General features: G+C 35.2%; 2 protein-coding genes across 9 annotated transcripts; one reads left to right on the plus strand and one right to left on the minus strand.

Annotated features, from left to right (window-relative positions):
• Window positions 1-5,022: 5,022 nt before the first annotated feature.
• Window positions 5,023-6,511, minus strand: LOC134807584 (uncharacterized). Of its 2 annotated transcripts, none has more exons than XM_063786926.1 (2): window positions 6,052-6,511; window positions 5,023-5,614 (listed from the first exon to the last, which is right to left on the minus strand). In XM_063786926.1, exons 1-2 carry the CDS (start codon window positions 6,509-6,511, stop codon window positions 5,544-5,546), a joined length of 531 nt encoding a protein of 176 aa, XP_063642996.1. In that variant the 3' UTR covers window positions 5,023-5,543. The 2 variants fall into 2 exon arrangements, with proteins under 2 accessions (XP_063642996.1, XP_063642995.1); XM_063786925.1 differs by having other exon boundaries at window positions 6,018-6,511.
• CNOT2 (CCR4-NOT transcription complex subunit 2) lies at window positions 6,047-117,697 on the plus strand. Of its 7 annotated transcripts, none has more exons than XM_063784777.1 (17): window positions 6,047-6,186; window positions 40,795-40,937; window positions 56,745-56,968; window positions 73,590-73,712; window positions 81,972-82,038; window positions 92,114-92,261; window positions 92,978-93,160; window positions 95,458-95,537; window positions 98,132-98,257; window positions 100,085-100,209; window positions 101,138-101,258; window positions 101,361-101,517; window positions 104,790-104,851; window positions 104,941-104,990; window positions 106,805-106,905; window positions 108,862-109,006; window positions 116,541-117,697. In XM_063784777.1, exons 3-17 carry the CDS (start codon window positions 56,948-56,950, stop codon window positions 116,625-116,627), a joined length of 1,596 nt encoding a protein of 531 aa, XP_063640847.1. In that variant the 5' UTR covers window positions 6,047-6,186; window positions 40,795-40,937; window positions 56,745-56,947; the 3' UTR covers window positions 116,628-117,697. The 7 variants fall into 7 exon arrangements, with proteins under 7 accessions (XP_063640847.1, XP_016778076.1, XP_063640849.1 ...); XM_063784778.1 differs by lacking the exon at window positions 56,745-56,968 and adding an exon at window positions 64,388-64,548 and having other exon boundaries at window positions 6,139-6,186; NM_001280492.1 differs by having other exon boundaries at window positions 6,154-6,186; window positions 56,911-56,968; window positions 116,541-116,643.
• The last annotated feature ends 10,805 nt before the right edge of the window (window positions 117,698-128,502 follow it).

Here is a 128,502-nt window from a genome sequence, read left to right on the forward strand (position 1 = left end):
GGTTCAGAGAGCTTCCTGATAGCTGAACACTAGGAGGTTCCTGGAAGCTGGCCTGCCTGGAGAAGGCATGGAATTGCCACACCTCTTCTCCCTACCTATACATAGGGCAAGGTATGGGAGAAAAGGTGTGCAGATTCCTCTTCCATTCAGCTGTTCACCTGTATGCTTTGTAATATCCTTTATAATAAATGGGTAAATGCTAGTAAAGTGTTTCTCCGACTTCTGTGAGCCACTCTAGTGAACTAATTGAACCTGAGGAAGGGATCATGGGAATCCTGATTTATAGCTTGGTCAGGAGTATTGGTGACAACCTACTACTTGTGGCTGGTACTGGAAGTGGTGGGGGCAGTCTTGCAGAACCGAGCCCTCAATCTGTTCGATCTGATGCCGCCTCCAGGTAGATAGTGTCAGAACTGAATAGAATTGAGACACCCAGCTGATGTCTGCTAGAAAATTGATGGTTTGATGTGGGCGGGGGTGAGGGGGGACTGCTATCCCACCCCATCTTGTTGCAGAAGTATTGTATTGAGTAGTATTTGAGAACAGGGAAAAAGTTTGGTTTTTCCTCTCTCAGAGACAAAACATAGTGCCTGGAACATGACTGAGATTTCAGCTACATTTGAAAAATGAATGGCAAATGAATACTGAGTCAGAACAGAACATCTTATTAAGGTGAGAAGGCATTTATTCTATTATTCTCAAAATTGGTAATATTAAAAACATACTTTATGTTCATATCTGAAACACAAACAAATAACTCTAAGGAACTATCCAAATTTCTTTCATTTTCATTGTCACTTTGGTATTTTAAGCATCAAATATTGCTTGAAATATTTGAGCATAAACATATTCTGGTTATGTGTTTTATATAGTGTCACTATAGCCATCATAACAAGATTTCACAGAAGGCTGAAGAAGTTTTAATAAAGATCCTCAGTCAATATAAAATGCTCCAATAACAGTAACTGATATAAAAATAATGAAAAAATAGTTACGTTTGCAAGGCTGACTTAACACCTCGTGTATATTTCGTTAGATGATCTTTGTGAGACTTACAAATTAAACATTTGTATTTTAAAACTTTTTCTTTGCTCTTAACAATGTATCATGTCAATAAAATTTCCTCCACATCATTTCAAATGGCTGAATACTGTTCACTGTATGGATGTTGCTTAACCAATCTCCTAATAAATGATGCAGTAAAGAATACTCTTGCAATTAACTTGTTAAACACACCCTTATTTGCTTATAATACATTTCTTTTTTTTTTTTTTTTTTTGAGACGGAGTCTCGCTCTGTCACCTAGGCTGGAATGCAGTGGCACAATCTCGGCTCACTACAACCTCTGCCTCCTGGGCTCAAGTGATTCTCCCATCTCAGCCTTCCCAATAGCTGAAACTACAGGCACCCGCCAGCATGCCCAGCTAATTTTTGTATTTTTAGTAGAGATGGGGTCTCACCATGTTGGCCAGGCTGGTCTTGAACTTGTGCCCTCAGGTGATCCAACCCCACCTCAGACTCCCAAAGTGCTGGCATTACAGGTGGCTCTCTGAGCCACCGTGCCTGGCCTTTTCTTTTGGACAGAGTCTTGCTCTGTCACCCAAGCTGGAGTGCAGTGGCATGATCTCAGCTCACCGCAACCTCCGCCTTCCGGGTTCAAGCGATTCTCCTGCCTCAGCCTCCAAGTAGCTGGGACTACAGGCGTGCACCACCACACCTAGCTAATTTGTTTGTATTTAGTAGAGACGGGGTTTCACCATGTTGGCCAGGCTGGTCTCAAACTCCTGGCCTCAGGTGATCCACCCGCCTTGGCCTCCCAAAGTGCTGGGATTACAGGCATGAGCCACTGCACCCAGCCTGCTTATGACACATTTCTAAAAGAATCGCTGGGTCAAATGCACATGGCTCAAGGCTTTTGATACATATTGCCAAACTGCACTCTAGAAAAGTGCTGCCAACATACACTCTCAGCAATATAAGCAGCCCTGTTTCTCTGAATCCTTGCCAGTATTATCAAGAAATAACCACTTGTTAAAATAGTGCCTGAAGACTAAATTAATGTTTAACATGTTTTGTCACTCATAAGTTGGGCTTACTATTAAACTTTTAACTGTTATAGTATTACCATTCAAAGCTTACACATATTTAAGATGAAGAAACTGAGGTCTAGTAAATTATAATTCAGACCCCTTTTAGTGTGAATTTTAGCCCTGGATATACTGCAGTGCAGTCTTTTTTTTTTTCCTTGTACTAGCCTTACAGATTTCCCAGAAAAAGGTAGACATCTTCTTTATTAAGTTGGAGGTCAGGAATATCGTATTAGTTTAGTACTGTTTTTCCTGTTTCCTAGATTGGATTTTACAAATTTTGTGTTAAGGATATCTGTTGACATTTACTCATTTATTATTTAAAAAGTCTAGCTAATCTTGGATAAGAATTTTGTTGATTCATTCACTCACTAATTTAACAGCATTTATCTAATGCCTACCATGTGTGAAGGATAAAGTAGTGGAAAAAAACAGGTGTAGTTTATATTTTTGTAGGGTGAAGGGAGGTAGAAAATAAACAGTGAATAAAGAAGATAATGATAAATTATAAATGCTATTAAGAAAATAGAGGGGCACATGATTGACAGAGAATAAATGGGAACGTGAGCTATTTTAGATACGGTGGCCAGGGAAGGCCTGTCAGAGATATTTGGGTTAACCTGAAGGAAGAGAATGAGTCAGCCATATCCAAGACAGAAAACCACATCCCAGGCAGAAAATAAATAAATAAATAAAAAATAAAAAGCAAGTGCAAAGGCCCTGAGACAGAGTATCAGGTAAGATTAAATTCAATTGAGAACAAGAGACTCCAAAATAGTGGCTTTAATAATATAGACATTTACGACTGCAGGGCTAGCATGGTGCTCTGATCCATAAAGTTCTCACAGACCCTGGTTTCCACCAGTTTAGTTTTGCCATCCCTAGAATGAGAGAACTTGCATGAGGCACAAATTGGCAGCTACAGTTCCAAGCCATCACATCTATATTCCACGGTACAGGATAAAGGAAAAGCCGCATTGAAGGTGTGCACCAACTATCTTTTAAGGATGGTTTTACAAGTGTGCCACATGATATACTGCTTATATCCCATCAGCCAGCACTATTACATGGCTACAAGGAAGGCTGCAAAATATAGTCTTTGTTCTGGGTAGCCATGTATCCATGTCTATTACTATGAAAAAAATGGAGGAATTTTTGGGGACAACTAACAGGCTCTGCTACAGACTAGAAAAAGCACAGCCCACGACAGAAAGGAGGCAGTAAGAAGGGTGAGAACAACTTCCTGTGCTGCTTCCTGGGAAGATGGAGAAGTGGGCAGGAGCCAGATTATGCAGTCTTGAAGGCTATGGTAAGGAATTCCGATTTCATTCTGTGTGCATAAGGAAGCTATTGGAGGGTTTTAAACAAGGGAGTGACATAACCTAGTAACATTTTTTAAATGATTGCTTTGGTTGGTATATAGAGAATGGTTTAAATGGGAAAATATTCATGAGGGTACAGATAGAAAGTGAAAGCAACTAGTGTGGTTATTGCTGTGGTCCAGCAACAGATGATGGTGGCTCCCAAGGGTTGTGCCAGTGGAAGTGATAAGTAGCTAAATTCAGAATGTATTTGTCAGGAAGAATTGATGGTACTGTCTGATGAGTTGTATGAGTGTGAAGAATCAGAAAATTCCAAGTTTTATGCCTGAGCAAATAAGTGAATGGTGGTACTATTTATGAAAATCAGGAATTCTAAAGGAGCAGCAGATTTACGGAATGAACAAAGGGGATTCAAATGTTGTTTCAGACACATTAGAGAAGCCTGTCCTTTTAATCCCTTGCCATGGCAAAATTTTCAATACCATCCATATTTTTCTAAAAATGGGTGGCCTCCTTCCTCTACAAGTTATACACAAACTCATTCTTCCCTTAATAGGGTATTTTTTTTCCTCAACGTCTGTAATTTTTAAATAAAGTGTACAGAGAATTTAACAGAATACATATTTTGGAAATATACAAAACATGTGCCTATTAGTATGGACTACTTTTCAGGTAAAAGTAAGAAAATCTAGTAAGATAGTTAAAAGAAACCAAACTACCAAATGGGCAAACTTAATCAACATTACCAATAAAGATGAACTTTTTGATGCAACAGGACAATTTAAAAAATATACCATCTATTGGTAAGAACTCTTACTATAAGAATTCTTACTATACAAGCCTTTAACAAATGCTAGCTCATTAAATACCTAGAGTACCCTCTAAGGTAGATATTAAAAAATTTTTAACAAATTTATAATAGATTTGGCACAAATAATAGGACAATTAAAGGCTCGTTCTTCAACCCGGTTTAAAGTGAATTCATCCTAAACAAATAGGTGTTCAGTGAGAGTCAAAGTAAGTAGTATCAAATATTGAAAGTAATAGTATCAATGTATTTTCTCCTAACACTCCTAACCCACACATTTATTATGAAAATGTTTGTTGTTCTATCTCTTCCAGTAAAATACTCAAGGTAATAAAACTCTCATATCAGACTTACACCCTCTGGAAGTCATTCCATAGAGGTATATTCAATCTTTTAACACACCATCTTATGGTTGAAGATGTTAACATGAGAAGGAGGAGAAAGCAGGAAGAGGAAGGGACTATTTGCAGAGGACGGGGAGAAAGAAAGACACTAGTATGTGTTGTTCCTCCTCGAATTTTCCTGAAGTGAAAAAAAAACAGTGAAGTAGAGTGTTTGATGAAATCAATAACCAAGCAAAACATTTTCTACCTACACCAGTACCACTAGGAGTTGAAATAAATTCACACAATGTCTGCTGATATGTCAAAACACCTTACCTTCAAAAACATGACAGTTACCTTTTATTTTATAGTATGCTTGTGTTTCTTCCTATTTCTTGCTTTTGACTTTCAATGATAAATGTAAACTGGATTACAGTGATTCTTTTGTAAGTAAAAGGTGACTTTTTAAAAGAAACAACCAATGGAAATAGAAATTTTATTTACTTCAAATTAACTGTACTTCAATTACTCAAATAGAAAAGAATAATTTTCACATTATGAAGCTACACAATTCCAAAATACACATGCTGAGGCTCTTTTTAAGTCCGAATTGTCTAGTAATTACAAAAAAGTGAAGAGTTTACAGATATACAAGGAAATAAAGGCGAATTATTGCAAAGAAAACAAGTTTAATTTCACTTTGAACGACAACGATTTTTCTGGAAAGCAGATACTTCACTCCTTTAAGTTTCCACCCAAGCCACAATAATTTCAAACGGTCTTGCGGATGACCCAGCTGGTCACTCTTGTTTATGTGGGGACTGGAGGTAATGAGAGCCAAAAAAAGTGCTATAAACCTAATTTGGCTAGAGCAAGTTCACACGACACGACCGTGCTTTAAAAACTTGCTCTCCATTATGTACTTCCTTCCATCAGGTTGGGGGGAAAAAAATGGTGGGGATGGTGAGTAAATACACCAGTGGTTTCATCAGAGGGGAACTCACTACTCAGGAGGTGACGGTGACGTGGTGCCGGTCCCTGAAGTACGCGCACAAGCTCCGGAGGTTGCGGGAGCTGAGGGAGGAAACAGGGACACGGTCAGATTCGCTCCAGGTGGCGGGAGTGAGGAGGGGAGGAGTGACGAGGCGGACGTGCGGGGGCGGGGGTGTCCAACACAAACACAAACACGAACACGCTCAGCGTCCCCGGGGAGGGCGGACTGAAGCCACCTCACCATTCATCGCCCCTGGACCCCGCAGTCCCCCCTCGGACTCAGGGCCAGAGCCTTCTGCGAAGTAACCTAGCCCCAGGGAAACGGTAGCGGCCGCAGAAGCCCCGCTCTCTGTAACGGCCGCGGAGGAGCAGCAAGCCTCCCTGTGAGTCGGTGGGAGACAAGACGGAGCGGCGGTAAGGGCGGTAGGGAAGTGAAGCGCCTCTCTCCACCTTGTTACAAGCGCGCTGAAAGCGGCCTACCCACCCCATCGCTGCCGTTTTGCAGTCGTCGCTCCCACCTTCCGCTGCCGCCTGGAGGGAAGCCGGAGCGACGGGGGTCACGGCGGCGGTCAGAGGGTAAAGGTCTTGCTCCCAGCAGCCTCCGCGGTGGATACGTCGCCATCTTGGATCCGCGGGACAAGAAAATTCATGCGGTGAGTTTTTGGTAAATTTTCGGAAGTCTGGCAGCGGGGCGCGCGGCGGGGGCGGCAGATTCGGGGCCCCCGCAAGGCGGGGGAATGCCCCGGGGCCGGTCCGGTCGCGCCCAGGGTCCGCCGGTAGCGTCCCGGCCCACCGCTCCCCGTTGCTTTTGTCTCGGCTCCAATCGAGAGAGGGAGAGCGGAGCGGGCGGGGAGGGGGGTGGCGGCGGTGGAGGGAGGGAGGGGGTGTGTATGGGGGTGGTGGTGGACCGGACGTAAAGCGTCGCTGTACTCGGGCCGCTGCAGCAGCAGCAGCTCCAGATCCTAGGCCCGGTCCCATCCGCGAGTGGTGGGGCTTCCCCAGACTCCACTCCCCTAGGCTCCCGCCAGCGCGGAGGAGCCGCTGCCGCCGCGCTGCTTCCTGGGGGAGAAGAGAAGACGGCAGCGGCCGTGGCCGACGAGCTCGAGCCCGCTTTAGACGGCTCTGCCGCCTTCCTGGCAGCTGTTGCTGTCTGTGGCTTCTTACCTTCTCTCAATACACGTATATCATCTGCCAGTTATGTGTATTTCTGTTAGTGTGTTTGCAAGTGTCAGATGGGAGACACTGGACTGGCTAACGGGTGTCAGGAGCCTGCAGGCCCTGGGATACCGAAGGCTGTGCATGGTGGAGGGAGAAGGAATGCAACTGCGATGCCGCCTCTGCCACCGCACCAGGAAGGTGAAGCTTCCGTAGTGTCGTAGACTGAGTCCGGATGGTCCTGGGGCGGCGGAGGAACCACAGGCGCTTCTGTCTGTGAAGTTGCAAGCCCTGGGTTTCTACTTCCGCAGGGGCCTCTCCACCTTTTGCTGTCGTAGGTCTCGCTTAAAAGTTTAACAGAAGAAAAGAGTAGGGTTAAAAGAGGCCTTTGTAGTTCTTCATTGAAGCACTGTTGTCTGTCCGGGTGAAAGCCGATAACTCTTGGTAACTGTGGTCCTTAGCAAAAGAGAATTGGAGTTTTCTTTTATACAAAGTATTTCCAAGGTTTTAGACCTTATATTTATTCCAGGCCTGTAGGTACGTTATTACTACCACAAAAGTCTTACATAAGGGTACCACCCTCTCAGAGGGAACCTAAACATCAACTTCCTTCGAATCCTTGGAGACGTCTTCACTTTTCAACATCCGGAAGACTGAGTGCAACATATTTTGTTTCATTTTCATAAAAGTCTTGGTCAGAGAATCCCACTCGTTTTAAAATCGTTTGGGCAATTCCTCATAATTAAGTACACTGCTTTGAACCCTTAGTTCTTGGCGAAATGGTAAAAAGTACTCAGTTAAAGTCAGTTCACGAGGGAGGCCAACTTGAATTTAAGGTTCAAAGTTGGACATATTTAGTGTCATGCTTAATATTAGGAATTTTTAGAGCTCGGAATCATAAGTGTGACTGTTGATTTCCCTTTTGAAGCAATATAAATGGAAAGAATAAAGTATGGGGTGAGGGATGAGATAGAAATTTTAAAGTATCCATTTACATGCAAGGTTGATGTTGAGTTTGGGAATGCTTGGCATAATTGACAACAGTTCTTTCCAAACGTCAATGAATAAATCTCACAATTTTGTAAGGTAACTATTGCAGATTGAAAGGGTTAAGAATCATAGTTGGCTGAAATGGTTAAGTGTCTATATTCAGATCCCAGTTCATTGGAATGTTTTATAATGGACCAAGATAATTAGTAAGCTCTGTATGTTGAATTTGTTTAGTTTGTAGTTCTATTATAATGTTAAATCTAAAGAAAAAGAAATACAAAATACACTTAAAGACAAAACATGTTCCACTCTACTCACTTATTTCTTGACTTTGTAAGATCCTTACTGTAAAAAAGGTACTTTTCTCTCATATTTTCTGAGAGCTTGAATTGTAATAATTTTTGTGAATACTTTGTATTTTAGAGAGGAAGTGAGAAACTGCTGAAGTTTTTTTTGCATCTTGATTAGTGCTTTATCAATACAAATAAGTTAATGTAAACATTTGTTGGCAGGAATCTTTTTCTAAGTATACAATGTAGAGATATCTGTAACCTAATCTGATCTCAGGGAATGAGAATTGCCTGTTTAACCAAGCAACAAATACAGCCTATACAATTTTTCAATTTCTATAATACTTTAATTTACATGGTGGAAAAATGAGGGCAAAATGCTTGTGTATGAGTGATTTATATCCCCAAGTACCTGCTCTTGAAGATAAAACTCAGATTGTGGCTTATCTTCTGATGCTGGGCAAAAAACAAAAACAAAAGAATTCAGAATGATACAACTTCCCATATACCTCCCTACAAGAACTAATTACCTTTGTTTTTGCTTTATAACTTTGGATGTTGCACTTTTTGATTTTTCAGAGATGCTTTACAGTTATTATAACCTGAAAATTATTTGTTCAAAAGTAAATAAAATTTTCAGGTGTACGAATAGATTTTATTAGAACTGATTCTAACCCAGTTCTCATTTGTATTCCTTTAGTAGATACTGGTATTAAAAGTACCTGTATTTTGAAAGACCATTACAGAATTTTTTACAACCTGTATAAGTTATAGTTTTATCTTTTCTAGTGACAGACTTACTTCATAAGATTTTCTGATAATATGAATAAAATGTATGCTTCACATGTATATATGAAATAATGAGTAAGCATTAATAGACCAATGAAAAGAACTTAGCTTACAATTTATTTTCTTGCTCTTTAAAAGCAGTGGTAAATAATAGCTTTTTTTTGTTGTTAAAATTTGTAACTGTAGAAAGTTCATTCTGTTGGGATCACATATTTGAAGGCAAACTAACAATGCCATGTGCTTGCTTGAATAGGCATTTGAGGACAAGTTATTTTCCTGAGATTTCAGGAAAATATACCACCAAACATTTATGATGTTATTTGTTACCTGGATCTGTAGTGGATTTTGTAACACAAAGAGGCAGAATATCCAGGGTACCAGGTAGGGCAGTTTAGGGGCAGAGTTAATATGAGGTTTACTGTAATGTTTGAGTGGAATTACATACAGTGTTAATCAAGAGATCTAGTGCTATGGTAGAACTTATTCTGCTTGATGATACAGGTGACTGTTCCTCCTTACTAAGAGCAGTTTCTACCTGTGATACTTAAAGGGATTGAATTTCACTGTGACTTACATCAGATATTTTGAAAAGAGCTGTGCTAAAGTTGATGTCATTGTAGAAAGTTTGCCTTGAAGTGGAATGAAAGTTAGGTTTTTATTTCTTTGGTTTTTCTGTTTGACATCCTTTGATTTCTATTTTAGAATTCAACTCTTATGACTAATCATGCTGATGTGGTTTGTTCATTTATTTTCTTTGTCTATACTATTAGAAATGTCCTGGAAATAGAATTCGTACTGTGTTTTCTGAGAGCTTGTTCTCTGAAATACAGATGCAAATCTGTTGGTATCTGTTGGTATATCCCTTGGGGTTGTGCTGCATTATAAAGTAATAAAACAGTTTACAATGTTTGCTTTTTGTCAAGAGCTTATGACATATAATATGGAAATACAAAAAAGTGAATTATTTAGAAAAAAATGGGAAATTTTTCCTTTTCTGGGCACTTCAGGGTTTTGTATATGCTTAGACTCAGGATCTAAGTCCACTTAGATATATAGTTAGATATTTTGGACTATTTGCCACTTAACCCTGAACATTTTCTTTTCCTTATTCTTTTTTTTTTTTCTTTGAGACGAAGTTTTGATCGTCGCCGAGGCTGGAGTGCAATGGCATGATCTTGGCTCACTACCACCTCCGCCTCCCGGGTTCAAGCGGTTCTCCTGCCTCAGCCTCCTGAGTAGCTGGGATTACAGGCATGCACCCAGCTAATTTTGTCTTTTTAGTAGAGACAGGGTTTCACCATGTTGGTCAGGCATGTCTCAAACTCCTGACCTCAGACGATCCGCCTGCCTCAGCCTCCCAAAGTGCTGGGATTACAGGCGTGAGCCACCACGCCCGTCCTATTCTTTTTATTCATGTGTATGTTATTGCATGTATGTGTGTGGGGGGCAGGTGGTAGTGCATATTTTATGTATCTTTCACTTCTCTGTTGTTTGATGAACTTCTTCCATACTCCTCTTTGGTATCACTTTCTTCATAAATCTTTCCTGACTCCCCAAATCCTTTGCTGTATTGCTTTTTACTCTTCAAACTTCTATTATAGAATGTCACACTGTATTGTAATTTACTGTCCATCTGGACTGGGAGCACCTGAGAGGTATGGCCTTGACTTGTTTATGTTTATGTTTTGAATGCCTCTATAGTGCATAATACTTAATAGGTTCTCAATACGTATCTATTAAACTGAACTGTTGCTAGATTGTCATTTGACAGTGCTGTTTCACAATCCACAGATCTGAAGCAACAGATTGGAAAAGTGGTGGGGAGAATAGCTTCCTGTATTCCTTCACTTCCTTGAATCCTTTCTTACAGTTTTGCTTCTTAATTACATATGGAAAAATAGATAACTAGCTTCTTAGAGAAGTGTGTGTAAAGTTAGTATGGAATTAGGGAAGGATGTTAGTAATAGAGTGATTAATACCCTGTTTTGCTTCTGGCAGGATGTTTAGATCTGTATTTCTTGCATTTCTCGCTGTATTTTGTATGGTTATGGCTATTATGTGAAGGAGATATTTTGTATTTGTCTTTACAAGGTATCATGTTTACCAGTACTTACCCATGAGCTCATATTAGATTTGGGGCTTCTGAAGATAGATTCTGTTTTTCTCACCTTTTTCCTCCTAATGCCTGGCCCATTGGTTAGTAGAAAGCAGGATTTCTCTAGTTTGAATAAAATTGCCCTTATGGAAATAAGGTGAGATGTGTCTTACTGGAGGTCCAAAATTTAAAAAGCTCTGAAAGTTGATCATTTCTTTTGTTTTGTTTTGAATAAGCAAGGTGAGAAAATATCAACTGGAATTATACCTGTGAATTTGATTATTATTATCTTTCTTAATCTGATTTTCCTACATTTTCATATGGAAATGTTCACGTGTTTGACTGCAGGTGTTGCCATTGGCAGATGTTACATCATATATGATACATACAACATTTTACCTTTCTCAAATCTGAAACTGTGTTTTGAGAAACATCTGGCCTTTATAGGTTTGTTTAAGAGATTGTGAGCCAATTTTCTGCCCAATTTAGAGATGTAGAAATCAAAACAGGATAGATGACTCTCAGAATTGCATTTTAGTAGATATGCTAATATTGATAATGATTTTAGGAATATTATGTCTTAATTGCCTGTATATGTTCCAGAGACCTTTTAGTGACTAAGAGCTGCCAAAGATACAGAGTGTATATTTTTAAAAAGGGAGTATGATCCAGTACTCAGGACACCAGTCCTTTCTCTGCCTTTTCTGAATGGAAATGTCTTTCCTTATATGTGAGTAGATGAAAATGCACATTTAGTAAGTTTTTACTAAAACTTAGTAAAAACTAATGATAAAATGAGTGAGGGAAAATTATGTGTCCTGGCAATTTAGGTAACAGTGAGTAGACTTGCTTGTTTTTCAAACATATTGATATACTATTTTTCCATTTGTGTATTCAGATGTTGAAACAGCTCCAGTTTGTATTAGCATCTGGACAAAATGTAATGACTGATTATGTAATACAATGTGTTTGAGAGAGGAACATTTGGTTTTGTGTCATATCTGGCAAGAATGTGCTTTTGTATTACTTTCTACATTGTAAATTATAATGCCTATCCTGCATACAAATTTTGTATTTAGTTTTCTGCTTGTAAGAATCTTTCATAGGTCAGTAAAATAAAATATTAAGTTTACTATGCCATTCCAAGCACCTGACTACTTTTGGCTTTGCTACTTAATATTTTAAAAATGTTTTACAGCTTGCAGAGAGGACTTTTATATGCATTATCTTAATTTTATATATATTATTTAAAATAAGTTTAAAACTTAGCATTTATGTTTATAAACAAGCTATTTTGGTCAGTAAGAAAATTAGAAGTTGGGAATTATGAAGGCCGTTTTCATCTTCAGACTGGACTCAGAGTCTAATTTCTTTCTCATTTATTTTAGCGCTACTTTATAGAGAAAATCGTGATTTATTAAATCAAATAGATGTTAATGGAAGATTTGTTTTTGTTTGCATCTGATCATCTTGCAGATCCTGGATATTTAATCAAATTGATGCAGAAGTTTGAAAGACAAGCAGCAGTAGGAAATTTTTGTTTCAAGCTTGACTTTTCTGGCAATATCCAACAGCTGCTCATATTTTTAAAAATTAGAAACATTCACTGAGAAACGTTAAAAACTTAAAAGCGAATACTGTGTTATAATGAGAATAGGTAATAACATATCATTGATGCTACACTTTACATATTATTGCACCATTATTCTGAGGTAATCATATGCCGAACAGATTACTGCACAAAGTAATGCTTTAGGGGTGTAGTTTTTATGGGAATGAACATGTCTGGCCTGAAATTAGAAAAAAAATTGGAGCCATAATCTTTCTAATCTATGCTTGCTTATGAGAAATTCTAGGTATATTTATAAGTATGTCAGGCCAAACTATTTGCTACAGCAAACCGGTTAACCTGACATCTGAGATAGTCTTTAAAGTGTTTAAGTTTGGTGTACAATGCACTTGTGTGTGTATATGACTCATCCTAAAATGGATGTATGTGTGTAAAAAAATTGTAATCCAATGCTTAAATGAATTTGTGAAGCACAAATAAGTGAAACACTAAGGTGTTTCAGAGCATAGTTTGAAAATCCCTGTGCTCGATCGCCAAAGTCACTTCCAACAGTAAAATTCTGTGTATTTTAAAAGTTCTTTTTCTATTCCCTGCACATGCAAAATTCATATAATTTAGCTGCTTTTTAGTAGTATTTGGATAGAAATTGTTTATTAAATTAAATTTAAAGTTGAGGCTCTGCTGGTTATATGTTAGCACTCTAGATGTTTTCAAGTAAATCCTTTAGTAATTTGAGTGTTTAGTCTCTGCTTGACATTGTTATTGGATATATGATGGTGATCCAGACAAGTCTCCACCTTCATTAATGTAACATTCTGGAGGAGGAGACAGACAGTAAACAAATAAATAAACATAATTTCAGGTAATGGTAACTTAGGAAAAAATAAAGGGGGATAAAGGTACAGCAATTGATTAGAAATGGAAAAAAGATTAAGTAGGGTGATGAGAGAAGACTTCTGTGGAGGTATCAGTTGAGCAGAAAGGAGTAAGCCATGCAGAAATGTGGTTGAATGGTTTTCCAGGCAGAAGTAATAGAAGGCCCTGAGATAGGGTCAAGTTTTGTATGTTTGAAGATAAGAAATTTCATAAACAATTACTTAGTGCTTTCTGCATAAATGGGGGTAAGCTCTAAAGGGGAGAAGAGGTGATTAAAGCATAATGATCTGTGTCTTTCACTTCAGAAAATATTGTGGTGGACCCAGTAATCTGTAATAGGTTTTACAAAGAGCAATAGGAAGGAGGGATTATTTTCTATTAAGGTGCCTTGAAATTGTTTTCTACATCAGATGAATTGCAGGGGTTGAGGGGTGGTCTGTCTGGAGTACTGGAAAATGACATAGGAAAGCAAACTGAAAACTTTCCTTAATTCATGTGTTTATGTAGAATAATAAAACCTATACTTTTCTTAGAAATTAGTAATAAGTTTCATATTTAATTAGATTTTCTTGTACAGTCCAATAAATGTTACTTTGTGCTGTGCACTATTATAGTTGCACTGCCTAATTCCTCAAGTTAAATTTTTGTCATACTGTAGAAACATCCTAGAGTAGAGTAACTTTGTTTCAGGGAGTTAATGAGTTGGCTTCAAGGAGGTGATAAGTGAGCTCTGGGTTCTGAAGGGTGATTTGTAGTTAACTAGGTGGGGGAGGGTAGGGAATCAGCATTGTAAATGCACAAATCCTAGGAAAATGTTCTAGATTTGGAGAATGGTGAGGTAATCCTCCATAGCCCTTGATGGAATTCTGGGACCTCATAGGAGAAGTTAGTTGAAGGAATGAAGTAGCCACAGTATGAGGTCTTATCTTTTATGTGATGAGGGAACCATTAACCATTAGGAGGGGAAAAAAAAGCCAGTGAGATTGATAAGCAGATTCGTGTTTCAGGGGAAAGTTTAGATTCCACAGTCGATTTACAATTAAAATTATAAGCTTAATGGTGTATGTTTATGACATTTTTGAAAGATTATTTTCTCTCCATTAAACAAATTGAGTACTTTGTATTCATATAAGCAGGATTTTTATTTGTTAAGAACTGTATGACTTTGAAACTCTGTAGTCTCTATCTTTTAGAGAACTTGTTATATATGTAAATGAATGCCAACTGTTCAAGATTTTTCCGTTACTGGGGTGGAATTTTTGTATACGTTTTGGGGCAGGCAAAGTTTGAGTATTATCATCTGATGTAATGTGTTAGGCATGAGATTTAACATTCTTGGATAAATTGGAATAATACCAAGAAAATCTAAATCAGTGATAAAATCCCTACATAGGTGCTGATATTTATGTTATGTTACTAGAAGTGCTTATTTTACAATGCTATGATATGTGTTTGTGTGTTTCTCAAAATATATAACACTTGGATATATTAGGTTGCTAGCATTATTTGTTAATTGACATGCAGAAACAAATCCTAAATTAATGTTTTTAAAGAAAAAGAATTGCTTCTCTGAGAATGTAGTTTCAGCAAGTTATTTTTATTTTTATTTATTTCTTTCTTTTTTTGAGACAGGTCTCGCTTTGTCACCCAGGCTGGAATGCAGTATCATGATCACGGTGCACTGCAGCCTTGACCTCCTGGGCTTAATCAATCCTCTCACCTAAGCCTCCTGAATAGCTGGGACTACAGGCGCATGCCACCATGCCCGGCAAATTTTTGTATCTTTTGTAGAGACAGGGTTCCTCCATGTTGCCCAGGGTGGTCTTGAACTCCTGTGCTCAAGCCATCTGCCTGCCTCATCTTCCCAAAGTGCTGGGATTACTGGCCTAAATTATTGCTTTTATTGTATGCATTATATACTATTTTATCATAACAAAAGTTAATGGTTCAACTATGGCATTTAGAGCTGCCCACGTAGCCTGATTGTCTATTTAGTTCACTTTTGACTGAGTAAAATGGAGCTGATCTATCTGCTATTAAAGAGAGTTATATTCTGAAATTTTACATGATGTTCATAATGCCTGGAACTAACCAGCCTGAAATGGAATCACCGTTGTACTGTTTTCAATTGGCTAGGTGACTTATTCTCCGTATACTTCAGTTTTCTCATTTGAAAAATGTAGATAAAAATAAATAAATAAAAACAAAGAAAAATGTAGATAAATAACAATACTTACCCAGTAGAACTGATGTAAGGATTAAAGGTTTTTGTGGGTTTTTTGTTCGTGTTCGTTTTGGAGTGGGACTTGTTAGGTTAAAGAGGAGCTTCTGGGGTATACAAGAATTAGCCACAATTTATTTCATAGAGTGCACTATACTCTTTTTTGTATCAGATTCGTAAATGTAAACAAGAATGCAGTCTTGCTCTTAGAGTCTAAACATGTTTTTCCTACCAGGAATTTTGTTTAGATGACCTTCTGTGAAGTAAGATGTGTAATATTTTGAGTAACATAAATAAATCGTCACATTGCTCTGTCTGTAGTACTTGGCAAAGCACAGGGCACATAATAGGCATTTAATAATTCCTGTGTTAAGTGGGATAAATCTAATGGGTTAGGATTCAGACAGACTGGTGTCTACCTTTTTCAACCTGAATAGTGCAGAGTTAGTTACCTGCAGTAGTTTTTTCTTCTGTGCCTGTTTTCTTCCTTAAAATTAATAAAATATTTTCTTCCCTTAAGTGTATTTAGTGGGTTTAAATATGACCCTGTAAAACTCCTGACAAGTAGGTATTTACTGTTGTTGGTTCCCATGCCATTTCCTTTATTTAGAGCAAAAATTGCAAAAATCCTGGAAGTTCAGAAGAAACACTTAGCACCTATTATTTATTTTTTTGAAAGTTGAGAAATGTACCATTGAGTACATGCTCATCTTTAATGAAGAGATAATATATTATTTTGGAAAGACTTCACACTTCGATTCAGATGATGGGTTCCAGTGTGGGCTCTATAAACTTACTAGCTGTGTGCCTGGACAAATCAATTAGTATTGAAGAGCCTCAGCTGTTTGATAATTTATACCTCCCAGTGTTGCTGATGGCAACTCAGATAATGAAAGAAAAAGTATTTAACTGTAGAGCATGTCAAAGTATCATGATAATTATTCCTGATTATTAGTTACTGTAGTGAAACTAGTGTAGTAGTTTCCCCTTAATTCAAGGGGAAATATGTTCTGAGACCCCAGTGGATGCCTGAAACTACAGATAGCACTGAACCTTATATGTACTGTTCCCCCCTATACATACATACCTATGATAAAGTTTAACTTGCACATTAGGTACAATAAGAGATGAGCAACAATAGCTAATAATAAAATAGGCCAGGCGCAGTGGCTCACGCCTGTAGTCCCAACACTTTGGGAGACCAAGGCGGGCAGATCACGAGGTCAGGAGATTGAGACCATCCTGGCTAGCACGATGAAACCCCGCCTCTACTAAAAAATACAAAAATTAGCCGGGAGTGGTGGCACGCGCCTGTAGTCCTAGCTACTCAGGAGGCGGAGGCAGGAGAATCGCTTGAACCCGGGAGGTGGAGTTTGCAGTGAGCCGAGATCACGCCACTGCACTCCAGCCTGGGGGACAGAGGGAGACTCTGTCTCAAAAAAAGAAAAAAGAACAATTATATAATATAAAAAAGTTAAATGAATGTGATCTCTCTCTCAAAACACCTCTTGTACTGTACTTATACTTCTTGTGATCTGTCAGTCTGATAATCAAGATAGTTACTAATGTGAATAAGGGGTGGGTAGCATATGTAGCAAGGATATCATGTCCCAGGTGGGATGGAGCGGGATGTCAGAAAATTTCATCACACTCCTCAGAATGGTGCCCAATTTAAAACGTATGAATTATTTATTTCTGGAATTTTCCATGTAATATTTTTGTACTGCGGTTCACCATGAATAACTGAAACTGAAGAAGAAGAAGAAACCGCGGATAAGGGGAGAACTACTGTAGTTTCTTAAGTTGTATGATTGAATGATTCATTCATTTTTACCTTGTGATGCTGCTGCATTTGGGTGCTTTGCCCTTTATGCATTTTTATTTAAATAGATATCTGGTTTATTAGGCCAGGCGCAGTAGCTCATGCCTGTAATCCCAGCACTTTGGGAGGCCGAGGCGGGTGGATTGTAAGTTTTAGGAGTTCAAGATCAGCCTGGCCAACATGGAAAACCCTGTCTCTACTAAAAATACAAAAAATTAGCCAGGCATGGTGGCACATGTCTCTAATCCGAGATGCTTGGGAGGCTGTGGCAGGAGAATCGCTTGAACCTGGGAGGCGGAGGTTGCAGTGAGTTGACATCATGCCAGTGTACACCAGCCTGGGTGACAGAGCAAGACTGCATCTCAAAAAAAAAAAAAAAAGAAGAAGAAGAAGAAAAAAAGTAAACTGGCTTACTGGACTTTGGGAGAGGGGAGTTTGGAGAGATTGTGGGAGTGGTAAAAAAAGATTCTGCTATGTTCATCGGAGCAGGCCAGTTAATTGAGTATTTTTGCATGCTGAGGTCCTGATGCTTTCTCTATGTATCTATAGCAGGAAATTTACTTCATCTTAACTCCTGCTTCATTAGGGTAAAATATCATGATAATCTTTGGGGTATTCCCATTTTTGTAACTGTATTTGTGTCCTTTCTCTTTATCATTGTTAGCCAAGTGTATTTTTTGTGAACATCGTGTCTGTTTTTTTGAAATTCATTTTTAATTTATAGTTAGAGCATTGAGAATGTCAGTGCAGTAGTTTGAAACTCTTGTGTATTCTTGTGCATATGTGTATGAATAACTTACGCTGCTCTTTGTCCCCTAAATCTGTAAGATCTCTTGGGTACTGAGCCTTTTGAAGCATTAAAAGTAAATACCATATAAGGCAAGCAGAATAGTACTAAATAGCTGCAGTAGCAAAGCAAGGAAAGTGAATCACAGAGTAATGAATTTGGAAAATGACTGTCGTGCATTGTAGGAAAAGGCATTGCTTTTACTATCATCCTTGTAAAATCTAGTTGCTGACATTAAGTATTTGTTATATGTGCTGATTATTTAATCGTGTACTGTAATAAAGGCACTTACAAGCAAAATACTTTTTCTTCTAAAAACATATACTGAAACTCTAGAAATTGGAATACAGCTACCCTAAATCCTCAGTTAGTTTGCTCTTCAATTCTTTCATATTAACTAAGGCAAATAATTTAAAATTGAGCAAATAACTCATATCTAAAACTTATTTATAAAACATATTTGTAATATAAAACGTGAACTTCTAGAAGATCTACAGATTCTGGTCAAGATATGCCCCTTTATAATTTCAATAGTTTAAATAATGATTGTCAGGCACAGCAAAATACTCAGGCATCAGATACTCAGTTAACTCTGTTATGTTTGCTATTCTTAGAAGATTATTACCACACTTTAGAAAAGTTTTCAATATCCAAGGCTCTTTGCTTATTTCACTGGAATTAACTAAAAGTAATTAGGGAATTCATTCCTCAGAATAATTTATATCCTAAGCTTTATGATGAAGAAGGCTTTTATTTCTAATTGTATATTCCAGCCTTGGACCAAAAATGTACATGCTAAAATATCAAGACAAGGCAAAGATATATTTTTGCTTTTCTGTCACTTAATACTATTTAAAAATAGTTTCAGATTTATCAATTGGCCCAGAAAAAGAGTATTTAATTCCTTTGATTTTGAACATCTGATTCAAATTAATGATTTGAGAAGTTTTTAATATACTTTGGGAACTTCAACTTGGAATTCTGAGGTAAATTTTTTTAAAGGGAAGATTCTTTTGTAATAGAAAGTTTCTCTATAACTTACCTATTTTGTAATTTTGGATTCTTGTATATTGATATGTATTATTACAGCATACCAAGGAAGTAATACTGTTATTTACTGGTTTTTAAATTTTTATATGGAGTGAATTAAATGTGAGGTTCTGCTGAAGGAGACCTGTGGGTAAAAAAAAAAAAAAAAAAAAAAAGTGGTAATAGCATATACTTATTACAGAAAAAGTAGAAAGATTGGTGAGAGAAGAAAATAAAAATCACTTCCAAGCCTATAACCTAGAGAACCGTTGTTAACTGAGGCAAACATTGCCATTTCCTCTGTATGCATGTGTTTGTAAGCTCTACAGTCTCTCATTTTTCTCTCTGATTATTAAGGTAATATGGGGGATGTGAAAATGCAGGAGAGTTGTAATAAAGAGGGGAGAAAAAGCCACTCAGAGACATCCATGAAAGTTTGCATTTTTGTAATGAAGAAATTGGAGTAGACATGGTAATTTGTAACCTGTATTGAAAAAACAAAACTGACACCATAAGCATTTTCCAGTGTCATATATTTATCCAAAACAGGATTCTTAATGGCCAGAGCATAACTGATTTAATGATTGTGTATGATTGAACATTTTATTTTTTTTTTTACTTTTATAAATAGCACTGTGATGAACATTCTTGTACCTGAATTGTTTGTACATTTATTTCTTTAGAAGAAATTTCTATAAGTACAATCATTTCAAAGTATATGAATTTTGGAGGTAAGCAGGTCCAGTGCTTAGCCAATTGCTGTGTCCTTAGTCAGATTACTTTTCAAGCCTTAGTATTCTCTCTGTAAGAACAGGTATAATATACTTAACTCAGAGGTTAGAAGGAGTAAATGACAACATATGTATAGCATTTAGCACATCCGATAGTATACAGGATACTCTCAGTGAGTCTTTCCCCAACTACCCCCTTTTTTTTTTGAGACGGAGTCTCGCTCTTTCGCCCAGGCTGGAGGGCAGTGGCACGATCTCAGCTCACTGCAAGCTCCGCCTTCCAGGTTCACGCCATTCTCCTGCCTCAGCCTCCCAAGTTGCTGGGACTACAGGCGCCTGCCACTGTGCCCGGCTATTTTTTTGTATTTTTTTTTTTAAGTAGAGACGGGGTTTCACCGTGTTAGCCAGGATGCTCTCGATCTCCTGACCTCGTGAGCCACCTGCCTCGGCCTCCCAAAGTGCTGGGATTACAGGTGTGAGCCACCGCGCCCGGCCCCAACTACCCTTTTCTGAAGTAGACTCTTCTCCCCTACCATCTATTGTAATTAGCTATTACGCTAAAAAAATTTTGTCTTTCATTCCACCACTAGATCATGAGTAGGGACAAGTTCAGTCTAGTTCATTAATGTATATTTGAAAACGCGTACAGGCCTAACAAATGTAAATATGTTGGATGTATGAAAAGTTATCTTCCAAAGCTTTTAATATTCAGTTGCTTTTTTTCTTACAGCAAAGCTGTGCCAGTTTACATTCTCTGCAGCTCTGTGTAAATTGTGTCCTTTTTAATTTACTGTCACTGATACTGAGTATGTTGTGTTAACAAAAAGTTCTAAATTTCAAAGTTATAAACTGATAATTTTAAAAACTTGTATTTTTTGGCTTTTTCTCTGAAGAAGCAATATTTTATATTCACTTCTATTTTCACGTTTTCTGTTTATGTTTTTCATTCTTACTAATAAGAATAAAGACAAAATAAGAGTAATATGTTATAGTCCTGTCCGTGGTCCCCTCCCAAGCATTATTCCATACTTCCTTCGAAGAAAAAGTAAATAGCATCACACAATTATGAGACAGGGTTAATATACAGAAGTACCATATCAAAACTGATCTCCAAGGGGTTTAAACTGGATAAACTTACGGTGAAAAAGTTTAAAAGAATTTTTGCCTAATTTAATTTACTGTATTAACACTGAAAATGTAGGTTAAGATGTTATGTTAAAATCAGATTGTATTTTCAGTATTAAGCTTATGTTTTCTGGAGGGCTTCAAAATCACTTTCATATCTGTGGATGTGTTTGAAAATAGTATTTTGCTTGTGGGAAGTAGGCAAAGACAAGTATTATTTAGGTATTGTATTAGATATTTTATGTTACTCATTTATTCATTAATTTAACAAATATTTATTTAACTCCTACCGTGTGCCCCAAGTGCTATTGCAAAAGAATATAGCAGTGTACAAAATAAAATCTATATAGATACATATAATCTGACAGATGGTGGTAATGATAAGGAGGAAAAGAAACTAAGGGAAAGTATGGAGTGTGTATGAGGTGCAGATTTAAATAGGCTGGTCAGGGAAGTCCTTTCCCACTGATTTCCCCTCAAGGCGTGAGCCTGTGGTGAGGGAGCAATCCTGTGCTTGTTCAGGAGAAAGGGCTTTCAGGAAGGGACAACAACAAAGAACAAAAAACCTGAGAGAGACGGATTCTTGATGTCTTATGATTAAAAAATTGCAAAGCAGTATGTGTGGCTAGAGTGTAGTGGGAAAGGAAGAGAATGGTAGATGGGTACAGAAAAGGGCAAATGAGGAAAGACTTTGCTAGGCTACCATAAAGACATTTTTACTTACAGTAAAATATACCTTGTATATACTCTTCACAGTTGTTACACGAGGTTAGCTGAATTTTTCCCATTTTACAGTTGAGTAAATAAGGTAGGTTCTAGCATATAACTGGTAATTAACTTCTTCAAGGTCACATAAGCTAGCCAGTAAGATCCAGAGTCAGGTCTTTGACTTCAAAACCTCCTGAATTTTTGTTTGTACTGTTCTTGTTCAAGCATACTTATAGAGCCTTTCACTTTTACAGTGAAATTCAGACCGGGCTTAGTTTTTAGTGTTGATCTAGGGTGAGTTTTCATGCAGGGCTTATTTTTTTTTAATATCCATAGGAACTAATACCATTCTTATTTTTAAATCAACTTTGTCAAGGAAGTTTACATATAATACAAGGTACCCGTTTAAGTGTCCTTTTTTAAATGAGTTTTCACAAATTTATACACCCGTTTAACCATCACCATCATTCAGATACAGAATATTCCCATCAACCCTCAAGTTCACTGATTCCATGGAGACCCCAATCATGGCCCTGGCAACCACAGATCTGCTTTCTGTCAGTATATTTGAGATTTTTTTCTAGAGATTCGAACAAACGGGTTTGTAGGTACTGCATTGTTTTGTGCCTTCTTTTGCTCAACATAATTTCATGACTTATTTATGTTGCATGTATCAGTTGTTCACTTCTGTTGGATATTGTTTTGTTGGCTAGTACTCTTCTAACTGGTGCCTGAAACATTTGTTGAATGAATGCATATAATAAATATCCTCTTCCCCCAGTTTTGCTGCTTTCCTTTATCATGAGACTGCTAAAACCTCTTCTAGATTTTGTATGTTGCTAGACTTAAATTTGTGTATAGAGTATTTGAAGAGATAATAGTGAAAAATGTGCATGATTTGGAGCTCAGTATTTGTTAAAAAGACTGTTTTCTCTATTTATTTATCTTAGTACCCTTCTCTAAAATGAGCTGACTGTGTATGTGAAGCTTTATTTCTGGACTCTCAATTCCGTTTCATTGATTGGTATGCCTATCCTTATGCCAGTATCCCTTGATTACGATCTGCAATTTTGAAAACAGGAATTTTTGAGAATCCTCCAACTCTGTTCTTTTTCGAGGTTGTTTTATTAGTATCTGCTCCATGAATTTCCATATGAATTTTAGAACTAGCTTGCTAATTTCTCCAAAGAAACCAGGTGGAATTTTGATAGAATTGTGTTGAAACTGAACATGGGATGTCTATTTATATAGTTATTTAATTTCTTTTTTTAATCAATTGAGTACCAAAATAGACTTTAATTTCTTTTAAGAATGTTTTGTAGTTTTTGTGGTATGTTTTGTATTACTTTTGTTAAACTTACACCTAAGTGTTTTATTCTCTTGGATGCTTCAGAAATGGAGTTATTTTCTTAATTTCATTTTTGGATTGTTCATTGTTATTGTATAGAAATGCAATTAATTTTGGCATATTGATTTTGTACCCTGCAACCTTGTTGCACTTGTTTACTTAATTATTATAAAACATTACTATTAATAAAATCTTAAGTATTAAACTGCTATGTAAACTGTTGTATATTTTCAAGTCTCCTGTTGACTTATCTTGTATCTAGTTGTTGTATTCATTATTGACATGGAGTATTAAAAATCTCCCAACCACCGTTGTTGAATTGGCTATTTTCTCTCTTCAGTTGTCAGTTTTTGCTTCATTCATTTCAGTGCTCTTTTGTTAGGTTTATGTGTTTATAATAATCTTTTTAGTGGCTTCTTTAGGATTTTCTTATCTATGATATCATGTAATCTGCAATTAGAGGTAGTTTCACTTCTTCTTTTCCAATCCAGATGCATTCTATTTTATTTTTTTGCCTAATTGTTCTGGCTAGAATCTTCAGTACAGTATGAAATAGAAATGGCAATTCTGTTTAGTGGACAACCTTGTATTATCTCTGATCTTATAAGGAAAGCATTCAGACTTTCACCTTTGAGTATATACCTGTGTTTTTTTTTTTTTTTCCATGGATACCTTTTATCAGTTTGAGGATGTTCCTTTCTATTTCTAGTATGTTGAGTGCTTTTATTATGAAGGGCTGTTAGATTTTTTCAGATGCTTTTTTTGGTGCATCTTTTGAGATGATCATGTGGTTGTTCTAATATGTTGTATTACATTATTTTGTTTTTATGATGTTGAACAGTTCTTGAATTTTTGGGATAAATCCAACTGGTCATGTTGTATAATCCCTATTTTGCTGTATTTGTTTTCTGGTATTTTGTTGTGGATCTTTGTGCTTATTTTCTTTCTTTCTTTTTTCTTTTTTTTTTTTTGAGACGGAGTCTTGTTCTGTTGCCCAGGCTGGAGTGCAGTGGCATGATCTCGGCTCACTGCAACCTCCACCTCCTAGGTTCACGCCATTCTCCTGCCTCGGCCTCCCGAGTAGCTGGGACTACAGGCGCCTGCCACCATGCCCAGCTAATTTTTTTGTATTTTTTAGTAGAAACGGGGTTTCACCATGTTAGCCAGGATGGTCTCAATCTCCTGACCTCGTTGTCCTCCTGCCTCAGCCTCCCAAAGTGCTGGGATTACAGGCGTGAGCTACCACGCCTGGCCAGTTTTTGTGCCTATTTTCATAAGATATATCAGTCTGTAGTTTTCATTTCTTGAGATTTCTTTGATGTTGTTAACTGGATAATAATGGTCTTGTAAAATGAATTAGGAAATGTTCCAGGTTCCAAAACTCTTCTCTGTTTTAGAAGAGTTTGTGAAGAATTGGTATCAGTTTTTCTTATAATTGGTACAATTCACCAGTGAAGCTGTCTGGGCCTGAGAATTTTTTTTTTTTTTTTTAATGGGAAGTTTTAAAATTACTAATGCAATCTCTTCACTTGTTACAGATTTATTCAGATTGTCTGTTTCATCCTAAGTCAATTTTGATAGTCTGTGACTTTGTAAGAATTTGTCCCTTCCCTTTAGTTATTTAATTTGTTAGTATTCAGTTCACATTATTTCTTTACGATCCTTGTTATGCCTACCCTACAAAGTTGTAGTAATGTACTGTTTCTTTCCTGTTTTTAGTACTTTGAGTTTTCTTTTTTTTTTCTTTTCTTGGTCAGTTTAGCTCAAAGTTTGTCAATCTCTTTATCTTTTTAGATAATAAACTTTAAAAAGTATTTCTCATTTTTTTATTCTCTAGTTCACTTATATCGGCTCTCATCTTTATTATATCCATTGTTTGCTTTTGGTTTAGTTTGCTCATCTTTTTCTAGGTTTTGTTTTGTTTTGTTTTGTTTGAGACGGAGTCTCGCTCTGTCGCCCAGGCTGGAGTGCAATGGCACAATCTCGGCTCACTGCAAGCTCCACCTCCCAGGTTCACGCCATTCTCCTGCTTCAGCCTCCGAAGTAGCTGGGACTACAGGCGCCCGCCACTACACCCGGTCAATTTTTTTGTATTTTTTAGTGGAGACGGGGTTTCACCGTGTTAGCCACGATGGTCTCGATCTCCTGACCTCGTGATCTGCCCGCCTTGGCCTCCCAAAGTGCTGGGATTATAGGCATGAGCCACGGCGCCCGGCCTAATTACATAATTATTTTTATCAGTCTGTCAAGTTTGCTAGCAGTGAATTCTGCCAATCCATCTTAATCTCCAAGTTTATTTTGCCTTATTTTTTTTTTTCCGGTTATTTGTGTTTTTTGAGATGGAGTCTTTCTCTGTTACCCAGGCTGGAGTGCAGTGGTGTGATCTCGGCTCACCGCAACCTCTGCCTCCCGGGTTCAAGCACTTCCCCTGCCTCAGCCTCCAGAGTATCTGGGATTACAGGCGCCTGCCACCACACCTGGCTATTTTTGTATTTTTTGTAGAGATGGGGTTTTGCCATGTTGGCCAGGCTGGTCTTGAATTCCTGACCTCAGGTAATCTGTCTACCTCGGCCTCTCAAAGTACTGAGATAACAGGCATGAGCCACCACACCTGGCCTATTTTGCCTTTTTTGAAGGATGGTTTTGCTGGATATAAAATTCTTTATTGACAGTTTTTTCTTCATCGTTTTGAATATGTCATCCTACATCTTTCTGGCCACCATTATTTCTAATGAAAAGTTAGTTGTGACAAGTCACTTTTCTCTTGCTGCTTTCAAGAGTCTCTTTGTCATTGGCTTCCAACATTTTGTGCTATGATGTTTCTGGGCATGAATCGTTTTGTTTATCCTACTTGGTAACTCTTCTTGGATGTGTAGATTAGTGTTTTTCTTCAATTTCAGAGGTTATCAGCCATTATTTCCTGAAATATTTTTCTGTTCTTTTCTCTCTCCTTTCTTCTTACTCCCATTACACATATGTTGATTCACTTAATAGTGTCCTATGCTTTTTTTTCCTGAGGTTTTGTTCACATTTTTTAATTAATTTTTCTCTGAATTGCACAACCCTATGAATCTGTTGTCAAATTTACATTCTCCTTGTTCTCCTGGTTCAGATATACTTTTGAGCCTCTCTTATTTTTGAGCCTCTGAATTTTTCAGTTCATTTTACTTGTTAACTACATAATATCTCTTTTTTTCTTATCTCTTTCTTAAAGATAAGACATTGTCATCACACCTTCCTTTACGTCTTTGATCATGATTTCCTTAAATTATTGAATATATTTTTAATGACTGCTTTGAAGTCTTTATTAAGTCTGACATCTCGGCTCTTAAACAGGCAGTTTTCGTTGACTGCTTTTTCACCCTGTGTATGAATTACTTCTATTTATTTGCATGTCATAATTTGTGGGCGAGAGGCTGGACATTTTACATGAACTTTGCAGCATCTCTGGATACTGATCTTTCTTCTCCTTTGTGCTTGTTTGCTTGTTTAATGGCTTGGCTGGGCTTTTTCAATGAAGTTTTATATTTCTTGCCGTGTGAAGTGCCTGATGTCACCCATGAGAGGGTACAGCCTTGGACATGGGCAGTTATATTGGGATGACAGTGATTTTAGTAGGACCATTTCCGATTGTCTTTTTCATTTATATATATCTGTTAAAACCTCTGCTTCTGTTGGTGTCACACCCAGATATGATAGCCTTTACTAACTGCTGGTGACTGCTCTTTTGTTATTAACAGTTCTCTGGAGCATAAATTTCTCCACAGTGAGATCAAATTAAATTTTGGCCCCTTTGTAGGGGCATTTTTTTGAGGCTAGTCTTCAGTGTTTGTTATGAACTGCGGAGGTCTGTTCCTAGCTATCTCTCTTCCCAGTTCTCTTTGGTACACTAGCTAGCCCGTGGTTTAACTTGTTCCTGTCTTAGAGCTACCAGCTTCCTTTTAGTTGCTTACTGCCCAAATCTCCATATTTTCGAGGGTACCCTTAGGCTTGAACTTCTCTACACTCTGTTCCAAATAAAGTCTTTTCTTTTTGGGAGGCTTTTAGAGTTCTCTGCTCTTAGGTCTGCTCCTGCTCTGCAGCAGAATCTCTGAGCCACTACCAGTGGGCAGGGTGGTAGCCTCTAGTCTTTTTGGCTTACCTATCCCTGTGTGTAACCACGGTCTTATGAGTGAGATGGGTTGAAGGCAAATGGGGCCCCTGTGTTCTAGGCCTGTCATGTTTACGGTAGAGCCTCTGCCTGTGTTTCGAGGCTGGTGGCAGAAGTGAGGGAGTCGAGTATAAGAAATTCTGTTGGCCTGTCTGTCCTGGAGAGATACTCTAACCCTTGACTGGAAACTAGGCAGGGAGAGAGCCCTGTCTTAACCCCATCTGCCAGGAGTAGAAATTTCATTATGCTGAGCGGGCAGAGGGAAGAAAGGGGCAGTGTGGCTCAGATACTATAGATTCTTGCTATTTCTATTGAGATTTAGTAGATTATTTAAAATAAAATAGTTTTTCGTTTGCTGTATTCCCTTAGAACACTCCCCAGAGCACTGAGTTTTTGTTTTCTTTTCAAGCAGTTTTCTCCAATTATGTTTTTTTTTATTGATTGAATTTTGACAATTAAGTCAGTCTTATTTTCTCTGGATAAACCTTACTTGTTCGTAGATCTTTGGGCATTTTATTGAATTTGATTTGCTAATATTTTGTTGAGAATTTTTGCCTTTATATTTATGAGGAATATTGGTCTTTAATTTTTTTTTTGTTTGTTATTGTTTTCTTGTTTTTAGTTTTGGTATCAGTAATGCCTCAAAAATGACTTAAGTGTTTTGTGTCCCATTTTCTGGAAAACATGTCAAGTTGGTATTACTTCTTCTTTAAGGGTTTTGGTAGAGTTCACTAGTAAAACTACCAAACCTGGAGTTTCGTTTCGTTTCGTTTCGTCTCTTCTCTTCTCTTTCTTTCTTTTTTCTTTCTTTCTCTCTCTCTTTCACTGTGAGTTCATTTGTTTCTGTAGGTATAAGACTCTTCAGGTTTTTTGAGGAATAGGTGCATTGCATCTAAGTTGCTGATTTTATTTTTATAGAGTTGTTCTGGTATTATTATCCTTTTAATGCCTGTGGGTTCTATATTTTCTCTTTTATTCCTGATAGTGGTAGTTTCTGACTTTTTTCTTTGTCAGTCTGCCTTAGAGGTGCATCAGTTTTGGTGATTTTCCTTTTAAAGAATTAGATTTTCTGTTTTGTTTAATTCTTTTTTTCAGTTTCTGTGTTTTTTCCTCTCATCTTTATTTATTATTTTTGTTTACTTTTGGTTTATTTTGTGCCCTTTTTCAAGGTTTTTGAGATGTAAGCTTAGGTGATTGACCTGAGAGCTTTTCAAAGATAAGCACTTGAAATTATAAATTTCCCCTTGAGTACTAATTTGGTTACATCCTACAAATTGTATGTTTTATTTTTGTTTTCAATCAGTTCAAAATATTTCTAAATTTCCCTTTATAATACCTCTATGACCATGGATTACTTAGATATGCACAGTTCAATTTTTATGTATTTGGAGATACTTTCCAGTTTCTCATGTCACTTTTTAGTGTAATTCTCTTATAGTCAGAAAATATCATTTGTATGAATTCAATTCTTTTAACTTTTTTTTTTTTTTTTTAAAGAACTAAGATGCAACTAATTTGATGAATGTTTTATTTTCTCCTTTTAGGAATTTGTAATCTACTGTCGTTGATGTTGTATTATTATTATTATTATTTTTGAGACAGAGTTCTCTCTTGTTGCCCAGGCTGGAGTGCAATGGCGCCATCTTGGCTCACCACAACCTCCACCTCTGGGTGGAGGCTGAGGCAGTAGTTCAAGCGGTTCTCCTGCCTCAGCCTCCCCAGTAGCTAGAATTATAGGCATGTACCACCATGCCCAGCTAATTTTGTATTTTTAGCAGAGATGGGGTTTCTCCATGTTGGTCAGGCTTGCCTCGAACTCCTGACCTCAGGTGATCCGCCCACCTTGGCCTCCCAAAGTGCTGGGATTACAGGCGTGAGCCACAGCACCCGGCCGTTGAAATTATATTCTATAAATGTCAATTAGATCTAGTTGGTTAATGATGGTGTTCTGTTTTTCTGTATCCTTGCTGACTTTTGTTTACTTGCTTTATAATTACTTAGAGGAGTATTGAAATTTCCAAATGTAATGCTGGAATGGTCAGTTTCTCCTTTCAGGCTTATTAGTTTTTGGTATTTTTAACTTGAAGCTCTGTTGTAAGTGCGTACACATTTAAGGGATATTATGTCTTCCTGGTAAGTTGGCCTTTTTATCATTATTTAACATACATTTCTTAGCCCTGGTAATATTTTTTAATTGCTCTGAAGTGTACTTATTCTGATGGTAAGGTAGCCACTCCAGCTTCTCTTTGTTTACTTTTCGCATGGTATATCTTTTTTCACCTGTATGTTTCCTGTAGACAGCATATAGTCTTTTTTTTTGTTTTTTTTTAACCATTTTGACAATCTCATTCTTTTGGACTATCTATATCTAATATAATTATTGTTCTATGTGGATTTAGATAAACCCTTTGCTTTTTTAAATTTTCTGTTTGTTCCATTTGCTTTTTCACTCATGTGATTGACTCTTCTTTCCTGCCATCTTTTGGATTATCTGACTACTTTTAATATTGCATTTTACTTACTGAGTTTTTTAGTATATTCTTTGTGTATTTTTTTTTAGAGATTACTTTTAGGGATTACAATGCACATTCTTAACTTTCCAGAATTTACTTATTATGTCAGTTTCCTGGGGCTCCTATAATAAATTGCCACAAACTGTAGCTTAAAATACCAGAAATTTATTCTTTCATGGTTCTGGAGGTTGGAAGCCCCAAATCTCAAGGTATCATCAGGGCCGTAAATCCTTTGAAGGGTATAGAGAAGAAACCTTCCTTCTAGTTTTGGTGGTTGCCAGCAATCTTTCGTGTTCCTTGGCTTATCCCTGCATCACTCCAGTCTCTGCCTCTGTTTTCACATGGTCTTCTTTCCCTTCCCACTGTGTTTCTGTACTTAATCGCTCCTTTCTTTTGTGAAGATACAAGTCATTGGATTTAGGGCCTTCATAAATCCAGTATGACTTCCTGTTAATTTGGTGAGATTTGCAATGACTCTGTGGCCAAATAAGGTGAAATTCAGAGGTCCTGGGGGTTAAGTCTTGAACACATCTTTTTTGAGCACACAACTCACTGCACTGCACTTATATCACTTCAAGTGGAATGTGGAAACCTCGTCAGCATGTAGTTCCCTTTACTCATCCCCTTTTATGTTGTAATTTCATATGTATTACATTTGTATACTTCAGATACTCATCACACAGTGAGGTCACTTGCTTTCAACTATCATCATGTTTTAAAGGATTTAAGAGGAAAAGAATAGTCTATCACAGGGACTGCAAACTATGGCTGCAGGCCAAGTCTAGCCTGACATCTGCTTTTTGTAAATAAAGTTTTATTGGAATACAGCCACATTTGTTAGTTTATATATTGTCACTGGCTGCTTTTGCACTACAATGCAGAATTGATTAGTTACAATGGAGACTGTTAGGCTTGTGAAACTTGAAATATATTCTATCTGGCCCTTTACAAAGTATTTACTATCTGACCCTTTACGAAAAAGTTTGCCAACTCCTGGTCTGACATGTACACACACATATTTTCCATTTTTTTCCCATTCATTCATAAAAGTTTTCTACCGGTATTATTTTCATTTTGTCCAAAGAATCTTCCTTTCTTTATAGCAGGTCTGCTAGCAATGAATTCTCTTAGTTTCTTTCATCTGAAAGTGTCTTTATTTCACCTTTGTTTTTGAAGGATGCTTTTGATCCATGTAGAATTCTGGGTGGACAGTTCTCTCGGTAGCAATTAGCTAGAGTAGAGTAGCAGCAACTGCCTTCTTTAGGTGGTCTGTGGACCTTCCGGTTTGCCATACTTTTTGATACTTTCTCTTGTCTCTTTGACATTGATACCCACTGCCATTCTTGATATTTACTATTGTGCCTATGTGGTGGTTTTTCTTATCAAAGGATCAGAAGAAAGTAAAATTTATTTGTTATTTTCTGAGACAGGGTCTTGTTCTTTTTCCCAGGCTGGAGTGCAGTGGTGCAGTCAGGGCTCACTTGCAGCCTTGAACTTCTGGGCTCAAGTGATCCTCTCACCTTAGCCTCCCAAGTAGTTGGGACTACAGGGTGCGTGTGCCATCACGCTCAGCTTATTTAAAAAAAAATTTTTTTTTTTTTGGTAGTGATGGGGTCTCACTATGTTGCCTGGTCTGGCCTCGAACTCTGGGCTCAAGTGATTTTTCCTACTTTGGCTTCCCAAAGTGCTGGGATTACAGGTGTGAGCCACCACACCTAGCCAGAAGTAAAATTTTTACTGTACTCCTGTTTCTATGTAGTGGGAAAACAAAATCATAAGTCCGTGTTTCAAGAAATATGGGAGAAACAATAATTTTTAATGGCATTTGGAATGTTTATACATGTCCGGTATGCAAAAAGGATCATACCTGTTTTCAGACTTGTCTTTTTAAACATTTGAGTTGGCATCTTATGCTGCAACATATATTTTCAAAATGCTTTAACATCTCACCCATCATTTTCTTTTTCAAACTAGCACTTTTTCCTGTATAATTTATGTCTTTCCCTAATAACTTTTTGGCATATATTTTCAGTGTCTTTGCCCTGTCTTGCTTTCTTATAGCCAAGTCACATCAAAGTTGATTTAGCCCTGGGTTGTGAATCAGAAATCCTGGATTCTGTTTTCTCTCACTCTGTCACTAATTAGCTGTGTGTATGAGACCTTGAACAAGGTTAGGCCTAGCAGACTACAATGTATCTCTGAAACAAGGTGTTTAAACTCAATTTTGCTCTGAAGCTTTTTTTTTTTTTAAGGTCTTTACTATTCTAAGTTACTCTCTGCCAACAACCTTGTTCATGCTGTGATATTCTCATCCAGAGGTTATTAATATTTTTTGTTCCATGAACCTTTTTGGCTCTCTGGTGAAGAATGTGGACCCCTTCTCAATAATAGTTTACATGTGCAAAATTAAATACATATGCTTATGAGGGCACCAGTTATATTGGAGTACAGTTTTTAAAATATTGACTAAACAAACTCAGTAACATGCATATCAACACGAAGTCTACTGGTATATAGTATTAATAACTTTTAGACTTGTGATGAATATAAATGATAATTTGAGATTTGAAGCAACTAAAGTGATATGAAAATATCTGTGGTTTCTAGTGGTAACAAAAATCATCACAGGTGCCTCTAGCACCACTGTGGCTTGTTACCTACATTTTAAATTAAGGAAATAATAAATTTCAGTTAGAGGTTTGTAAAATTAAAGCTGTAGCTTTTTTACCCCAGCCAAGTTTATGTACCTTCTGCATTCAGTCAAAAGACTGAAGATTTATAGAACCTGGTTAAGAATTCTGTCTTTTCCAGCCCACGAGACATTTGGCTTAGTGCCTAATATATATTAGGTAAACATAAGTTATGTGTAATACATATGAAATACATTCCTCAGTGAAAAAGTATTGCTAATAAAGGTTTTAATATTATTGCCATTTGTGACCTTGTGTTAATTATAATTAGTGCTTTATAAATCCATAGAGAACAATTGGCAAACACAGAGTTTTATTTACTACCTGGCATATAGGAGGGCTCAGTATTTTTGGAAGGAAGTTAGAAGAGTCTCTGATTATTAGTATCAATGATTTTTGACCATTTTATTTTTAAATACTTGTTTCAAAATCTCTGGTAAATTTCTGTGTGAAATAATTTGTTTACTTTAGTATTTCTTGACAGGGAATACTGGTATCCCCTATAAATGGCAAGCTGCTATAGTTATCCTTAGTATAACACATGATAAACTGAAACTTAGTTCTTAGATAAATAAAGCAAACAATACGTTTGTCTGCACTGCCTGAAAATTTTGAATTGCACAATTTTTCAAATATTCTCAATTCAGTAGCAGTGAAACAACACATATTGAGGTTAAAGTTCTTTACATTAATAGTATACTACCACTGTTCTTAGAGTAGACTCATACCCCTACTTCTTTGATTCTAGGTTTACTCTAATTTTAATGTTTCTCCTGGAAATGTAAGTCCTAAGTTTTTATAGGGCTTTTTAGTTGCCTTCTTCCTCCTCATAGGAAAATATCCATTTGTTAAATAAAGATATTAATATATACAGAAATATGTTTGTAACCAATATTCTTAAACCTACACTTAACTGACCCACTCTTTTAAACAAACCATTATTTTAGATTCTTAGTCCTGAGTATTCTGAGCATTTATAGCTAGTAAACTACTCTCTAGTTTACCCTTGTACCCTTTTCTCCACCAGGTTAGTTATATGCCTAACAAGAATCAGTTTTTATGCCAATGTTAATGTAATTTTTACTTTAAATGTGATCTAAGTGAATAAAATATGAGCACAGAAAGATAGAACTATTGTTTTAATGAAAAGCACGGTGAATGGTTCGGAAGGACTTATATAAAGTTCTTTACAAATTGCTAAAGGATTAGGTGTGGATAAGCCCAGAGGTTTAGGAAGCTTTTGGTTCAATTGACTAAACAGTATGGAAAACTATTTTCTCACATATCTGGAGGAATGGAAGCTTTTGTGTGGTTGGTTAATGCAGTGGTTTAATAATTAATTCCAGGGTCAGATTCTTTCTGTTTGTTCTGCCATTGTCAGAGTGTCAGCTTGTCCACAGGCTAACTCTCTTTATGGTTACAAGATGGATATAGTAGCTCTAGTTGTGCTATTCTGATATAACAACACCTATTGGGGAAAGAGGGGCTGTTTTTTCTTCCTTTCCTAGAATCCTACCATCAGTTTTTCCCTTATGTCTCACTAGCCAGAATTGGTTTAAATGCCCTTTCATAAATCAATTACTGACAAGAGGGATAGGATTACCAAATTGGCTTAGACTGATCACATTTCCTTTTTTTTTTTTTTTTTTTTTTTTGAGACAGGGTTTCTTGCCCAGGCTGGAGTGCAGTGGCACGATCTCGGCTCACTGCAACCTCTACCTCCCAGGTTCAAGCGATTTTACTGCTTCTGCCTCCTGAGCGGCTGGGATTACAGGCACCCACCATCACGCCTGGCTAATTTTTGTATTTTTAGTAGAGATGGGGTGTGCCATGTTGGTCAGACTGGTCTTGAACTCCTGACCTCAGGTGATCAGCCCGCCTCAGCCTCCCAAACTGCTAGGATTACAGGCGTGAGTCACTGTGCCCGACCAGCATTTACTCTTGAACCATGTGGGAAAGTTTGAATATTTGGACAACTATGGTGGTCACAGATAGAAGGGCTTTTAGAGTGTTAACCAGGAGTGTTTGCTATGGTGAGACAGCTATTAAAAAATTAGAAAGTATTTGTTAAATTTCAGAAAGATTCTGCTATTTATTTGCCTTTAAGGTCTTGTTCAACTTTAAACAAAATTGAAACTGGACATCTTAAAAGATGCATTATAGATGTGCATTATACAAAAAATGATGTGAAAAGTTAATTACTAATCCTACACTCAAAAGCTTGTCCTACGTCAGACTATCAAGGGGGAATAAATGTACATTTATATTTTAAAAGTATTTGATTCGGCAGGAACTAACTTTTAAAATTAACCTTCTGGTTGCTGGTCTTTTTCTTACTAGACAAGGTGCTTCTGCTGCAGTCCTTGTAAGGAAAATGATGTTTCCATAAAATTAAAGTTAGTAAAGGATTTAGTATATTTCTTGTGCTTCATTTATTCAGTAAAATGTATCTGTTATGTATCACTTATTGTAGGTACTTGTGATAACAGTGATAAGCTTAATAGACAAGGTTCTTCTGCTTAAGGAACTTCAGGGATACAGACAGAAAACAAATGAGAACAAAATTCAGACTGTTGGGTGTTCAGTGAAGGCCTTTCTGAAAAGAGATAGTCAAGCAGACATGTTAACGTCAAGAAGCAGTTTGGCATTTGGAGATTTGGGGTAAGATCGTTGTAAAGGAGCAGCAAATATAAAGGCCCTAAATTGAGAACTGACTGGATGTGTTTGAGAAACACAAAGAAAGGCAATATGGCTAGTACTTACTGAGATATTCTCATTTCTTTTCTTACTCTTTGTTTTCTTACCTATCATTAGTAATCACTATATTGCTTATACCGTTAAGTCTGTTGCTTCTCTCATGCTTCTTAATACTCACAACTTTTGGTTAAGTCTGCTTCTACCTATACTGTTCCTGCATCCCTGCAGTTGTGTGTGGCTAGAGAACACCAGCCTCCCATGGTTCCTTAGTACTACTTGGCAATTCTACCTACTGTCGTTCCTCTAATCCCTTCACTCTCCCTTTCTTAGAAGACCTTTTCCTCCCTCCTCAGACCTGTAACACTTCCTCCCATATTCTTATGCTCACCCGATAACTTCATTTCTTATTTTACTAAGAAAACAGAAACAGCTGAATGAGAACTTCCATAGCTTTTATTACTATGGCCTACCTGAATCTGTTCCTGTTTACTATCTTTGTTTCTGTTTCTATTGATGATATATCTTTGTGCCTATCTAAGGCCATTCTCTTATTAATGCCATCCACATCTGCTCAAAGTCATTACTCCAGTAATTTCTCTCTCTCCGTCTTGTATCATCAGCATTTCCCTCTGTGCCATAATTTTTCCTGTCTTTAAAAAAAGCCTTCTGTCAACGCTAAATTTTTTCAGCTATTACCATTTTTCACTTTTATGGCAAAACTTCTTGAAAATGATGTCTGTACTTTGTCTCCAGTTTCTCTCTTCCTGTTCTCTTGTGAATCCAGTCTAGTTAGTACATTTATTTCACCAAAGCTATCTACGAAGATTACCAAGTAGGTGATCTCCATGCTGCTAAATCCAAAGATTAATTCTCATCTTTTTTTTTTTTTTAATCAACAGCATTTTGAAACAGTTGATTACATTCTTCCTTGAACCACTTATTCCAGTTAACTTTCAAGATATCTACCATACTCTCTTTGGTTTTCATCTCCCTCGCTGGCTGCTCCTTCTCTAAACCATGAACTAGACCATGCAGATATATTATTTTCATTTATAATAGGAAATTAAATCACACAGAAGCTAAGCAACTTGTGTAAACAGATGTACTTTTCAGGCAGCAGGAAGACTAGAAACAGCCCCTGTTGTCTGAATTTCAGACCCCAGTTTTATTTAAGCCCATATCAAATGAAGAGCTTTTAATTTTCAAGCCTGTGGTTCAGAAATTATTGAACTTTTGTCGTTTAAGATCAGTAGGATTCCCTTTATAAGTATTCACTTCATTTGAAACTTTTAAGCCACAGTAGAAGAAAATTTCTGTCTCGAGATGGTGGGCCTTTTAGATAGACCTGACTCTCTACTTATAGTAAATTTTGTGTATCAGATGTGTAGAATCCTCCTTGGAGTATGGATGTGAGACAACTGTACAGTTGAGTTAAAAGTAGTACCACTGTGGAAAATGGAAGACACATACAACATTGTTATAAAACATTATGACAACCAGAGAGCAAATTCATTTCAATAGATTATTGTTAAGTTGTATTTGTTTTTCTTTGTAGATATAGGCAACTTTTCATTTTACATGCTAATTACAGGTCTGTGAAACCCATATTACTAAAATACTCAGAGAAACTGTTCTTAGTTAATATGGCAATTTTCCCAGACCAGGTATGGTATTCTTGACTTTTATTTATTTTTATTTCACTGAAATTCTTGAGTTTTATTTATATTTATTTCATCTGTCCATCAACTCAGAATTTTTAAAACATTTATCCATGTGATCAAGCAAAAAATTAGTTCATAAGGGCAAGGAAATATTTATGTGACTGCAGTCTGTCTACCTATTAAGAAAACATTGCTTGATGTAGTTCTAGAATTTGAGGAACCCTTATTTTAAAGATAATGGCTAAATGCATTTACTGCATGTTTTATTGAGCTCCAGTGAAATCGGTCACATCTTGTAGTTTGTCCTAATTAATAGCCACCCCAGAATGTAATGTCTTCTGTTAAAAAAAGAGAAAACCTGTTCAGCTGGTTCAGCTGTCTTAACCTAACCAAATTCATATTTTAACTTTGAGTATGGTAATGACTACCAAATTACAGATATTTTAGATACTATTTTCAGCCTCTAAAAGGTTTGGGCATTGTTTAAATACTATTGAGTAATGAAGTGGGATGAGGGGAACATGGGGAAGGTTTTTTAAAAAGTTTAAAAAAAGAAAAAGTTAAAAAAGATTCATCTAAGTCATTTTATTTTATAGCTTAGGAAACTAAGGCCAGAGAGAAGTAATTGATTTATTTTTTGGGTTTGTAATTTTGCCTTTTCCATAATGTCATATTAATGGAATTGTTCAACGTGTGGCCTTTGGGGTCTGGTTTGTTTCCTGTAATGTAGCAAAAATGCACTTAAGATTCATCCATCTTGCATGAATTAACAGCTTCTTCCATTTTGTTGTTAAGAGTATTCTGTTGTGTAGATACTCTGTTTATCCATTGACCTATTAAAGGACATCACGTCTTCACTGGAATGAAGTACATCTTCATACATGTACTGGTTTTGGTGTGAACCTGTTTTCAGTTTATACTGGTAAATAACTTTGGGGCATAGTTACTGAGTTGTATGGTAAGCTTGTGTTTACCTTTATAAGAAACTGCCTAACCTTCTTCTAACATGGCTGTACTTACCTTCATTTTTGAAAGATATTTTAGCTGGGCTTAGAATTCTTTGTTGATAGTTTTCTTTTCTTTTCTATACTTTAAATATATTGAACCACTCTCCTCTGATTTGCATTGTTTCTGATGAGAAGTCTGATGTCATTCCTACCTTTGTTACTCTATGTATTTTTTTCCCCTGCTTTAAGATTCTTGTTTATTGCTGTTTTACTCTGAGATGTTGTGATCATGTGGTTTTATTTTCGTTATTCTCTTTAGAGGTTGTTGAATTTGGATCTGTGGGTTTATAGTGCTCATCAAATATATTTTAAAAAATTAGTTCCAGTTTCCCCTCCTTGTGCTTCAGCCTCAAAACTACAGGCAGTGAGCTGGGTGTACTACGTTTGTTCTTTTTCTTGACGATCTCTGTCCTGAGAAGATTGTTGTGTGATGTCTGGAAACCATTGTTTCATATATTTTGTCTAGTTTTCTGTTTATTTAAGGTAGAAGGGTAAACATAGCCTCCTTTTTTCATCATGAAATACATCCTTGCCTTATAGAAAATTTCATTGTAGTTTTGCAAATATTTGTCTTTTCTGAATTCTTGAATATAGGACTTGGTGGGAGAACAGTGTATAAACCTTAATAAATTTTGGCACCTAGGGTGCGTGCTGTCTCTCATACTTGTTCCTTTTCACAGACTGTGTCTCTCTTTGACTTATTGTACATCCTTTCATTTCCAATATGAAGGTTATCAACAGAATTTATTGCTGAATATTTTTATTTAATATAGTACAGTGAAGATAGTGGTGACAGATGTTAACTTTTCATGTTTATTTGGAAGAAAATACAGTGTCTTCAGTCATTTTTCTTTTTTGTTTATTAAAAGGAGACAATGATTCTTAGTTCACTATAGAATATTAGCTCCCACATTGATTAGAGTATATAATGGCTATGGATTGAAACTCCAGGCCATGAAATATTTCCAGTTATCCCCAGAAGAGGAAACAAAGCAAATAATAAATAGATTTTCCCTTTATACGAAAATCCATAATTCTTCAAAGTGAACTTTTATCTGGTAAATTCTTACAGATTAAATATTAATACGTATTGTTGTGGTGTTAGCCTATAAATTTCAGTCATTATTTTTTGTATATAATTAGGTTGTGTTAAAGATGTATACAGCATTAGGGTATTGAAAATTACCTTACCTGATTATAGATTTCCAACATTCTTTTGCTGACATTAATATAATTGGAGGTAATTCGTAGACCCTAAATATTATATAAGAAGGAAAACATTTTATTCTGTAAGTACTGACTGAAATTTTGCATTTATTATCCACTGAATTCAGAGTCACCATGTATGTATTAATGGTAAGGCAAGTACTACTTTACAATTTAATATTATACAACACTAATATTAAAACGGTTAATATTTAGGGGATGCATAATAAAATAATCTTGCTTTCTTTTTGTGACAATCGTGAAAATTTGAGTTGGAGCCAAATGTGCGTCATTTAACAATTCCTGAATATCCAATTCATTTGGTAACTTTTCCTTATGAATAACCTCATTGCTTGCTAAATGATAAAGATTACATTTATAGTAGTAAATATGCTTTAAAACTTTACTCCTTTGTTATTTTTGAAAGAGATATTTAATTCCAAAGGTATTTATAAATTTGGTAATCAATAATTACAATTTTGTCATACAGCCTGACTGAAGTATTTTGGCTAAACGTACACTGTAAGATAGTCAGACTTAAGTAAAAATACAACTCCCACTACCTTTGTGATGAAACATAAAAGAGGAGCCAGAAGATAGGTTTTTGTCACCTGGGTTCTTTTTAAAACTTTAATTTAGTAATATTCATTTTTAATTTTTTTAAAAATGTTCTGCCCGTATAGATTGCTTTTTAGAGGTACTCCATATATATGTGTACATGTGTGTTTGTTGGTTTTAATAATTCTAATTCACTCTCCTTATAAATTATAGATTAGATGTTATCTCCTCACAAAATGTTTGTTGATATTAAATAATAGCTCTGAATTTGAATACAATGTTTAGTGGCTAGCAAGATTATTAGTTCAGTAGGTATGCATACTACTTCCTTAGGGAGAATGCTTAACAAAACTTAGGTAAGAGATATCTGTCTTGAAAATGCATATTTACAAATTCTTTGTAGACCCACCTTTGAATATTTGAACTCTCATTTTCAATATTCATTTTAAAGACAGCATTTCTTGTGACTGTCACCTCAGCTTCAGTGCTTTTTTTATTTTTATTTTTTATTTTTTGGTGGGAGGTGGTACCTGGAGTGCAAGTCATTTTGACTTATTTATATCTCTGCAGTTTAAGAAATCAGCCCCATTATTTTTTCGCCCAATGTAAAAAAGTGAATTCCCTATTGGAGTATGCATGAAATTGGATGACTGAAAGACAAAAGCATCAAAGGAAGTTGACATTTTTTGCTCTTCTTTTTGGAGTAAAGTTTAATAGATCTCTTAATCGTGTTAAGAATACATGTTGCATTCTCATTTTGTTGCATGGGAATAAACCTACACAGAATGAATCGGTAGCTGTGTGAATAACTTGTATTTCTATCTATCATATATAATCATTTGGAGGGGAAGGATTTATAGTTAAATGATTGAATGTGAATTGTATATTTTTGAGATAACTGGAGAAGATTCATGTAAAAGAAAAAAATATGTCAGTTGTGGGAGGGGTAAACTTTTTTGTCCACTTCATTTTTTATTCACTGTAAATTTCTCCCTTGTGTGTGATGTCTGGCAGACAGTCTTAATTGAAGAAAGTAGAAGTGGGTAGGAAGAATGTTTCATATTTAATAATTTCTGTTGCAAATAAAGTATGCCAGTCTAGCCGGCGAAAATGGTTACGAGGAAGACTATAGAACAATTACTTCTTGTTTTTTGTTTTCTGTGTATCATATTGAATATTTTTGCTGCTGTTGATATATTTACATGTTAGTAATTTTGATGGCTTTTGGATAATTCCACTCTAGAGGGAGACGTGGTGGGCGGTCCTTCCTGTGACACGACCCTTGAGTGACAGTTCTATTTGATTGCCTCCGGTACTGTGAGGAAAGGACACGACTCTATGGTGAGGACTGATGGACATACATTATCTGAGAAAAGAAACTACCAGGTAAGACCAGTCTTCCTTCTTTTTTCTCTATTGGTCTTATAGTTACATTGAAACTGTTCAAATGTGTTATATGTAATTGGAACCAGCAAATTGGATACACCTCAATTTGAAAATTTGGGTTTATAATTTTAAATTAAGTACTGGATTTGATAGTTGAAATAGTTGGGAACACTTTTCAAAATAAAGCATATTCATAATGTATATTTTTTAGTGTCAAATCAGGTTTTCTGAGATATTTGTCAAAACTTAGATTATCTGATATACAAGTTGTGACTTCACGGCTGAATTCAAAACTGGTAAAAACAAAAGTGTTGATTGCTTTTACGTATATTATTCCTGGAAGACTAAACCCGAAGTCTTGTGCTATATTTTGGATAACAAAGTATATATCACAGAAATGTAGACGAAATTGAGTAGAGTATAGAAGAAATAGAAATGAGAAACCCAGGGTGCTCAGAGACCCAAATTCTATTGAATTTGTTATTAGTTTGCTGTCCTTAAATGCTAGATTCTTGTTTTCTCATTTAATAAGGTGGTTAATAATATCCATTCCTTATTCAGTGTGTAGGAAGGCTGGAAGAATAGTGGAAATGTAACATTGCTATTTCTGAGCTTTGAAAAGAAGGTGAATTTTGAAGATTGTGCTATTAAACAGTGATTTAAAGAAAACCAACATATTTGAATTTAGTTTTTTAAAGGAAATATCCTTTATTCATTTGATAGTGATCTGTTATCACATTTATTTAGTTATCCAGAATACAGAATACTTTAAAGTTTGAGTACAAATAAACTTTTAGGCTTCCTGCACAGATATGTGTCCAACCTCCCGACCTCCCACACTTCCTTTCACTCATCAGTTCATTCCCTCTAGGTTGTGAAGGCAGCTAGTATGATAGCAGCAGCTTTGGTTAACAAACTGTTTATCTGCTAACCATTTATTTTAGCCCAGTTAATCTTTTCTTCCCTCAAATTGGAAAAGTTAGCAGTGGAGCAAATTGTAAATTAGTCTTTTTGGTGTATGGTATAACAAAGAGGCTTTGATTATAAGATCTGGGTTCTGGTTTAGGCACTGTTCCTAATTAAAAATAATGTCATATTTAACCTTTCTAGAATTTCTTCTAACTTGGTGTCTAAAGTTTCTTGCCAGATCTTTATGATTTTAATAAGCCAGAGAAAACTGAGGGTATGCTGAATCAGTTTTCTCTGTAACCTTTCTTCTGAGTTGTCCTCATAGACTTGACCAACATAGCCTTTGCTAATGATCTGTACTCAGGTGTAGCTCCTGCTTCCCAACCACTTCCAATTACCTTGACGCATAAGATTTTAATTGGTCACACTTCTTGGACTTCTGCATCTTTTGGTAGGTTCTGCCAAATTATTTTAAGAATTTTGTGATTCTGAATTATGTGGCTTTTCAGTGCTCATAATCCAATTTGTAAAGTGTGAATGTAGAATTTTTATGTGATTACACACTATAGTTAATTTGTCTCATGGAACCACATTAATATAGAATTCCAAAATTTATACTTAAGAAAGAAAACAGAATTATGTTTTATACATGAAGAGATTTGCTTATTCTTGCTCTTTCTACACTAAAAGTACTCCATTGTTTCAGTCATATTATTTACAAATAATCCAGGTTTTTGAGCATACCTGGAAAATGCATTTTTGGTTATGGGTTTGCTGCCTCAAAATGTTTTCTCTTTTCTCTCTTCGTTTATTGATACATAATTGTACGTATTTATGGGGTACATGTGGTATTTTGTTACATGTATAGAATGTCTATATAAGAATGTATGGGAAATTCAAAGGAATGTTCATCACTAAAGTAACATTTATATTTGTACTGGTAGTCTAAGAATTTTTATATTCTTAATATATTCATCATAATACCAAACAGGACATTTTGTTTCTATACATGTGCTTTTCAGAGTAGGGTTCAAAAATAAAATAATTTTACAATCCAGCTTTAAACAGCTGTTTCCAAGGTATACTTCAATATGCATTTAGCATCACTAAGTAAAAACAAAAGAGAAAAGGGACATAGAGGGATAAATTCTAATGTTCCATAGCAGAGTAGGGTGACTATAATTAACAACAAGGTATTGTATATTTCAAAATAGCTAGAAGAGAGAACTTAAATCTTCCGAATTGATGAAAATGATTTTGGATTTTTAAAAATTCTACTTTGGAGGAAATTTATGTATTTTTCATAGATAAAGTAGAATTTCTTTGTGTCTATGTTTATAACCATTTTCATTTATCTTTGAGGGCTTTTGCTTTTGAGGGACACTTAATATTTTATATTTATTTGAACATTCTGATAATAGGCTAATATTGAAAAGTTTAATAAGAATTTTTGTAAAATTTCTCCAGGTCTCATTTCCTTACAGACCTGATTAAAGCCTTAGGAATTTAGTTTAGGAAGGTGCATTCCCTTGGCTCTATACTAAAGATAGTGACTTTTAAATGGGCTTGGTTTGAAGTATTGATTTTTATGGTGGTATCTACTTTGTGTGTTTTCTTTCTTACTATAAATTTAAGCCCAGTTAGGTATTTGGAGTTTGAATACAGTAGCTGAAGTTTATTTGCAGAGATAGACTGGCATATTAGTTCGGATAAAACAATTTATTTATATGGCTCGTGGTTCATTTTTGGATTGTCAAGCTTTTTCCAAGGAAATGCACCTTCAGTTTTTGTAACCATTTTCTTATCTTCCTCTAATTTAGACTAACTTACCCTAGCTATGAGCATGCGCATGCACAAATGTAAACCATCTTAATTACCAATTTAACTAATCAATGGCTTTCCCTTTTTTTTTTTTTTTTCTTTTTTTTTGAGACGGACTCTTGCTCTGTCACCCAGGCTGGAGTGCAGTGGTGCGCTCACTGCAACCTCCGCCTCCTGGGTTCAAGCGATTCTCCTGCCTCAGTCTCCTGAGTAGCTGGGATTACAGGCGTGCGCCACCACACCCAGCTAATTTTTGTATTTTTAGTAAAGATGGAGTTTCACCATGTTGGTCAGGCTGGCCTCGAACTCCTGACCTCGTGATCTGCCCGCCTTGGCCTCTGAAAGTGCTGGGATTACAGGCGTGAGCCACCGGTGCCCGATCCGGCTTTCCCTTTGTTACATAACATATTCAAGCTTCTAAACATTACCTTTAGACTTTCCAAATTCTGGCCTCCTTACATACATTTACCTTTCCAGTATATCTCCTGTTACTTTTTGTAGTAGATTTTCCCATTTAATAATACAACACTGCTTTTAATCTCCCTGCCGTGCAGTTTCACACCCACAGGGGTTTACTTATATTGGTTATTTTCATGTAATGCCTCACCTTTGTTCACATGATTCAAGAATTAAGTATCAGTTTTTCCAGACGTCACCCTATGGTAGATTCAGTGTTCCTTTCCCTTTCTTTCATAGCCTTTACATACTTCTAGTTTAGTGTTTACCATAATACATTGTAGTTGTGTTTATTTGTCCTTGTCTTCCTATAGACTTGTGCAGTCCAATGCCGTAGGCACTAGTCACAAGTAGCTATTTAAATTTAAACTCATTTAAATTAAATAAATTTAAACTCATTTAAATTAAATAAATTTAAACTCATTTAAATTAAATAAATTTTAAAGTTCATTGGTCACATTAACCACATTTCAAATGCTCAGTGGCTACATGCTGCTAGTGGCTACTGTATTGAACAGTGTAGATACAGAACATTTCTATCATTGCAGAAAATCGTATTAGATAATACTGCTGTATCTAATAAGCTTCTTGAAAACTGGGACCATATCTGTTTATTTTGGTACTGCCAATACCTAGCTTGGTGCTTGGTATGTAGATAGGCGTTCAATGCATGTTGTTCCAATAAAATTAAATAAAACAGTGAAAGAAGGGAAAGGAAGAAATGGAAAGTATACTGGGTAACATACCAGTGTAAGTGGTATGGGAAGGTAGAGGTATTTGCAAGATATTTAGATGTTACTTTGAATGGAACTTTTCAATATGAGGTCATTGGTCACATCATATACTAGCTAATTCAACGCATTATCTACAAACTGGGTCTAATGCATCCTATTCCGTACGTTTCTGAAGAATGATTCATAATCTAAAACATTGTATTATTGTGGAATATAGTATGTCAGAGAACTGTAAAAATGATTGTATTGCCATTTTCTTCCCCAACATTAAATATCTTACTTCCTTTTAATTAACTTTAAAAATCACAGATGCCTATTACCAAAACGTTGAAGAAAAATACGGAATATAAAATACAGTGTGAAAGTTTGCCTTGACAACTTTACTCTTAACAGTTTGGTGTGTACCTCTTCAGATCTTTACTAGTGACTATATAGTGTAGATGTGATTCATTGTCTTTGTCTCTAACAAATGTGTATTTTTCTGCATTGCACTTAATGGAGCTATTTCCGTTTCCCATTCTTTCCTCTGCCCTCTTCCCCAGAAGTAATCAATAGTTTTAATTTTGTGTTTCATTCTTTATATTTTTATAACTTATTACATATATGTTTTTCAGTATATTGAGGTACATCTTTTTTATGTATTGTGTGGCAATTTTTTGGAAAGTGATGCCCCATATTTTATTATTTTGAGTAGGAAAAATCATAATTTCCAGCCCACTTAAGACCCTAAACAATTTCCTAGATATAGCTAAAGTACTCAACACCTACTTGATAATTCACCAAGGATTTCTGCATAATACAGAGTATTTAAAATACAAACTACTTAATATAAACAGAAACAAATGAATCACTAAGTATATTTCCATTTAGTATGTACTGTATTCAGATAATACTTTTTCTTTTATACTGCAATAAAAATGTAATTGTAAATAAACAGTTAAGTGTATTTCCTTTCTTTTATTGTTAAGTGGCACATTATTGAACATGTTTCTCTCTCTGAAGTCAGGATGCATCTTACAGCTGATGGTGACTTCAAGTCATAGTTGTGACAAACAGTACCAGCACCAAAGCATCTTAGAATCTATGATATATAGTATGTTAAAGATATATAATGAATATAAAGAACACTTAATAAAATAAAATCATAGCTGAGTGTAGTGCTGTGCACCTGTAGTCCTAGCTACTGGAGAGGCTGAGGCGGGAGATTAGCTTGAGCCCCAGAGTTTGAGGCTGCAGTGAGCTATCATCACACCACTGCACTCCAGCCTGTGTGACAGAGCAAGACCTTCAGTCAGTTGGTCGATCAATCAGTCGATTGATAGATAGATAGATAGATAGATAGATAGATAGATAGATATAGCTAGATAGAATTTTATTAAATTAATACTTAACAATTGAAAAGTTGTCAGATCTGGTGCCCAGAGAAGAAAAATTGAGTTTGTAGTTATTATTGCTGCTTGGTGTTAGGTGAAGATGAATAAGAGCGACCTAATGAAAGAATGAGTTTTAAAAAGAAAAAAAAGGAAAAAAGCCTGAATCCAATGAATTGGTTCAGTTTCCTCTTCTTTGCTCTTGAAAGCCTTGCAACCAGATGGCTGTGACATGTTATCACTAGCCAGAGATAAAGTAAAGGGGTAGAATGACTTTTTATGTGCCCTTTACTTGCATTTATACAGCTGCTTAAGATGAAGTTGCTCTTATAATTACATTTTTGATTGTGAAAGCTCTGTTCATGTCATGATCACATGATCAGCAACGGAAGTCACTTTGACTTCATGATGTAAATTTTTTTTTTTTTTTTGAGATGGAGTTTCGCTCTTGTTGCCCAGGCTGGAGTGCAGTGGCGCGATCACTGGAGTGCTCACCACAACCTCTGTCTCCTGGGTTGAAGCGATTCTCCTGCCTCAGCCTCCTGAGTAGCTGGGATTACAGGCATGTGCCACCATGCCCAGCTAATTGTGTATTTGTTTTTTGGTAGAGACAGAGTTTCTCCATGTTGGTCAGGCTGGTCTCGAACTCCTGACCTGAGGTGATCCATCTGCCTCGACCTCCCAATGTGCTGGGATTATAGGTGTGATCCACTATGCCCAGCTTTTTTTTTTTCTTTTTGAGACAGGATCTCACTCTGTCACCCAGGCTGGAGTGCAGTGGCACCATCTCCGCTCACTGCAACCTCTGCCACCTGGGTTCAAGCAATTTTCGTGCCTCAGCCTCCCAAGTAGTTAGAACTACTTACACGCACCACCACATCCGACTAATTTTTGTATTTTTCAGTAGATACAGGATTTTACCATGTTGGCCACGCTAGTCTCAAACTTCTGACCTCAGGTGATCTCCCTGCCTTGACCTCCCCAAAGTGTTGGAATTACAGGCATGAGCCACTGTGCCGACCTAATCTAAATTTTTAAAAATAAAATTTGACCTTTTTTTTTTTTTTTTGGCATTCATGGCTTCTCTTTGTCCTCTTTCTCAGGCCAACCAGTAATGTCAAATCAAGTTAAATGAATTCCCAAGTTCCTCATTGGTTGGCTCATTGCCGTGTGATGCTAAGTGTTAACCTTTCTTTGAATGCATTATACGTTCTGATACTTTTTTTATTATCATCTGAAATCATCAAATAAGGTGACATTTGTTTTCCAAAAAATAAGTTTCACCAAGACACCTGGTTTATAGCACCCTTAGTGAATTGGTAATTTTTTCATAGTGCCCTTGGGCCAAAAGAAACTCTGCTAAATGAGTAATTAGGTCCAAATCACTTATATTCATATGATTATCTGATAGATATTGCTGTATTTCCTAAGAAGATATAAAATATCTAGTAGCACCCCTGTGTGTTCGCTCTGGTGTTCCTTTTGGCAACGTATGACCTAGACTTTATATATGAAATATGAAGTGTTCTCTTTCAGAAAAATAGTTTACATTTAAGTGATTTGCCTTAATCATGAATGTGAAATGTGTACTCATTAAATCAAAAGTTAAGACATTAATGCGGATATTTCTGTGAATCAGAGAAAATACAGAAGCAAGCAAAGTTATGTTTTTTTTTTTTTTTTTTTTTTTTTGAGACGAACTCTTGCTCTGTCGCCCAGGCTGGAGTGCAGTGGCCTGATCTCGGCTCACCGCAAGCTCTGCCTCCCAGGTTTATGCCATTCTCCTGCCTCAGCCTCCTGAGTAGCTGGGACTAAGGTGCCCACCACGACGCCCGGCTAATTTTTTGTATTTTTTTTTTTAGTAAAGACGGGTTTTCACCGTGTTAGCCAGGATGCTCTCGATCTCCTGACCTCATGATCCGCCTGCCCTGGCCTCCCAAAGTGCTTGGATTACAGGCGTGAGCCACCACACCTGGCCGCAAAGTTATCTTTTAAGAGGTTATCTTAGGTCTTGCGTGGAGTCTAGGATGATAGCACTGATGGTGGCAGATTAGTTTTTTGTTTATTTTTTAATCTTTCTGAATTTCCACATAAAAATAGAACCAGCTAGACAGCAAAACTAAAACTCATGAAACATAACAGAACTTCTTGACAAAGTGTCCCCATGAACCCCAATATAAGCAGATGAGAACTAAGAAAAAGACCTACAGTTTTCAGTTTTTATGCATAAAATGAGACCCATTGGGATGTCTGATGGACCTGAGAGTGGAAGCACCCAATGTAGTCAACAGGTATTCACTGGTAAGTACAATTAGCCAGTTTGAAATTGGGAGAGATTTTGTCAACCTCATAAGGTGAGTGAGGAACCCATGGTAAGGCTAAAGTGATTGGAGCAGCTTAGCTCTCTGACCTCTTGAGAGTGACCCACCAGTGTGTCCTTCTAGGATTCCACTGAGGAGAGGAATTAAAATTGAGCAGGAAAGGGACAACAGTGACATTGGAAAGAGAAGGTCCAGATAAAAATGGGAGAGGGGAACAGAACCAGGAAATCTCAGTAAATAAGTGATCATATTTTCAAACACTATGTGAAAATAACAGAAGAGAGAACTTTATGAAGTTAGAGAAGTTTATCTGAACAAAGCAGTATTCTAAAACTTCAGGAAGATTACATTCCTAAGAGGTCTTCTAGGAATGTATTTGGGAGTGTTTATACCAATTTTGAGCCCCATCAGTAGTCCTCATATTCATCTGACATTTGATAATTTCAGAATTAAAATTTTTTTCCATCTATTGAGGTTGTGTTTGAGATATATTGAGATATTCTTCTTCATAGTCTTTTAAAAAAGATTTTTTGTTTTGTCTTCCATATTTAATCTACCTGAAATTGATTTTTGTACATGGTGTTAGAAGTACAGTTTCCTTTCCCCTGCACCTAAATTATCACATTAGCATTGTGTACCAATTTATTCTACCCTCCTTAACTATTCAGTAGTGCTAGCTCTATTGTAAATCAAGTTTCTCTTTATATGCATGGATTTCTTATGTCTCTGTTACCTTGATGTGTTTGTCTGTGCCTGTACCAATATCATGTTTTCTTAAATACTAAAGCTTTGTGTTAAATCTTCATGTCTGTCTGTCAACCTTTTTCTTCATAAGAGTCTTGACTTGGCCTTTTGCTCTGTGACAAATTTAGAATATTCATGAGAATGCTCGCCTCCAACACAAAAAGAAGTATTGAGTTTGTAAGTGGAATTGCATTGACTTTAGTTTTCTTTGTGGAAGAATCGATAAGTTTATGTATTCTTTCATGTTTTCTCTCAAAGTTTTATATTTTTTTCATAAGGGACTTAGAAATCTTTAGTCCAATTTATGACTACTTTTGTTGCTTTTCTTGGTTGTAAATTAAGAAAAAATTTTTAGTTATAGGTGTTATTGAAATATAGTTGACTTTTAAAATTGATTTTTGTATCTCAATGTTGCTAAACTTTTTAATTTTTATAATTTATCTGTAGGCTTTTTGGGGGGTTCATATAAGTAAATACATCCTTTGGAAATGACAGTTTTGAAATTGTCACCAGTTTTGAAGTTGTCATCATTAAATAATATTTGATACAGGATTTTTTTATAGATATACTTTATCAGGGTAAAGAAATTGTTCATAATGCTACCTTATATATTTTTTCCTCTGTAGCATCTTTTTCTTCTTAAGGTTGTTTACTATGTGCGTTTTCCCCTTATTTGGTCAGACTTACTAGTAATTTGTCAGTTTTACTAGGGGTCAAATTTTAGCCTTTATTTATTTCTAAAATTTAATTTTGTTTTCTATTCATCAGTGTTCTTTAATGTTTTCCTTTCACTTCTTAGGGTTTGTTATACTGTTCTTTAATCTTACGTTTTTAATTTTCCAGGTAATTATCAGGTTTGTCTAGTTATCTTTTTGTTGCTAATTTCTCATATAATTCCATTTTGGTTCAAGAATGTGGTCTGTATGATACAATTATTTGTTTATGTGTTTGAACAAAATGTATATTAACCAAATTGGCAGGTGTATTGCTTTGTTTCTCTCCGTTAGATCAAGTGTTAATCTTATTATGTACATCTTATGTATCCATATAATCATTTATCCCTTTGTTTAGATCTAGATTCCAATATATCTTATTTCTTTAATTATTTTATAAATTTTTGTGTTTAGCGTGTGATAAATCCAACAATTGGAAGTTGTCACATATTATGCTAGTGTTTTTGTTTCTGCTGGTTCTCATTGTGCCTTGTTTCCTTGTGTGTATATTAAGCTATCATTTCATGTTTCTTAGAACTCTGGGAATTCTTTGAGGACTGGGTAGAAGGGGACATTTCTCCAAGGGGATTTTCACTTGTTTTTGCTAAGACCCTAAGGCACTACCAATCCAGAACCAATTCCAAATAAAATATTAGCTTGAGGTTGCAGTCCACATAGGCAATGTGAATTCATGCTTTTTTGTGGCTATAAATTTTCAGAGCATTCCTTCACCACCTTTTGCTTACCATAAATAACAGGAACATCAAGATTTTTTGCTGTCCTCTTTACTAAGGGGTTATTACAATTATGGTGTAGCTCTTTTTTTTTTTTTTTGAAACGGAGTTTCGCTCTTGTTGCCTAGGCTGGAGTGCAATGGTACGATCTTGGCTCACTGCAACCTCTGCCTGCGTGGTTCAAGCAATTCTCCTGCCTCAGCCTCCCAAGTAGCTGGGATTACAGGCACCTGCCACCATGTTCAGCTAATTTTTTTTGTATTTTTAGTATGGATGAGGTTTCACCACATTGGCCAGGCTAGTCTCCAACTCCTGACCTCAGGTGATCCACCTACCTCGGCCTGGGATTACAGTGCTGGGATTACAGGCATGAGCCACCGCTCTCAGCCATGGTGTAACATTTTAAGGTACATGATCTATAAAAAGCTTTTTTAAATAGCTTCTCCTTTAGGGATATAAGCTTGTGGCTTCTCTGGAATTCTAGCTTTTACTCTCATTTAAGGGTGTTGAATTTCCCTTCCTCCCTTGCAGGTTCAGCTGTACACTTAAAAATGTAACCTCTGTTAGTGTTTATTTTGTTCATTGCTGTATCCTCACCTGAGAATAATGTCTGGCATGTAGTAAGTATTGTTGATTGGATAAAGTTAGTATTTTATGGAGTGATTTTAGTTGTTATTTAGTGGGGCATTCTGGGTTCTTAGTTGTACTACCAAACAACATCTATTTTAATTATTCTTTAGATCTCAGCTGAAATCTCACTTCCTAAGGGAAACATTTTCTGCTTAGACTTCTGTTACATTTTCTCATTGTTCATGGTAATTTTAGGGATGGTGGTAATGTTATTTCTGCGTTTTATTATCATTCATAATGGAATAGGTTTGTTGACTCTTTTTCTCTTTTTCTTCCCATCTTTACCTGTTTTTACTTCTTATCCCTTTCTTCTCTCCTTTCGCTTTTTTTTTATTCCCTCCCTTGCCCTGCTTTATTTTCTTGCTCACTTCTCTTCCTTTTTTCTTTCTTCCCTTCTTTCTTCATAATATTTTTCTTCTACCTAAAGGATTAAAAAATTTTTTTTCTAAGGCACATCTAGTGGTGATGAATTATTTTAGGTTTTGTTTGAAAAGTCTTTATTTCACCTTTATTTGTAAATATACTTTCACTTAGTCTGAAGTTCAAAATTGACGGGTTTTTTGCTTTTAGAATTTTTTAAATGATGATTCGCTGTCTTCTAATTTCCTATGAAAAGTCTGCTGTCATTCTTATCTTTAGTCTTGTGTATATAATATACCTTTTTCTCTCTGGCTAATATTAAGATTTTTAAATTTGTCACTTATTTTACACAGCTTGATTAAGGTCTATGTAAGTATAATTTTTTTTATGAGTCTTACACGTTGGATTTGTTGAGCTTCTTGAATTTGTATGTTTATACAAATTTAGGAATTTTTTTAATCCATTATTTATTTGAATATATTCTCTGTCTTCACTGTCCTTTGAGGACTCCAATTACACATATATCTAATTGCCTGGAGTTGTCCCATAGCTTACTGATGCTTTGTTCATTTTTTTCTTTCTTTTTTTCTCACCATGCTTTAGTTAGGATAGTTTTTATTACTGTTTTTTTAAGTTTGCTAATCTTTTCTTCAGCATGCCAATTATTCCGCCTTCTTTTACATACAAAATGTAATTATAACTCTTTGCATATCATTGTCTACTAATTCTGTTACTCATGTTTACTAATAGAAACTATGTCTGTTTCTATTGAGTGTTGGTTTTTTTTTCCTCCTCATTATCTGTTCTCTTTTAGGGCTTCTTTGCATGGCTGGTGATTTTTGCTTGGATGCCAGTCTTTGGAAACTTTATCTTGTTGAGTGCTATATAATGTTTGTATTTCTGTTAATATTCTTCAGATTTCTTGTGGTTGCAGTTAAGTTACTTATAATAGAAGCCATTTGATCTTTGAGACATCCTTTTTTTTTTTTTTTTTTTTTGGTCTTGTTTAACAGAACCAGAGTAATCTTTAGGGTTAATTTTCTTCCAACTACTTAAGCAATTCTTTTCTGAATTATGTACATTATGTTTTTCTACTCTGGCTCGTAGGAAAATAAATTATTCCCAGCCCTGTCTGGGCCCTGGGGATTGTTTTCTCTGTTTCTTTCAGGTGGCCTTTTTTTTTGTTTTTTTTAGCTTCTGGTAGTTTCCTTCCATGCATGTGCTAATCAGTACTTAGCTGAAATCTCAGAGGGACCCTCTGCATATTTTCAGAGCTCTTTCTCTGTGCCAGTCATTCTTGTTTAGTATCCCAGCCTATTCTGGCTGCCTTTAATTACCCTCTTCTCCACTTCCTCAATTCACAAAGATTGCTGGGCTCCACCAATCTGGAATCCCTCTCCCTCACTGCACACTGAAAATTCTTTCAGTCTTATAAGCAAGGGTAGTTGTTGAGCCCTCATTGATTCTTTCTCTTGTCTCAAGGATTATTGTCCTGCACGGCCTGATATCCTGTGTCTGAAATCCATTGTTTAATATATTTTGTCCATTTTCAAGTTGTTTTAGGTGGGCTGCTGCTACAACTAATACTACCACTACTCTCTCTTGGTTGGAAGTGAAAGTCTTAATGTTTCATTTTTTAAAATTATTTTTTCTTATTAAAATTTTTTTTATAGAGACAGGGTCTCACTATGTTGCCCAGGCTTGTCAAGTGATCCTCCCACCTCAGCCTCTCAAGATGCTGGGATTACAGGTGTGAGCCACTGCACCCTTATTTCATTTTTAAAAACTATATTTTGGTTGAGAAGATGAATGAAAACCATCCCTGATAAAGAGAATAAGCTTTTGTGTCAATATTCAGACAAGGCTTGGATGCTTTCTCTTGTATAAAATACTATACAGTGTGCAATATACACAAATTTCAGACCATTTCTCAGCATTTAAGGTCATTTAGAATGAAAAATAAAACAGTACAGGTCAGCAAATGAATTCCAGTTCTTATGTAGAATTGTCATAGTCCTGATTCAATTTAACTTAAAAATTGGACTGTTTCCTCTGAATTTCCTGATTCCCTTAAGATTCCCTAGAATCCAGTAGGCCCATAGATACAGTGGTCATTCATTTTCTCAGCTGTCAGGTAAAAATTTTACTAATAAGCATTTCTTACTTTAAAAAAATCTGTGTTGTATAGCATAAAATAGTATATTATCTCTGTATTGTTTTATCTGGATCAGTAAATTAAACACGGTATAATAAATGTGCTAATGAAAATATAAGATGTTTTCAAGGAAAAAGGAAAGACCCTTATTAGGGCCAAAAATGCTACCAGCACACGAAATTTTACACCTATTCTTTTCTACCAAGGCACTTTTCTAAAGGCACTGTGATAAAACTAAAACAAATGTGCTTGGTAGAGTGAAGAGCCTTTAGTTTGAGCCACTAGTCTTCACATTCTACCTGAATCACTTGGGTCCATTTATGTAAAGTCTTTGACACTGTGTTCATAGTTAACAGTGAAACCTTTAAAAGATTTGGTTTGCTTTGTTAAAGCATTTCCATTAAATAGAGAAGGAAAGTAGAAAATTACCATTAAAACACCATGGTAGGCCAGGCGTGGTGGCTCACGCCTCTAATCCCAGCACTTTGGGAGGCTGAGGCAGGCAGATCACCAGGTCAGGAGATCGAGACCAGCCTGGCTAACACGGTGAAACCCCATCTCTACTAAAAATACAAAAAATTAGCCAGGCGTGGTGGCGGGCACCTGTAGTCCCAGCTACTTGGGAGGCTGAGGCAGGAGAATGGCGTGAACCAGGGAGGCGGAGTTTGCAGTGAGCCGAGATCGTGCCACTGCACTCCAGTCTGGGCGACAGAGTGAGACTCCGTCTCAAAAAAACAAAACAAAACAACACCACGGTAATAGATACTGCGAGCAATATTCACGGATGAATGCTATAAGGAGTGGACAGAAATGTAAGGGCAGACAGGTATTTGCATGTTCTCACAGTACTCCAAAACATTTCTTATTTAAAAAGAGAAAACTAGTAGTTTACAGTGGAGAAAACTTCCAGATGCACCACTTCACCTGTAATAAGACATATTAACATCATATGCACTCATATATTGGAATATATGCATCACATATGATGCACTTGAGAAGACTACATCAGCTCTGTGGTGATGTGGCTTTCAGAATGCATAACTTCAGTCTAATGAGAAAACATCTGACAAACCCAAACTGTGGGACATTCTGCAGTGTGTATGATATAACATCAATATTATGAAAGAAGAAAGACTAGGATAAGTCTCGGATTGGAGAAGACTAAGGAAATGTAAAACTAAATGTAAGGGGTGGGGGACAAAGTATTGTAATTTTAAATACACAAGGAATTCCTTACTGAGATGACTTCACACCTGAAGCAGGTGAAGTAGGAAGCCATCTGGATGTCTAGAGGAAGAGCATTCCTGGGGGATAACAAAGGCAAGGGCTTGGAGACAGGAGTATGTCAGATGTGTTTGAGGAATAGCAAGGAGGCCAGTATGGCAGGAGCACATGAAGAGAAGGGGAGAATGCTAACAGGGGAGATTAGAGATAACAAAGAGTAAGGTCATGAAGGCCTTGGAGGCCTTGGTAATGGTGCAGGAGTCCATTGTAAATGTGTTTCACCTCTATTCCGTTTGATTTCTGATGTTCTTTTATTCTGAGCCTGAAGGGGATAGTGTATAAGTATAAAATGTAATACCTAACATCTAGCACTGTGTGTAGTAGATGCTAACTCAGTGATTATTGAATTAGTGTACATGGTGAGATGTTTAGAAACATTTTAAAGATCATGTCTTCCCTTGCTAAAGAATACTTTTCATTTTTAATTACTTCCTGTAACATAAATTAGGATTCTGATACCTCTGTATATTTTTAAAATGTAAAGGTTTTAAAATAATTTGTCACCTTCAATAATATCTATTTATGCTATTGAACAAGATGTCTTAAATAAGCTTCTATTTTTATTAGTTTTAGTATTTGTAATAGAGTTTATTTTTCTCTGAAAATAACTCACTTTTTATATTTTCAAGGATTCAACATTTTTGTAAAAGTGAATTGATTTCATATCTTTTTTTTTTTTTTTTTTTTTTTGGAGATAGAGTTTTGCTCTTATCACCCAGGCTGGAGTGCAGTGGCACCATCTAAACTCACTGCACCCTCTACCTCCTGGGTTCAAGAGATTCTCCTGCCTCCGCCTCCCGAGTAGCTGGGGTTACAGGCATGTGCCACCATGCCCGGCTAATTTTGTATTTTTTATAGAGAAGGGTTTCTCCATGTTGGTCAGGCTGATCTCGAACTCCCGACCTCAGGTGATCTGCCCGCCTCAGCCTCCCAAAGTGCTGGGATTACAGGCATGAGCCACTGTGTCTGGCCTGGATTTCATATCTTATTTAAATCCTATATTCAGATTGTTTTGTTTTAAAATCTTAAAATTTTTCTCTTTGTTATCTTGTTTGGTTAAAGTGCCAGGTTTTTTTTGATGGAGGGGTCCTTATTTGTTTTTATCAGCATGGAGCAGTTAAGAAATTCACTTTTTCCCAAGGATTGTACTTATATCAGAGTTATGTGTAGGTTTTAAAAGTTCACTGGTCCACCTTTACGAATTTTAAGTACATCCATATAGTACAACTTTAATTCTGCTTGTTGATGGTGTTAATGTGTATGAGAGCCTTAGATTTAATGTTGAGTACTCAGGAGAGCAAGAGAGTGTACAAGGAGTGGATAGGCACAAAGTATTTGAACACACTGTCTTACATGTTTTCATGATGGCCAGGTAAGCTCTGTCTTTGCATTTTCTGGAAAAGTGTGCAAGTTTGTGGTGAGCACTGCTTTTTTTTTTTTTTTTTTAAACTTAGTTCTTTGAATTAGTCTGAAAGATGAATCTGGGTTTGGCCAGTAATGAAGAGGTGAACAGGGAGTCATAATGTTGAAACTGGACATTCAGATCTTTATAGCATGATTTCCTTATTTTTCAAAGAGCGGAAGAATCCCATCGTTTATCATGTTCTGGTTGGACTTTCTTACTGTTTGCTGGAGTTGAACTTCAGAGCTATGGCGTCAACCCTGCTGTAATATCTCAGGGGAGCTCCTAGGGTGGGGCTGGTGCCATGGCTCACCCTCCAACCTTTCCTTCTTCACTTCAGCCTCCAGCTCTGAGCTTTCCAATCCCCAGAGTAGCAAATGTTGAAAGAAGTTGCACAGGTAAGTATGTGGTGGGGAAAGCTGGGGGAAAAATGGTACTGTCATCAGTATTTTGAGGGTGGATGTTGGGCCATTTTATCAATGAGTCATTTTGTTGGTTTAGAAATATAATGTTTGTTATCAATTATTTTTCTCATAAAACTCATAAATTATTTAACAAATAGTGAAGAAATAATTTTAATTCTTGTTAGATGTGAAATAAGAAAAAAACCTTAATAAACTATTAATATTATAATGCAAAGGAAGGTTCTTACATTTTTTTAAACTTTATATTCTCCACAGTGTATATAGCAGGTCCAGAAAACCCACGTTCAAAAAAGAAGCTAAAAAAAAAGTTGGGGAAGGCCTAAGTCCATAGACTATAATTTTGCCATATGTAACTTGGTCTCAGGAGGAGGCAAGTTTTAGTTTTCTTCCACTAGCTTTAGATGTGCTATTTTTTCCTGAGGTATTAGGCAGGTAGCTATGTTTTTAATCTTTACAGAAATAGAAATTTCAAACATCTTTTTCCTTGAAGTCTTGACAGGAGGACTGGAACATTTCTACCAATCTCTAGGTTTGAAGTTAACAAAAATAAGTATAGATATCTGGTACGTAGTTCAGCAAATGTTTGTTGAACGAATGAATAAACTCATCAGATCCTGTGTCGTGTGTGTGTGTGTGTGAGAGAGAGAGAGAGATGCCAACACTCCTGGCATTTTCTCCTTGTCTGCCTTGCACTGGAAATCATGATCTAAACATTACAGATTTAATTTTGTAGGGATGTAGCTCTGGGTCTTCACTACCTTACTTTTGAGCTTCTTCTCAGAAAGCTTTCAAAACGTGTTTCTTTCGTTCTCCTACATCTATCCCATATAATTCATGTTCATTGATTTATAGATTTTTGCACATACAAGACATTCACATTAAACCCAAGAAAAACAGACTCTTAAGATGGCCCATGGTTGCTAAGTTTCTTCAGAGAAAGTATGTGAGGGTTAAAAGAGATTGGGGTTCTAGTGTATTTGGTATTTCAGGTCTCAAAACAAGTCATCAAAATACAGACTTCCCAGCAGTTTGTCTCCCTTTTTTTCTTGAGTTTTTTAGATAACTGGACGCTCTATATAAACACATCTCCCTCAGCAAAGTACATCCCGTTTTTTTCTCAATATGTATTCATATTCCCTTCCTTCCTCCCTCTTTATCAGACCCATCTTTGCCTACTGTCTTTTAAGGATTTAAAATATTCTCATTAGAAGATTTTCCTTCTGTATGCATATAGGATTTGTTTTTATTCTAAATGTAGAGATTTTCTACTGTTATATGTCCTTTCATTTGTATTTTATAGTTTTACATCCTAATATTTAAGGATAAAGTACTACTTTAATTTTAGGCTCTATTGTGTGAGTTCTCAACTCCAACTTCTTACTGCTCATAAGAGGTACTAATTATATTTAGTTCTTTAGTATATGTGTACTTTTTTCCTATGGATTAGCACTTTTTGAATAATTAGAATTTTGGTTTTAGGATGATGCACTTAGCTTTTAAAGCTTATATATTAATTGTTCAAATGTGAATCTATATAAAGCATATTGGTGCAGCACATTTTAAGATTCTAGAAAACCACAAAATCTGTTTATTCATGTTGAAACATACAGAACATATTCTCCCTAGATCAGAGTCAAACTTGTGGAGGTATTTGTAGCATTTTGGTAACACTCCCTAGAGAATTTGTAGACTTTGGGGGTGCATATTAAGGGATAACATACATGGCTTTTCAGAATATTTTCTGAATAAAGCAGCTTCAGACACCAGATTTTAGTTTTTGGATTAGGAAAGAGTGATGTGTTTTTCCACCCTCCCCTCCCCCACCAACACACACACACATACCCTCCCCATCTTTCAGATATAGGCCATCTTGTTTTATTGGATGAGCCCCCCAAAAATACACAGAAATATGCTAAATATTTCTGTAAACCTTGGAAAGGACTCTGCCAGGATATTTATCTACTCTCCAAAATAGTGATTGTGGAAATGTTTGTATAGGTCCCTAGCTTTCTACTAAAGCCTATTTCCAACCAGTCATAGATTTTTGTGTGTGTGTGTATCTACATGTTAACTATCTTTGGTATTCATTAAGGCCTTTTTTGCTTATTTATGGTTATTCTGCGTTGGCTAAAACAATGAGTTGCTCTTATTTGTTTCCATGCTATCGATTTGATGATTTGTAATTCTAGACTTTAAAATTTATCTAAATCTTCACTTTTCTTAGATCCATCCTAAGCAGATTCATGAACTTTTCATTATACCTATATCATATTAAAAATATGAAACCATAGTATTCTAGAACTCGGAGGACTTGAATTTGTTTCTCACATGAAGAGTTTTTTTTTTTTGGTAAAGATTTCCAGGTATTAATATCTTTGTTCTTTAAGAAGCTAGAATTTTTTTGTGCAGTGTAGGTGCCTTTCTGTCCTTTATTTAAGCTCCCCCCCCCCTTTTAAATTGTTTTTCAAGAATTAAATAAAATTAGAATTATTTATAGTAGTTGTGAAGCAGGATAAGCAGTTTAAAATCCTATCACAAAAAATACTACTGAAACAAAAATATCTTTGTTAACAAATATTTCCAGGTTGTAACAATATAATATTTGATATACGAATATTCTACTTCCATAGAATTTGGGCAGTCTGTGAGATTTTTACCTATCATGTTTTCCCTCTAAAGGGCAATTATAAAAACGCTAGATTATCTTCAGGTATTAGGACTCCTCATCATTGGTTTCAGATGTTAATTGGCTACACCTTGATAAAAGGCAGATAAGTGTTAATGGCAGTTGGCTGTGATTTTCTATTAAGTTTCTACCTATTTTATAGCCAAGAACTTGTGCATATTTATATATTAAGTGTTTGTTGATACTGAATATGGAATTCAGAGAGAAAGTAAGAACTCAAATTCTAAATTACTCAGATCTCCATTAGGAAAACAGTGCCTGAGAAACACTTTTTCCCCCTTCTCAGGTACTGTATGTCTTGCAGTTAGCAGTCTTCATCTTGTTTAATGCAAGCAGACTACAAACTCTGTAGCTGGGAGTGAAAATTTGTTACTCAGTATGAAGCAGTGAATGAGACAATTGATTTTATCGTGTGACACCTGTACCAACATGTTAGCAGTAAAACTCCTCCCTACATTAGAGAATCTACAATAAAAAGTTGCTACTAGGGAATTGTTTTTGTTTTAACACAAGTTCTAGATGTGTCCTACATATGTAATGCTATAATGTCTACATTAGAGCTATTATAATGAAATTAAGAGTTTGGTTATAATTATCCTAATTCCTTGAAAGGTTAAATTGTGTTCACTATACTTAAGTACCTAAAAATGTTAGTTCTTTGGGAACATGGAAACTGGGTATATATAGCTTTTAGTAGTTATTTCTACTTAATCTGAAGCCCTCCTTGGATAATAATTTTTTTTTGTTTTCGTTTTTGAGACGTGGTCTCACTCTGTCACCCAGGCTGGACTGCAGTGGCATCATCTTGGCTCACTGCAACCTCCGCCTCCCAAGTTCAAGTGATTCTCCTGCCTCGGCCTCCAAGTAGCTGGGACTACAGGTGCGTTCCACCACGCCCAACTAATTTTTGTATTTTTAGTAGAGATGGGGTTTCGCCATGTTGGCCAGGCTGCTCTTGAATTCCTGACCTCAGGTGATCCACCCACCTCAACCTCTGGGAGTTGAGTGGGATTACAGGCGTGAACCACTGCACCTGGTGGATAATAATTTTTAATTGGTATAATAGTATTTCTTTTAAGCATAACTTCATTTTCAAATTAATGCAACTTTCTGTAAAATACATGTGATTAGTCTTGTAGAGACTGGCTTTTGTCTCACATGTCTATAATCAGTCATAATCAGTCCATTCTTGTTCTTGTGCTAAAGTGATCTTTTTGACACACATAAATATTCGATTGTGGTATACCCTACTTACCATTGTTCACAATATAAGGACCTTCCTCCTCCAATCGGCTTTTTATTTGCTCCTTACTGCTTTTCCCTTTACAAATTCAAGAACAAAACACACATTAAATTGTTAGTTGTATATTTGAGAGTCAGTGTACTATCATGGTTAAAAAGGGGGACTCTAGCAAATTGGTCTGGGTTCAAAACCCATCTCCGCATTTATCAGATATATAACCTTAGGAAGTTAACCTAACTTCTCTGGTCCTTAGCTACAAAATAGGGATAGTTAATTGTTCTTACTTTCTAGCGTTATCTTGATAATTACATAAATAAATGTTAAAGCATTTAGAATATTCCCTGAAACAATAATTTATTATTATTTTATAGTTATGATAAAGTGTTTTCAGAGACTGTATAAAACAAGAGTCCTAACTTAGTGTGAAAGTTTCAAAGAATGGGAGAAAGGGCATTTTAAGTAGCCGTATCAGCATATGCAAAGACCGTGACATGGAAACTAACTTCTGTTCTGAGTAACTGAAGGTATGGCAAGGGTTTGGTGGTGTCAGGGGACTTAGGAGAGAAGTTAGAGGTTACAAAACATCTTATAAGCCTTATTGATTTGGGAGTGCTGTTGAGGAATTTTTATCAGAAAGTCCATGAAGATAAATAATTTTTACTTTAAAAAATCACTTTGATGTGGGAGAGTAGAATTGAGGGGAAGAAGAATAGATTAATAAAGACCTGTTTGGAGGCTATTGGAGTGGCTTGTTCTAGTGTATTAGTCCGTTCTCATGCTAACAAAGACGTACCCGAGACTGGGTAATTTATAAGGGAAAGAGGTTTAATTGACTCACATGGCTGAGAGGTCTCACAATCCTGGCAGAAGGCAAATGAGGAGCAGTCACGTCTTACATGGCGGCAGGCAAGAGTGAATGTGTGCAGGGGAACCCCCCTGTATAAACCATCAGATCTCATGAGACTTATTTTTTTTTTAATTTTATTATTATTATACTTTAAGTTTTAAGGTACATGTGCACAACGTGCAGGTTTGTTACATATGTATACATGGGCCATGTTGGTGTGCTGCACCCATTAACTTGTCATTTAGCATTAGGTATAGCTCCTAATGCTGTCCCTCCCCCCTCCCCCCACCCCCCAACAGTCCCCGGTGTGTGATGTTCCCCTTCCTGTGTCCATGTGTTCTCATTGTTCAATTCCCACCTATGAGTGAGAACATGCGGTGTTTGGTTTTTTGTCCTTGCGATAGTTTGCTGAGAATAATGGTTTCCAGCTTCATCCACGTCCCTACAAAGGACATGAACTCATCCTTTTTTTATGACTGCATAGTATTCCATGGTGTATATGTGCCACATTTTCTTAATCCAGTCTATCATTGTTGGACCTTTGGGTTGGTTCCAAGTCTTTGCTATTGTGAATAGTGCTGCAGTAAACATAAGTGTGCATGTGTCTTTATAGTAGCATGATTTATAATCCTTTGGGTATATACCCAGTAATGGGATGGCTGGGTCAAATGGTATTTCTAGTTCTAGATCCCTGAGGAATTGCCACACTGACTTCCACAATGGTTGTTGAACTAGTTTACAGTCCCACCAGCAGTGTAAAAGTGTTCCTATTTCTCCACATCCTCTCCAGCACCTGTTGTTTCCTGACTTTTTAATGATTGCCATTCTAACTGTTGTGAGATGGTATCTCATTGTGGTTTTGATTTGCATTTCTCTGATGGCCAGTGATGATGAGCATTTTTTCATGTGTTTTTTTGGCTGCATAAATGTCTTTTGAGAAGTGTCTGTTCATATCCTTTGCCCACTTTTTGATGGGGTTGTTTGTTTTTTTCTTGTAAATTTGTTTGAGTTCATTGTAGATTCTGGATATTAGCCCTTTGTCAGATGAGTAGATTGCAGAAATTTTCTCCCATTCTGTAGATGCCTGTTCACTCTGATGGTAGTTTCTTTTGCTGTGCAGAAGCTCTTTAGTTTAATTAGATGCCATTTGTCAATTTTGTCTTTTGTTGCCATTGCTTTTGTTGTTTTAGACATGAAGTCCTTGCCCATGCCTATGTCCTGAATGGTATTGCCTAGGTTTTCTTCTAGAGTTTTTATGGTTTTAGGTCTAACATTTAAGTCTTTAATCTATCTTGAATTAATTTTTGTATAAGGTGTAAGGAAGTGATCCAGTTTCAGCTTTCTACATATGGCTAGCCAGTTTTCCCAGCACCATTTATTAAATAGGCAATCCTTTCCCCATTGCTTATTTTTGTCAGGTTTGTCAAAGATCAGATGGTTGTAGATATGTGGCGTTATTTCTGAGGGCTCTGTTCTGTTCCATTGGTCTGTGTCTCTGTTTTGGTACCAGTACCATGCTGTTTTGGTTACTGTAGCCTTGTAGTATAGTTTGAAGTCAGGTAGTGTGATGCCTCCAGCTTTGTTCTTTTGGCTTAGGATTGACTTGGCAATGAGGGCTCTTTTTTGGTGCCATATTAACTTTAAAGTAGTTTTTTCCAATTCTGTGAAGAAAGTCGTTGGTAGCTTGATGGGGATGGCATTGAATCTATAAATTACCTTGGGCAGTATGGCCATTTTCACGATATTGATTCTTCCTACCTATGAGCATGGAATGTTCTTCCATTTGTTTGTATCCTCTTTTATTTCATTGAGCAGTGGTTTGTAGTTCTCCTTGAAGAGGTCCTTCACATCCCTTGTAAGTTGGATTCCTAGGTATTTTATTCTCTTTGAAGCAGTTGTGAATGGGAGTTCTTTCATGATTTGGCTCTCTGTTTGTCTGTTATTGGTGTATAAGAATGCTTGTGATTTTTGCACATTGATCTTGTATCCCAAGACTTTGCTGAAGTTGATTATCAGCTTAAGGAGATTTTGGGCTGAGACGCTGGAGTTTTCTAGATATACAGTCATGTCACCTGCAAACAGGGTCAATTTGACTTCCTCTTTTCCTAATTGAATGCCCTTTATTTACTTCTCCTGCCTGATTGCCCTGGCCAGAACTTCCAACACTGTGTTGAATAGGAGTGGTGAGAGAGGGCATCCTTCTCTTGTGCCAGTTTTCAAAGGGAATGCTTCCAGTTTTTGTACATTCACTGTGATACTGGCTGTGGGTTTGTCATAGATAGCTCTTATTATTTTGAGATACGTCCCATCAATACCTAATTTATTGAGAGTTTTTAGCATGAAGAGCTGTTGAATTTTGTCAAAGGCCTTTTCTGCATCTATTGAGATAATCATGCCGTTTTTTTCTTTGGTTCTGTTTATATGCTGGACTACGTTTATTGATTTTCGTATGTTGAACCAGCCTTGTGTCCCAGGGATGAAGCCCACTTGATCATGGTGGATAAGCTTTTTGATGTGCTGCTGGATTCGGTTTGCCTGTATTTTATTGAGGATTTTTGCATCAATGTTTATCATGGATATTGGTCTAAAATTCTTTTTTTGTTGTGTCTCTGCCAGGCTTTGGTATCAGGATGATGCTGGCCTCATAAAATGAATTAGGGAGGATTCCCTCTTTTTCTATTGATTGGAATAGTTTCAGAAGGAATGGTACCAGCTCCTCCTTGTACCTCTGGTAGAATTCGGCTGTGAATCCATCTGGTCCTGGATTTTTTTGGTTGGTAAGGTATTAATTATTGCCTCCATTTCAGAGCCTGTTATTGGTCTATTCAGAGATTCAATTTCTTCCTGGTTTAGTCTTTGGAGGGTGTATGTGTCAAGGAATTTATCCATTTCCACTAGATTTTCTAGTTTATTTGCGTAGAGGTGTTTATAGTATTCTCTGATGGTGGTATGTATTTCTGTGGGATCAGTGGTGATATCCCCTTTGGCATTTTTTATTGCATCTATTTGATTCTTTTCTCTTCTTTATTAATCTTGCTAGCGGTCTATCAATTTTGTTGATCCTTTCAAAAAACCAGCTCTGGATTCATTAATTTTTTTGAAGGGTTTTTTGTGTCTCTATTTCCTCCAGTTCTGCTCTGATTTTAGTTATTTCTTGACTTCTGCTAGCTTTTGAATGTGTTTGCTCTTGCTTCTCTAGTTCTTTTAATTGTGATGTTAGGGTGTCAATTTTAGATCTTTCCTGCTTTCTCTTGTGGGCATTTAGTGCTATAAATTTCCCTCTACACACTGCTTTGAATGTGTCCCAGAGATTCTGGTATGTTGTGTCTTTGTTCTCGTTGGTTTCAAAGAACATCTTTATTTCTGCCTTCATTTCGTTATGTACGCAGTAGTCATTCAGGAGCAGGTTGTTCAGTTTCCATGTAGTTGAGTGGTTTTGAGTGAGTTTCTTAATCCCAAGTTCTAGTTTGATTGCCCTGTGGTCTGAGAGACAGTTTGTTATAATTTCTGATCTTTTACATTTGCTGAGGAGTACTTTACTTCCAACTATGTGGTCAACTTTGGAATAGGTGTGGTGTGGTGCTGAAAAGAATGTATATTCTGTTGATTTGGGGTGGAGAGTTCTGTAGATGTCTATTAGGTCCACTTGGTGCAGAGCTGAGTTCAATTCCTGGATATCCTTGTTAACTTTCTGTCTCGTTGATCTGTCTAATGTTGACAGTGGGGTGTTAAAGTCTCCCATTATTATTGTGTGGGAGTCTAAGTCTCTTTGTAGGTCACTAAGGACTTGCTTTATGAATTTGGGTGCTCCTGTATTGGGTGTATATATATTTAGGATAGTTAGTTCTTCTTGTTGAATTGATCCCTTTACCATTGTGTAATGGCCTTCTTTGTCTCTTTTGATCTTTGTTGGTTTAAAGTCTGTTTTATCAGAGACTAGGATTGCAACCCCTGCCTTTTTTTGTTTTCCATTTGCTTGGTAGATCTTCCTCCATCCCTTTATTTTGAGCCTATGTGTGTCTCTGCACATGAGATGGGTTTCCTGAATACAGCACACTGATGGGTCTTGACTGTTTATCCAATTTGCCAGTCTGTGCCTTTTAATTGGAGCATATAGCCCATTCACATTTAAGGTTAGTATTGTTATGTGTGAATTTGATCCTGTCATTATGATGTTAGCTGGTTATTTTGCTCGTTAGTTGATGCAGTTTCTTCCTAGCCTTGATGGTCTTTACAATTTGGCATGTTTTTGCAGTGGCTAGTACCGGTTGTTCCTTTCCATGTTTAGTGCTTCCTTCATGAGCTATTTTAGGGCAGGCCTGGTGGCGACAAAATGTCTCAGCATTTGCTTGTCTGTAAAGTATTTTATTTCTCCTTCACTTATGAAGCTTAGTTTGGCTGGATATGAAATTCTGGGTTGAAAATTCTTTTCTTTAAGAATGTTGAATATTGGTCCCCACTCTCTTCTGGCTTGTAGAGTTTCTGCCGAGAGATCAGCTTTTAGTCCGATGGGCTTCCCTTTGTGGGTAACCCAACCTTTCTCTCTGGCTGCCCTTAACATTTTTTCCTTCATTTCAACTTTGGTGAATCTGACAATTATGTGTCTTGGAGTTGCTCTTCTCGAGGAGTATCTTTGTGGAGTTCTCTGTATTTCCTGAATGTGAATGTTGGCCTGCCTTGCCAGATTGGGGAAGTTCTCCTGGATAATATCCTGCAGAGTGTTTTCCAACTTGGTTCCATTCTCCCCGTCACTTTCAGGTACACCAAGTAGATTTGGTTTTTTCACGTAGTCCCATATTTCTTGGAGGCTTTGTATATTTCTTTTTATTCTTTTTTCTCTAAACTTCTCGCTACATTTCATTCATTTCGTCTTCCATCGCTGATACCCTTTCTTCCAGCTGATATCATTGGCTACTGAGGCTTGTGCATTCGTCACGTTCTCGTGCTGTGGTTTTCAGCTCCATCAGGTCCTTTAAGGACTTCTCTGCATTGGTTATTCTAGTTATCCATTCGTCTAATTTTTTTTCAAGGTTTTTAACTTCTTTGCCATTGGTTCGAACTTCCTCCTTAGTTCGGAGTAGTTTGATCTTCTGAAGCCTTCTTGTCTCAACTCGTCAAAGTCATTCGCCGTCCAGCTTTGTTCCGTTGCTGGTGAGGAGCTACATTCCTTTGGAGGAGGAGAGGCACTCTGCTTTTTAGAGTTTCCAGTTTTTCTGCTCTGTTTTTTCCCCATCTTTGTGGTTTTATCTACCTTTGGTCTTTGATGATGGTGACGTACAGGTGGATTTTTGGTGTGGATGTCCTTTCTGTTTGTTAGTTTTCCTTCTAACAGCCAGGACCCTCAGCTGCAGGTCTGTTGGAGTTTGCTGGAGGTCCACTCCAGACCCTGTTTGCCTGGGTATCAGCAGCGGTGGCTGCAGAAGAGCAGATATTGGTGAACCACAAACGCTGCTGCCTGATCATTCCTCTGGAAGTTTTGTCTCAGGAGTATCCGGCCGCATGGGGTGTCAGTGTGCCCCTACTGGGGGGTCAGGGACCCACTTGTGGAGGCAGTCTGCCCGTTCTCAGATCTCAAGCTGCGTGCTGGTAGAACCACTACTCTCTTCATAGCAGTCAGACAGGGACATTTAAGTCTGCAGAGGTTACTGCTGCCTTTTGTTTGTCTGTGCCCTGCCCCCAGAGGTGGAGCCTACAGAGGCAGGCAGGCCTCCTTGAGCTGTGGTGGGCTCCACCCAGTTCGAGCTTCCTGGCTGTTTTGTTTACCTACTCAAGCCTTGGCAATGGCGGGCGCCCCTTCCCCAGCCTGGCTGCTGCCTTGCAGTTTGATCTCAAACTGCTGTGCTAGCAATGAGCCGGGCTCCGTGGGCGTAGGACCCTCCGAGCCAGGTGCGGGATATAATCTGGTGTGCCTTTTGTTAAACCTGTTGGAAAAGTGCAGTATTAGGGTGGGAGTGACCCGATTTTCCAGGTGCCGTCCGTCACCCCTTTCTTTGACTAGGAAAGGGAATTCCCTGACCCCTTGGGCTTCCCGGGTGAGGCGATGCCCCGCCATGTTTCGGCTCACGCACGGTGCGCCGCACCCACTGTCCCGCACCCACTGTCCGGCACTGTCCAGTGAGATGAACCTGGTACCTCAGTTGGAAATGCAGAAATCACCCGTCTTCTGTGACGCTCATGCTGGGAGCTATAGACTGGAGCTGTTCCTATTCGGCCATCTTGGCTCCACCCTCATGAGACTTATTCACAGTCATGAGAACAGCACAGGAAATACCCGCCTTCATGATTCAGTCACCTCCCATGGGGTTCCTTCTGCGACACGTGGGGATTATTACAGTTCAAGGTGATATTTGGGTTCAGAGACAGAGCCAAACCGTATCAGCTAGGAAATGACCGTAGAGATGAAAAGATATTGATGATATAAATAATTTCAATAAATATATAGGGTTGGTTTGATCAGCTTGAATTTTAATTGTTGAAGATCACAAAGGTTACAGACAGCATTTTTGAGAGTTAAAGTGACATTTTTCAGAGATTACCGTGAACAGTAACAACTGTGAATAGCCAAAATTAAGCTGAAATATAAGATTTGTGTTGGGTTCTAAGATAATTAGTGCTGCAAAGTCATGTTGAGGTGATGATCTCAGGGATTTTTAGGTGTATCCTCTGTGTAGCTTCAGGCCTGCCTCTTACTTCGTTGGTTCCCTAATTGCCATTCATCCTGCCTGTATCAGGGACCACTTTACCCGTCTTCTCTGAAGTTCTTGGTTATTTTATCTGAAGTTTGTTTGTTTTTTTTTTTTTTTTTTTTTTTTTGGTAAATTTCTGTGATTATTCTGATTTACCACATTTGGCTTTGAAATACTGTATTTAAATGTTGAGAATGTCATGCCTTAGGAATTCATAGCTAGTCTAAACTAAATAATGAAGGAGGAATATACTGGGAAAATCCAGCCAACTTAAGTGGCTCCATTACGTCTTCCAGTTTAATTCTTTATTACTTTCTGAGACCAATTCCTTTTGGGGATTTGGTTTGGTACAGAGGATTAGCTTACTTATCTCTGTATTTTTAATTTTATTTTATTTTATTTTAAGACATAGTCTCGTGGTGTCGGCCAGGCTAGAGTGCAGTGGCATGATGATCTTGGCTCACTGCAACCTCCACCTCCTGGGTTCAAGCAGTTCTCCCACCTCAGCCTCCTGAGTAGCTGGGATTACAGGTGCATGCCACCATGCCTGGCTAATTTTTTGTATTTTTAGTAGAGACAGGGTTTCACGTTGTTGGCCAGGCTGGTCTTGAACTCCTGACCTCAAGTGATCTGCCTGCCTTGGCCTCCCAAAGTGCTGGCATTGTAGGCATGAGCCACCATTCCTGACCTCTGTGTACTTTTTAGAATATGCTGCTTAGTTCTTATGAAATCAAAGGAAAGATTAAATGTCTCGATTAAACGTTTTAGATCTGTGTTCAAAAAAGGTTTAAGAAACATTGGTTTTGCTACATGCGTATATTCTTTCCTGGTAAAAAAATCTCAATTTGTCTTAGAAAGTCTGGTGTGAGTGTCAAGTAAAAAGGTGGTCACTTAACAAAGTATATATAAGCCCTTGACTTGTTTGCTTGAATAAAGCTGACAAATTGTACACACCAAAGATTCTAATGCTGTATATCCAAGATGAAGTCTGATTTAATTTTAAACTACAGCCATAGTTTAAACTACAGCCATAACAATGGGAGTACATTCTGAGAAATGCGTCAGGCACTTTTGTGAATGTGGACCATACTTAAACAAACCTGGATGATATAACCTCTTGCTCCTAGGCTATAAACATGTACAGCATATTGCTATACGAATTCTGTAGGCAGTTGTAACACATTGGTATTTGTGTATCTAAACATACCTAAACACAGAAAGGGTACAGTGAAAATAAGATACAAAACATTTTTTTAAAAAGGTTACACCTTTATAGGGCACTTATCATAAACGGAGCTTGCAGAACTGGAAGTTGTTCTGGGTAATTCAGTAAGTGGTGTGTGAATGTAAAGGCTTAGGACATTACAGTATACTACTGTGGACATTGGAAACACTGTACACTTAGGCTACACTAAATTTATTTAAAAATTTTCATTCTTGAATAATGAGTTAACCTTAGCTTACCGTAACTTTTTTACTTTATAACCTTTTTAATTTTTTAAAATCTTTTGGACTCTTTAATACTTGACTTAAACACGTACAGCTGTACAAAAATATTTTCTTCCCTTATATTCATACTTAGCTTTTTTCTATTTGAATTTTTTTGTTTTTTTACTTTTTAGATGTTTTTGTTTTGTTGAAAACTGATACACACACTCATGTATTTGCTTAGGTCTATCAAGACATCACTAGGCAATAGGAATTTTTCCGCTTGTTTATAATCTTACGGGACCACCGTTGTATATATGGTCCATCATTGACTGAAATGTCATGCTGCACATGACTGTCGTTTATTAAAATTTTTATTTACCAAATTAACTTTTTAACATACGTTGTAACCAGTAATTTCAATGTATTTCGATATAATTGACATATCCTCTTTGAAATTTATAGAAATTGATTTTTATGTACCCTAATTTCTCTTTCAGGGAGAAGATGGGTATAGTTTAACCCTTTCATATCATCCATCCATCCATTCCTACTAGTTCTGCCTCAGAGTATATCCTTTATTCAACTACTACTCACCACCCTATTAGGCCATCATTATCTATCACTGGCCTCCTAATGCATTTTCCTGCTTTCGTTTTATACCCTCTTTAGCCCATTCCTCATGGAGTAGCTAGGACCTTTAAAAAAAAAAAAAAAGCCAAATTAAGTTACTCTTAAGCTTCGCCTAAATCCTCTCTTGATTTCCCGTCTAACAAAGAATAAAATCCAAAGTCTCTCAGGCTCTCGAGGTGTACTATATGGTCTAGCCCCAACCAGTCTCTCTGACATGAGTTCCTACCCTTCACCACCTAAGTTCATGCTGCTTGAGCCATACCAGTGAGGGGTTTACTGACCCTCTGAACTGACTGCTTTTCCTTCAAGCATTTGCCTGGTCAGTTACTTCTCTGCTTGTTTTCGTCTCAGTTTTATGTTCCCTGATTATTTTTAAATACTTCCTACCCTGTTCCATCATTCTATGTAGAATAAAGGACGGGCACTTTAAAATTAAATAAATCTAGCTTTATGAAAAACCTGTGTTGTCTTTTTCTCTTGTGATTTTGCCATGGATTAGAATTGTCTCATACCAGCACCCATCTCTGGATGGGGGCTTGCATTCATGGGGGAGAGTAAAACACCCTTACCTCTCCCTCCCTCCATCCGTCTCTCTCTCTCACTCTCGTTTTGTTTTTTAATTATTTGCTGAAGTCATGTAAGAATAATTAGTATTGTCACTGATGTGTAATTTCTGTGCCAGAGCACACAAAACAGAAATTAAGCTTACGTTTGGTATATTTTCTCTCTCTCTCTCTCTCTCTCTCACACACACACACACACACACACACACACACACACACACAGTGACTCTTGAGAAAATCTGGTATTGATGGAAAAGGAACATTTCTTCATTTTCTTTCGTCTGGAACATATGTTTAATTTTGCCTTCAAACCAAACCTTTTTGCAAGATATTAAGCATAAAAATTTTAATTCTATACAATTAATTTCAATTTTAGAATTCTAGGAGTCTATAATGGTCTTGATGATAAGTGTTATACAAACAGTGTCAAAAGAAGAGTTTATCAATTTGAGCTTATTTATGTGTATAAAATTTGATGAGAGATGCCTTGATATTCACCTGAAACTTTATTGAATAATTATTGAATTATGCATTTTCCATGTTTATTCTTTCTTAGAATTAGAGCTCAATAGTAAAAGTTCTATAAAGATAATTAAATGTATCTTTAACTTTCAAAAAACAAACTTCTAAAATCTTATGTGTAGTGAATCTTAATTTGCAAGCTCTAAAGTGATTTTTTGCCACTGTTTCCTTTTTGAAATTACTCACTAAGAAACATCTGTTTTCCCCCTAGTAGGGACTACTTAGGGAGCTGGTGGATAGGCATGCGGGATCCTGGTCTGAAATAACAGAGTTACAGAATAGCATTCTGAGATTCACCAGGAGTCTGTTTCCCAAAAAAAGATTAAGTACCTGTGTTCTAATAAATTGTTAGACCCTTAAAAAATATCTTTGTATATTTCGCACCTCAAGCTATTACTTGCCTAAAAGCATATAGCAAAGTAATAGGTTAGCTGTCCTTAGACTTTATTTATACCTGACTGAATAGGTTTTCAGACCTCAGGAGGAAAGACAGTCAAATAATTAAGTTTGCTACATATTTAACAGGGAACTTAAAATATATAAGAAATATTAAACAGCATGGGTGCTTTCAACAGGGTTACACGTAAAGTTTGGCCTTCAAAGTCTGCAACATAGTTCACCACGTCTACTGATATGTAATAGTGACTACAGCATTTTTTGAAATGAGACATGGAAATTGTTCACTCATTTATAATGGAAGGAAATATTCTTAGTCATAATGAATGTACAAGACAGATATCAAATTTGAGATGAGTTTTCCCCAAAAATGTACTTGTGAAAAGACATAGTCACCTTGTATTCAAGTCTTTAAAATCTCTTTTCTCATTGACATTGGTTTACCTTGATTTTCAAAGTACTGTTAGGAGAAAGACACATTGACCTTAAATAACTTTAGTCAGTTAATAGTTTTGATAATTTTATAGAGGTCACATTTTAAAAATAATTAAAAATTAAAATTAGCACAGATTTTAATAATTACAGTTGGCCCTTCATACCCATGGGTTCTGCGTCTGTGGGTCAACCAGCCGCAGATTGAAAATGTTTGGGGAAAAATAATGGATGGTTGTGTCTGTACTGAACATGTACAGACTGTTTTTTCTTGTAATTATTCCCTGAACAATACAGTGACTATTTATATAGCATTTACATTGTATTAGATATTATAAGTAATCTAGAGATGATTTAAAGTATATGAAAGGATGTGTGTAGGTTATATGCAAATATTATAAACCATTTTATGTGAGAGAATTGAGCATCCGTGGATTTTATTTTTTAATCCATGAGGGGAGAGGTCCTAGAACCATTTCTTCACAGATAACAAGTGACAACAATTTATGTTGGTGTGAACTCAAAATTGCTAATGTTGGATGTTACAAAGACTGGAAAAACAAATGAATAAGCAGGTTATATCTTTGAAATAATAACTTTATACCAGTATGATCAATGAAAGATTGTACTTCAGTTACATGAGTGGGTACTTGCTTGAGATAAAATTCTAGTATGCCACTATATATGCACTGATTCAAAAAACGGTATATTTCAGTAAACTTAGATTGTAAGGAAAGAGGAATGCTTGGGAAAACAGATAACTGAGAAAATAAGGTGATGACAGATACACAAATGTGGAAGATGCATGTGAAGATTTTGAATAATTAAACCTAAACTTAATTTTTAAAAAATCTATGTATGGGAAAATGATATTTGCCATTTTTGAAGAGTAAGGTATACTTAGTTTTTTAAAAGGAAGTGGAATTGTTAAGATAGGCTTTATGTGATTCTCCTACTTTTAGGGTCTGGAAATAAACATCTAACACTTTATTGTTATAATCAGATTTATGACTTTATCACATGCGCCACTAGCCATTAGTTGATCAATTTCTGTATCTTAGCAATGCTCCCTTCATGTTCTGTTTTCCACATAGGAGTAAGGTAAAACTGAACATTTTCCAAAGTATTACCCCTGATAAAAGTAATATTTTTGTTTAGGTGACAAACAGCATGTTTGGTGCTTCAAGAAAGAAGTTTGTAGAGGGGGTCGACAGTGACTACCATGACGAAAACATGTACTACAGCCAGTCTTCTATGTTTCCACATCGGTCAGAAAAAGATGTAAGTTAATCAATTATGTTGTATTTTTTCAGCAATGTAAGTCTGTGTCTGGGTTCCTGAAAAACAGCATATCAAGTGCAGAATACTGTCTGTGGTTGAGTGACAATCTTTTCGGCACAGTGCTAGTCCCTTTGGTGCTTGTATCCTTTTGGGATACAAAGACAATGAATTTGTATTCTAATGGGGAAAATAAATATCCCATGATTCTCAAATTGGGATATGGTAATACTGTGATAGAAGTACTCAAAGACATGGAGTAAACATGGTATAACTTCTAGATCACTGATTTTTTTTGTTTGTTCAATATGGGAAATAACTTGTTTGATATTAAAACAAATGCAGATATAGAACAGAAAGCAGATTTACGCAGACTTGAAGATATAATGGCAAGCTGTAATAAAACTTTATGCTTATTGTGTCATCTAGCTGTAATTCTGGACCTCAGGTGTATCTCTACTCTGTTCAGCCATAGGGATACTACAATAGGAAAAATTTGGAAGAACTGTATTCAAAATGTGATGGATGATATAGAGATATGAATTAAATGCTTTGGAAGGCTAATAGTTCAATAATCCCATTTGGGATAAAAGGATTTAGAATGCAACCAAGTCATAATTAGCAAATTTATAAAATACTTAAAAATGAATGTAATTACTAAAATTCTGTTAAGCTACTTTAAATTATACACTATACTCTCTAGTCACACCAGTTGCATTCTTATACTGTGTACACCTGCCCAGCTTTTTTACCTTTCACACTTTATAAACTTGCTATGCCAAATCTCCTTATGTATAAAACAATCTACTCTAGCTATTAACCTAATGAGATTTATACTGATGTTTGAAGCATTTATAAAGTTCTAAGATATGGAACAAATGCCCTTGTTTTTCTTTGAAGTTGATCATTAGTAAATCACTTCCTTTGACTTTGCAGAATTTTGCAAATCAGCTTAACCTACTAGGTTTATGTTAGGATGTTTGTTATTCTGTTTTTGTATTTTCCTTTTTTATTTTGATTTGAACATTCTTGTGTCATTTTGGAAACAAACTATCAATGGCATTATTGGGCTTTTTTCAACTAATGTGTGTTGTGGCTTTGTTGATAATTAGTGTGTAGTTTAATAGCTTATGGAATAATGTCATCTAATTTTCTGTTATCTTATTGCGCTTTTAGCTATGTGCTATGTAACTTATAATTGAATTATTATTTACACAGGTTTCTATTTAAGTGTTGACCTTGTAAATAAAGAATTTGGGATATATTTTTGGTAGTATCGCCGCAGAAACGAAAATCTACAATTTGTGTGTATTGCTGTGATTATATAATGAAAGTTAAGTTTGCTTGGAAAATGTTAATGAAATATTTATTACTGATGAAATGCATTTATTCTAATTAGGAAGATAGGAAGCTTTCAGACTGAAATCTAAAAGTATATAAAGAGAATGAATGACAAAGAGATATATGTCTTCTCAAAAGCAGAAATACTATATGTCTACATTTTAAAATCAGAATTAGTATATATACTTACACACATACTCACAAATGTTGGCCACCATTCTGATCCAGTTGGTTGGCACAGAAGTAACAGAATGGTTTGATTCACAAAACCTTTTTTAAAAAAACATTAATTAAGAACATAGTATGGCATAGGAATTAAGAACTTGGACTCTAAAGCAATACAGATATGTGTGTTTGGATCCTGACTTTGCCTGTTAGCAAGAACTTCTCCAAGTCTCAGTTTCCTTTTCTGTAAAAATAGGAGTAATAATATATTAGCTACCTTATACATTGGCTGCTGTTGCTGTTACTTTTTTAAAATTACAAAATAGCACAGGTAAATTATACAAATTTTTAAAAATACACTTGAAGAAAAATTACCTATAATGCTATCAGAAATAATTGCTAAAATTCTAATTTTATGCTTTAAATATTTTTATTGAAAAATACACAATTATTTAAATCTTCTAGGTCATACAGACATATTTTCCATCAAAAAGTTTGTACCAGTTTTTACTGTAATCACCACTCTCCATGCCAACAAGAATACCAGCAATTACATTTAAGTCTTTGCTAATAGACAAGCTTATTGTTTTCATGTACATACAGTAAAACATCATTAATTTTACGCACACACAGTGTGATGGGTCTTTTCCATATAGTTATTGGTCATTTGTATTTCTTCCTTTGTGTACCTTTTTTGTGTCATTTTCTATTTCTCTATTGAGATCTTAAGTCTTACTAGTTTGCATTCTCCATGTATTGAGGATAACAACCTCTTGTCATTCATTACAAATATTTTCCCAGTTTTTCACCTTTAATTCTTGGTATATGTAGTATACGTATATTTGTCATTTTAATTAAATGTGATCCATCAGTCTTATTTTTAAATGGCTTCTGTTTTCGAGATCATACTTAGGAAGACATTTCCCAATTACTTTCTTATAATACTTTTATGTTTTGTTCTTCACATATAATTTATGTCCATTAGAAATGTGTTTTGGTTTAACCTGTGAATTGTAGGGTTCCAAATACTTTTTTTTTCTACAAGCTTATCCAATTGCACCGACACCATTTATGCTTTAAATCACGGGTCAGAAAACTTTCCCTTAAAGAACCAGATAGTAACTATTTTAGGCTTTGTGGACCAAGAAGCAAAATCAAGGATATATATAAAATCAAAACCTATTTTGTATAATAGGTCTTTATATAACCATCTGTAATGTAAAAACTTTCTTAGTTCATGTATCTTACAAAAACAGGCAGTGTGCTGGATTTGTCCTGCAGGAAATAATTTGCCCACCCCTGGGTTAGATCATTAATTTATGGCTAATTAAAATATCCCTTTATTATATGTGCTAGTGTCTCATACATTCTTGGGCCTGTTTCTAAGATCTTGTTCTGTTTACCATACTGATCCTGTGTCAGAACTACAACATAATTGAATTGCCATAGCTTTGTAGACCATTTTAACATCTTGGGTAAGAATCTTTGACATCCTTTCTTTAAAAAAATGGTTTTTGATTGTTGCACATTAATATCAATATAGATGGTTTTTCAGAAGGATATTTCTCCCTTTAATCTTGTTCTTTATGCGTTTTAATAGGGTTTTGCAGTTGCCATTTTCATTGCATTTTTCAGATTGGTTTTTACTGACCTATGGAATACTTTGTGTAGTTATTTTATAACAAACTGCCATGTAAAACTCTTTTATTAGTTTTTGGTGATTGAGAATGTAAGCCCTGGAAATCCTACTATGTAAGTTTTTATGTCAATTACCTGATTTGCTAGCTGTGTGTCTTAGGACATCAGTCTCTGTGTGTCTCAGTTTTCTCATCTGTAAAATAGGAACAATAGTACCTAGCTCATGAAGGATTTTTTTTTTAAGTGGGAGAATAGTTAGTGTTTGTGAGGGGGGCACTGAAGTGACTGCTGTAATTAAGACAGACTGTAGAAAATAGGTTAGCAATGAATATTGAAAACCTTTAAAATGTAAACATTCCTTGAGTCAGTCATATGTCTTTCCGTAAATTTGTACTTCAGCTGTAACCTGACATTCAGACAATATAATATAATGCCATACTTGTTTTTAATAAAAAATTTGAGTCTCAAGTGTTTAAGGAATTAAGTATATTGAGTATTACACTATTTTTCAAATGTTCCTTATGTAAGCTTAAGAATATTTTAATGAAAATTATTTGAAATACCTAGTAGATGCATATCATCAGTTACCTGATTTGTAAGCTACCCTGTTCTGTGACTTAATGACTATTTTATTTTACTGTCTGCCTCCTCCCTTGCCCCTTTTCTCTTTTGTTCTTGTTTGTTTGTTTGTTTGTTTTGGGGGATATTTTGAGACAGAATTTCGCTCTTGTTGCCCAGGCTGGAGTGTAATGGCGAATCTTGGCTCACAGCAACCTCCGCCTCCTGGGTTCAAGTGATTCTCCTGCTTCAGCCTTCTGAGTAGCTGGGATTACAGGCATGCATCACCACGCCCGGCTAATTTTTGTATTTTTAGTAGAAACGGGGTTTCTCCTTGTTGGTCAGGCCGGTCACGAACTCCTGACCTCAGGGGATCTGCCCTCCTCGGCCTCCCAAAGTGCTGGGATTACAGGTGTGAGCCACCGCGCCTGGCCTTGTTCTTTTTAATGTATTACCTTCTCATAGTTTTCTTTTTTTTGTGCCTGTTTGCTAGATTTCATTAGTTTCATGTTTTAAGTTATCCGTTTTCCAATTTTAAAGGTTCTTTAGCTTCTGTCTAGATCTGGAACTCTTATGTGTGTGCATGCATATGCTTTCTTCCTTTTTCTTTGTCTCTTTTTCTCTTTGTAGATATGGTACAGTTAAAAAGTCATAATTCATTTGTGGTTTTTGTCCTGGAATAATAACATAGTGCTAGGAATTATATTATCATCATAATTTTGAGTATATTATACAGAGTCTTTTAAAAATAATATTTTAAAACTTAAATATCATTTTTTAATTGCTGTCATGGTCATGGAATTTTTATTTAACAAAATTTTGTTGTATTTCCTTGCAACAATTTGTGGATTTGTTTGACATTCTGTATATTAAAGGATAAAGAAGTTCTGTGATGGGTTAGGGGAATAACCAGAATCACATTACTGTTTCTTCTAGTTGCTTCCTGGTTTTTATTGTTGTTGTTTGACTGCAGTGTGCATTGTAGATTTCTGAGAGATATGGAAGACCTGATTATTATGATGATTTTAGAGTGTGCTGTAACTTGTTGTTTTCAGCATTCTATTTATCTTTTTCTACCTTTTGCCACTCTTAAGAGCACAAGTTCTATGCCTTATTTTACCTGGAATTTGTGAAGATAAACTTTCTTTAGCCCCTTGGGCAAAAAGTTATAAAAATTAAGGGTATTATTTAATACATTTCTCAAGAGTCTGAATGCCCCCTCTCACTCCTATTAATGAGAGTTCTGCAACTGAGGGGAAGATTAGATTATTAGCAGCTGCTGCTACCATTTATTGAGCACATACTATATGCCATATCTTATTTCATTTAACCTTCACTTCAGCTCTGTGAGGTAGGTAGTTATTTTCATTTTATAGGAAGGAAACCAAGTATTAGCTGTTCCATAGGTAAGTGGCAGAACCAGGATTCAAACCCAGATTATTTCTGACTCCAAAACTAGACTCTTTTTACTTGTGCTGCATCCCCTACGTAATGTGTTTCTTGATCTAAAGTTTTATATTTTTCTAAGAAATTTACCTTTATATTATTAACTTTCAGAATTTAAAAAATATATACATTTTGTTTTCTGCTAGTAGTACTTACTGTTCTGTCAGAGTATATTTCTTGTGCATTTTCTATACTCATAAAAAGCATTTCTGTGACATTCACATTTCTTCACTGTGTATTAAATCCATTTTTAGCACCGATTTGTTTGATGAAATATTGCCTTCAGAATTTAAAAGTACAGGTTCTTAGGGATAGACTTTATAAGAAATTAGATATTTGCATTTTTGACACATTTTGAGGCAGTAATTTTAAGATATGTCTGTATAGCTGATCGATGCTTATTTTACATGAATGTGTTGAAGGTTACAAACTCTTAAATTTAACATTAAACTACTTTTATTATTCCTGTAAAGCTGTGTTTACTAACCACCTTCATGTAGTGGCACATAGAGAAAATTGTATTTAATATTACACACTGTGGTAAGTGAATCAGCCTACAGTTCTTGATCTCAAGTAATTGGCCTAGGGACCTACCACCTCTTTACCTTCATGCTCTGCTTCCCCTCCCTACTTACTCCCTCCTCCCATTTTGAGAGGGCAGGTAGATACCCAGGCATATCTGTAACTCATGGATATATAATCAGTGTGAGAAAGTAGACTAAAATGTGTGTTGTCTGGAGTTAACTGTTCAATAAACATAAATATCTGATGAAAAATGTTTTAAGTGTTTTGTTTGACAATATTCACATTATGGATTGTTCTAAGTCATGCATTTATGTTGGCCAGCATCTTATATTTGCAGCCTTTAGAAACAACTGTACTTTTTCATTTATAGCTTATAATGACAGAAAATCATAGTTCTTAAGAATTTTATATAAATCCTTTACCTCCTTTTTTTGATGGTTGATTTGTATTACTATTAGGAAAACCAGATTTTAAGATATCAAGCATTATTTGGGATAAAGAAGGCCACTACATAATCATAAAAGAAAACTTACTAAAAAGGATAAAACTTCCTTTTTTATTTTTTAATTTTACTTTTAAGTTCCAGGATACGTGCGCACAACGTGCAGGTTTGTTACATAGGTATACATGTGCCATAAACCTTTTACCTTCTGGGATCAACTAAAGCTTTATTATATATTCTTGTTCTTGCAATTTAGAAATGAACTTTAATATACCTACAAAATATTTTCAGTTAATGCAGTAACAGTAATCTATAATACCTAAGAAAAGAACTTATCAGGCATCTTTTGATCTGTTGGGTTATAATTGGGAAAGAATATATAGTTTAATTGTATAGATAAAGGATGTTTAATTATCTAGGTTGCACATCCTCTGGATTTGGGAGGGAATATTTATAAGGTTTGATTTTTTTTGTTGTTGTTTTAGAAAAATCACTACTGTCGTATTAATATTACTGTTTTCTTTAGAGTGGTGTATAACTCAGCCCTACCTCAAGAGTTACTGATGTGTACCATTGGTCTAAAACTATAGTATAAAAAATTTTGCAAACTTTAGTATAATTGAAACAACTTAGAATTTTGACATGAAAATAGTATGAAATGTATATTGTAAAACCTCTACCCTTTAAATGTTTTACCTCAGCACCACAAGACAGGGTGAGAAAATAGAAAAAAAACAAACAAAAATACATGTTTCACTTCTTGGTTTTTCTAACTGTGGTCAGTGTCAGCATGATTTTTCATCCCTGGAAACCACAGATCAGCCTCTGATAGTTCTCTCTTTTGTGAGTCTCCATTCACCTCCTTTTCCCATTATACCCCAGCTAGTCAACAGGACATAAAATAACTGTTACTTCTACCACCAGAATGCCTCTTATTTTTAGTCTCACTTCTGCTGTTGTCGTTTAGTATCTCAGCATATCCCATTTCTGCTATTAGAGTTATCTTCCCAAAACCCATTTTGATTGCCACCTTCTTGCTTAATATTATTTTTCTTTTTATTGCTATAGTTGGTAGCCATTCTTGTATGACATTTATTTCGCATTCTTCTATGCCGTAACATGGGTGAGCTTTATCTCCAAATAGAGATGAACTTTATCTCCTTTCATAGTTATCCTATCACCACTGTTTATGTTCTCTAATAATATTACAAATCTTTATTTTTTTTTAACAACTGGATACTGGGTTTTTGTGTTCAATTTTTAAATTTTTGTTCAATTTTTTTGAATTTCAATAGTTTTGGGGGTACAGGTGGTTTCTGATTACATTACTAACCTTTATTACACTTATACTCACTGCATATTCTTGAGGGAAGACCCCTTCATTGTATGTACCTAAATGTTACCACTCTATAGAGTATTCCTGATACCTTTGTGTAGCTCCAGTGATGTTTCATGTTTCCTTTAGAGCATTTACCACACTGTGCCTTAAAATATAATGAGTTGTATAATTCATTCTCTTTCCCCACTAGATTGTAAGCCCTTTGATGACATGGCTCATGTCTTAATTAGGATGTTTTGATGGTTGTCTAATATAAGACAGGAAATACACAAATATGCACACACACATATTTTCATTTACTCAGCTTCAGTATTTACTTTTGAGTATATAACACTGCTACATTCATTTCTATGAGGATATATAAAATGAATGTATGTTCTGTGAACATATCTTCAAATAATTTACATCTGCAAGGAAAAAAAAATTGATAAAGTAAATTCAAAGGCATTGTACAAGTGCCATGAAGTTCACATCACAAATACATAAATTATATACCATGTCTATATAATTTTATTTTTTTAACTTGCTAAGTGAAATAGTAGTGCTGCTGTAACTCAAGTTAGTGTGACTTTTAGAAAACTTATAGTATTAAAAATTAATTTCATTTCTACAGTTTGGTTTTATCCAATTGTGATATTCTCTTAAGAAACATGGAATATATTATAGAATGTTTGTTTTATGTTTTTCTGAAGAATGAGAAAAAGTGTTAGATTTTCACATTTATGGTATGATTTACAGATTTGTGGAGTGTAAATGCAATGCTCTGCTCTGTTTTCTTTATGCTCTAATATAATTAATTTGTTTCTAGATGCTGGCATCACCATCTACATCAGGTCAGCTGTCTCAGTTTGGGGCAAGTTTATACGGGCAACAAAGTAAGAATTTTGCATTTATTCTGGGATACTTTATTTAAAGAGAAAAATAAGTAACTACCAAATAAAGAACAACCAGTACTTCCTTTGTGGGTTTATTGTATGACTTAAAAGGAAAAATGTTTAATTTTCAGTTTTATTTTACTTACATAGTAAAACCTCATTATTTCAGACCTTATTGATCCTATGGTTGCTATTACTTGGATATAGCATAGATTGAAATTTATTTCAACATCTTTTACATCTGTAAATTTTTTGCAGTATTTTTGAAGAATTTGCTAAACTAAAAATAGACATCCTCTGTGTTTTCAATTAAAGGAAGTTAAAAGCTTTTTTAGTTTATTTGATTGGCTACTGTGTGTGTGTGTGTGTGTGTGTGCGCGCACGCCTGTTTATTAAGTAAACTCATTACTTAGCAGTTTGTAAAATGTTCTTTGTTTCACAAGTATTTCTTAAATATTTCTTCTTTTGCTTTAGCTCAGTCTGGATATAGAATCTAGATTTTTGACTCACAGTTTAATGCTTGTTCCGTTTTGCAGGCTTCTACTTCTATTTTTTTAAAGTGTTGTAATACTTTTAAAGCGCTTAGCACAGAGCCTAGTGCATAGTAAGTGCTCAATAAATGTTAGCTATTATCACATAAAATTTTTATAAAACTAAACAATAAAATATCTTTATATTTTCTCAAATTAACTTCCCAAATTGTTAAATATTAGTATGATTTTATCATCTCTGTTAATGTCAGATCTGTTGATCTCCCATTTCTGTTAATGTAATCTCTGTTAATAGAAGAAGGGAATTAAAAGTGTTATAAATTCCCATCAGACATTATAGGATAATTGAATAACTGAAGAAGACATCTGATGACTATCCTAACCAGTTTCAAGTAAAAATCAATAATTTGATTTGGAACTCTCCCAGTATAATGAAAAGCAAAGTTTTGACAGGTATCAGAATAGTTTGTCATAACACTTTACCTTCCAAATTGATTCGAAGTGGGAGGATGAAACTAATTTTGTATACAAGCATGGTTTCCATTTACTTTTTTCTGTCTATCTTTTGTGGCTCTTCTCTTTTTTGCTATGGAACACAATTTTGTTAATATAGAATTAGTAGATAAAAGTTATTCTGTATTAACAGTTTCTCCAATTAAACCAAGAAACGTATTTCCAAAGCTTATTACATAAAAAAATTGTTTATCTACAAATATTTATCCTAGTTGTTGAAGGACTATTATTAGCTAGTAATTTATTCTGCTTACCCTGTGTTTTAGTGTGGCTTTCACCCTTCTGATAACCCTTACTATGGAAATATCTAGCTATTTTAAAGCTACCTTTTATTTCTTTAGAGCAACTGCAAAGAACTTACTTTACCTTTTGGAAGACCACCGTTTATCACAGCAGAAAGTAGATATGGATTGGAGAAAAATTGTATTTGAGAAACTAAGGTTATTTTGTAAAGGATAATGGCAATTACTATACTTATAATCAGCTATCTGGATTTTTTAAAATTCTGGTCTAATTTTTTTCACCTACAAATCTGAAATTCTAACTGGGCTAAGATATGGAATGGGTTATGTTTAAAATGCAGTTATATCATTGGTATGACAGACATTTATGTTTTTGTTTTTAAGGACATAAAGATTAATACATGAGAAAATTTATTTTCATTAGAAAAAGAATTTTTAAGGTACTTACTAGTTTAAAAAGAAGCCATGTATGGCAAACATTTTCCATTGGAGTTCAGTATATTAAATAACTATATTCCTGTAACATTGGTGAAGCAACATTTTGAATGTATGGCTTACTCTTTTAAAATGACATTTTAAGTGTTAGATAGAGTACAGAAAAATTGAATCTTAGATCAACTGGAACTGCAATGTTTCAGGTCAGGGTGTAATTATGTCTTTCCAAGATATCGATCTAGAAGCTATAACTAGTGGAAAAAGAAAGAGTCTAGGTTGCCAATTTCTATCTGTTAGGACAGACCTGAGAAGGCCAAATAGGTCATTCAGCTGGTAGGTAATCTGAACAAACACCTTGTCAGACAGCAGAACACAAGCTACCATGTGGGTCTTGAGGGTTAAGGTTTTAATAATTTAAGTCAGAATGACAAAACTTAAGGAACTGAGTTAAATGAAGGATGGAGAGATAAGGAATTAGTAGGTGAGTGTAGATTAGAGATGTTATTCTTATGGCAACTTACTGTAATTGCACATTGAGATTGGTGTAACTAAAAGTTCGTTTCCCAAGTGCATTGAGTACCACTATTAATTCTGTTCAGTTGGCAAACTTTTATTGTAATTTGTGCCATTAAAAATGTGAGATCTACTATCTATTGTATGTTCTTGGTGGTTAGAAAGGTTAGAGGTGGAAGAGATACAGAAGGAAGAGTGCCCTCTCTAGAAGTAAGAGTCACTGAGATTAAACAAGAAAGGGAGTTTGTCTTGGAATAGATACAGAAGTGCTTAAACTTAGATTTGGCTAGATTTGGGTGGAAGTGATTATGCAGTGCCATGAGGTAGCCAGAAAATGCTGGAACCAGAGACCTGTATGGTCTTCAGTTCTAGTATAGTATGATTGTATCCAAATATGTAAATAATTGGACTTCTCATCCAATAATTCACGTGAATACTGTACATGGAATGATAACTATAGAAACCAATGAACATACTCTTGTATTCAAGTTGCATAATGTTTCCTATTTGTTATATTTGAGTGTGTGATAAGCTTTCAGGTGAATTAAGTCCTCACTTAACATAAGTTTTTTGAAACTGCGACTTGAAGCAAAACTACATATAACAAAACCAATTTTTTGTTCTCATCAACATTACAATGGAATGAAGTTGAATGAAACAACACTATTCAAGGACCTGCTGTATGTATTTTTGCCTGAAATCACAGTTTCCAAGAATGATCAGTGGCATTAAGTGAAGACTTACTGTATACCTTATAAGCTTCGAGACCCATGAGCTCCCTTAAGCTGTCTCCTAGATTAGAATCAACAGGGAACCAGGAATTAATTTCTCCTGGATAGTCAAAGCATTGGAATTAAGTGGTTGATAGTTGCATTTACCTTTTCTTAGTTACCAACAGGATCTAGGACCTTGTAAGATTGGAGAAAAAGGAAACTGTCATTTACTGAGTGCTTTCTGTGTGCATATTATCTTATAGGCACCTAGCTTAGCAAAATATCTGGGTGAATTCATTATACAAATTTGTGTCTGAATTCTCAGAGGACCCAGGCATCTAGATGGAAGAAGAGCTAAGTCTGTCAGAATTTCTAAGTTCTGGACTCCTAGCTTGAGAACAATGACATAGTCTCATGCTTCCAGCAGACATTTCTTTGGCCTCCTGCTTTAAGAACACCTATGTGAAAGCTACTTGTTTCATAGAGAACCCAGAGCACAGGTGGGGTGGTTCAGAAGTGATGCTATCAGCTATGTAAATAGGTGCATGACATATTTTGGTTGCTTTCGGAAATTGTAGGACCATCGAACAGATACTAAATGCTTAGTAATAAGTACAGAGTGCTCTAGGATTTCTTGCTCTTTTGAACACATGTTTTATAGTTGGGGAAGATAGGACATATTTATATGTAAAATATTAAATAACAGCCTATGATGCTAACACATAGATTAAAAGATACCATGTGCAGAATGGTGTAGACAGACTTTCAGGGAGCAAATTCTGTCTATACCATTCTCCTTGAGGAGAACCAAAAAAAAAGGGAAGCTATAGTGGTATGGAAAAACTTCAAAAAGCAGGTAGGAATTAAAGTTGACAAATACTTATGGGTCCCTACCATACATGTTGTGCCATTCTAGATACTGCAGATGTGTGGTAGAAGAGATCATCCTCATTTATGCCATCTCTGCGTAGTGTACCTACTGCTATGGTGTTGCTGCATTATTTATTGCATGTCCTCATTGCCTTTGTATCCTCTGTACCTCGCATATGACAAGCACTCAGTAAATCTTGAATGCATGATGAACAAGAAGCAGTCTCATATAATCTAGTAGGATAAGTACACAAATGATTTTACTATGTAGTAGAATAAGAAGTTCAAGGTTATTTGGATGTTTCAGACGAGATAGGGCACATTCAGGATGGTACGGCTGTAGACTATTTGGATATTTCAAAGACAGGAGTAATCAAATATCTTGGAAAATGATTAGGAAAAGAATTTACTGATGAGATTATATTTGAGATTAGCATTGAACAGACTGTGAGTAAAGTTGTTTTAGCAGTGGGAATAACATCCACAGCATGGGATAGATTTAGGAATGGCCTACTTTATCAAGACAGGAGACACCTGTTAGGCTGTTATATTGATTTCAGCAAGAAGTACAGTCTTCACATTTCTGAGAGATTTATTTCAAGATCATTGCTACTTTTAAAGTTCAAGAACACAGCTATAGAATAACATTTTCCACCATAAAACATCCTTTTTGTGTGTGTGAAAACCATCACTTCATTAGACTATCTTATTTTATCTTCACTTTTGGTACCACCTGTTGGCTTTCTTTTCATAAGTATGACACACACACACACACACACACACACACACACACACACACACACAGAGCTAATATTTATTGAATATTATCTACTGTGTATCAGATGCGATTTTAAGTATTTATGTGAATTAACTCATTTAACCTTCACAGCAGCTCCACAAGAGTTTAAGGAATTTGCTCAAGGTTACACAGATTATAAGTAGTAGAACCAGGATTATATTACTTTGTAAGAGTAACTATGTGAACATGAGCTGAAAACATCAGTTTCTTTGATACCTGAATGCCATGACCCTAGAAAGCCATTTGTACATAGTAGAAACTACCAGTGTTAAATCCACAGGTGCCAAGAATCTGTTGAATTAAGACATTGTGATAGAATGTATTCATTCTAATAATTATGTATTTATTGGGTGCCTACAATGAATGAGGTATTATTTCAAGATATAAGTAAGAATATAGCAAATAACAAATGTCCTGTTTTTATGGAGAGAGAGAGAGAATGTTAGTAATACTGCAGCAGTCCAGGCAAAAAAAATGGGATGACTTGGACTAGTGGAGGTGTTGAGAAGTGATCAGATTTGGTACATTTTGTAGATAGAGCTAACAGGACTTGATGATGTAGGAGTGAAAGAAAGGGATCAAGAATGATTTCTAAGGTTTCCGACCTGCAAACCTTTGTGAATGAGTGCCACTAATCTAGAGCAGAAATTTAGGTTGAGGAAGTGTAGAGTGTACTTGGGAGATCCACACAGCTATTCCACAGGTAAAGATTCTGTGGCACTCCTCTAAAGATCCAGCCAGATGTTGAGACTCTCAGCTGATTCGAGCACAGCAGCCACTTCTCATAGTTGTGGAAGCCACTTAGCTCCATCCATGTTTCTTGTCTTATACATTCTTAGCACCTAGAAGGCAAAGCCTGTTCCTCCGCCAGGTGTATAACTTGTCCTCATTTTCATATATCTCATCATTCTCTCAGACTGAACTATTGTAACATTTATACCCACCTGACTCTCCACCACTGCCACCACCAAACACCTGGCTGAGTCTCATACGTTATTTAATTCATATACTATCTTCTATCTCCTCCAGGAAAATTTTTCTGCTTCCAGACTCACTCTATTCCCAAGTCTGAGTTAGTGTGGTCCCTCCTACAAGCAGTCAAGCACTCTATGTCTACTGCATGTAAACACCTTGGTCATAGCACTTATTTATTTTTAAGTAGTCTTTTATATCTCTAGAACAAGAGAAGGGAAAGTATTCTTGCTGAGGAGTTAGATATGAGTAGTAAAGGACAGATTTGAGGAAAGGAATAGAGAAAGAAGAAAGAAGATTATAAATCAGATATGTAGTGTGTAAACAGAGTAAAATGCTTAAGGTTAGAAAACATCTTTGGGTCTTGACAGAATTTTAATACTCTAGAACAGTGGTTCTCAACCCTGACTGCACCCATGGAAACACCTGGGGAATTTTTAAAATTCCACTGCCATGATTGCCCAAAATCACAATTGCTGGAGAGGAGACCCAGACATTAAAGTTCCCTGGATGATGCAAACATTATTAACTACCATTAAAAAATGGAAAATGATATTGGTTGCAAAAAAGGCATTGAAATAGGAGTCAAGAAATTGGATCATTGTCTTTAATGCCTCATTACTTGTGATCTTGAGCAAGTCACTTAATGCCTAGTGTGAATTCTTTATCTGTAACCTACTTGGATAATCTCTGGAGTCTTTTCTATTCTAAAATACTTTGAATTTAATGAAGAAAATTGCATAAGGAAATAATTTTACAGGAATCATTAACCAGCTAAGTGCAAGACAGGTTGAAGGTAAGAAACCATTGAGATAAAGCACCATTTATGTTGTCCTATTTAGTATGGGCATGCCAGTGAGTTCCTAGAGGAAGCCGGCTGCTTTGCAAATGGAAAAGGGGACACTTTAAGGCATCAGTTAAGGACTACTCTCTCCTGCCCCTATAAAGATTTTAGGGGACTTTATTTAAGTATGAATATTCAGGGATTTGGTTGCTATGATTTTATTTTTTTCATGTAACTTAATATTTTTTATTTCTAGCAAAAAATTGAATAAAGAATGACGTATTTTGCCATAAGTGTTTAAGGGATGTGCTGTTAATCAGTTTGTGCAGTGGAAATAATTAATGGAATAATTTCTTAGATCATATTCTTTAAGGGTTTCTGAAAAATGATCAATAAGGAATTTGACTAACACTCTGCCAGATAAGAGGTAGGAATCTATTTAGAATGTGTTCGTATAGTCCTCCTAATATTGTGTTGTTATTATCAATTGTTAGATTGAAAGAAAAATTTGACTCAAAATTATAACCTTTTAAACTTTTTTTAAAATTTGTTTTTATTCTTTGTAAAAAGGTGATAACCTTTTTTATAAGATGATTATAAGAAGGAAGTGAGAGGAAGTAGTATAGTGCTTTGTTGATAAGTGCCCAATAAATTTTAATTTTACTGTCCTTCCAGTCACCTGCTCATATACAAGCTCATTTATACATATTTATATTTTTGCCTGTTTTAGTTTTTTTATGCCAAGAAAAACTCCTTGAGTTCTTCCCATTTTTCTTTTTTTTTTTCTTTTTTTCAGTTGTATGTCCTATTCTTGGCATAATATTTTAGAGATGATTTTTCTGTGATTGTTTCTAATTATACTAGTGAGAGATTAGATTTTTTTCCCCTTGACCCTGTTCAGTTGTGTTAGTTTGACTCAAGCAACTCAAAGTTAATGACTTAGTATATTTAGTTTCCAAAAAACAAATCTTTATATATACCTTTCCAGTGCCATTCTTTATGTTTTAAAGAAATTCAGTTTTTTAAATAAATTTAAAGTAACAATTATTAAGTATTCAGGGGTTGATGATCCAATTTGAAGTGATGTATTCTTTTTTTATCTTTTTATACTACTTCAACAAAATTAAACTTAGACTTTTTGAATTTATTAGCTGTTTTTGTGAAGATTTAGAAAGCTAAAATTAAACACTGAAAGTAAGTTACTTTATTCCATACGGTCTCTGTCCACTTTTAGCACTAAAATCAGTTCAAGGATGCCAATCCCTAATTGGCCAAATAGCCTTACCATTCTTGTTTTCTTCTCCAAATGTGTTTTTTTGCTGGTCAGATAACTTCCAATCTCTAAAATATTCCTGAAATTATAAATTTTTATGATATAGCATAGAATAATATGTATGTGGAGACTTGAAGGAGTCAAATCTCAATGAGCCTTTTGTAGGGCTTAACGATTGTTAAAAGGGGGCCAAAAGGGCACTAATTTTTGGAAAGTGTATGTTTGTTTATGGTGGTGAATGTGTAGAGAGGGTGAAAAGTAAAGGAAAAGCAGAACAAGAAGAAAGAAAACTGATAGGTATGAAGATGAGAGAGAAAGAAAATCGAAGAGAGCAAGACGTGGAGATTTAGAAAGAAGGTTGAGGGAAACATTCAAAAGGGAAAAAGAAAGCAGGGGGAAAATACATTAGAGGTGTTGAAATTAGTAGGCACTCACAGGGGTGCTAATCGAGAGTTCTGTTGGGCTCCTGTCATGCTGCTATTAAAGAGCATTAGGAGCTAAGAGATCTAAATTCTAGTCCTAGTTCTTTGTGTTGCCGTGGAGAAGTCAGTTAACTTACATGAGGCTCAGGTTCCTTACCTGTCTGTAAAGTGGGAACATTGAACTAGGTGATCTTTAAGATCCCTTCCGGCTCTAAAATTGTTTGACATTATCTTGGTGGTCAGTAACTGTGAGAAACACATTCCTGAGGAAAATTTGCAGCTATAGTTGACTTCAGGACAGCATGTTTAGGGAGTAGAATGTAAGCTCCCTGAGGGTAGGGGCCTTTTCTGTTGTGTTCACTGCCATATCCCCAGCAGCTAGCACAATGCGTGTTACATAGTAGGCATTCATTAAATGTTTGTTGAATGAATGATGTGAAAAGTATCATGTTGATGGTTTGTTACGAGCACACCTAGAAAGCCTCAAAGAAAAATGGTGTGCTTTAGGGAGGGAAAAGACAGATTTCTTCTGAAGAAATCTTAAGCAAGCTGATTTTTAATCCTTATTCTTCCTTATTTTGTCCCAGATTCAAAGAAAGTGGCTTCAGCTAGGGACATTCTCATAGTCACAAAACTTACGGTGACTGTAGACATACATAAAAGTGTACATGTAATCTAGGCCAGTTCCCTTAAAGTATCTTACAGAAAGGCAGGACCAAGCTTGGGTCTCCATGGAACCTGAGTGAAAAGTATATACATGGAATATATTAGTTATATTGAATTAGATTGATTGGATTAAAATTCATTCAGTTGAGAGGCACAGTTAGTCTACAAGCTGAGATACAGGCTGCCAAATTTAAGATAACGATCAGTGAGATACTCGCTAACCACTCCTATCCCTAGGTTAGAAGGTGAAACATTATTATGCCAAAGGATAAAATCACCTTAAATCCCTAGCACTGAAGTCATCTACTTACTGATTAGCTCTCACTCTATCTTATCACTTTTATTTAATCTCCAGTTCAGAATAAGTTTGGTTGATGAAGCAGACTAGAAGTAGAAAGCACTAAAAAGTGTGGGTCAGGAAGATGGAGGAAAGGGAGAGGAATTCGTAGACAGATATAACAGTGTAAGTGATAGCTGTACTTCTTGACTTTGAAGCATAAAAGGGAAAAAAATAAACGTATGCTGTCTATGATAATTATCCTGGATTATTAAAAAATTTATAATTCCTATGATCTGAATAAAATCTCAGGAAATATACATTTCTAAAAAAAGTTTATCCACAGTGGTTTTGTTTGTTTGTTTCGTATGAGAATGATAAAACTCTTAGCAGTCTTTAAAAAAAAAAAAAAAACCTATTAGAATGTATAGTCCATCCCCACACCTGGCTCCAGGGGTACTAGATAAATACAGGGGCATTATATTTTGACGTCTTTTTAAATGTTTTAAAATTTTGTCTTTTATAGCTGTATCAGTTTGAGTTTTTTTTAACAGTTGCTGGCATTTTATGTTGCGTTTGTAAAAACAGTAATGTTGAGAAATATGTATAAATAGTAAATTGGCTTTTTCTAAAATATATTTTTAAAGGATCACATACAATTAAAGCTACTTCAGCAAAGCGGGGTTAAATGTCTTTCTGTATACATTAGTTGTGAATAAAGACATAAAAACACATTACTGCAAAATTTCATAATGACCTCTTTGTATATACACATGTACATATATGCAAATAGGCCTTTAAGAAATTTTAGAGCAATATCCATTCATAATATTGTAACTTGTTAGTCATTGACATACTTCATAATGAAATTGAAATATGAAAAATAGGAATATGAAAGAAATATCCATTCATAATATTAAATTTCAGACTGGAACATATTTTTTGTTAAAATCAGAGTTTATTTGGAGTGAATCGAATATATCCATTTAAAATTTGCGTACTATGTTAGATCATTAAAAGTGTCTTAAATCGCCAACTCCAGAAGATGGATAACAATTTCATTCCTGATGGCAATGAATTTCCTTCTTCTGAATTTTTTTATTAGGTGCACTAGGCCTTCCAATGAGGGGGATGAGCAACAATACCCCTCAGTTAAATCGCAGCTTATCACAAGGCACTCAGTTACCGAGCCACGTCACGCCAACAACAGGGGTACCAACAATGTCACTTCACACGCCTCCATCTCCAAGCAGGTATTTATTGATGGACCAGAATATTTTTCAAAATGTATCTTGGTAGAGTAAACAAACTTTTAGTTTTTTAATAAGGTAATTAATTACTTGATTTTCTGATTCAGTGCCTTTCACTGAGGAAGAAAATACCTATGCTCTTTTTATTTCAGTGCAAATTGTTAAGTACAGTACAAGTGGTTTTTATACTGCAGCTCGCATACTGGTTGTCAGTGGGGTGGATATCAAGGGTTAATCATTTCCTGGGGAGCTTTTTCAAAAGGCACCTGTCTTCCTCAAAGGAATATGTGCAATTTAAAATTCCTCCCCAGATGATTGTGATCATTGCTCCCTCGCCACACATCCATTGCTCTAATGAGCATAAAGTAAAACAGATGACATAGACTATACATTTAGTATGCAGAGGATAGAACGATATGCCTTTGAAATGAAATTATTCTAAATATGTGTGTGAAATACATTTATATTTTATGTCACAGTCACACCAGTAGTTCTCTCATCTTAGATACCACCTTTTATCAGTTGCACTATAATTTGCCCTTTATTGTTTGATTACTTTTTCTTTTCAAAAAGCTAGAATGACTAAAGAATTAATAAAAATTAGAACTGCAATTTGAAAGTATATTTGAGATTCTGGGGTTGGACCAATTGATTATTTATAGAGAATTTTAATGAGTGATTGTAGAGAGTTTATTTAGTATAATGGACTTCTTTTTCAGGGGTATTTTGCCTATGAATCCTAGGAATATGATGAACCACTCCCAGGTTGGTCAGGGCATTGGAATTCCTAGCAGGACAAATAGCATGAGCAGTTCAGGGTTAGGTAGCCCCAACAGAAGCTCGCCAAGCATAATATGTATGCCAAAGCAGCAGCCTTCTCGACAGCCTTTTACTGTGAACAGGTAAGATGTTTATTGATACTGTGTATAATTGTCTTTCTGGGTATACTCAGATTTGCCTTTTCATATTTTCACTTTGTTCTTGAGGTGTGGCTTCTCTCTAATAAGTGTGTTTCATCATGCATTTATGTCCAAAGATTCTGTTACCCATCACAAAACGATACGTTTTCTTGAAAATCAGGTTGATTTTGGAAAGCACATTAAAACATTTTGTTGTTGTGGTTGTTAGAAAAGGATTGTTCTTGGATTCGCCACCAGGCAAATTTTGGTTGATATGTCCTCTCTTTATAAAATAAGTTGATTACCTGTGTGGTAAGAGTTCTAGGTTTATGAATAGAACTGGAGACATGTTTGACTATTACTACTTTGCTTTAGTTATACTTTGAGTACCTTCTCAAGTAAGATTTGGTTTTGTGCATTGGCGACTTACCAACAAAAGACTTTTTATCACATCTATAGTATTTGAAAACCGTATCATGTTTAGGGATTCGAAACAAAAAAACGGGTTTTTGTACTTTTTCACTTCTCTTTGTACTGTCTGTTGCATATACTTTGCGAATAAGAGGAGTTACTCATTTTGTTAGGATTTTCAAGCTGTTTGGGTAATTTGTATGAGAATTATGTCTGAAATATAACACTTTCTTGCAAAAGTAGTATTTAAGCTTGATTGCCTACATGTATATATATGTATTTTTTAAATGGAGAAATGTAGGGGCAAAACTACCTTGATCTAGTTGTTATCATCATACCTATTTGATTCACTTTATTCTGTCTAGTGAAATCTGAATTAAAATAGGTTTAGCACATTTACTGTTTAATCCTCATTCCATAAACTCCAGGTTTTGCTTTTATTTAGATATCTATAATTTTACTGCTCTTTTAAATTTTAAAAAAGTTATTTGTGAAGGGTTATCAAAATTCTCATCTCCTTGATACCTTTCTAACCTTATATCTTTATCATAACTTTATCATATCTTTGTGCGTTCTCATAGTATTGGGCATTGAATGTATAAATTTTTACCTTTCCATAGTTTTTCACATTTTGTTTTTAAAATACACTTTGCTTAAATTGTCAATGTAACGTGGATCTCTGAAACCCTGCTTATTTCTACTATTGACAGATTGTATTTATTATAAATTGTTTTCATCTCTGAGCACTTATTCCATGTTTGATGGTACCTGTAATAGCATCAGCAATTCTAATATGCTATTAAACAAAAATTTCCATTGACTTTCTGGCTCTTCTCTAGAGTGTTTGTTGTTCTGTCAGCTGCATGTTTTATCAAAAAATTGTTTCACTATAGGTTTATAGATTTAGTCAAAACCCAAAAAACCCTGTCATCTTCATACAGATTAACCCCGCTTACAGCATTGATAACACTAAGTGCCTTTTATCAGAAGAATATATGACGTTAAAGACATGTGGTTTCACTATAGAATCTGCATTAACAATTCCTGTTGACACTCTTAATTATTTGGCCTTGCTCTAAGTTCAGCCTTATTTTTTTTTTTTTCTTCACATGCTTAGTCTTGTACAAAAAAGGGAGGGAGGCAATTGTAACTATTTACGAAATACCAGTTGTGTATTAATTTAAAATTGGGGACACCATAGACTGTGTTTTCTTTTAAGTATATGAAAGGTAAACTATATTTAGATAAGAATGATGTATTTTTGAGCACTGGATTCAATTTTAAAACGCACCATTCAATTCAGGTCACTACATATTTATTGAATGTCTATTATGTCTTCCTGAACACTAAAGGGCAGAGGACACAGAGAGGAGTTTAACATGGGAGGAGTATGACATAAACTCCTCTGTCCATGAGGAGTTTATATTCTAGTTGGGAAGATGAATACTGTATGAGAGAAGATCTATTATGAAAAGTAATATTTGCAAGCTTTACCCGTAAAGAAGAAAAACAACTATTTAGCAAGAATAATCTTAACACTAACCTGCATATTTTTGAGGTTAGGTAATTCAGGTATCCAGGAAGTTGGCTCTTCAAGTAGACAAAATGGTGCCCTGAATCTGTTTTCCTCAAGGTTCATATATAAATTTTTGAGTTTTTGTTTTTTAACTAATCTGCCTAAAATTTTCTGGTTCTCATTTGTTCATGGAAGGACTTTAGAGAAGTTTTCAAGTAAAGATAAAGAATAGATTCAGAAAAATAATATTAGTGTTGGTTTTGAAACATATTGTTATTTTATATGAAGAGACCAAAAATACACACTTCTGTTTTTCTTCATCTGAAAGTTAGTGTTCTTACTGTATATCTAAAACTATTTTCTATGTACCCAGTATGTCTGGATTTGGAATGAACAGGAATCAGGCATTTGGAATGAATAACTCCTTATCAAGTAACATTTTTAATGGAACAGGTAAGCTTATTCTGGAGCTAGTACCCTACAAAAAGTATGATAGATTTATGAAATATAAAGCAATTCAACATACTGGTCTTTAAATATGGTAGGATTTTTTATTATGTTAGATGGTAGATTTTAATTCAGTGAAAAATAGGAATAGGATTCAATACAGTGAATAGTTGAGAGAGATGTAAATTTTTTTTACTTAGCATGGTAACGTAGTAATTTGTGTTATAACATCAGGATTATTTCCTTAACACCTGGAGAGAGCCTACACATTAACTTAGTTAGTATTTATGCCTCAAAATATTTTGCTTCATAGCTTTTACTGTCCTCAGCCCTGTCACTGTGAGAACTATAGCTTAGACTAGGTTGGGTGGTATGACATTCTGGCTATGGAGATCCAGATTGAAGAGAACCTTTAAAATTGTATGGAACACTTACATTTTTTCTTAATAGTTTTAATAATACTAATGTTGGCATTTAACCTTTATGAATTGTTGATTCAGTTTTATGTATAAAATTTAGTTACATGGAAAACCAACTCTGATTTTGACAGTAAAAAATTCCTTCAGTCTTTTGGTTTATTTCTTTTATCAACTGCTTCAGATAGAAGAGAACAGGAAGCTTTGTTGCTATTTTGCTTTAGGTTTTACCTTCTCCACCCTACAGACCCTTTCCTGAGAAAGGAAATAAAGGATGTTATGATCATAGGAGCAAAAATGAACAGCATTATTGGAGAGGATTAAATGTAAAGGAAGTGGAAGGTAAAAGAATGCTCACTGAAATGGAGCATTTGTAGAGGCAAGAGAAGATTTAATAAGGAAATGTCATTTGTAGCTATGAGCTTTTAATTTCTAAATGTTAATGTATGCTCAGCAGCATAGATTAATCACACAAGATTAAAATCTTTGAAAAAAGATTCCAAATTTTAGCATTTGTAAGTGGTGGCTTGTGTTCAAGATGTAGTATGAAATACTGTATTCCATTCTTTCTAAAATGTACATTTCTTCATAATTTAATGTCTTTGAAATCAGGCTACATCTGCATATCATAGTTTAATTGTAGTTTTTTTCTAAATGTGATGTAAATTAACAGTAAAGATGTCTGACAGTGCCATCTTAGATTCTGCATTATGGTTTTATACAGTGCTATAAAACTTGAGAATTATTTTTTAAATTCTGTTTTAACGAAGCATATTTTATGCTAGGAAAATTCCCAATTCTTTCATAAAAATATAGATTGGGGGTTTATTAACTTTATTAGGTTGAAACATAGTCTCAAATAATAAACGGCAAATTTAAATTCCATCTTGGAGGACCTAAAGATATGTATTAAAAGTTAATATATATTCAAAATGTATGACTCATTTATAATCAAAGAATTTGAGAAATTATAAATTGAAACAGGATATAAATTTTTAATTTCTACTGTCTTATTCAGTGGTAATTTTTTATTCAAAGTTCTTAAGCTGCAGAAATAAATTTATAAACTGCAGTTTTTGTAAACAGCCAGGTATGAATGATTTATCCTTTACCCTTGTAATTTGAAATTGTCACCTGTCTTTGAATGTTAATAAATTAATGGTGTCTATTGTTTTTCTGTCAACAAAGTAATCTTGAGATAACAGTTACTGTTTGAGATTCTTACAGTTGTGAAATTTGGAGAAAACTAAAAATTAATTGGGAAGTGGCAAAATAAATTGAAAATGGTAAAACAAAAATTAAAGAAAAGCTATAGCGCAGGCTAAAAGGACGGTAGAAAGTTTTCTTCAAAAATTAAGAACCCAAGGTTATAAGAATACTAAAAAGTTAAGAAATTGAGATGATTAAAATAGACAAAGTAGAGAAGTTGGGTTAAATTTTAATTTTTAAAGGAAGCCAGCTGATTGTTTTAACTTAAAATGAACAAAAATACATTTAATTTATTCTATATATATTTATTGAGCGCCTACTGTGTAATAGGTAATACAAACTTCTGGGCTTTGTATCATATTTCTATATTTCCTATCCATTTACCATATATGGGAACCCTACTGCCACCCTGTTGTACCCCACCCTCAAAATGCGCACATGCGCACGCACACACGTTTGTATATGAAAGCAGTCAATTACAGGTGGAAGTCCTCAGGGCTTCTGCTTCACTGCCTGTGCCTCAGCTATATCTTTCTGGCCATTTGCAGGAGGCACTATCATTGTCACCATTTGTGTGTAACCGAAGCTTCAAGCATTCTAGATATAACCTCCATCTGAGCATAATGAAAAGACAAGTTATATCATAACAATCTCCCTCTTGTTAGCTCACAAGCTATAATTTTAGGTTACCATCTTCCATGGGGGAAATATATGCTTTTTATTCTCTTTGTTACATCTCTAGGATTTGGTGTTTCTATTATGCTGGTTGCGTATTCCTTTGCTAAATTGTTCATGGAATTCTTTGACATGAAATCAATCTGCAAGTATCTTTTGAGCACCTACATACACCTAGTACAGTGCCGTGCATTATTTAGGAAGAAGGTGCAATCATTTCGAATTATATTATGGTTGCTTTTTAGAATCTCTTAAAAATATTTGTAGAATCAATAACCAGTGTCCTTTCTTATTATTTAGACGGAAGTGAAAATGTGACAGGATTGGACCTTTCAGATTTCCCAGCATTAGCAGACCGAAACAGGAGGGAAGGAAGTGGTAACCCAACTCCATTAATAAACCCCTTGGCTGGAAGAGCTCCTTATGGTAATTAAGCTTTTTAATGATGGCCAGTAGAAAGTTTCCATTGTATGTGCACACACATATACATTTACATGTACGTATACATATGCTTGTGTGTGTACACATGTATGTTTGCATTTTCTAATCAGGTTAGTGTAATTTTTTCAGAATTGATATATTAGAAGTGATTTTTCTTCCCAGAATACCATGGTAGCAAAGTTAAATGGGAAAACTTTGTGCAAAAACCCAAGAGGAAGTCCTCATTGGTATTCAGAAGTTATTTTCTTCTGTTATCCCTGCCTTAGTTTACCTTAAGTGTTTTATTTTGTGGTCTGCCTTTTCTCTCCTTCATTGATCACACATTTTTTCAAAATAATATATTCCTGGTGATTAATAATGACTGACTATACATTGAAGATGTTTTTCTGAGCCAAGGTTTTTCTCAACCTCCACACTGTTGACATTTGGGCCAGGTAATTCTTTGTAGAGAGGAGATGTGGGGGGCTATTGTGTTTATACAGAATGTTAAGCAATGTTCCTGGCCTTGGCCTACAAGATGCTAGTAGCACTTTCTGTTTCTAACCCCCATAGCCTCTATTGTGACAGACACAAATGTTTTCAGACATTGGCAGATGTCACCTGGGGAAAAAAAATTGCCCCCTGTTGAAAACCATTGCTCATGGGTCATGTATAGCTTATGCAGACTCTTGGTCTCCGTTAATATCCTTCATCACCCTTTTTCACTGTCTCTAATAGATAAGAAATTTGGCTAATCAGGGATAAATGGAAATAAAGGAGGGGAAACATATGCAATAACAATATAACAATGTAGATATGAAAATTCTATGACAGCAATGTAGCTATAATATTTTTATCACATAGTTTTTTTCTTTTGGGAAAACCTGATAGAGACCAGTAACAAAACGGTGAATTTAAAAGAATCAGTTCATCCATTATTTTAAGATAGAATTAATATTTGATCACATTTTCAACCAAGAAGGATTTCTGTGCCATTCAGATATGAATACAAATAACAGCATATGAAGAAGGGAAAAATTTATTGTTTATATTCTAAAGTTTCCAAATTAGTCTCCCCAAAATAAAAAAAAAAAAATGATCTGCCCTGGAAGTTGAGTACCTAGCTACTTGATTCTCAGTTCAGACTCTAATGTTTTTAACCTTTCCTCATAGGTCCATTTTTTCATCCCTTTAATCATTCCCGTTGCTCTCCTTGGACCATCTCTAGTTTCTCCATATCGTTCTTGAATTGTGGAGCCCCAAACTGGATATTGTTCTCCAATAAGGGCCCGACTAATGCCAAGTATAGTGGGAGGATTATTTCCCAGTTCTTGCATGTTTTACATCTATAACATGGAGTCCAAGAAAATCTGAAATAATATGGAGTTGTTTTATAATTGATTGCAATTTGCTCACTCTGTAAGTCGCTTTCAAGTAGAATACTGACATATTCTTTTAAATTTTATTTTGTTCATTTGTATTTGAGAGTTAACTGGTATTTATAATATCTAGTCAAATATTTAAATAAAACAAGCTTTTAAACCAAAATTGTTAATAATTAATCCAATATCAAATTAAATTTTTAAGCACCTACGCATGACATGGATTACTGTTGATTTCCCTTGTATTATTTTGTATGTTGAGTTATTAATCAGTAAATGAAAATTTAGTTCTTCATTGTTACCCTGGATACTAATTTTTTGAAGTACGCTTTCATAGCATTAAAAAAAAGAAACCTTTTGGTGTATTATCATGAGGAAAGTTAACTTTATAATCTGTAGCAAAATATCATAAATATCAATTGCAATTCTCCGGATTATTTTCATTACATAGTTGGAATGGTAACAAAACCAGCAAATGAACAATCCCAGGACTTCTCAATACACAATGAAGATTTTCCAGCATTACCAGGCTCCAGCTATAAAGATCCAACATCAAGTAATGATGACAGTAAATCTGTAAGTAACTGAGAAGTGTGTATGTGAGTGATGTAGTTTTTCCCTTCAGATTTCTCTTATATTAACAATTACTTACTAAATACTATTACAAAACTGTTTTATCTTGATATCTGTAATAACCTAACTTCTGAAGAATGTGGAAAAGCTTTATAACTTAGAAGATAGCCTATTTTTTCCCTATTTCATATAGGTTTGCAAATTTCTGTTGAACTTCTCAGAGTTAATTTAGACTTTTATTGTAGTCCCTGTCAGCTGGATCCCATGAAGTTTGATAATATAGCCTTCTAAGGAGCTGTGTTTTTCTTGAGTAAGTTTTCTCCTTGAAGAATTTATACACATTTTTATACCTGTGTTGATTCAACCAACTCAGCTTCTTCTTTCTGACTTAACAAATATGTTTATTTCTTCCACATTTCACTGAAAATAGCTTTTCTCTGTGTGTGATGGGAGTTTATATATTATTAAAATAATTGATAAAGAAGATTGGTAAGAATTAAAATAAGTACAAAGTTTTAAAGCTTATATGTCTAACTTATCTTCGAGGTAGCTTTGGTGATTTTAGGTAATATACTATATTTAGTTTCTCTTTTACATGAAAGCATTGAGGAGTGTAACTTCAAGTGTATCCCAAAGCATAAAGACCTGAGAAAGAGATAGATTTTTTTTTTCTGTGACTGAAGATCTGAGATAAATAAGATATTTTCCCTTGATTTCTTTTTCTTTAAATACTCAAATGTGGATGATATAGGATTTATTTGTATACCATGGAACAATGATGGAAACAGTTTTCTATAGAACTTGAAAAACAGGTAATAATTTAACTACCAATTTAAATGTAATAAAGAATAAATAGCAAGGTATTAATAAGTGAACTTGAATTTGTATACTTAACAAATTTTAATGTCACATTTAATTTTTTTCATGCTAGAATTTGAATACATCTGGCAAGACAACTTCAAGTACAGATGGACCCAAATTCCCTGGAGATAAAAGTTCAACAACACAAAATAATAACCAGCAGAAAAAAGGGATCCAGGTGTTACCTGATGGTGGGACTCTAGAAATCTATGTCAAAGATATTATAGAATGCTTTTTTTTCTTTTTTTTAACTTTTTCTTGAAAATAAAAGCAACTGTGTTTTTCCTACCCAGGTCGGGTTACTAACATTCCTCAAGGGATGGTGACGGACCAATTTGGAATGATTGGCCTGTTAACATTTATCAGGGCAGCAGAGACAGACCCAGGAATGGTACATCTTGCATTAGGAAGTGACTTAACAACATTAGGCCTCAATCTGAACTCTCCTGAGTAAGTTTTTTCTGTTTTTCCATGTCTGTATATAATACCTCTTCAGACTTCCAGTTTTTAATATCATGTCATCAAATTATCTCACCTACTGCTACTCATTGTTAACCTGCTGATTCTCTGGGTCATTCCCATTCATGTTAGTTCTTAGATCACTGTCACTCTGCAGTATTCCTTTTATAATTTGGCATTTTATGTGTGTGTGTGTGTGTGTGCATGTGCATGTATATATGTGTGTGTGTGTATATACACACACACACACACACACACACCTTCCAGAATCCTGAAATCTCAGCTCCTTGAATTTCTTTCCTCCAGGAATTTTTGTCCTGTAGTATACTTCAGCCACTCCTTTAGTTATCCCTTTGACCTAGTCATTGTTCGTAACTGCAGTCTCTCAATTTTAAAATCTGAGCTCGCATGCTTTCCAACTTCCACTTTCTATTTTCTATTTCTCTTCTTCTAGTACTGTGATTCCTGTAATCATTTCACTCCATTGGGACCTTCAATCTATTGATTCTTCGGTATTTTAACTGTTCTTCCAGATCCCCGTCTCTTTTCCCCTGTGATCAACTCCCTTCTTACCCATGAAATTCTGTGGTCAGTCATAATTGTTCATTTACATATCCCATGACTACTTGCCATTTTCTCATGTTGTTATACTTGCATGGCCAAAGCTACAGTACTGATTGTTTCTGCCTATTTCATTCCTGACCTGTGCTACTGAGCTCTGCTAGAGAAAAACACATGATATCACTGCCTGGTCTTCCTTTATTTTCATGCCCAGGAGCCTCAAAAGTAGGCTCTTAATTCTACCAGTGATAATTATACCTTGCATGCTTAGTCCATTTACTCTTTTGCTCTCTTATGTAACTATCGTACACTTCTGCATGCCCCTAATACCTTTTCTCCTTATTCTTACTATCAAATGATGATCTTGCTTTTCACTTTTACTGTACTAAGAAAGATGGAAGCAATTAGAAGAGCACATTTAGCACAGTCTAGCCAACAAATCTGACTACCTGACTACCTACAGCCACCTACACCTATGTTATTCTTGTTTTCCACCCTATTACCATAATTGACCCATGCGTTCTACTTACAACACATTTTCAAACTTTGTTGGGTCATTTTCATCAACATAGAAATACATTGTTACTTCTCTCATCTTAGAAGAAAATCTTTCTTTGATCCAACCTCCTCCGTAAGTTACTTTCCCATTTCTTTATTTCCCTTTGAAGCGAAACTTTTCAAAGAGTCATCTCCATTTCTCCAACTTGGTCTTCTCCCATTCTCTGGTAAGCCCATTTCAGTCAGGATTTTGTCCCTGCCACTTCACTAAAGCTGCTTTTATCAAGGTCACCAAATGACCTTCATGTTATTAAATTCAGTGGTCACTTGGAGGAACTCTTGCTCCTTGATACACGTTCTTGTACTTGAATTTGAGAGCACCATTTTTACCTCATCTTCACTGGTTGGTCTTTTTCAGTTTCCTTTGCTGGTACCTCCTCCTTTTCTTCTTGACCTCTGTGTCATTCCTCTTCTCTGCATTTACATCCTTGATGATCTTTTTCTAGTCTTATTGTTTTAAATACCATATATATTGAGGAATCCCAAACATATGTTTCCATTCCACACTTCTGAGTTTGAGATTTCTACATTCAATTGCCAATTAAATATTTCTTGAATGATCACCCCCCAACTTATTCTGTCTACAGCCTTTCCAATCTCAGTTAGTGGTAACTCTGTACTTCCAGAAACTTGGCATTATTCTTAACTCCTCTTTCTTTTATACCCCATAATCAGGCTTTTCCCAAAATATATACAGAATCTAACCAAAGCTCACTACTTTTAACTGCTACCACCCTTGTTTGAATCATTCTCTCTTGCCTGAATACTCCATTAGCCAGTCACTGGGGGTCCCTGATTGTCCTTATACCCCTTCCCATACAATCTCTTCATATAACAGCCAAGACAATCCTTTTTTAATAAATTACTCCTCTGCTCAACACCCAGTAAATGTTTGTGGTTTCATTATGATTAAAAACCCCAAATCTTTTTTTTTTTTTTTTTTTTTTTTTTGAGACAGAGTCTTGCTCTTGTCGCCCAGGCTGGAGTGCAGTGATGCAATCTCGGGTCATTACAACCTCCGCCTCCCAGGTCCAAGCGATTCTCCTGAGTAGCTGGGATTGCAGGCATGTGCCACCATGCCCAGCTAATTTTTGTATTTTTAGTAGAGACGGGATTTCACCGTGTTGGCCAGGCTGGTCTCTAACTCCTCACTTCAAGTGGTCTGCCCACCTTGGCCTTCCAGAGTATTGGAATTACAGGTGTGAGCCACCGCGCTTGACCAGAAACCCCAAATCTTCACAGGCCTGCAAGGTCTTACATGATTATTGTTTGTCCCCTAACCCCACCTCAACAGCTTTTCCCTTTGTTCACTGTATTCCAGCTTCACTGGCCACCTTGTTATATCTCAGACATGTCAGTCATGTCCCTGCCTTAGTTGCTCTAGGAGTTCCCTCAGACTAGAAGAGTCTTCTGCCAGATAATTAATATGACTATGTCCCTTATAGCCTTCAACTCTTCAGATCTGACCACCTTAATGAAACTTAACTGACCACCCTATTTAATAATTATGCATCCAGTCTCCCCTCCCAGTTCCCCTCTAACATGGGCCATTGTTTATTTATTTATTCTGTTAATTGATTTTGTCTGTCCCCCTCCAATCCACCATCCTCAACCAGAAAGTAAGTTTCATGTTGTCAGTGATCTTGTTTTGTTCACTGATGTGTCGTAAGCTCCTAGAACAGTGCCAGGCATATAATAGGCTCTCAGTAAATATTTGATGAATTTAAACTTTTGCAAATAGTTACTCAGTTTTCTTCTTGCCACACAAATAAATGGGAAATTTATTTAAAATTTATTTAAAATTTATTTTATATTGGGAGCATGGTGTTGAAGAATTTAAAGCATCTTGAGTTGAAATCAAGTAAAAGTAGAAAATTTTTAATCATGTTTTGTATATTGTGATATGTTGTGTTATTTTTACTGTATTGCAAGAATACTGAGGGAAGGAGTCCTATCATATTTTACAGACACACACACAAACACACACAATCTTCATTTGCTTCTGTATAAGTCAGTAAACCCCCAAGTAAGGGAATTAGAAGTAAAGATGGTCATTTTACAGTTGGAGTCTTTGTTTTTCCTGAAATAAAATTAGAAATCTCTTTTTCTGGATTTCAAAATGTTTTCTTTTCCTCCTTATTCAGAAATCTCTACCCCAAATTTGCGTCACCCTGGGCATCTTCACCTTGTCGACCTCAAGACATAGGTAGGAGAATCTATTTGTGTTTAGACCTTTTAAAAAGAAATTTACAATTGAGAATCAGTTAATAAGGCTTCTTTCATTTTATTATCCAGACTTCCATGTTCCATCTGAGTACTTAACGAACATTCACATTAGGGATAAGGTGAGTGTAGTTTATTATTCTACTCAGTCAGCATGAATTTATCTATTTTTCACATGTTTTTCAGTTCAGGCAGCATACTATTTTTGAAATAATTAGTAATGGTCTCAGGGATATGCTTTCATATGTCCATGTTAACTTGTTAAATGGTAAATGTTAGGACTGGTAAAAAATAAAAATTCTTAACAACAGGTTACAACCATAACCGCAGTTGATGGGAATAAACTAGATTGGAACATTTGATAAATATCCTTCTGATAATCTTATTTTATGACCTTACCAGTAAAAAGATTTTCGTTACAAGTATTACAGATACAGTGTTTTTAATGAGATGGTCTGTATCTTTAAAAACTATTTATAACCTTTGACTTTTCTCTGTATTTTTTCATTTCCATTTTTTTAAATCACCTAAAATTCTAATTCTAAAGTAGTTATTAACAACAGATTACAGCTTAATCTCTCTTTTTTCAATCTAAGAAAGAAAATGGTGGCACTTTTTGCTTTAGAAGAACTGAGAGTTTGTTTCTATTACCAAAAAATATTCACAATGATACCTAAATTTTAGCCTTGGGAAACTACAATTTAGTGAAAAAATATATTTTTGTTATATATTTGTGTATAAATATCTATGTGTATGTGTATATATACAACAGCATTCTGAGTGTGCCTTACAGTTCTGTGGTCAAGTGGATGTTGATGTTGTGGACAGGCAAGTAAAGGGATACCTTTCTCAATGTCTTCTAATACTTGAGTAGATAGAAGGCAAGAAATACAAGATGGAGAGGTCTCCTATTTTCTATTTGCGGATTGTGTGATTTGCTCCCACCTCCACTGTAGAGCTCTTTCGCTCCAATTACCGAAGTGTTCCAGAACCTTTTCTTATTGCCAATTTGAGAAATACTAATTTAGGAGAATTTGTCACATTGGGGCTGCTGCCTGAATAGGGATAACATGAATGGAGAGAAAAATTACATTCAGAGAATGTGTAATAACCAAATAAGTATTTCGATATAGGATCGAATAACGAGATAAAAATGTTGTTTTGGGACAGTTTTAAGGTTTATTTAAATGTGAAAATTTGAGACTATTGAACCTATGTTTTACAGTTTGGTAAGCAGTTATGTTTCTACCTTGGGGAGAGAAATGTAAAGCAATCATCTTTCAGACATCTATTTAAACAAACTGAAAAGCCATTTCTTTATGATTTTTGTATTCATCATCTGTGATTTGCTGAAAGCATACAACTGACTTGTGAATCATTCACTGTCAGATATAGATTCAGTTTAACATTTTTTATAAGCCGTCTATATATTTGGCACTCTACAAGGTGCTTTCATATACCTTCACTCATTTTATTTACTTTCTTAGTAACCCTCATAGGTGTCATTGTCCACATTTGACAAGTAAAGCTAAGAGATGTTAAATAACTAGGACACAGTCATATTAATGAGTAATAAAACCAGGACTTGAATACAAGTCCTAGATCTCTGAGCACAATGCTATTGTTAGGATCGTTTCCCCATTGGGTATTAAATCCTTTTAGTGGATCTTGCTTGGAAGTCTTTATTGAGCTTTTCTTCCAGTCAGCATATCAATTAGATGTATCAGAAATAATTGTTTAAATGACTTCAGTCATTTAAATGAGGAAATTCCCTTTTAGAATCGTAACTACCTATCTGTGTAATCATGTAATAACAGTTATCTACTACAAAGTGGGAAGTTTTGTTTATCTCCATTTTTACTTTAGTAGTAGCAACTATATATTAGGATTTGCAGATTTGTTTTATATTTCAGAATAAGTTATTTTTCTTTTTCAGCTGGCTGCAATAAAACTTGGCCGATATGGTGAAGACCTTCTCTTCTATCTCTATTACATGAACGGAGGAGACGTATTACAACTTTTAGCTGCAGTGGAGCTGTATGTTCAAAGTATTTTAATCACTTTCGTATTATAGTGGATCTTGACTATGCTGAAAACATCTTTAAGTGATGATGGCTATCTTTAAATGGAACTATTTCTCCATCAAGAAATTTATTTTTACATTATTAAAGTGAATTTAATTTAGATTAAAACCGTATCTTAACCATGGCTTCATAATCTATATACCTAAAAAGAATTTCAAACTTAATGCTGAAGCTGGGTGCAGTGGCTCACACTTGTAATCCCAGCACTTTGGGAGGCTGAGGTGGACAGATCACTTGAGGCCAGAAGTTAGGGACAGCCTGGGCAACACAGCAAACCACATTTCTACAAAAAATAAAGGAAAATATTAGCTAGGTGTGGTGGCACACATCTATATAGTCCTAGCTACTTGGGAGGCTACAGCAGGAGGATCGCTTGAGCCCAGGAGTTTGAGGTGTCAGTGAGCTATGATTGTGCCATTGCACTCTAGTGTGGCTGACAGTGCAAGACCCTGTCTCTAAAAATAACTAATAAGTGCCAGATTTGTAAGAAGACAGAATTGACATAACTCATGGATTTGGTGAATCTAATTTTTGTAAATATGTGAATTATATGATATTCATGACTATGGTTTTTATTCCTTGTGGAACCATATGTATAAATAATTTGATACTGAATTTAATCATTTCATAAACATTGTTATTTATAAGTAAGGCAGTGTGCATATTTGTTGTATGTTTTGAAGTGCTGATTAAAGTCCACATTTTCATTATCAGCAGTCTATTGGCCAGTTTAAACAAATATTAATGTAAAGAAATTGGTTCATTGATATTTTTTCCCTGAGCAGTTCTGTATTTACCTGATGCTCTAAAATTAAGTTTTCTGTCGTTACTCAAATGTACAGTTGGCAACACATTTTGTTATCAATTGACAATTATGTTTACTATAGAGTAAACTATTAGTAATTATTTATGACCTTATGATTGGGAGACCTTTTCACAAATTTAAGTATTTCATAACATTTCTAATAACATTTCTATAAATGGCTTTGGATCAAATAGTTTAAAGTATACAATTCAGTATGTTGATAATGAATTGTTTCGTTTCATTTCACAACTGAGAGGATTTTTCCCTTATGTTTTTCCTTCATTTTTGTGAGAATAGAGATTATTACCTGTTGTTCCTTTTAATTGTTCATAAGTAAATAAATACATTCAGGCACTCATTCATCTATCACTGGCAGTTCTGTTTTCATATTTTATTTATGTCTTAAAAACTACCTCATGACGTTGGTAGGAAAACATTTCTTTACATGGAGGTTTATTTTGTGGGACATTACCTCCTCTGGATGTTACTTCCTCAGTTTACAAGTAGTGTAAATTCTCATTGATTCTTTTATGAATTGTAATGGATTTTCTCTTAGCTTTTGAGAATTTAGAATCTGAAATTTGAATAAAAAATAAATATATTCAGTATAATTTTTCAAAATGCTCTAGTTTCAAGATACTTTAAAAATTATGTGGAATTTACATAATTAATTCAAATATAGTTTGTATTTAATTCCTTATCAAATAATGCAAATAGTTGGAGATACCTCAATTTCTTTTGAGTGTTAAGAAGAGCAAGAAAGGAGTGAAGTTTTTGCAACACATTGTGTCTTTATTTGGTCTGCCTATGTTTTTATCACATTGCTTATAAAACTTTTAAAATCCTTGTTTGTATAAAAAGTTTCTTTAGTTAAATAAAAGTGTGTGTATTAATTAGTGTGCCTTCTGGACAAATTAAGAAATATTTTTTCTATATTTCAATGCGGTTGTATTTAATAACTTACAATAAATGAGTAGGAAGCATTCATATTTATTTATTTTATGTGTAATTTTTTTTTTCCGGAGGAAAGCTTTACAAAATGTAGAACATGTTTGATGTAAGCCACAGGAAAAAGTTAATTATCTTTTCTTTTAAAAATTGAAGTTTTAACCGTGATTGGAGATACCACAAAGAAGAACGAGTATGGATTACCAGGGCACCAGGCATGGAGCCAACAATGAAAACCAATACCTATGAGAGGGGAACATATTACTTCTTTGACTGTCTTAACTGGAGGAAAGTAGCTAAGGTATATTTCTTTCCATGTGCAAATGTATAAATCTAAACTTGAAAAAAGAAGTGTCCTCTTTTATCTGTTTATAAGTACCAATACATCCAATTCCAGTAATGTGCCACATATTTGCCAACTGTTTAATTCCATCTCCTTGGCTTGACACTCTTAGAAGAGTGTCCCAAAACAATTGGTTTCACTGATAGTTACATTATTGAATTTGGTAAGATATTTTGTAATTTTGCATAAGCCTTGGTAACATTTGAAATATTTTTTGTGTCTACTGCTTTGTAAAATAAAGATACTCTCTTGCAACCCCAGTCATATATTTTTATATTTTTGTAACTTTAAGCAAGGATGAGATTTTTCTAAAAGCAGTATATAAACAGGCTTTTTACACTTGGACTAGTTGCAGGAAATACATCTGAATGTTTATTTGCAAGTAATTTTAAGAAAGAAAATTACAGGCGTTAACCATGACTATTTCTGTGACTATTTTGCTAAATATTGGGGAGAAATCGGCTATGGAGAAATGTTGATTATTTTATTTTGGTTTTGCAACTTTTCCTCACTTAAACGCCTTTCTAACTGTCCCATGTGCAAAATTTTCATCAGTGTCAATGCATATTTCATACCTGCGTTTAGTACCTTGTGTTTATTTAGTCTGCCTAGTAGAGAATATATTATTCTCTACATGTGGAGAGAATATAATATTCTCTCCACTCTATATATTATTCTCTACATTATCTGATTTCACAACTCCATGATTTTTGTGATACATTTTCCATCAATGATTCTGAGGTTTATAAATTAAAGAGTTAAATTTGTTTGTTTTAAATAAATTTAAACAGCAGAAAAATGTTTCTGACAGTTCTTTGGACAATTTTTTAGTTGTCAATTTGTTTTTTTGTTTGTTTGTAGTTTTGAATCTGCTTTACTAAAATGATTATTTAAAAAGGTAAAACATTTTAAGAAGACAATGTAAAATGCCTACCAGATATTTATCACAAAAATTTTTACATCCCAAGATTTCATATAAAACTCAAAAAGCCGGGTGCAGTGGCTCACACCTGTAATCCCAGCACTTTGGGAGGCTGAGGTGGGTGGATCATGAGATCAGGAGATCAAGACCATCCTGGGTAACAGAGAAACCCCGTCTCTACTAAAAATACAAAAAAAAAAATTAGCTGGGCCTGGTGGAGGGTGCCTGTAGTCCCAGCTACTCGGGAGGCTGAGGCAGGAGAATGGCGTGAACCTGGGAGGCGGAGCTTGCAGTGAGCCGAGATCGCGCCACTGCACTCCAGCCTGGGCGACAGAGCGAGACTCCGTCTCAAAAAAAAAAAACAAAAACAGATGTCCCCTAACAGACAACACCAAATAAGATCCACATAAGAAATTAAATCTTTTTTTTTTTTAGATGTTTCTCAGTGGTAAATGTCTTTACTTCTCAGACCAAGTCCACATACTGTATTTTGTATTGGAATTATTTTAACAGTTCCAATTCATGTGACTATTGTGTTTTCAGAAGGCGTATTTATGAGTTAACCTTCTAGTTAAATAATCACATTAATTAAAAATAGTGCCTGAGCTATTGTATATGTTACCTGCTTTTTAAGATATGTAGTATACAGTAGAAAGCGATAGCCTTTGTATCATGGATTTGAATTTAACTCCTATTGCTGTTATTTATGCTTTGACCTTCTACGATTTTCTTTTTCATGCCTGTTTCCTCTTTTGTAAAATTGAGGTGAGATTTTCCTCTAAGTTTTTATGAAGATTAAATGAGATTTCATATATGTTTATATACACACAAACATGCTGAGTACAGTGCTTGGCACACGTTGGGTATTTGATACATGGTGGTGGTTGTACTAGTTTACTGCTATTGTTTTTATCATCGTTATTATAGCTACTGTTTTTGCAAGGATGAAAAAATTAGAGCTGATTGTTAATTAGGTTAGGTCATTGGTTCTCAAACTATAGCTTGTATCAGAATTACCTGGAAAACTTGTTAAAACACAAATTTCTGGACCATACCTCCATCATTTATGATTTAGTGAGTCTGTGGGTGGGGCCTGAGAATTGCATTTCTAACAAGCTCCTAAGTGACGGTAGTAATGACATGCTGGTCTTGGTCCAGAACTATATTTAAAGAACCTGTGGATTAGGTGATGCTACAGGAGTCAAAAATATCTTTGGAAGAAGAAAAAAATTTTATTAGGAAAGAACTGAAGTTTTCTCCATTCAATTTGCACATTTTTGCTCAATATTATTGTAAATTATTCCAAACTTACATATGTAAAAAGGGGTGGATATTTTCACTAAACAGCTACATAATTTTAGTTAAATTTTGTTAGATATATGTATGAAGAAATCAATTTGTGAGAAAATCAGCTTTCCAGAATTAAGTTCTCCTCATGAAGTTAAATATTTAGAAAACAATGTTAACATTAATGTAGGACTCCTTTAATTTCCAGCAAAAGCAATTCCTCAGTCAGGTAAATGTCATTTTAAAGAAAATTGTATCTATTTAAATATGGATTTACATATTTTTTATATATTATATATAAAACATAATTTAGCTCAGTTTTATCTGTCTTGTGTACAGTTAAGCTTTTGTCTTTATCTTTAAATTTTTTAACTGTGATGTGAAAAATGTGAGAAATAATATCATTAAGTTACTCCCTCAGAAATCTCTTTCAAGGTAATAGTTTGTTGGTACCTTGCACTGACACGCTTTAAAATTATTTTCATAGTAATGAAAACAGGCAGAATTGTTGGTATTAATAAGATATTAATGAGCAGCTCACTCTTGGTTATATTAAAATACAAATTCATGCACTTAAAATTTTGAAGTTGCAGTATATTAACGGGATAAATTTTTCAAAAAATTCTTTAAAGGATGTGTTCAGTGCTTTCCCAGAATATTGATTAGTAATTAAGAAATCTGGGACCTGTTCATAAGTATATTTATTAACAGCCTTCATCAAATTATAGAAAATCCATTAATATGTCATGTCACAAGTTAACTTGAGTCCCCATCTGTAAAGTGGGTGTGCCTTACTATTCACAGTTAAAGAACGTATATTAAATAACCTCAATTCACTGTAAGAAGCCTACAGTATGAATTAACATTTTAAATAATAGCTGATATTGTGGTGTTCTTGAAAGGTACTGAACTGGTCTACACCATAATCCTGGAGTCCATTCATAATATTTTATGTCCATTCATAATATTTTGTATGAGCATTTTTCCCCAAATCACTTACTATTTTCAGATAATTGTAATATTAAATAAGGGATTAGATAATCTAAACCAGAAGTATTTCTTATCCTCTAAAAATTTTGTGACCCTGAGTTCTAGAATCCAATCCATTATTTATTTACATAATTTCCTGTAAATCAATAATATATACATTAAAATGTTGACATTGGGTGGGCATGGTGGCTCATGCCTGTAATCCTAACACTTTGGGAGAATGAGACAAGACGATCACTTGAAGCCGAGAGTTTAAGATCAGCCTGGGCAACATAGCAAGACTCTGTCTCTATAGAAAGAGAGAGAGAGAGAAACATAGCCAGGTGTGGTGGTATGCTCCTGCAGTCCTAGCTACTTGGGAGGCTGAGGTAGGAGGATTGCTTGAGCCCAGGAGTTCAAGGTTGCAGTGAGCTGTGATTGCATCACTATACTCCAGCCCAGGTGACAGAGCCAGATCCTATTTTTTTTTTTTTAATTTAACATTGTATTTTGTTTATTCTTTCCTTTTGTATACTCATTAACTTTTTAGCAGGCCATGTTCTCCTGTGTTGTTTTGCTGGAATTACTCATATTTTACTAATTTTAAATTTGCAGCAATTCAGATAGTATATATAATCTTCATGCATTAAATTTTTTAAATAATTTCTTCCACAGTTAATTTTTAGGTGATAGAGGCTGCCTTATTATCAGTAGCTTTCTCAAAGACTTAAAATTTAAGAATTCTTTCGGCCTAATTTGACCTCGTGGATCTATCAGGATTTCTAACAGTTAAGATTTTTTATGTCACAGTCTGATATAAATGTGATTTTTCATTAATTTCACAGTTACATATTAGTACATCCTTATACTTTAGTAATGTATACTTTTCTTCAAAGATTATTTCTAATAACTGTATTTAAGATAGTTTGCTACTTCCTAAAATTTAAGTTAATATGGATTTATTATACAGGTTGAGCATTCTGATTCAAAAATCTAAAACCTGAATACTCCAAAATCTGTAACTTCTGAATGCCAACATGGTGTCACAAGTGGAAAATTCCATACCTGACACCTTTGCTTTCTGATGGTTCAGTGTACAGTGTAAACAAACCTTATTTTCTGCACAAAATATTAGTAACATTGTATAAAATTACCCTCAGGGTATGTGAATAAGGTATATATAAAACATAAATGAATTTCATGGTTAGACTTGGGTCCCATCCCCAAGATACCTCATTTTATATGTATAAATATTCCAAAATCCAAACACTTCTGTTCCCAGAATAAGCAAAATCTCAGATAAGAGATACTCAACATGTAGGTAAGAGAAAGCTGACATTTCATGAGAATTTGAGAAAACACCTCTGCAGTGTGTGTTTCTCTACATAACTAGATCAGTGATTACATTAATGTTTTTGTAATATTATTTGACTATATGAATCCATTGCATTCGGTTTTGCTTGAATTGAACAAGTAACCTTTGGAGAATACATAGCCTAATTTTATTAATAGAAGAACTAAGGTATGAAAAAGTTGTCTAAAAAGTATTTGGAACTCTTTCTAGCCTTTGCAATCATATTATAGTCTAGAAATCCTTTTTTTTCCACTAAAAGCAAATATATACATAGACCCTCTAATGTATCATTTGATAATATTAGAAAAATTAAATGTTTTGTTCCTAAAACAAAGGAAGAAAGCTTGTGTTTATTCATCATATATGAATTACACATCCATTAGGGGCTTGGCACTATTCCAAGTTGTAGGTAGTAGTATACAAAGTAGATAGACACTTGCTTCTACAGAATGTATGAGGATGTGCATGTGTGTAGTATGTGTGTGTATATATAACAAACATGTAAATGGTGTTACCAGTAATCAAAGTAACTTTTATGTATTTTAAGAATAAAAGTACGTGGAAAACAAGATTTTAAAACGTGGAAGGCAACATTTTACCTATGTAATTTCTAAATCTCTGATCTCTATATCAAAATCTCTAAATCTCTATATCAAAATTATTTACGCTGCTTAGGTTTAAACTATATTTTTCTAGGGGAAAATGTACATTGATAAAGTTAATCTAGTTTGAATTCCTAGTCATACATTGTAGTTCATCAGTGTGAAAAATTTTAGTTAACTTATTCAGTATAACTTACCACTTTGTGGAAGTTACAATTAGACTTTTTTTCCCTGTAACTACACATTTTGAAAACAAAAATGCCAATTTTAATTTCAGAAGAATGATAACAAATTTTCTTCACGAATTCAGATAGTCAACTTGAACCAAGCAATAAAATTATTTTAATTCATAGCTAGGGCTGGGAGAGGGAGAGTAGTGCTACACAGTGTATTAGGGCAGGATGTCATGGTTGTGGTGGTGATTCTGGTGTTTGCTAATTTTTACTGATAAGCAAATAACCTCTGTGTCTTAATTACTGTACCAGTCACATGAAGGCAACCTTTTCAGGCTAAAGTCACCATGGTGTACCTTCTTTATAAACTCTCAGGGGACTGATTTTTTTTTTTTCCTTTTTCTTCACCTTATACCAAGAGAGAAGGGGACTGAATTCTTTCAGCATTTCTGGATTGCCTTGTAATGAAGTAAATGAATCTGTTTTGGATCTTGGACTAAAAATATTAAAAATAATGTGTTACACTACAAAAGACACAGGCTTTTTGTCACATGGAGGCTTTTTGTCACATGGGTCTGGATCCTAATGCTAGGTGTGCCACTTACTGTATGACTTGGCCAAGTTACTTGTAAGCCTCATTTTCTTCAGGTACAAAATGAAAATAATGATATCTGCTTTACAGAATTATTACAAAGATTAGAATAAAATTAGCTGTATCTCTAATTTTAGCACATATTAGGCTTTCAATAAATTCTGCTGTTAGGTCTGTAATATCTTTAAATTTATTTAAATGTAATATCTTTAAATTTTAAATACTTGGTGTTCCATCTTAAAATTTGGTCATTATAGTCTAGGTTTTCATTTTAATTTAATAATGGAAATACTCATCATGGAATCAGTTTGAAACCAGACAGATAAGGTAAAATATGTTAACCCACGGTAGCTAATGTCACTTGTTGGCTTAATCTTTAATACATAATACATATTAAGCTTCATAATTCTTTAAGTTGGATTATGCAGTAATTTGTGCTAATTCAGATGGTAGAATTGGTAAGAGGCTTTTAGAGCCTCTTGCTTATTGGGGTTACAGAGGTATTTGTTGTTTGCATTTTTTTCTAATATACATAGCTATTCTGCATCTCTATTCTTGATCTTGGGTGGGAAGTATCCTGAAGAAATTATTTCACCATTCTTAAATTTTAAAACTCATGAAGTTAATACAGTATTTTGAAAGTTTGATTAAAGTGAGCTGCTATCTAGTTTTCAAATGTTCCTACAGCAGAACCATTGTCTAGTTTTCGGTGGCAGTTGATTTATATTTGAGTCAGGGTTTTGGGTTTGTGAAATGCAAGTCTAGTGATGTGTGAGTTTTAAGTTCATTGTTTTCCCCAGATTTTAATGAGGTTAGAATAATTTTATGTGTTTTCCTTTTTTTTTTTTTTTTTTTTAGACGGAGTCTTGCTCTGTCATCTGGGCTAGAGTGCAGTGGTGCAATCTTGGCTCACTGCAACCTCCGCCTGCCAGGTTCAAGCGATTCTCCTGCCTCAGCCTCCTGAGTAGCTGCTACTACAGGCGTGCACCACTACGCTCAGCTAATTTTTGTATTTTTAGTACAGACGGGGTTTCACCATGTTGATTGGTGAAGATGGTCTTGATCTCCTGACCTCGTGATCTGCCCGCCTAAGCCTCCCAAAGTGCTGGGATTACAGATGTGAGCCACTGTGCGCGGCCCTGCTTATTTTTTAATATAAATGTAATAAAGACAATTTGGAAAATTATTTCTAAACTTTTTTCATGGACAAAATCTTTAGGTTTTTATACTTCGTTGAAGGGGGCTTTATTTTAAATATCCTGTAATTTCCAGTGATTCAGAGATACAGTAATTGCCCCTTCTTTTTTTAAGTTAAAAACAATACACAACATTTCAGTGTCAAGTGGTCCATTAGTAGTCTCTTGACCTACACACAGAAAGCCTGTCTGTATTTTTTGTACTCATTGGTTAGAAACTACAGCACATTATTTTTCTTCAAGCTGTATTTTATGTAGAGGAAAAACAGTTGGTATATCTGTGTTGATGTTGATTCATATATATTGGGTATTTTATTTATTTTTATAGTAAAATGTATTTTGACAAATGTAAAATGAAAAGGGGAAGATATCTAAATTCTTGAATTTGTTTTTATAGGAGTTCCATCTGGAATATGACAAATTAGAAGAACGGCCTCACCTGCCATCCACCTTCAACTACAACCCTGCTCAGCAAGCCTTCTAAAAAAAAAAAAAAAAAAGACTTCCCTTTTCTTGGGGTATGGCTGTCTCAGCACAATACTCAACATAACTGCAGAACTGATGTGGCTCAGGCACCCTGGTTTTAATTCCTTGAGGATCTGGCAATTGGCTTACGCAAAGGGTCACCATTTGAGGTCCTGCCTTACTAATTATGTGCTGCCCAACAACTAAATTTGTAATTTGTTTTTCTCTAGTTTGAGCAGGGTCTGAATTTTTTCATTTATTTCCTTTTTTGCCAGCAGACAGACTTGAGTCTGTAAAGACAAGCAAATACACTGACAGAAGTTTACCATAGTTTCTAAAATGTAAAAAAGAAAACCCACAAAAGACTCAAGAAAATTAGACCACAAATTTTGCATTGTTCATTGTAGCACTATTGGTAATAAAATAACAAATGTTTGTGCATTTTTATGTGAAGATCCTTCTCGTATTTCATTTGGAAAGATGAGCAAGAGGTCTGCTTCCTTCATTTTACTTCCCCTTCTGTTTTTGAAAGGCAGTTTCGCCAAGCTTAATGCAAGAATATCTGACTGTTTAGAAGAAAGATATTGCCACAATCTCTGGATGGTTTTCCAGGGTTGTGTTATTACTGAGCTTCATCTTTCCAGAATGAGCAAAACACTGTCCAGTCTTTGTTACGATTTTGTAATAAATGTGTACATTTTTTTTAAATTTTTGGACATCACATGAATAAAGGTATGTATGTACGAATGTGTATATATTATATATATGACATCTATTTTGGAAAATGTTTGCCCTGCTGTACCTCATTTTTAGGAGGTGTGCATGGATGCAATATATGAAAATGGGACATTCTGGAACTGCTGGTCAGGGGACTTTGTCGCCCTGTGCACTAAAAGGGCCAGATTTTCAGCAGCCAAGGACATCCATACCCAAGTGAATGTGATGGGACTTAAAAGAAGTGAACTGAGACAATTCACTCTGGCTGTTTGAACAGCAGCGTTTCATAGGAAGAGAAAAAAGATCAATCTTGTATTTTCTGACCACATAAAGGCTTCTTCTCTTTGTAATAAAGTAGAAAAGCTCTCCTCACTGCAGTGTTGGCTTTGATTTGAAATTGCGAAATTATTTCTTCAACATGAAAAATAGAGGAAACAAACTGAAGTTTTACAGATATCAAACTGAATGGTGTGACTCAAATGTCTTTTTCAGCTTCCAACAAGTAATTTAATGGAAATATAGTGAACCGTTTCACTTGTAGGTTAAAAATGTAGACAGTATTAATCAGAGAAAAGTTTTTTAAATGGGTTGTGGCAGCGTTAGAAATAAAACATTCTGAATACTCTTGGAACCCAACCAAAGTACTTCTGTGAAAAATTTATGAGAAATTTCTTGATAGACCTTTAAATTTATCTTTAAGAAGTAATGTGCAAATGAAGGTAAGCCATAAGGTGGGAATGGGTAGACTTTACCTTCAGTTTGCTGGCCTAGATATCTCATATTTACAAGTTCGTGGATTCTTTTCCCATCTAAATACAAATACTGTATTTTAAAAATCAGAAGATTGAAGCTTCCAAAGCAGAACTAGAGAGTAGAAAAAAGGCAATGAGTTTTGATCCTTTAAATTTTCATTTTTAACCTATTTTTCTATGAAGAGTAAAAGTCTGTTGGCATTAACTAAATCTTTTGAAAATGAAACATTTATGACATTGCTGTGTTTGTGTACCAGGAATATAAAGTGGCTTAAAATTTACCTTTTTCTATGCATTTTGAGATATGAGAAACACTATAAAAAACAGGATTTTCTATCTTTCATAATTAAACCAAAGCATCTCATCAGTAAGAAAGATAGCACTATGTAAATCATTTTATCTATTGTGCACAAACCTTCACAGAACACTATACCTTATTTGACATAAACCAGAGTCAAAGCATAGAAATCAATGTAGAAAAAAAAGATTACATTTTTTCCTAGTAATTCACTTTGTAAAATAAAATGTAATTTTTCCTACATAACCACAAAAAACAAGTAGGAAGAAAAATGTGGAAGGGGATCTTTATTCTCATGAATATAAACAACAATATAGATTGAAGTCTCAGCTGAAGCGTGATCATGACTGGTACTGATGAATGACTCCGAAAAATAAGATAGCTCATACCAAGTGGTTTGTTGTCTTGGCTGTAATCTTTTTTTCTCTTTTTTTGTTAACTGCCATATACAGAGTTTTAAATGCACACTTTTCCATTTTTTTGAGTTCTTTTTATCCTGAATCATCAAAATGAAGAAACTCTTGCATGTTAGCCAACTTTTTATAACTTGTTAATATCAGAAATTACCATGCTATGGACTCAAAATACAAATTACTCTATTTGAAATATTTAAAACACTACTTTGAACTTTTTAAATATAACAGTTATAATACGCCTTGATTTTATAACTTGTGGTTATACATGTAAAGAGGCTGACTCCAACTAATTATATTTCACATTTTCTTTCAAAGCTTTAATTCTGTTAATTTCCCCCTATATAGCTAGTGAAATAGATGTGTACACTATGTTGAATAAATTTTTTAGATTAAACTATGATTGGCTTTCTGGGAATAAAAGCTATTTAATTGCAAAGGGAAATCCTTTATTTGGTTTCAAATATAATTATTTAGGTGGTATTATAATTTATATGCTAAAGCTCTATTTTCAGAGACTTAACTACACAAATAGTTTTCCTTAGATATAATACATTTTAAGAACTGAAAGTTTATGTTAATTCTTAAAGTATATATAACTAGTCTGTTTCTTTTTGACACTGAAATTGGGACAAAGCAGGTGCTTGATAGTTGTTGACTGATAAAAGTTGATATTTCAATTTGAAAATAAAGTATAATTTAAAGCATTGGGCTTTGAGATAGCTTACTCAATTATCATTTGCTATAATTTCATTTTCACAATAATCTTTTTAAGCATTTTCAATAACTTAAATATTTCAAATTTTTCCAGTCTATAGCTTCTCTAATTGATAAATCCTCTTCTATTCACAAGCCATAGATCTTCCACTTTGTTATATCCATTGCTCATAAAATATGTGGCATCTGAGCATGGCTGTACAGTAGGACTCATTTCATTTAACTTAGATTTAATAGCTTAATTTTGCAAAAAGTTGCTGAAAACCTATACGTGTGTGGAAACAGGATTGTATAATACATTAACTATGGTTTGTCTATGTAGTTAATAAGATCTAGAAATATCTACTAACTAGGTTCCATTGAGATAGTCTCTGGAGAATGAACTAAGCCAGACATTGAGATGCCTTTACTTTCTAAAAGTTGGATCCTAATGGCAGGTCACAAGGCTGTCTCCTTGCCACTGGCATTACCAGTGACTTTGATTATACCATGAATACATGACAGATCTGGAAGATGAAGCAAATAAACTCACTGAAGGTTAAAATTGGGATCTAAATCTAACCAAGTAGTTTGGTGTGTAGAGTTGAATCAAATAGGATACATTCAATCAAGAAAATTACTTAGTTTTGCACTTTGATTGTTAATAAAGAATGGTGGAATATAACATGATTTGAGTGGTTCATATATAGATCAGTAAGAATTGTGATCCTGTTGCCAAAAATACTAATGTAATCTTCAGCTACATTAAGAAAAATATAGCACTCAGAAAAAGATAGGAAGCCCACTCTACTGGAAGTAATCACTCATCTGAAATGTCATCTTCTGTTTGAATGCTGTATTAGAAGAGCTGCCATGCCTGGGGAAGGCAGAAGGGGATGGAGAAGTAGCATGCCTTCTAGCTGCCTGGCAAATGCTGTGTGTTTTTATATACATTGTTGTCTGAAGAATAGCATCATGAGGTGAAATTTAGTGTTCCCATTTTAGAGTAAATTTTAAAAACAAATAGGAATACAATTTTGGAAACATGGTATTTGTCTTCAGGTATCAAATTCAAGAGCTGTCAATGAAAGGCAATTAAGCTCATTCTTGTGACTGGAAGAGCAGAACTAGGACAAATAAGGGGTTTCAGTGCAATATTAAAAAGTAACTGAGTTAATTCAGATTTTCAAATCAGTTGCTTTGTAAGGCGTTAGATTTAACCTCATAGAACATAACCTAGGAGAGACTGGCTGGATAGTGTTCTGTGCATAAGGTAAGGAGTTGAATGTCTTAATGTTCCTGTGGCTCATTGAAAAAGTGTTAAAGTAAGTGAGATAATTACTGTATTTCAGCAAATCTGATTGCCATCAATTGTAAGGGACACCATTTTATGTACCACTAAGACAAAACTCCAACTATGACAAGCTGCCAATTACAGAATGTGTCTATTATGTGAGGAAAGAACGTGCATCTTAGAATTGATGAGATGTAGGTCTTGGAGACAACTAAAGAATACTAAGGGGAGGCATGACAGTTGTCATCAAACACAGGAAGAACTGGAATAGGGCAAGTCTCAAACCAATGAGAAGTTGAATGAAACAGACTTTTTCTATATTAAGGTGCTACACAGTACTAGCTGCTTCATGAAGTAAAGGTTCAGTCAATGTGCAAACAAACTGAATGACTCTCAATTAGTTGACAGGACTGCCTTTTTAAATAAAAAGTTGAATGTGATTACTTCGAGACCTCTTTTCAGCTCTTTAAGGTACTGATACCCTTTTCTTGATTTGAAGTTGGAGACTATGATGTCATCAGGGCTAAAAGGTATATACTTAAAGCATTGACCTTTAAGTACATAAGAATATGCTGTTCTGTGAATCATGGATAAGGTATACTTAAAATCACTGCTATATCTTTGGAAAGAAATTTAAATCAAAAAAGAATTACAAAAGACAACTTTATTGAACTTACATGTAGAGTTGTTTTCTTTTGATGTTAGGAGTAGGAATGTGAAACATTAATAAAGCACAACAAATAGTAATCATATGTATGTGTGTATTCACCAGATTTATTTACGTGTATATTTCTACATTTGAAAGAGGAAAAAGACAATTTTTAAGTTTTGACGTAAATGTTTAGTCTGAAATTGTACGTTGCATTAATGTGCAATCTCCTGGGTACAAGTACTAAGTAGAATAAAATCTTGTTTCTTAAAATCCCACTAAATATTATAATCCCTGTGTATCAGGGGCATTCATTTACTTTTTCCTATAACATCCAATGTTCTAGGGCAGAAACCATGTTACTACAATAGTATTTGTTAGCAGAACAGGAGGAAAGCTGAATCCATATATAAATATAAAACAGCAAAAGTGCTTTTATCTCAGTTATTTCCTGGGAATATTTCTGCTGATCTTAAGATTTCCTCTTCAGTTTGTATGTATAAAAACTGATAATGTAATGGGAATTACATTATCAGTTACATATGCATTAATTGAAGGTTTTTTAATCCAATTAAACAGTTGTGTAAATACTGTGACAAGATTTTAGTGACATGTCTCTTTATCATAAGAACTCAAGATTTATAGGGCTTTTTAAAAAGCTAGTCATTTCCATGTTTATTGTACAGTTTTCTCTCAATTATTTAAATGACTTCTTGAAAGTGTCAAAATTCACAAGGTCCTAATTGTCATGATTCTCTATCTTGAAAATCCAAATTATTGCATAGTCTAATAGCATATGATAACCAGTTGACCTGTGCTAAAATACTTAATCTTCTACATAGCAAAGCCAATTTTTCATTCTTTTTGAAATTTATCTTAGTTTTCATTTCTAGGCCTGAAAGGCCATACCATACCACCAAAATGTTTTGACATCTTTCTTAGAGAAGATTAAATAAAACTGGCTTTATGCCAAAAATGTTAGTTCTTTTAGACAATAATTGAAGGCACTAGCTGAGGAAAACAAATCTTTACTATGAATCAGAGCTGGTCTCTAATTTGTATGTGTTTCCTGAAATGTAATGTTTTTGTGATTTGCATTTATTTTTGGCCTAAGTGACATTTTGACCATATAATTTACTTTTAAAACTTACAATACATGCTTTTTTCTTCCAGGCCAAACTATTTCCTAGTGCATAATGAAGATAATTTTGATGATAATACATGAATTCTTCAAACATTTTGGAAGAATGCTTCAAATTTCAAGGGTGGTATGATGTCCACAAATCGCTGAGTCTGCTTGATTCTTTTTAGAATCAGGCCTCTTGATACTAATTTATAATGAGAAAACTTTTAAATTAAACATTCTTCAAAATTATACATCTGAATGAGAAAACATTACATGAGGGAATGATATAAATAGTTTCATCTTCTTATGTATAAAAATAAAGATTTGGGGCAGCCAGAATGTTTCAAAGCTACCTTTAAATCTGTTACATACTGAACATTTATTTTAAGATGGAGTTTTAATTACCATATGTAACAGTGCATGAAAAATGGGCTGTCTTTGAGTTAAATATTTCCCCTCTTAAGAGAAAGATATGTTTGTTTTTTTATTTTGAATGTTTTAACTTATTGTCTTCAAGTGGTTAATATTCTTCAAATATAACATGCTGTCTATTGCATGAGTTATATCTCAGTTTTAAAAAATGCAAGTCATGTTACTCCTCTGCTCAAAAAGTTATTTCCAGATTTCCCTTTTTTTATCTAAAGTTTTGTATAATTTTTTTCAGTTCACTCTAAATGATTTAATATAGGTCTAAAATTTGAATATTAGTTGACTTGTATATCACTATTAGGAATCCAAATTCCCTACATTTGCAATGACACTGTCATTGAACAACAAAATCCATTATCCTAGAAGTGTTTGTAAATTGGAATATCATGGAAAAGAAAAGCTCAGACTTTCGAATGTTAAAGTGGGGCATCCTTTCCAACTTTGACTTATTATTCTTAGCATTTTGGACTAAGGGTAAAACCTTAGTTTCCTAAATCATATCAAAAGAGAATACTGAAGAAACTGGAAGTTGTGCATAACAAAAGGCCTAGGAGAGACATAATGGCTGTCTTCTCACCTCTGAGGTAGAGTCATTTGTAAGGCTTTATTCTTTATTTTATTTTATTTTTTTTTTTTTTGTCTTGAGACAGAGTCTTGCTCTGTCGCCCAGGCTGGAAGTGCAGTGGTGCGATCTCGGCTCACTGCAAGCTCCACCTCCCAGGTTCACGCCATTCTCCTGCCTCATGTAAGGCTTTATTCTTAAAAATATCTTTATCCTACATAACGCCAGAGGACAGAATAAGGACCATTACATAGCTGTTATGGCAAGGCAAATTTCAATCTACAGTAATAAAGTACCAGTTTATAATTTTTCAAAAGCTCCAGAAATCATTAAGAGTTATATCTTTCCATCACTGGAAGTGTCCAAGAAAAGGCAAAAAAAAAAAAAAAGTATTATTAGAAATATTCGATGATGCTTTTCAGTGTGCAGAGGATAGGATTTCCTTCTGCCTTATAACTATTGCACATCTAGTTATTCCCTGTATTTACTTCTACCTTGAATTTTAGCTTGAATTTTTAGCAAGCCACTAGAAACCTAACTTAATCTCTCTGTTCCACATAAAACAGTACTACTACTATTTGCTAAGCATCTGAAGAGGCTATTTTCAACACAAATGTGATTCAGAGTAAAATTAAGCAGGGGGACCAGATTAAATTATTAGTTCCTTCAGCCTCTACTCACCGTCCCCTTCATAATCAGGTTTCACAGTAGAGATTTTGATTAAGCCTAACTGTACTTAAATATAAGTATAGAAACACATTTTAAATCCATTCATAAATGCTTTTTGTATTATCTACACTTCATTTTTGTTAACAAATTTCTTAGAAGTGGCATAGTATAGTAGAAAAATTGTTTTAAGTAATTTATTATCTTCGAGTGGTTAGTATTTCTTAAATATAAGATACTATGTAAAATGCAAATATAAAATCCCCTGGCCCTGTCACAATATGTGTGCAGCCTTGCAAAAATTACCTAATCTCTGAATGTTTTTCCCTCTTCTTTTCATGGGAAGGTTAAATTAGGGCACTTGTAAATAACCTAGCTTATATTAGGTGTTGCATCGACGTAGGTCCATTTCTCTAAAGACAAACACTCTTCCTGTTAGCCATCATGCTAGGACATGCTCTCCATGTTTTTGGATTCTGTTAAAGACCTTTTAACTTCACTAGATACTGTTATATAGCAATACCCAATTTTCTAAAGTGCATGGCAAAACAAAAATGGGAATTAGATACTAGAATACTAAAACTGTCTTCTAGACCAACCCTTTTGTATGACAAGGAGGAAACTAATATTGCTATGGTTTAAAAGTGTCCCCCAAATTTAATGTGTTAGAACATATTCCCCAAATTCATATTTTTGATGGCATTTCGAGATGGGGCCTTTGGGAGATAATTAGGATTAAGTAAGGTCATCAGGTTGTGGGGCCTGATGGGACTGGTGGCTTTATATGTACAGTGGCCTGAGTTAATAGGCATTCTTGCTCTCTTGCTATGGAACTGCCTTCTGCCATGTTAGGGTACACAAGGACCTGACCAGATACTACTGTCATGCTCTTGGACTTCCCAGCATCTAGAATTGTAAGAAATAGGTTTCTTTATAAATTACCCAGTCTCAGGTATTCAGTTATAGCAACAGAAAATAGACTAAGAGGATTATTTACCTTGTGTCAAATTATTTACTACTAAAGCTGGGACCAAAACCTCTTGGCCTCTATGTTTCAAGTTCCAAAGCTGATTTCCCTTTTACTACATACCTGTGTATATCTCTCCCATACAGATTCACTGCAGTTAACATGAAAGACTCAACAGTTGGTGAGATTCTAGGAACTCTAGAGCACTACCAGTATGGTATTAAAAATTTGCTAATCTATCCAGAATGTAAATTTTAATGGAAAAAATGTGAATTGATTGTCTGTGTTTTGCTTTCCTCAGTTGCAAACATAAAGGCCATACACAAACATAAATTTGAGCTTTTAAAAAATATTTTAAATAACTACAATTACAAGCAAAATGCAAAGTCTGGGAGCTTCTTGGTTAATGTTGAACTAGGCAATGGTTAAAATCCCTTCCTGTTCTAATTTACTGTAATTAGAAATAGTAAGTAGTGTTCTTAGTAATAATTATATGCTCATTTTAATAGGTGAAGTTTATGGCCAGGAAAAAACAATCAGAAAAAATAGTGACCACATAGGAAATGTATTTTGAATTTAAAATTCTGAGGCTAATAACAAATATTTAACACTCATAATGGAGCATGGCAAGGAAATTAATTTGGTATCAGCAAGCTGGAACTCAATTTCCTATGACATTAACAAAATCTATAATTATAGCTGCTGAATCAAGAAGAAAATATAAAATGGTTTTATATGGTTTTCTTTGTTGGATCACTCATACTTTCATCATGTGTAATATCTAGTAAAAAAGGTCTAAACTCTAGAATGTAAATTTTAATAGAAAAAGTGATTATACATTATTTTCCTATGTATTTTCGCTTTTCAAGTGTTTAGTGGCAGTTATCAAAAAACTTCATAATGTGCCAATTTTTGAAAAAATTTTCCCACCTGCTGTAAATTCCCTTCTATTCCTAGGATACAAAAGCCTGCCTTAAAATTATTTTTAGAATCTTTTATTAAAAAGTATATATACATATGATATTGTATACTGCAACTTTAGCATCAGCCACAGGACTTTTTGAATATTGATCATGAGAACAAATTATAAGTAACATGGCTTTGATGCCCTTGTTTAGATAGGCTTTTTCTTTTAAATTGAACTTTATCAAGACCTGGCCATGATCCTACTGGAAAAACTACTGCAGACGATGTACATCAAATAAGTCAGTCTGGTTCTTAATATTACATTTTTAATCTTAATTGGTGGAACACTATTCAAAGAAAGGACTAGCTGCTTTTTCTGTGCTACTTCCACCTTTCACAGGGAACAGAGATTTTAAGTGACCTCAGAGCTTAGCATTTCTGAGCTTTCCTGGAGTTCTTACTACCATTCTGACTTAGTAAGTGGTGACCTGTATTCTGAAACTGAGGGGCTGACATATCCAATCTTCCTTGGGAATGTGATAAAGCAGCTCCGCTTCAAGTAAGTAAAACTAATAAACACTTACAGTGTTTCGTTAAGAATAAAATAGAAATTGATTTAATTTGTGAAATCTTAATACGTTTGACTTTCAATAAAGATGTGAAGATAAAAGTGTTCAGAGAAAAGCTAAATTAAAAACAGGAAACAGGAGAAAAATGTCTAAAGAACAGAAGACACAAGTTTCTTTAAATACTTTAAGAATAATTGCCAAGAAAGAAATTGACTAAATGCAGAACTGAAAGAAAATGGATTTTAAAACTTCAAGAATTTTAGTTAAAATAAGATAGAATTTTCTGATTTTGTTCCCTAGACTTAGACCACCGTACTTCAGTTTTGAGGCAGAGGTTTCATTCACAGAAGACTTTGAGCTCTGGAATCATTGAAAAACGAACCATATTCATTAAATTATTGGTAGTCCCCCAACTGCTGTGCATTAATAGGAATTAATTCTGCCTCATTTCAGTTCCTCAACATACTGAGCTAGAATAATTGTATCTTGTTATTTGTTCATCATTGCTTCGGATCTTAGACATAGCTTTTCCTTTCTTGGAAAAGAAGATTATAACAATAGAAAAAAAAGATTATTTCCTATGTTTTTTATTTTTCCTGCAATAGGAAAAAGATTCAGATTGAAGATTTGTGATTTTGGGTTATGCTATTTCAATTATTAAACTCACTTTTAAGCAATGTAATCACAATTGTCTTTATGCTAACAGGAAAAGAATACAGTTCTTACATTTAAATTAAAAAAAGAAAATCTCAAAACCTGAAAGGTATTAGAGAACAAAGCATCTTCCTAATTTGGAAGTTTTTCAAACTCTACATCTTCTTAATCTATTGAGAAAAAGACACTTAGGATCTTCCTGTAATTAATTTGCCCATTGCTGGGAAATACTTGTTACCTGTCATAATGTAGTGCTTCAAAATAACGTTATCAGAACTGCAGTCGAAAGGTACTCAATACCAGTTAAGTAATATTTGAAGTCCAGGAAAGAGAAGTCAAGAATTCCATGATTCCATGTTTCCGTATTCATCAGGAACATAATTAAGAGTTTATTCATTTGAGACTTACAAGCAAACAAAAAAAGTTTATGTAGTTTGCAAGGAAGTTAATATTCTGATTTTATTCTTCGAAATGTACATATAAATAGTTCTCAAGTTTGATTTTATGATAAAAGTGTAGTTTGGGAAAAGGTCATTCTAACTTTAAAAAGGTCCCGAAAACAATAGAGGCTGAAGCATTGTTAGCGTAATTGGGGGTGGAGGGAGCAGCGGCAAGAATTAAGAGCAGAACACAGGTCTAGAAACAGTACCTGTCCCAAAGTGGGTCTGCCCGGCGCTGTCGCTTTAAGCAGCGCTCCTGGAAACCTCATCTACAAATCCTGGGGCGGGTCAGGGGTGGCAAGACTCCTAAGGAGGGAAACGACAGAAATGATTCTGTTCTTGCGAGCCCCAAAGCAAGAGTACTTTTCTGATGGGTAAAGTGGTATTTCTTTCCAGGCTGCAAAGCTCTCCACCTTTTTCCTTTGGTCTCAGTCAGCCCCAGCCATGGGGGCAAATCAAGTTGGGGTCAACTCGGCTGCCAGAGACCTAAGTTGCCACAAGGGTCACCGACGACCTAAGCAGCAAGTTTCCTTCGTCCAGCCTCCTGCCCCCACGCACATTGCCTCCACAGCAAACTCCACCTGACTCAGCTTGTTTAACTCCAATCCTGCAGCCCTCCCGGCCGCAGCAGGGTCAGGGGGCGCGGGTCTGCGCCAAGACGGTTAGGAGGCCCAAGTCCTGGGACTGGACGGTTACTGCGCTCCCTTGGGCGCAGCCGCTGGCGGCGTGGGCGCGGCTGGGTCACGCCTCCGGCAC

The sequence above is a fragment of the Pan troglodytes genome, chromosome 10 (genome assembly GCF_028858775.2).
Source record: "Pan troglodytes isolate AG18354 chromosome 10, NHGRI_mPanTro3-v2.0_pri, whole genome shotgun sequence".
Lineage (NCBI taxonomy): Eukaryota > Metazoa > Chordata > Mammalia > Primates > Hominidae > Pan > Pan troglodytes.

Coding starts and splice junctions, on each gene's coding strand:
- LOC134807584 (XM_063786925.1), bottom strand. CDS start 6,511: ATGGGACCGGGCCTAGGATCTGGAGCTGCTGCTGCTGCAGCGGCCCGA. Junction 5,615..6,017: donor TGCAAAACGGCAGCGATGGG/GTGGGTAGGCCG, acceptor TTCCTCCCTCAG/CTCCCGCAACCTCCGGAGCT.
- CNOT2 (XM_016922587.3), top strand. CDS start 40,890: ATGGTGAGGACTGATGGACATACATTATCTGAGAAAAGAAACTACCAG. Junction 40,938..73,589: donor CTGAGAAAAGAAACTACCAG/GTAAGACCAGTC, acceptor ATTTTTGTTTAG/GTGACAAACAGCATGTTTGG. Junction 98,258..100,084: donor GGCTGGAAGAGCTCCTTATG/GTAATTAAGCTT, acceptor TTCATTACATAG/TTGGAATGGTAACAAAACCA.